This window comes from Acomys minous, assembly GCF_964271855.1.
Source record: "Acomys minous genome assembly, chromosome: 1".
NCBI classification, from domain to species: domain Eukaryota; kingdom Metazoa; phylum Chordata; class Mammalia; order Rodentia; family Muridae; genus Acomys; species Acomys minous.
Window position 1 is genome coordinate 123,721,629 of NC_140483.1, and position 144,179 is coordinate 123,865,807.

Here is a 144,179-nt window from a genome sequence, read left to right on the forward strand (position 1 = left end):
TTAAACCACGGGATGATAGCTGGCTCTCCATATTTCAGCATTTTATTGAAATCATACTTTTAGTTGAAAAGGGTTTTAGAGGTAGAGAATTTGAGAGCTAATTTGACATAAATTAGCCAGATATTTACAGAATCAAAGCTCGTCATACCCATCAGATGACACCTTAGAAACAGTTGCTTACTTCATCCGAATGAAAACATTAGTTTCTGCAGACAAAGCTAAAAAACTGCAGTGGTATTATGAATAAAAAAATTGAAAAATTAAATGGTCCTAAAGAGATAGCAGCTTTCTCATAATAAAAGGTCCATTTGCCTCCAGGTGTCTTTTGAGTTACTCTCTCTGCTCCCTCTGGTCCCCTTACTGTCCTTGCCTGCCTGCCTACCTTGCCCCTCTGCCTACCTTGCTACCCCTGCTCCCTCTGCCAAACCTGCCCCTGCTCTCCTGCCTACCCTGCTCCAACTGCACTGCTGCTCTTAGCCCCTGAAAGCTACCACCTCAGCAGAGCTTGTGGCTCATGCCTATACTGCCAGTGATGTGAGAAGCTCCGGCAAAAGATTGTTCTGAGCCCAGGAGATCAATGAAACCCACCTGAGCAGTATAGCTGGGTCCGATCTTAAATCCAACAATAAGAAAATTTTTTTATTTACTGTGTTTTTAATATCTCCAAATAGTTCTAATGTTGGTTAGTCATTTCATACATTCTTTCAATAAACAAAATTTAATGGGCCAGCAACAGGAAGGTGACAATATGATCAATGCATTAAGAACCACGTGGATAAAAAAATTACAGTATGAGGAAAACAAGGAGACATGAGGAAGCTGCCATTTTCTCAACTAATACACTAGAAATCATGCAGAGGTAAACAGATACACAGTGACAAGAGGTAAGAAGGAAAGCAGGGACAAATGAAGATGTTTCAAAGAAAGGATAAGATCGACTATTTCATTTGACTATCCCTGCACACAGCTTTGCAAAAGAGATGGACAAACTTCAGGCTGAAGACCAAGAATTTTCACTGCCTCAACCTGCATGAGTGTGGTGGCCTCTCAGCCTCAACTTGTGATGAAGAGCATTTGATCTTCCAGAAGATCACAGTTTAATTCCCAGCACTCACAATTGGTAATTCATAACTACTGTCTGTAACTCCAGCTCTGGATTGGAGGGTTGGCGGGGGAGGGGGCAGGAGTCAATGTCCTCTTCTGGTCCATGATAACAGACACATCCATATGTGTTACACTAATATACATAAATAAAACATTAAAATGTATGTATATATAAAACCAGTGATTCATAGAGTAGGCAGAAGTGAAAGCCTTTGCAGACAACACTGAAGGTCCACTTGAGCCTGGAGACCAGGCATTTTTCACCGCCTCAGGATCACTGATATCATGTCTATCCATTTTGATTCATGCTACAGGTAGTTTTTCTAACAGTTGTTATATTCAATTTTCTTTTCTCCTGTGTGTTTTCCATAAAATCAAAATCCGGGTGATGAAAGGCAACATGTAAAGATGCATAATATGCCTCCGTCCTGGGCTTCTCTGGAACTTGGGCTGCATTCATTGGGGAACAATCTCTGACTTTGTTTTTGGATCCCAAGATGAAGCTCATATGCATATTTTATTAAATTCTGAATCTGCTGGACATTTAAATGTATTTAAATTCATTATTCCATTATCCAAAGAACTCATTTAGAAGGCAAATAAAGAATACACTAGAACCAGCATAGTCCATAAAAATGAAACTTGAAGGCATACATTCTCACATCTGGCAGTGATTAATACGTGAATATCATTTTCTATCTAGTTGTGATAGTTTACATCAACCTCAATCCCCAAACAGAAAGTAGCTGAGTAATAGTGCTGGCACCGTCGCTTTATCCCAGCTCCAGATGTGTGGAATAAAGGGTTCAGCTATAATTCATTTTGATAGCATTGCGCAGAGAATTACAATGAAGGTGTTGAAGAAAAATAGTCAGGCATGTAGCCTTAGGACATAAGAGAATCCTTTCCCTTTTAAATTAAGCTTCTAGTGGAGGTATGTGCGAAGCATCCCCGAGGATGGGATCATTATTGTCTGTGACTATAATAATATCTGTTGGGGATGTAAAAATTTGTAAAAACAGGGGGGTTTAAATTTCCCATGATGCAAAATACTAAGTACAAGCTGACATGTTAGGAAAAGCATAGAAATGAACCCAAAAAAAGTTTAAATAAAAATAATAAGTTTCACATGTTATCTGGTCCTAGATGACTTATGTCTGGTAAAAACAAATAAGCACGGTAAGCACCTGAGCACCATATGACATAGTCCTTTTCAATGTGACCTAACTACACAATCAGATTCTGTTACCTAAGAATAGTGTCCTAGGCACGCAGCCTAGCCACATTTCATCGTGGCTGGTAAAAGAGAGCAAGTGGTGAAAGTGAGGCAGCTGCGAAAAGATGGCGTTTCAAGTATCAGACTAAAGAGAAGCGCTGTGAGTCTGATTCTCAACTTTAAGATCCAGAGTTAAAAGGCATGCTTTCTTTAAAGCCTTCTTCCTAACACCGACTGACAGAAAGCTGATTGATTTGGTCCTGCGTAGGCTGTCTGAATCTGCATGCTCTGCAAATACCTACGCCAATTCTAGTGTGGGAATACTATAAAACTTACATTTCAAATGCATTTTTAAAAAGGAGGGAAGCATCAATTTATAGTTTCCAATTCTATTAGTAAACAGTAATCTTCTATTAGATAGTTCAATATTTTCAGGATGTGAAAAGAGGAAACAGGGAGAAAAAGGAGGAAGCAGCTGAGATAAAAAAAAAAATCTTATGCCAATTCTATTTTGGTTGTCACACTGATTTTCTCAAATTTTAATTTCATAGTCACACACACACACCAAAAATTAAAAAATTTTTAAAAAATTAAACAACAAAAACCAAAGAAAAAAACCCATAGGTCCAAAGATCAGACATTGCAGAAAAAGGGATTATATTTGACTGCATGAACTGTCACTAAGTTGGGATGAAAATACAAGCTGTTCATCCAGGCTGCTCATGAGTGCCAAGGGACATGGCTGACATTGCTTCCCTATCCATCCCTTGTCCTCCCTCCCACCATCCTGCTCCCAAGACCACATTACCTTCTCTGCTCTGCTCTCTAGCAGCACCCAGGTACATCTTTAATCATCTGCCCTCACCAGCGTTTATTCTGCGCTTTGTTCTCTCAGATCTCAGCGGTAGTGACTTTCGAGCTATGTGGATGAATTATTTGGGAGACCGCTATATCAGAATAGATTCTGTATGCATCTCATTCTTTATCTCAAATAAATGGCTAATGATGAGAACATCAGGCCTGGAAGCAGATTATCTGACCCAGGGGGGCATTTAGACACTCTTACAATCCTACTATGATATGGTCAGTTATCCAACCAACTTCAGTCATTCTGCCTGTGTTGTCCTCAGTCCCCTCATCCTTCCAGTAGTCTGGGCCTTGTTATCTTAGCAAAGGCACTCTTACTAAAAGAGTAGGTTCCTTTGAACTCTGTAAGGAAATGGGCAGCAGAGAAACTTGGGGACCAAAATTGCAGTCGTCGATGTGCAAGGCCGTGTGGATGCAGGGAGTGTGGAAGCTGACCTGGAAAGCATGTGATAGTTTAAGCACAGACCTTTGTAGCCTCTCTTCTTGCATTTGACAATACCAGGAATTCCATTAAAACTAAAAATTTGGAAAAACAAAATAATCAACATTAGAGGCAGAGGAAATAACAATGGGAGTCTGTTTTTGTGTCTGTTTTGATGGTTATTGAGGGTTCTAAAAGCAGAGCACCTGCTCTCCTCTAGTATGAATTCTAGAATATGAACTAAGTACCAGGTTTCTGACCCTGCAAAGACAAGAGGTTCCAAGGATGAAAAACACCCTGAAAAGCTTCCTATACTATATATAGAGTGACCACTTTTGCTGGTAAATCAATAAAAATAAAATTAGGATTTTCAAATACCAGATATTTTGAAGTAGATTTACCACACTTAACCACTTAGTAGTAACCAAGCCTTGTTTCCTGAGAGCACACAACACAGCACGAAACGCAAACAAACAAAACCCCACAGTGGGTTTTTCATTGAGATTCTGGCATGTAGCTGCCTCTGTAATTGGTAAAATTAACTGTCTGTAATAGCTGAGGAAAAGCCAGCCAAGTAAAGTCTATCTTCTTTAGGTAGATAATTCATCATTACAGCCACGCCAGAATGTAACCCTTTGCTTCCAAGCAATCAGTATATTACAAACCCAGTCCTGACTATTTGACTTTGTTGTATAATCTAATTATACCAGCTTAGCCTAAGAGCTGGTCTTGCCTATGCTGCTCTGTTGAGGAGCAGAAGGAAGGTTAGTTGGTTGGTCGGTCAGCCTGTCGGTTGGTTTTACAATACCAGGGATTGAACCTAGACCTGCTACGAAACACCTACCACTGTTTACTTATTTTGAGCAAGGAATCAAGAAGTTGCCACAGATGACCTTGAACTTAAGCAGGCTTTGAACTTGCAATTCTCCTACTAGAATGTTTCGGAAAAACCACTGAGGAGCAACTATCCTGTTTTTATGTAAAATCGTCGATATGAAAACGAAGCTTCTATTTAATTATCATATGTAATTATGCACAATAGTGTGTTTCCTTGGGAGGTTTTCATACAATGAGTATGACGTAATTTGAATGTACCCCTCGGCCATCACCTTCTCCAGCTCTCTCCCACTTCTGCTGCTCACGTTCCCCTTTCCTTCAGAGTCATTATTCCACTTTCATGTGCTAACAATGTTATTTTTCAGCCACAAGAAAGAAAAAGTATTAATGTATAGAAATTTTGTGACTCTTTGCTATGGACTAAATTTTGTTCCTTCAAAATGCATTTATGTAAATTGTAAGTGTTGGAGTTCTGAACAGAAAGGCTTCGCCAACAGAAGTGTTGCAGCTGTGAGGGGGGGAAAAGTAGCCTTGTAGTTGGGAGCAAAGGGATATCATAAAGTCACATCACACAACAAACTTCATACTAGAGATTTAATGTGAGAGCCACAAGACGGTGGTGGCTAATTCTGCTATGGCAAGAAGCAGCAAGGAACTGAACATTGAGGCAGGCTCTATAAAGGGTTTCTTGCAGTAGGGAGTGGGGGGGGGATGAAGTTTTTCAGGATGGGGATTGGTGAGATTTCAAATCCTTTTAAGCTTAGGGATTGGTGGATTTTCAAACCTGGAAGTGAGCTTGGATCTTTTACACTATAGAAATCCAGCCCTTCAGTGTGGTTATATATAGCAACGGGGCTCAGAAGATTGTCCCTGATCTCAGGATATTAGTGTACTTATAAGAAAAACACTAGTAATAAAAATAGCTTCTTCTACCATGAAGACACAGGGAGAGAAAACATCTTCCAACAGGCCAAGAGCACTTACCAGAAACTCAAATTGGCCTGCACTTTAACTATGGGTTTCTAACCTCCAAAACAGTGAGAGATGTGTTTCTGTTTCAGCCAGAAGTGTTTAGTAGCCCAAACAGACTGGCAGGTTTTGGTACTAGACTGAGATATTCTGCTATAGCAAATACCAAAGGTATGGAAGGAGCTTTTGAAACTGAAAAATTGGTAGGGCCCAGAGTTTCAAGATTGATGCCACAAAGAGCTCAGATTGCTTTTGGTAGAATGTGCACATTAAAAGCAATTACAGGAATGACTAGAAAGCAAAAGCAAAGCTATAGACAAAGCCTCCATTTTGAAGAATAAATAATACTCTGCTTATTAAGAGTATCATGAAAATCATGAACATAGCCATGAAAAACCAGGCTGAGAAAAACAAAATACACACACACACATGCGCGCGTGTGCACACACACACACACACACACACACACACACACACACAACGTATTAGTGGAAAACAGAGAACTTGGTTGTTCTTGGCTCTAGCATTTTCTGAAGGTAAAACTAAAAAGTGGCAATTTTTGGATATTCGTGCTGTTTTTCTTTTTTATTTATATGCATCTGTATATATATGTGTGGTGTGCATGCACATATGTATGTGTAGACACATGTGGGAGGAGTTAGGAATCTTCCTTGATCACTCGCCCACCTTATTCTTTAAGGCAGGGTCCCTCAGTTAAACCCAGTGCTGACAGGCAAATCTACAGTCTTTAGCCAGCTTGCTTTTGGGATCCCTGTCTTTGCCTCCCTGCAGACTGGCTGCCATGCCCTTTCCACACCTCTGTGTAGAGACTTGGCATTCTCCAAGTGCACTCCCAACTGAGGATATTTCTAATCAAAGCCTTGAAAAGGTGGTTTGTTCCTTCTGGTTGCTTATATAGTAATACGTGAACGGGAAAATTTGAAGTGTGTGTGTGTGTGTGTGTGTGTGTGTGTGTGTGTGTGTGTGTGTGTGTGTGTATTTGAAAATTTGGAGAATTGTCAACGTATCTATATAGCATATATTTTTAAAAAAACTTTTTCTGAAAAGTACAGCACAGATGAGGAAGAACATTTAACAAGGAGGTATTTATAGCTGTAACCTATTGTAGTGGGTAGATTTCCCCAAACACAGCTGACATGGAGCCCTGAAGGTCCAATACAGCGAGGCTAATAAGCTGCAGTAGAGGAGTACAGTTGATACCGTGAAAGGAAAAAATAAAAAAACAAGACAAACTTATAAAACCTTGTCGACTGGAAATCCCCATCTGAATCTGGGAGCAGGAAGCTGCAAGTGACCTACAAATGTGCATTAGTAAGCAGAGATGGAAACGGTCCTGGGGTGTCCCCACCCTGGCAGAGACCCAATTGTTGACCTCTGGCAATTTTTGGTAGCTTTGTCCCTCACACCCCCACCCCAACCCCAACCCCACCCCACCCCTCGGTTCCCTTTCACATCATTTACATGCTTATTTTCAGCCAATCAGGTTGTCCTAAACACTGGGTTAGGAGGTTGGCTTAGATGTTCCCAGGACTCCACTAGCTGCTGCAGGAGGACGTCTCCTTCCTGCCTCACCCTCCAAGGAAAGCCATGCAGCAGAAGGGAAATTGTTCCGCTATGGCTGATTCTAGCTTCTAAGACCCACCAGTTCTGAGACCTGAAGTTCCAGCTTCCCTGCTAGCGACCTACAAACTCACTGGGCGTTCCTAAGCCCTCTGCGGGTTTTTGAGCTGTAATATTTCTCAGAGTTATCCTGACTCCCACAAGTTCAAACCTGTTTAAGCCCAAAGTGTCAGTCGGTTTTAATGTGTTTTATTCCATTTAAAAGTTGTTGATCCTCATATTCAGGGAGAGGAGGTCCCCCTCAGTCACAGTCATAGGGGAGGGGAATAGGGTGAAAGCATGGGGGCGGGGGGAGGAATGGGAGGATACAGAGGATGGGATAACAATTGAGATGTAATGAATTGATATGAATGAATTAATTTTAAAAATCATAATGCAAAAAAAAAGTTTTAAAAAAAAGTTGTTGATCCTAAACTGACAATAAAGCAACTCCCCATTTGTACTCCTGTCTGTCCAATCCACTCTTGGAGGAAAGGGGCCAAGAAGCTGATGGAGATGTAAAATGGTCCCTGCTAACTGTTTCATTATGAAGTTAATCAGCCCGCCCCCCCCCCCATGAGTAGAGATGGAATTACACCAGCATCCATGCTGCCTGTGTGAACTCAAGGAGACAGAGATGGCTCAGGGGGAGCCTTGGGAGGCTTCTCGGGTTTTGATAGCTTGCCGAGCAACAGGCTCTCTCTGTGGAGATTTAGAGGGAGGACTTCCACTCCAGAGGGAGGACTTCCACTCCAGAGGGTCCAGAATGTAGAGAACAAAGAGACAAAAGGGGATGATTTTCAAGATTTAAGATTTAATGGATCTGAGAAGGTAAAATGGTTCAGTGGATACAGGTCCTTGCTGCCTGAAAACCTAAATTCAGTCCCTGGAATCCATCCGCATGAAATCTATAGAAGAGAAACAACTTCCCGGAGTCTCTTACTCTACCTCTTTCCCTCTCTTTCCTCCCTCCCTCATCTTCATGTCTTCCTTCCCCTTCCCTTGCTCCCTCCCCCTCATATCTCTCTCTCTCTCTCTCTCTCTCTCTCTCTCTCTCTCTCTCTCTCTCTCTCTCTCTCTCTCTCTCTCTCTCACACACACACACACACACACACACACGAAAAAATAAATAAATAAATAAATAAATAAACAAACAAATACTTGAAAACAATGTAGTGAGTCTGAACAGTGGGCTTGGCACGCTGCATGCTTTCCTTGGCTGTTGGCTAGCATTCCCTTCCCTTCATTTACCTTCTTTGGAAGAGAGCATCATCATTCCTCTGCTTGGCCCCTCTACTGTATTTTTGTAGTATGTAGCTTGCCTCTTGCACAGGTTCGTGGTTGAAAAGAAAGTTGTTCAAAGGTAACACCTCTAATTCTCAGTCATAAATGGTTAAGATAATATTTAGACAAGACTTGGATGTCAGGCTTTAGAGTTAGTACTAGACAGAGTTAAGACGTCAGGGGCTCTAGAGTTTAAATGGATATATTTTTTAATTTGGGGCGGGGCATGAATACAGGAGTTCCAAGGACAAAAGCTATGGATTCAGTCCTATTTGGAAATAATGTCTATAAGGATGCAATTTTAAAGTTAAAACCGATGTCCTGAGGCTGAGCCCTTATAAGAAGAAATGTCTGAGGATTTTCTCTTTCTACTCTCCCCACATAGTGAGAAGGCACAACCTACAAGAGAAATGAGCCCTTACCAGAAACCATATTAGCCACCCTCCTCTTGGATGCCCCTGTCTCAGGCACTGTGGGAAAGTACACTGTAGTGTTGTATTTAAGCCTGTTGAGTCTGGTATTTGTCACAGTAGCCCACACTAACTAAGACACTCCCATTCCTATCGCCATCAAAGGGACACTGCGTACCTCACAGTGTCATTTAATTGCCTCTCTTCATCGTGTTCTTAGCACACTATCATCTATTTCGCACTAGAAACATTTCAAACACCTCCTGTTTACTTTCTGAAGTCCCAGGTTAGAATGACAGCACTAGGGGGAGGGGGGGACAGGGATGTCTTGTTTGCTCTTTGCTCTTTTTTTATTCTCCACGATTTCTCCAATGCATAACAACAAAAATGCTTTGTTTTCTTATTTTTGAACAGTCACCATTGAACTCAGCCTCAGAACCAAGGAAAAATAAATAAAAACATATAGCAAAAAACACCAGCAAAAAAAAATATGTAGACATAAATTAAAATTAGAACAAAAAGAACATAAGTCTGGCAAAGACATGTTGTGCAACTGAAATCCTAACAGAAACCAAAAAACAAAACCAAAGGAAAAAACACATCCCTTTCAGTACATAAATCAAGCAAGGCCCAAAATTTATAGGCCAGGCCAAAATTTTGTAAGACCAGATTGCTAGGAATAATAAACACTTCCAAGAATCCTGCACACATGCTACACAGTGGTCAGAGCAAGAAAGCAATATGTATTGTTTTCTTTGCAGGAGAGTAAATACTATGAAATAATGAATAAGAGCCCACTTAGGAATTGTAGTTATCGTATTTCAATTTATTTCCATGTAAATTGGTTACATGCTGAGTTAGTACAAACAATTATAAAAAAACAATAATTAAGTGCATTGAAAAATATAAAAATAAGTGCAGCATATTACACTACATGATTTTTAACCACAAATCTTTGGATTCTGAAAGCACCACTTAACTCACTATTTAAAATCTGGCAATAAGCTCACTGCCAAAAAGCATATGTGAGGCTGACTCAGGTCATCGCCCCACACAACGCAAAATTGGCATTCAGAGGTGTACGTATGATCAGCAACATACCAACATGTTCCGACAACCATTAAATGTCAGCCATTATTCATATGGGGTATTAACACGTTAATGTTTTCATTAAAAAAGAAAGATCTCTTTCCTCATTACACTGCATGGTGACAGACTGGATATCTGTCAAATAAATTATTGCAAAGTAGTTTAAGCTAAACTTTGTAATATTGAAATTATATAATTGAGGGCAAATAACCTTTAAAAGGAAAGACAAATGACACAATTTTAAGGGCATTTAATTTGCATAAATGTAATGTTTAATGTTAAGTCTTTTCCTGGTTACATATTTCATATCTTCCATATTAAGTTCTTAACACTTGCATATGTCAGTTTTGTTTTCAGTATTATTTTACTATAAGTACTAGGAAAGGAGTTAATCATATAAAAATAAAATGGCCCCATAAGAATAAGTCAGTGTGCTGATAGAAAACATTGCGACTCTGGAACCATGTTGTAGCTTCTCTGTTCTCTGCTTCTGCTTTGAAATAAACACTTGCATGCCTAAAAATAATATGTAGATCTTGGACTCTGAGAACTTGATTCAAGAGATTTTTGGGTAAAGAGTCATCATGATCTTGGCATAAACTATTGGGCAGTGGACTTTATACAGTATGTGGTTTGGTCTTATAATATTTGATACTGAAAGTAATGGTATTAACTTTTTATGCATCAAACTTATATTCTAAATACTTAAATGCACTCAAATGCAATTTCTCAGACAATACTGTCTCAGCCTTAACAACAAAACATGCAAAACCATCCAACAATTAGCTGTAATAATTTTAATGTCAGCCATGGCCCATTGTCTACAACAAATTAAAAATGCCTACAGTACATGATTTTAAATATAGGCCAAACTTGTATAAGCAAAATATGACTTTATATGTACCATAATACATTTATTTTCTTGACTTTCCATGACTCACGGTTATATGACAGGGACAAATGGATAAAGACTGTCACCACCATGCGCCTTAGGAATAACACAAATGGATGATGCAGAATAAACCCCCTTTTTATAAGGAAATTTTCCCTCAACCTTCTTTTGGGACACTAATTGATGAACAATACTAGTTGCCTTACTCGGTACTACCCAAATTTGTGAAGAAGAGATTGAGGCTATTTTGGGAGACCAACACTGTTTTTTTTATTTTGTTTTAGTAAAAATGAAAATAACTATGAAATTTTGGCTTTTGGCATTTTTATTTTCTTATTTCATCCTACCAAAGACTGAAGTGTTAAAATTAAGGGTCATGTGAATGTTTACTATGCATTTGCTGAGGAATATTTCAACCTGTCACTTGGACAGGAATTAGAATTTGCTTTTCCAGATGCCCATAACAATCACACTATGTGGCCAATTTTAAATTTCTGTTTTAACTTGCTTTTCAAACTCCCTTTGTAGTGCTTGGCTTTTTCTGACAGCATTGGTCTCTAAAATAATTTAAATGCCATTAATAGTAAAGCATAATTTAGTCTATGGCTTCATATATAAGTCAATTTGTTAGAAATCATGAAATTACGTACTTGTATATAATTAAAAATAAAATATACAAGCATTGACCTAATATCTGGCCATTAGTGTTATCAATTATCCTATTGTTTTGGTAAATTTACAGATAATCACATCCAAGCTTACTTACAAAAATAATAGAAAACATACCATTGAGATCTATCTGTCATCTGTCTGTCTATCTACCATCTATCTTCATATAAATAGATAACATATTACATTTTAATGACCTGTTACCTCTCAAATAGAAAATTCACAATTTTTAAAGTTAACCTTGTATCAAAATAGCACAAAGCCATCTTACTCTTGGCATTTTGACAACTAAAACATGGTATTTGTGAAAAAAATATTAGATATCAAATTCTCATAATCTCGGATTGCAATAAAAACAAGGCCCAAAGCAAAACATCTTATGTGTGGCAATGCCGAAATGAGTTATTTGATTGAATTTTGTCTTTTTCCCAATTGCTTTACTTGTGTGGATTTCATTTTTTGCCGTATGAAGTGACACTTTACCTTACTGATGTTTAAATAACTTTGGGGTAAAACTATGGGAAAATTTGCTAACATTTATTGTGTTTGAGTTAGATGATTTTAATTTTTTACAAATGGCTTATAAATAATCCAAACCACTTCTGATAAAAGTGTTTCTCCATTTGTTAGCTTACAACAAAATAAAAATAAGACCATATGAAATATTCTCATAAAAGAAAATAAAAGCATGTTTAGTGTTCAGTAAACTAAATCCACATGCATATTGATGCCTATATAAAAAAACTAAGTGAATGTGTTTATTAAGAAAAATTAGAAAAGATAACGGGGCAGCAAGTCTTGGCCGGTGGCAATGCAGTTGCTAGCTCACATCATTCCTATTGAATGAAACAGCATCTATACACCAAATTTTGGCCAAACTGCCAGTATCTGGCCTCTTCCAGGCACTTGATCGAGATGAGATGGGCACTTCCACACATGGGCCTCAGACTTCGCTGTGATCACTGACCTTGCTCAAATTCTAGAAAAGAAGAGATAGAAATAAGCACATATTACTCACATATCGGATGCTCTGTACTACAGTGAAAGAATGGCAGTCACAGAAGCCAGCAACGCTGTCACCGAGACACGAAGTGGACATTCTCAGAAGAATGAGAGCACAGCAATGTGGAAAATAGCTCCACACCACAGGTCGGACAGCTGACTCCAAAACCTGCTAAATGGCAGAACTTCTTTGGCCTTGGTTTTCTTAATGCTGAAAATTGGCTAACCGAGGATATGTAGCTTATATGGAATGGCAAAAGGCTTTTAGAATGTTCTAGAATGCAGTAGGTGCTCAATACATGTGAGTAATAGTAATTACTAATAACAGTAATAGTAACAGTAATTGTATTTTTGGAAACTACATAATGTTATGACTTAAGATGAGAGCAGTCACTGTAGGGAGCACTAATTCTGTCCAAGGGAGGAGAAAGGTAAAATGATTCAAAAATTACAGAAAAATTGCAGGAAACTTCAGCTCTGAGAATTATTATAAATAAACCAAAAAGCCAATATTGTACAGTAATATGTGTACTTATAGTTGTGTGATGACTAGACTCTGTAAATAATGTTTCAAAAGATGGCAAGATAAATAAGTGTAGTGACAAGAGTATCTGAGCAGAAAATATATTGAAAATCTATATTTAGTATTTTTGCATTGGAGAGCCAAGGTCAAATTTCAGGACAGTGTGTCTTGGAATACAGCTAAGAATTTTCACCTACTAGGTGATCATCACATTCCTTAAGCCATGACATTAGGAGATCCAACTTATTTAACAATTTTGTAATTTGCTCAAAGAGTGGAGTAGAATAATTCCTTTACTTAAAGTAAATGCATCAGATGCAAAGGGAAGGAGTATTCATAGATTTTTTTTTTAATCACGGGGGAGGGAAACTGTTATAAAACTTCCCAAGATTCTGTATTCTAGTTTTTATTACAACTTCTGCTTGCTAACTTCACCAACTCACCTTGTTCGACTGGATGATGCTTATTGCAGCAGGTACTGAGTCAAAAAAGAGTGGTTTTTCAGTGTCTAGATCTCCGTAGTACGTCATTGCTTTTACCAAGGATGCTGCAAGAAGGCACAGGAGATGTAAGGGCACAGGGAGCAGCTGAAAGGACTCTCTCGGTGGGAGCTGACGACACACCCTTACCTGTACAGCTCGCTAAGAACATGTCGACACTCCTGCTCTTGCAATCTAGGTAAAGCTGGAAGAAGTAAAACAGCACACTCGGGGTTAGTTCAGGGAATAAGCAGGCTTTGGAGAAAGAATTCCCAGGAAAGCAAACAGTAAAAACAATGTTTCTGCAGTCAAACCGCCAGAGGGAGTCGTTGTGACACAGTTAAGGACGTAGCCAGCAAGCTCTTATAGATTCACACTGTGAAACATTTACTCTACAGAGACTAAATTTAGGGGCTCATGCTACCACTTCTTCAGAAAAAATTAAAACATAATCTTTTCTTCCTTGTAAAAATTATATTCGATGGCTGTCAACAACATCTTCTATGGGAAATTCAAGGCCCAACCTGTGGAAGTGCTGGAGGCTGCTGGCCTACTGACTTTACTACCTTGCAATGATATAGGAATATTTCACGCTATAAGTCCCAGCTGTTAAACCTCATTATAACCTGAACCAATTTCCAGTGTTAAAGGTCCAACCAAGTGAGAGGTTCTATCCAGTGTGCTGGTGGTACACTAGGGCCTTAAAACCCCCTAGACCACTCAGCCAGAAACAATTTATGAATGACTGATCTTAACTCACTGAAAACAAAATAGGATTATGAAATTTGGCTAAAAGTGGATGTAGATGTTCATTTACAGTTGGATGGAACCGGTTATGCGACAGTGATGTATTTCGTATACAGGCCACAGGCAGCTGCATTTGCAACGCGATCTAGAATACATTGTAACCATGTGTGGTATAGATAACATCATTTCTCTCATTCTCCATCAGTAAGTCAGTCTTTAACAATGAGCACTGTGGACTAATGAGAGTTGAGTATAGATGTAAAAAAAAAAAAAGTCAGACGTGCACAAATGAAATGTGGGCTCTGACTTTGCCATTGAATAAGTGGGTCCTGCTTCAATAAGTTAATGTGATTAATTCAAGGTGACCTCTCAGTGTTTGGCTTTTTCTTAAGCCCAATGGAGCACAAACACGTTGCTGTTAATGGATGGCTTGTTGATGTTGACAAATACAATCTGCAGTTCACTGAGCTGGCCTCACCACCACCCCCATCCCTGGTGGAAGAATAAATAGAGTTCATCCAGTTGCAGTCAACCCACAACCCCAGGATCAATGCTCTTTGTGTAGAAGTAACTAAGCCAGCCATCCAGAGGGATGCTAAAACGCAGGGAAGCTGACATGGCTGGAAAGGCCCTGCTGCTCTTGGCTCCAGTTTCCCAGGGTAGCTGGACCTAAGAAATCACTTTGCTTGCAAATAGATTTGAACTTTAGAAAATGGTTTTTAAACTTTTACATATGTGTGTGTGTTCATTAGTACTATGTGTATGCTTGTGCTCACCCAGAGCACACGACAGCACATGTTGGAGATTAAAAAACAAACAAAATAATTCTTTCATGTTTATGCAACTTCTGGGGATCAACTCAAGTTGTCAGGCTTGCCTGGCAAGCACCTCTACCCTCAGAGCCATCTCACTAGCTCAAGAAGTTACTTTCTCACGTGAAAAACGCAGTAATCGCAGTTCGCATTGCCGAGTGCTTATGGACTGTGCTGGCCACACCTATACTTTGTTGCTTGTTTCCTGTAGGTTCACAAGGTGAAGAGTGGAGAGAGATCTCTACTTCTAGATTATAGAAAAGGCAGAGATGGAGGCTGAGGAGATGTCTCTATGGGTAAAGTACTTGCCAAACAAGCTTACAGACCTCCTTTTGAACCGTCAGAACACATCTAAAAGTTGAATGCAGAAAGCAGTACCATCCCACTGCTCCCATGGAAAGATGAGTGGCAGAGACAAGGAAAAAAAAAATCCCTGGGACTCACATGTCAGCTACTTGGCATATGGCAAACAGACACTGTCTCACACAAGTACAAAGCAAGGACTGGGACCTGTGGCTGTCCTCTGGCTTACACTCATGCACTATGTCACTCATGTACCCTCAGTTACCCAAATGAAAGAGAGTGAGAGAGAGACAGAGACAGGGACTGAGACAGAGGGAGGGAAGGAGAGAGGGAGGGAGGGAGGGAGGGACAGGATTTAGCTCCAAGCACAGAACTAGCCTAGCATTTGGCTAATGTGTGAACCCAACATTTTTCTCTCCTTAAAAATCTACATTCTTAACACAAATTATAATGTAGCTGTGATATAACAAACCCAGTACCAGTAAGGGGGGATGCAGCAGCCTGAGTTCAGGGAGATGGTATCCTAGATGGCTTTTCTCTGCCCTAGAAGCATGAAGATTCACTTCCTGGCAGATATCATCCTCAAGACCACTGAAATCTCAGTCTTTCCACTCTCCAACTTTGACCCTCCAACACACCCTATATGTGTAGAATTCTGATGGGAAACCTATGTCCTTTGTGGGAAAGGCGCTTAGACTCTGTAACTGAGATGGCCAAGGAATACTCCTGCCACTGAAGAGAAGGGAAGGAAATGGCCTGGCCCAGGCCACATACATACATCAACAAGCGTGGAGACTCCTGTGTAGTCAAAAAAGGTCAAGCCACTGCAATCCAGGACCAAAGAACACTTCTCACCAGGGCAGGGCTGGGAAGCTTCTTCTGCAGAAGACACAGAAGCTCTAGTTAGAGTGAGCAAATTCTAGTTAGAATGACAGCAAAGCAACACTGGCCTCGGTTCTATTGGTAATTCTGAAAATTTGCCTTCTTTTTAATTTTAATTTTATTAACTTATTCAGATTACAACTCAATTGTTATCCCATCACTTGTATTATTTCTGAGCTCTATTGTTGTTGTTGTTGTTGTTGTTGTTGTTGTTGTTGTTGTTGTTGTTGTTAAACTGGTTGGAGAAATTTAAATGAGTTTGAAAGGCTATGTAGCAAGTTAGCGCTAAGGACAGGGCAGCCATTGTGAATGGTACACTGTCCACATCAACTGCTTCTTTGGCTCATAGGTCCAGATGAAGAGCCCTGTTTGGGGATGTCTGAAACTCATGAACTTCAGTTTATATGTTACCGCAAAATCCCAGGGCTGGAGAGTATTCTGCAGCCTTGGAAGCAATCAGTGCTAACATTAATTTTCACTTAATTCACAGTAAATCTGCATGTACAAAGCCACAGGTTCATGCCGAGTTCTAGAAAAACCAATCACAGCTAGCTAAACAACAAAATCTATGGTATAGAGATCAAAACAGGTGTTCAGAAAATAGGAAACAGACATTGAAAATTGTTATGTGAAAGTTGTTTTCAAAAAGGGAGAATTGTCAGAAAATTACTGCAAAGGGCCTTCTGACGTATTTGAAAGTCTTGTCCAGACATAAAATTTGTTTGCAACTTTCAGTTTCAGATCATCTTGAGTAACTGACTAAACTACCTATAGCAAATGTACTATGTTTGAGGACTCTCCAGACATGAAGTAGATGGTAACAAGTGGTAGACAGAGACTATTCTCTTCTTCAAGGAGCTAACAATTCAGATAGAGTTGGCACAGAAATTATGTACGATTAAGTAGGAGAAAGCAAAAAACAATGGGAATTTATAATGGGGGGGGTTCTCCTTGGAGTGATCAGGCAGTGCTTTCTTTAATGGAAGCCTTGGAAGAAATGTCTCTTCTGGCTACAGGATGCACTTGAGAGCCCTGGATCTCTGGCTCCTCCAACTCCTGTGTCTACTGCATGATTGACACTGAGTCCTGCCTTCTGCTTCCCTACCCCCCTCCCTCCAAAATTACAGAATGCGAACTATTCCTGGAGACCTCCACTACCCCTCCACTGCCTAACACTGTCATCTGCCCCCTCAAACAAGATAGACTGCAAGTACAGCTCAGGTCCACTCAGTCGTCATCGCTGTCACGAACCGTCAGCCTAGCCTCAAGACTTCTCACAGAACAAGGGTTCTTATTTATTCTCTCCCACAAATTGTGCTGCTGGTTCTGAGAAGGGAAAACACTGAGATGCGGGGAAAATAAAAATGTCGATTCTAAGTAAAGAATATTCATTCGACTTCACAGTTGATTGCTTATCTAGTCATATATACATTTTTGTACAATTTGGAAACTTTTTATACTACTAAAACACAAAAGTCTCTAAAAATTAAGTATCAGGTAATTAAAAATAAATATGTATGTGGCACACATATGACGTATATACTATATATAATAGATTGCATCTTCATTGCTAAGTTAGACACTAAACATTTAGTAAGACTAATCATGCTCAGAGCACACACTGGAACCCAGTATTCGAGGCCTTCCCATGAAATCCTTTTCAACATTCTGGATTTAGGAAATAAAGTCTTAAGTGTCTTCTTTAAAGTAGTAGTAGGTTAGAGACAACTCACACTACTTGGGTACGCATCTTCTGAGCTCCACTTTTAGAGTTCAGATATGGTAGAGATGTTTACACTATAGACATAGGCAAGTGCTACAGCCTTACCCATATCCCATGCTCCAAAAAAATGTTTAAAAACTAGCAGGACAATCAATGCTTAAAGGTGAATACTTTTATTATCCAATCGCTCTGATTAAGTGAATACTCAAGGCACTGAAATATTTCCTGTTAGAACTTAAAATGGCAGTGGTGACAGATCTGCTGTGAAAACTGTTTCACGTTTATTCATGTGTTCAACATTGTTTTGAACAAATGACATAAAACATATTTCAAATTAAGTGACAAAATATACATTTTGCTGAAATTGTCTTCAGAAACACTGAATATTTTAGAATACTAATGAATTATAAGGTTTTCTAATATTTCAAAGACTTCATTTCTTATTCTCTTTTTCTTTGTGTTTTTGAGGTTACAATATCATTTCCACCATCCTTTTCCTTCCTATATATATGTCCTAAATATAACCTGCCCAGTATAATGTTACTTGTATGTATATGTTTTTATTCTTTGCTGAAAAGCATACTAGTAATATTTACAAGATTTTACAACAATAAACTGCAACCTAAAAGATATTGTTTGACTCACAAAACATATCAATACATTAATCTTCCTCAAAAACTATATGTTTTTATCTATAAACCATATGTCATCATTTTGAGCATCTCACTACATATCCAGGGCAAGAGGTTTATATAATCATGATATGTTTGTTTGCTGAAGTCATATTAAATCTTAAAAGCTTATCAAGTCAGTGTTTTGGTAAGGCACTACCGTGATTTTATTTGAAACTCTGAACTTAAAAGTGCTGATGCTCCAACATTATAGAGAGTTTTGGGTGACTGTTCAGGCAGGAAACTGTCTCTGTCATGTTCTCATTTTGCAAGCTGCTAACCTACACTTCCTGCCTACTCAGGCAATTAATTTTATTCCTTCTCAAGTGTCTGATGGGATTGAAGACCAAATAGTTTAGTTTTACAATTAAACTTAGTTGTTTAGGGGTTAAAATGTTTTTAGGATTGGATAGATGTTTTAAGTTGATAAAGATGAGATATGATAGATATTTATTTACATTCAGAATTTTAGATGTACCAAGATAGGAAAGGTATTCTCTTCAAGGCTGCCAAATACAAATAACCAAAACACTATGAATGTAACACTTATATAATTCTTGATTGTTTCATGGTTCTTTTGGTTGTAGGTAGTTTATTGTATATATGTAAAATAAATAAATGTATATATAAAAAAGAAAAAAACAAAGCAGAAAAGAGATTTAAAAGGAATAATGTAGCAGGAAGATTTTACATATTTTTGAATTGTACTTTTTGCTTTATGAACAAAAGTCCCTAATAGTGAAATACTTAATTCGAAAAAAGTTTTAAACTTATTGATTACATAGACATAAAGTTTTCTTAATACTCTGTTTGTTCTATGTTAGGTACATTCTTAGCATGAAATATATTTTCTTGGATAGAAAAATATTCTTAGACGATTCATAGTTAAAATATCATGTGTATAAGTGTATAAGCACTCATTGGCTGTGTCTAGATGAAAGGTCACACTATCATTCAGAGCAGCAAGTGTTTAATTGTATTATCCCATGATTCCAAAGAGCGTATTCTATGTAATTACACCATACTGGGTATCCAGATCAAATACATCCAGAAAGGAGGAAATAATCCAGACTCACCATAAGCTCCAGGTCTGATTCATATTACTTCTTTACATTGATGTACTTATGGAGAATATCTGGTGTCCTATGTTGCCCAGAAGCACAAATTCTCTCAGCCTGTCTCAAACCCACATTCTGCCAGTCGTTGTCCCTGAAACTCAGCCTCACACATGTCTCATAGATTCCTCCTTCCTGTTGCCCATAATCCTGTCTCTGACTTTTATGTTTGACCTTAGCTGACTTTGTCCAGTTATGTCTAATTTTCCCTAAATGACCAACTCTCTTCAAAGTGCAAACTTCATGATTTTATTGTTTAACCATTCATAGGATGATGTATGGAAATAAGGACTCAAAATTCTGATTTATTTATAAAAAGAAGATCTTTTATACAAGTAAAAGGGCTTCTTACAATACAGAAAATAAATTATTTTATCCTGTGATTATTCAGGGGAAAAGTGCTACAATAAAACAACCTATGTGTAGATTAGCAAGAAATATTGTTGATAATGCTACCTAAGTGACAAAAATAAATGATTAAATGGCACTGAAATATTTTTAAGAAAGTTTATTTACTCTCTTCAACACTGACATATCTATATCACTGCTAAATCATATGCTCCATTTTTGTTATTGTCTTGTAATTATTCTATAACCTATATTGCTGTAGCTTACTATAAAACACTTAGAGTTTATAAGTAGTGATATGAAATGTCTCTTCCATAATCTGAGTCTGAGTCTTTTATTTTTATACATGATTTTTCTTCTTGCTTTTCTTTTAATCAAATGTGCATATTTTCAGGCCATTCAAAATAAGACAAATCAAAGCAAAATATCCATCCATATATTTGTGAATAATTATTTAGGTAAAGTATTTCAAATAAATCAATTCATAGCACCCCCTTTAAACAAAAATAATTCCTAAGAGTGAAGTTTCCTATTTATGCAGTTGAAAATTTAAATACAATGGCCATTCCTGATATCTTCCAAAAACAAAAATAATTTTCTTTTACCCATATTTCCTTGGCCCTGTCACTGAGCTCATTCCTAAATATAACCTTGTTTCAAGCTTCTAAGTAAATCAAGTCGCACAATACAAATCACACCATCCTAGACAAGAGGGTAAGGAAGGCACAGCTAACAGCAAATGAGGTAAGCTTGGAGCATGGCAAAGGAGCTGACTTATCTCTCCCCACAGGGTAGGTGGTAAATGATGGGCTTTATCTACAAAAAACAACATTTCAGAGAGACATTAACCATCAGGTGTGGGTGGGCAATTAAACCCAGACTGTGGAAGAAAGCTCTTTCCTGTGGAATATTCATTAACTCTTTTAATTAAAAAATATCCATAGTTGCATAATTTAAGAGTGCTTTCCATTTACTTCAAAGATCCCCGACAGTCTGTGAGTCATTTGTAATTTTTAAAAGTATTTTCTATTCGTATCAATTAACTACTGAGAAATAGAATTATTTCTCTAATTTCTAAAGGAACAAGGGGAGAAGAAACACTTCGAACAACCAACAATATTCTCTTTGGAAAAACATGCAATTCTTACTGAATATTTCATTCACAGATCTGTTCTCTCCCTAATCCCAACAGTCAATAATACAGATGCACTGTGTATATAAGCACCCTGTTAGCGAATGTGATGATAGTGCCTGCCTTCAATAGACTTGCAATCAAATGGAGAATAGTCAGCTTAGCTTGTGACTTGAAAGGTGATGAAAGCTGGAGAAGATAGAAAGTGCTAAGGAAGAACCAGAAGCAACAGAACAAAGCCCTCCCCCTCCCCAACACAAACATCTCCAAAGTCTGCCTCCTCATCCTCAGTACCTGTGAATATGTTACCTTATGGGGCAACAAGAATTCAGCATATTTAATTAAATTCAGGATGCTAGTGCGGGGAGATTGTCCTAGACTATCCAAGTGTCTGGAGATCCAGAGTCTGAGAAGACGTGACGAAGAAAAAGGCATCGGAGAAAGACCTGAAGATGCCTCTACTGGCTTGAACATTAATGCCAGCACGAACCCAGGAACACAGATGGACCACTTTGGAAAGGTTAGGGGATTTCCCAAAATGAGTATAATCCAGCCATAACTCCAAGGCTATGCTTGTGGGACTCATTCCAAACCTCTGTCACTACGATAGAATGTAATAAATGTGTGCTGCTTTAAGCCACCAGCTTAGGATAATTAGAGCTGCAGTGATGGAAGTTTATATACCTGATATTTTTATTTGAGTGTTAAGGATAGGGGACGGGTTTCAGGAGAATGCAAGCTTTCTTAAACTTTGGGGTCCAAGACAGCAGAAGCCAAGTAGTCTACTTCCTTAATCATTGAATATGCAGCACCTCTTACTATTCTAGGACAAGGGAGATCTTTTAAGAGTATGTAAAATATTGGCCAGGTGGATAATGACATGAAAAATGCATTAATGGAAAACAGGAGTTATGAGAGCAGAGACCTGGAGTGAACCTGAAGATTTTCTTAAGTGGGACAGGTGGTAGAAGGGCACATGGTAGGTTCACCATGGCAACAAAGACTCTACGGGCTCCTGTTAGCATTGTTATTGGATGACCTAAAATACTAAAGATGCTTCTAGAAGATCTTTTCACAAGTTGAACAAGTGTTGTCTTCATTCAGAAAAATGCTATGGCTTCCATCTTCTTTTTTATTGTTAATTGTTTGTTTGTTTCGAGACAGGGTTTCTCTGTACAGCCTTGTCTGTCCTAGAACTCAATCTGTAAACCAGGCTTTCCATGAACTCACAGAGATCCACCTGCCTTTGTCTCCTGATTGTTGGGATTAGAGGTGTGTGCCACCATTGCTGGCATCTGTCTTCTAATTTACACAAATAGTTTATAGGTTTATTTAATCTGTTGTATGTCAACTATGAATCTAAAAAGGTTGTTGAAGAGTATTTTTACTCTTTTCTCTTTTACCCAGTTTTTCTTGCTTGATGTTTCACCTTTATTGGGTCACTTTGGGTCCTATTCTATATCCCTTAATCCTGTTGAATGTCTCCTACATGACTACATATCACATTAACTTACTAACCTCTACATTAAGTACAATTTCCTTTATAAACTCACACCCGGGTTCCATTGTTGCTTGCTTGAAAGCTGTAAGCTTTAGCATCATAATTTGTTTCCCAACAGAAAAAAAAAACAATCTTAAGGTCATATTGATTCATTTTGAATTCGACCAAGGACAGGGGATCAAGTGATACTGTAAGGTAATGAGACCAAGAAGAGGTTTTAGTGATGAAATTGCAAACAAGACCATAGAAGGCTTATGAAAGTGGGAACACAATGATGTGACTGAATAAAGGGTGAAGGAAAGGCGGAGGCAGGTTAAGCTGGTGATGATTAAGGATAAACTGGGGTGTTTAAATAAGTGAGAGAAGGAGGGTGGTATACGGATCATGGTAGACATGTTTTCTGTCAGCACCCATATATTTTGATATGTGTTTTCCTCATGAACTATCCTTCGCCCTATTTCTTACTCTGATTTCTTCTTGAGATATTATATAATTAGAAGGAGTATTTGCTAACTTCCAAAGACATGAAGACGCTAGGGTTATCTTTTTGTTCTAAACTTTCTTCTGCTAAAAACTTATAGCTTAGGGGCTCACAAGATGCCTTAGTAGTTAGGAGGTGTCCTATTCTTACACAGGACCTGAGTCTGATTCCTATCCCCTGCTGTAGGGTGGCTCACAACTGCCTTTGGTCTAGAGTTTCAGTGTTCAATACCAGCCGGTGGAGGTATCTGTACTCATGAGCACACGCCCCTATCCCCAACCTTCTCATGCACATGCAAATAATTAAAAATAAAACAAATAAAACTTGAAAAATTATCCACGTATTAACTTTATATTGAGAAGTAAGTCAGCATGCACAATTTCCATTATTTATTTATTTGTTTGTTTGTTTGTTTGTTTTACAATTGCCATTATTTGAAATATGTTGAAACTTGTATCATAGTCCAGTCAAGGTCAAACCTCAAATCATGCTTATGAATCTTGCTCACGTTCACTGTGGCAGATTTGTAAAATTTCTGCCCTCTCTTTTCTCGTTCTTACTCAACAACTAGTGATACTTAAATTAAATAATATGTAATTCCATATCAACCAGTTAGGAATGTAGTCCTCTGGTTAGATATGATTTGGATTTCATTAATTCTGTCTTTTATCACCTAGTGTCTGTGGTGCTGTGTGGTGTCATTCATACTGCACAGTTGTGCATCAGTACGGCTCTGCTCATGGTGCACTCGCACATCACCACCTCCTGCGCCTTTCAGTTTCTATATAATTGGAAGAAAGCCAACTCAACTAAGGCTTTTACAGGAGAATAAGAGTCTACAGAATAAGCATTGTCCTGGACAACTTATCAAGGACACGATGCTGGGGTGACCCACAAATACTGTATTATTTGGCTATGAAAATGTGTGGTTTTAATTATTATTTGAAGCCTGCAATGCCTAGTTAACAAGATATGTAACCATCGCTTCCTTGCCTGCCTTTAAAAGTAAGGCAAGCTGCAGTGGGGATGGTGACTTTCCCCAGCCTAGAAATGTGGTGTTTCACATGATGAAGAGCCCCGCAGCTGGAGCTGGAGCTGGGGCAAGGAGTATGGGGCAGGACTTCCCGGCAGACAGAGACCAGAGATGCAGTGAGATACAGTGAGAACCACGTGGAGAGACAAGTGCCAAAGAAGTCAGGTTAGGTTAGCAGCTAGCTGAGAGACTGCCCCAGTAAAGGCCAACAGCCTTAAACAATATACATGTCTTCATGTATTGATGAACTTTAAGCTAGATCCGCAAACACCCTGCAATAACATATCATTAAAACATTGTTACTGTTGCCAGACATTTAGCCCAGAAAAACATGAGCCTGTAATTGATTAAGTTGTGTCAAGTAGAAATCTAAAATATATATGAGATAGTATTTGGGGGGGAAAGTTTGATCTATATTAAGGCTATATAGAGTCCAGAGTTCAATTTAAGGACAAGGAAAAGAAGAAAAATGGAAGAACAGGGGAAGGAGAAAGAAGTAGGAAGTGGAAGAAGAGGTGGAAGAAGACAGAGGAGAGGAAAAAAGAAAAAGGAGAAGGAGGCAAATGGAAGAGTAAAAAGGAGGAGAGGAGAAGGAAAGGTGGGGAGAGAGGCAGAGAGATAAAAAGGAGGACAAGTATAAATACAGGGATGATGGGAAGAAGGGGAGATGGAGAAAAATATTCTAGCCAGAGAACAAGGAAGTCCCTGAAGGTAAGGGCCCAACAGAGAGGGAGAAGGGGTTTTTAATCCCCTGGTGTAGATTCAAGTCAAAACATGCAGACTACTTTTTCCTTACAGCAAACTCACCATTGCAGTTGCCGTTGGACAGGGAACTGAGCAAGGTGTTCTGTTCACACTGAAATGAAAATAAACGTAAAGAATAAAAATGTTGTGGAACAATATAACTGCCAGTGAAAAACATCCCACATTCCTTTCTCCATGGCAGCAACCACACTTCGTCCCATCAAATGCCTTTCTCCAGGCTTGTTCCAGATGCTGTGTGCAGAGAACTAGGAAAAGAAGAGACCATTATGGGCTGAATGTAAGTCTACATCAGCTCAGTAGAGACTTTGCTCACTGAGTCAGATGTTACAACATTTTCTGAATGACTAAATTTGGTTTTGTCTGAAGTCAGAAATCGTTTCATACACATTAGCATGAAAATGCCAGAGAAACATTTATGACTTGCTGGATGTCAGAGTGAAAGCAAAGTGATTAAGTATCATATACATAGAGTTCAGCATCTTCAACAGTGACGCCATGGAGAAAGCACTCTACCTGTTCATCCAAAAAAGTACTGCTTTGTTTTGTTTTGTTTTTTTGCTTGATTATGACAATGAATATTCCTCAGTATTTACTCTAACGCCAAGTTTTGATGACATTAATAACTGAATCTTCAGAAGCATTCTGTGAAGTTACTAATCTTGTGTTCCATTATGAGGTAGTGAAAAAACAGAAAAGCAAGGAACATCTCAGGCTAGAAGCAAAGATAATGCCTTTCCAAGTTTCTACTATCAATCATAGCTTCTCTTGTGCACTCATCCTTAAGGCAGAGTGGAGAATCACCTCCTCGAAGTGTCGCCCAGTACCACAGATTACACATTCCTATAAGATCATTTCCTACATTTGCAACATTCAATCTTCCTTTGTAATATTTAGATAATGAGGTCTATACTGTGTGGTTGTATCATAGCGACTAGCCTTCGACAGATATAACTTTCCTTTCTTTCCCTGGACTCTCCTGTGCAGAAGAAATTTTTAATAATTAATCTAGATTCTCTACTTTCAGGAGGTGAATTATAACTTCTCCAGCTCCTTATAGTTGGGTTGAACACGCTGACTTTCTTCCATAGCAATAGATAGAATAGAGAGGGCCAAAAAAAAATGGATGAACTTTATGACATTGCTTAGGGAATTAGTATTACCATCATCAGTAATCAGCCTTATTTGTATTATATACCTTGGCTAGGATGTGGGCTCTGCCTCTACAGCGTTCCTTTCCCAAGATCATAACCCTAGTTTTATCAGGCAAAACACCAAGCAAATCCTAATACAGCGGTATTCTACAAAATACCTGGCCAGCCCTACTCAAAATGTTCAAAAGCTTTAAAACCAGAAAATTTGGGAAAGTATTATAGGCAGGAGGAACACAAAGAAGCATGACAATTAAATGCAATGTGACACATTAGCTAGGACCCTGGAGGCCCCTCTCCCCCCACACACACACAAAGATACTAGGCAAAATTAAGAAGACAGAATTAAACATGAATTTGTTATCTGTAGCTGGAAAAGAAGGCATTAACATCTCAATGTTCTGAAGTATAAAGAACCTATCCTATCTTCTTAGCTTTTCTATAAATCAAAACTGTCAAAAAATAAAGTTACTTTTTAAAATATATTTTGTCTCAGCAAAGTGCCGACTATAATCACATCATGCCATACTGGCATAAGCCCCCTCTAGCTGAAACATAGCTTTACAAATGACTGATAGTCCTAATTGAAGGAAGGCAAGAGAAGGCAGTATCAGGAACACGGGTTCATTTTAGGCAGTCCTAGATACACACTGCAGGGTTTTAGGCAGAAGATACTAAATTAGACAAACACATGCTCAAAGATATAAGAGAAACTATCAAGGAAATCCTTGTGAGAAAGACAGTCAACCAAACTAACAATCTTAGCTAAGACTGCACAGCACTCAGAGCACTGGGCAATCCAAGTACTATTCCAAGTGCTGTGCATATTTTAACTCTTTGAATCATCTTTATTACAAGTGAGCAACCTGAGACATAAGCTCACAGCACAGCTGGTGAGTGGCAGACACAGGCAGCTTGCCTCTGAAGCTCGGGCCCTGGACATTTTAGAGGGCTCAAGCCCTCAGGGCTCAAGGGCAAATCACACATTCACACTGACTCATTCTGGTGCACATTTGGTTCAGTGTCTCTGATCACTGAGGTGTCTTACAGGAGTAAAGAGAGCTGGATGCTAGTGACGCTATGGTGCACACCGGTAATCCAAGCACTTGTGAGAATGGGGCAGAAAGGTCACGGAGAGCATAGGGAGACTCTGTCTCTGTTTTAAGGAAATGAAGGAGAAGTAAGGGGTGAAAAGGAAGAAAAGGAGGAGGAGGAAGAGAGAGGGACAATTTTGTAGTAATGTTATAATGGGAATAGCAATAATTTGTGCTTTTCTGACATTGTTTACTATGCTCCATATTCTTATATTTTTGGCTGTGAGTCCAGCCTTTAACAGCTGAACTACCTCTCCAGCCCTATACTTTGTATTCTGAAGAACTAGATTATCACATATTTATTTTAGGACCATGACAAATTTCTTAAAAATATTAAATATTGTCCTATTTTCAGGTTATATTATAAATGAATAGACAAAAAAATATTAGGGTTTCCCCCAAGGAACAGGTCTATAAACACATTTGTACACAATTGCTTTGTTCTTGAGAACGTTTTTGACCTTTAGTATTACACACATCATGAACCTGGCACTCCTACCTTGCTGACATCATCAAGTGGTTGGCTGCTGTCATTTTCCTTTAGGATTATTTTCATTAGATCAGCATTAAATTTCTTTGCATTCAGGAAAACAAGCGGGTTGTTTATTGAGATGATTTTTATCTGTTGCAAGGTTTCCTTTTAAAGGGGGGAAAGGGGAAAATATTTAGAACTCTAAATCAAGTCTTAAAAACACAAATATTTAAACAAACAACAAAGAAAAAACAAACAAAAAACCCTAAATTTTATGAGTCAACATATCGCTTCATTGTGGATACAATTTCTTAGCTAACATTTTTGTTATTGAATTTTATTTGTGAGTCTTAATTGAATACCGTGCATATCAATGAAATATGCACTTCTGTTTTGAGAACCATTAGTAATAAAATAAGTGCACAGCTTTTCAGGAAGCATCTTTTATTCCTACCCAGTGGGTCCTAGTGACGTAATAGCCTAGAGTATCCATCCTCCCAAAAGTACCTCATTTATTGAACCTATCTGTCAAAATTTACTTACTTTTTGTTATTTTACAATGATGTAGATGAAGCCCAGAGGCTATTGTATGCTCTCATAAGCACTCTGCTACTGAGGACATCCTCAAGTACCCATCAGTATTCTAATAAAACTGAAAATGTGCCTCAAAGTGTCAACTATCATCTTTTTATACAACACTGATATAAGCTCCCCTCTAGCTAAAGAATAACTTTGCAAATAATTGGCAGACCTAATTGAAAGAAAGCTACAAGAGGCAGTATCTGAAACACAGGTTTACTTGGGCAGCTGTTTTAATTTGTCAGATTGTGGATAAAGGATGGGAAAATGGAGAAGAAAAGGTTTAGATACAAAATGTGCCCATCTGCTCAGATATTATTGACAGTATTTAGTACTGCCTAACCAAAACTCCCTTTTCTGTGACTTCTGGACAGGTATCCCATTGAGAAGATGGTCAGTCCTGTGTAATGGTAGCTCCATACCAACCAAGCAAGGCATTACTCCTTCAAGGTTTTGTATTCCCATAAAAGAACAGATGCAAAGAATAGACGTGCAGACATAACTCATAGAGCTCATTGTTTGCTCGTTTCTAAAATAAATGTTTAAAATACATATTTCAGAGTCTTTAAAATTATGAAAAATACTTCAACTCTAGGAAGTGAGATATTACTACAAAAATTCAAGGTAGCTAAAAAATTAAGCTGTCAAATCAACTTTTCATCTAGAAGAAACCACTTGGAAACAGAAAATAAACAATATTTCTGTTTGTCACATACAGTCATCAGATTTTATTTCTCTGGTAGTTTTAGGTTGAAAAACTAAACCTTTGTTTAAAAAAAAAGATTTAAGTTGCTACAACTAGAAATTCTCAGAACCGAGTTTGTTGAATGAGAAGAGATGTTCCCAGTTATAATGGGAATTTTGCATGAAGAAGAGGTTTAAAAAGGGGATGAGGGAGTGTTAACACCATTTTAGATCAGATAAAACTTTCATTCAACAGTTTATATGCAAATTATATTTGATCTTATCCAAATGTCTTAATTTAATGTAAAATATTATAAAACTACTAAGATGTGACATTTTAATAAAACTGGGATCTTTATCAACAAAAGTGCTTGTATGGGTGGCAGAAGAAAGAAACTTCTAGCATTTGCTTCTGTCCTACCAAAACCATCACTCAAAAAGGTAAGGACTATGCACTTTGTTCACCAGTGATTTTTGAGATTGAAAAGTCATAAATCTAATATTATATTCTGTTTCAAAGACAAGAACATCAGTGGGGGATGATGGGACTGTGGGTTAAATTCTCATGGGAAAAAATATGGAAGGAAAAGAAAGGCTGACTTGGTTGAAAACTTGAGCCTGGGACACCCTCCAAGGCTCTGAACCAAACAGCCCTCTGTGAAGCAAATCTTGTATTAAAAGAACAAACCATTCTCCTGGGTGTCACAGAAAGACTCCTGATGTTACTTCCTGCTTTCAGGCTACCTGGAAAGACCTTGACATTGGTCCTTTTGGAAGGAGGCCAGTTCTCTGTGTTCTGAGAGGAATCATAAGGCAATGAAGGAAGTGAATATGAAAACAAGGAGAAAATGTTAACCAAACATTTACCAAGCAGGTTCAAAGGGAGGACAACTTTTAAAAATGGGCAAAAGTGATTCGAGTGAACACTTATGTTGTTACTATTTTCCCCCGCTTGAAACTTTCCTGGTTGTTCTTTAAAACCTGAAGCTAGAATGGCCCGTCCCTGCCTACTGAGTTCTACAGCTGGCCTTGATGCACAGCTAAAGGCAAAGATCCTTGGAAAAACTCAGTGGGCCAGAAAATAAAATTTAAAAAACAAGAATGTGGGAAAGGAGCCAGGCAGTGGCACATGCCTTTAATGCCAGCAATGGGGAGGTAGAGGCAGTCAGATTGCTGTGAGTTCGAGGTCAGCCTGGTCTAGAAAGCATGTTCCAGGACAGCAAATGTTACACAGACAAACCCTGTCTCAAAAAAGAAAAACAAAAAAAGGCGGGGAGGGGGCCGAGGAGTAAATCAAGGGGAGGGTTCGTGGAGCCAAGAGGAAGATAAGAGAGGGTGAGGTGAAAGCAATCCTGTATGAAATTGTCAAAGAGCAATTTTAAACATTAAAAGACAATGGAGCTCAAACACCACCACATGACACCCTTACACATGAGCGAGGCAAACCAGTTTATATAAATTGCCTTTCTATGAAAGTATTCCCCTCTGCATAATTCCACGACTATTCGCATTCTAGATAGAAACTCGGACTTAATTACTCTCAGCTAATAATTAAGGACCACTTTATTTTCAAATAACATTTTAAAATTTCTTTGAGAATTTCATACATACGTATATGTTTATTATATATATATGATCATATTCACCTCCCCAACACTGAATATGCTATTAAAACAGCAGTGCATGAATGACTTTTGGGTTTTTTTCTCTATTCCCTAATTTTCTTCATCATTTAAGAACAAAAAAGCTATCAATTTGGCTTATTTTATGTAATTTAGTAGTATAAAAGAAGTCTTCAAATGCCTGAAGTAATCTCTGCCACAAGTCAACTGTGACCTGAAATTCTATGAGCCATGGTGTGATTTAATTAGAAACCTAAATTCAAAGAGATTTACTTTTTCTCCCCTGACTTATTGCATGTCTGCTGTGCACTGCCACGTGTGGTGCTCAACATGAATATCACCGGAAAGCAATACCTATTAAAAATGGAATGATGCTGCCAAAGAGTATAATGTATCTGATTTTGTGACCCTTCAGAACTGTATCGTCCACAAATGTTAATGCTTGCATAAATAAAAAAGGAAGTTAGACTCACCTCATGCATCTCTGTCTTCACTTTAAAGTCCATTTCTTTCATGTTTGTTATGCTTATAGTCTTTGCCCTAAATTTGAGGCAGATGAAAGTTACAAGTCATTTCCTGGTTACTATTTAACAGAGAAGAATCAAAAGAAGAACCAAGAGCAACTGGTTGTTTTATACTGAAATTTAGAATTTGCACGGATTGTACGCCATGGTGATTTGTCTATAAGATATTGGTGAAGCTACTGTTGGTGAGGACAGTCTGTAGTAGAACATAACAACAGAGATATCTAATTAGAAATGAATAAATAGAATGTATCTTATTTAAGTCTTCAGAATCTCACAGCCCCAAGCTGTAAGAGTTATACTGATTAATAAAAAGAATAAAATGAGAAAGGGCTAAAGACTATATAGTACTTGCAAAATCTTATTAGAAGAGTGGAAAGAAAGGGACTCACTGGCAAAAAGCCAAGATAATAATCTGTGTTTGACGGTTCTATACAGATGAATGTGTGTTTTATGTTTTATATTTTATTTTTACTTTTTAAAGGTATAGGCTCAGAATAATCCAGAGATAATTCCAGGGCTACCAAGAGAATGGAGATAACACCTTGTAGATGACCTCTGGGAATGTAGGAAAGGAATTGTTCAAAGTGGGTGAGTGGGTTAATGATGTCCAGTCAAAGGACAAAGCAATAAGGCGGGTCCTCAGCAAAGGACGTGGCTTCCAAATCGTGAAGGTGGCCACTTAACTTCCCAAATGATGATTACAGTGCAAGTTCACATCTTATTTAAATCTGTATCCTTTAACTTGTCTTTAATGGCTATAATAAAGTATATGACCATGAGATGTATTTATTTTAACAGATGTTATGACATTTGTTACAGTTTGAAGCTTAGATGGCCCTCAAAGGCTTGGTTGCCAGCTGATACTGAGAATGGAAGGCAGAAGAAGCTTTAAGAGTTGAGGCATAATAAAGGGGAGTTAGATACGGCAAGTGTGTCCTTGAAGGTGATATTGACACCATAGCTCCTCTCTCTCTTTGTTTTCCAGGTACTTAGAAACAAGCAAATTTATCCACCATGCACTTCTGCCATGGATGCACTAGGCTACTACAGGACCAAAGCAACCTCCAAAATCATAGGCAAAATAAACTGTCCCTTTAAGTTGGCTTATCTCTAGGATTTGTTATATTGATGGTTCTCTTTATCATAACCAATATTAGTCTATATCATAAGTAGGTAAAATATTTTGTCATTTGTTTTTCTGTTTCTCCACTAAATGCAAGATATGAAATTATAGAGAATATATATTGTATAAAAATAAAAGTAACTCTAATGACATGTCTTTTGTTGTGGAATAAAAACAGAGTATTTAAATAAAGCCTTACCTTGGGAAGCGTCCTAACACAATAGCTATGGTGCAGACAACACCAAACAACAGTCCCACATTGGCAGCAAAGCATATTGTAAAAATGTAAGTACTGATCCATATGCCCTAAAGAGACACAGGAAAAAGAAGATGTGGCTATTTTTTCCTCATTTTTCTTACAACTGTAAATTCCCCACAATATTATTCAACAGCACTCCAGTGAGCAAATCTAATTTTTTACTTGCTTATTTATTCTCCTTCTCCTCTCTCTCTCTCTCTGTCTCTCTGTCTCTCTGTCTCTCTCTCTCTCTCTCTCTCTCTCTCTCTCTCTCTCTCTGTCTCTCTCTCTCTGTCTCTCTCTCTCTCTGTCTCTCTGTCTCTCTCTGTCTCTGTCTCTCTCTCTCTCTCTCTCTCTCTATCTATCTATCTATCTATCTATCTCTCTGTCTCTCTCTCTCTGTCTCTCTGTCTTTCCCCCTTCCTCCATCTCTTTCTCTTTCTCCCTGTGTGTGTGTCTGATGGAGGGGCACAAAGGTGAGCAGGCCGTGGCGTAAGTTGAGAATGAAAGGCCAGATGAAAGCTTATTAGAGTAGGAGCTCTCCTTTTGCCAGATGGATTTCAGGGATCAAACTCAGGTCACCAGATTTGTCAGCAAGTGCTTTTATCCACCAAGGCATTCCGCTAGCCCAAGAATATATTATTTAATGCGAATAGAAACCCAGAAATACAGAACCATGCCATGGCTCCATCAGACTCTCATTAGTGGAAGTGGAACAGTTCACTGTTTTACCTGTGGGCATTGCCAGCCCATTGTTCAAGCCTCAAATACTATATTTCTGTAAATATTTGATTGATATGTATGTGCTCAAAAGGATGTAATAATTTCTTACTCTTTTATTGAATATAATGGTATTACAAGCAACTATTTGCAGGTTCTTGTCAACTCAACAACATATTCTATTTTCTATGTCTATTATATAAATAACTAATATAGTTTGTCACTATACAAGAATCTCAAAACCTAGTGTTAAACTAACTGAATAAAACAACACTGCCAATAACTTTAAATCAACTACTAGAAAGAGCATTACGTATAAAAGACCATTTCCTATAAAAGCTAAACTATCAGAGCTGACTTAGTTCTTAGAAGGATTTCAAAGATTTTTAAGAAGAAGAAGAAAAAACTCTTTTAATTGGAATTTTAAATATATTGTAATTTTGCCCACCACTTGAAATTATAATCTCAACAAGATTTCATAATATAAAACTGATATTTCTAAGCTTAGTGATCCAAATAGCTTCAAAAGCAAAATAATTTATAAAATCTAGAGAGGTTATACCTTTAAACACAAAATCCAATATTTATAAAATACTAAGCTAAGAATTATTGTCTAATTATTTTCCCAAATAACCTACACTATTTTGTGTATGCATGCAATTCTAACTTGGTTTTTTTTTTCTGTTTCAATGTTTTTAAACAGCTTCAAATACATAATTTCATGTTATCCACAAGTGAGATTGAAAACCCCCTCTGTAACCTAAAAATAGCACAGAGTCTTGGTGACAGCTGCGTCACATGCCTTCCTCCAAAAGCTGGGGGATTATATCAGAAGGAGTAGAAAGACTGTAAGAGCCAGGGGCAGTGGGTGACCACAACAAAACTGTTTGTTGGGCAGCACAAGGAACTGCATTTACAAACTCACCCCACTTGTAACAGTATGAAGAAGATGTGTGCAAGCTCAAAGTATACAATCACCTGTGCAAAGAAGGGAGAGATAAGCACAAAGCCCCACTCCTAACTGAGGGATTTTTCACAATTCATAGCTCCTAGGAGAGGGAGAGTCGGTTTTCATTAAGGATGTGGCCCATGATAGGTTAAGCACATTCCAGGGGATAGCCTGAATCTTAAAGCATTTAGGCAACACTAATTGAACTGCATAGGCTTAGACAGGAAGGAAGGAAGGAAGGAAGGAAGGAAAGAAGGGAGGAAGGAGGGAGGCAGGAAGGAAGGGAGAGAGGGAAGAAGGGACAGAGAGAAGGAAGGGGACATGAAGTTTGGTGAGTGGAATGTGGGGGTAGATTCAGGAGGAGCGAGGTGTGGACTTCCCACTCCCACTCAAATTAATGACCTCTTCTTTTTTTTTTTTTAATTACTATTGTTTTACATGTACACATAGCTAGAGCCTCCAGGGTCCATTCAGCATTGTTCATATGTTTATGTGTTTAAGGCTGATGGCTGAGGTTTGGATAACCCATCCCTCTGGACATTGGACAGCCCTAGAGACTGACTCTCCCTCTCTTGGCAGCCATCAATTGTCTAAAGCTCGTCATGTAGGTGTATGGCCTTATGAAAATCCCCTAGGTTGGTGTATCAACTGGTGTCAAGAGGTGCAACATGCATTGTATGAAAGTCTTGGTATTTGAAGAAAAGAAATGTAAAATATTTACTTAGAAATGAAAAAAAAAAAAAGAAATCCTGAGAAATGAGTCTATAGAGACTTTTTCCTTAGACAAATCTGAAGGAAATATCTCTAGAGTTCATTTGTTTTAAACTTGAAATGATTTTCTTTTATTTTATCTACCCAAAACTGATTTAAAGTAAGCTCTTTTGAAAAGCTAAGACCTTGGAAGCAAATGCAGGTTTTATCTGGAAAATCTCTCTTTTTAATTAAAAGAAACAAATATTCTGGTGTAAAAGAAAAAGTGTATTTCAAATTATTTGTTTTTTGAACTATCTCATGTAAACACAATTCTAGGCTGTAACTTATTGTGAGGTCATGCCAGCCAGCCACCTCATAGGTTAGGACAGAGTTACTCTGTAATTCAGATAAATCGGCAGTTATTTTAGTTTTTATTTCTACACACTGTATTTATTCTCATTAATCTGTGACATTATATTTAATCACATACAAAACAAGGATTCAAGTTTGGTTTTGTTCCCCCACCCCCACCCCAGGTAATTGTTTTATTTATTTTAATTTTATTAATTTATTCAAATTACAACTCAATTGTTATCCCATCACTTGTATCCTCCCATTCCTCCCTCCCTCCAGCTTTCACCCTATTCCCCTTCAGACCTCCTCCCCCACTATGTAGTTGCAGGCTATCAAGTCTCATCTTGGTAGCCTGCTTATTCTCTCTTTGAGTGCCATCAGGCCTCCCCACCAAGGGGAAGTGGTCAAATATGGGGCACCAGAGTTCATGTCAGAGTCAGTCCCCACTCTCCACATAACTGTGGAGAATGTCCTGTCCATTGGGTAGATCAGAGTGGGGGTTCAATGTTTATTACTGTATTGTCCTTGGTTGGTGCAATAGTTTGAGCAGACCCCCTGGGCCCCAATCCACCCATCAAGATTCTCTTCTTGTAGGTTTCTAGGACCTTCTGGATCCTTCTACTTCCCCGTCTCCTATATTTCTCTTACCTAGAGTCTCAGTAGGATGTCCACACATCTATCCCAATCTTCTGGTAAGTGAAGACATTTGTGGGACATGCCTTTTGGGCTAGTGCCCAATTATAAATGAGTATATACCATGTGAGTCTTTCTGCTTCTGGCTTAACTCACTCATTATGACCATTTCTAATTACATCCATTTTTCCACAAAATTTCGGGATTTCCTTGTTTTTAATAGCTGAGTAATATTCCATAGTGTAAATGTACCACAGTTTCTTTATTCATTCTTCAACTGAGGGACATTTAGGCTGTTTCCATGTCCTGGCTATTATGAATAAGGCTGCTATGAACATGGTTGAGCATATGTAGGATCTTGTCATTTAAAACAATGGAGCCTGGAGGCCAGAATTCATTAGATCAGCCAAACAATTGCAGTACCATCTGGCTCTATTTTTTAATTTAATTTTTCATAGGAATTTCAGACCTGAGTACTATATGTACATCATTTCGACCCCTACCTCTTCCCCTTCCAACTCTGCCCTTGGCTTCCCAGTCCTCCTCAAATCCATGACCTCTTCTTCTTTCATTACTGTTGTTTCACATATACACATAACTAGAGCCTGCAGGGTCCATTTAGCATTGTTCACATGTAAACATGTTTAAAGCTGATGATGGCTGAGGTTTGGATAACCCATCAAGCTGGACAGCCCTGGAGACTGATTCTCCCTCTCTTGGCAGCCATTAATTGTCTACAGCTCTTCATCTAGGTGTATGGCCTTATGAGAATCCCCTGTTTTGGTGGTGACGTGTAGAAGCCTTGTTTAAGAACCATATTTTTGAGGTTTCATGGGTGAAACGTCCTATTATACAATGAGAGCACGCATCCTGGGTCCCCTGGCTCTTACAATATTTCTATCCTCGCCTCTACCTTTCTCCCTTGAGCCTTTGGTGTATGAGTTGTCATATAGATGTATTAACTGGTGGTAGGCACCCCACAGTCATTCTGTTCCATATTCTGACCAGTTGTAGATTTCATTGTGTAAGGGTCTGTACAAAAAGAGCTTTTTTACGGTGAAGGTAAGAGTTTTACTTATCTGTGAGTGTAAGGATAAGTATTTAGGATACAATTGAAGATTATATTGTTTAGGAAAATGGTGGTAGTAGGTTCTCCTCTAGGGTCCATGACCTCACTAACCACAGGTAGCTGGTTGGATTTAACAGCACCAGGCATGAACCTCTCCTATTGAGTGGGCCTTAAGTCCAACTAGATGGCTAGTGGTTACAAGTGCCACTATTGTACCTTTAAGGATGCCTTGCCATATTGGTTATTGTTGCAGTTCCTAGATTTCACAGCTGGGTGGTCCTACTGATTGGTTTTTCTCCCTAGTAGACTGCACACCACCTTTGGATACTGAGTTAGTCCTTAGGGAGAAGGCTTCCAGCTCTGTTCCACCTCAGTTCCTCCAAGACCTATATCTGAAGTATGGGGAATATTTAGCAATAGATCCTGTCTTTGATGTTCTCGGAGGAAGCCATGTGCAATGGCAACAGACTATGTCATTCTGGGAGTCTCTTGGACTCTCCTGACCACACTGAAAGGGAGATTTCCCATGCCTGGCACTGGGGTTCTTGTGAGATAGTCTATGGCTCTTCAGTGAAGCATTATCCAACATCCTTGGTGTTACTTTATTACTCCTTCCTCTCTGTTTACCTGTCTTTACCGGCTGAGATAGTCCATCGTTCTAAGCTCCCTCTCTCTTTCCTCTTTGCATTGTTCTCCCTCCTCTCCTCCCAATTCTATCCCCTCTGCTTTTTCTCATTTCCTTCTCTGTGGTTCCTGTGTCCCACTATTCTGTGTCTAGAACATGTCAGCATGATCCATCCTGTTCTGCTCTCTGGGTAGTTCTATGGTTACTCCAGGTTAAATAGTTATATCTAAAAAGAATAGCTCTGCTCCCACACCAGCATCTTCCATAAGTCAGGATCTACACATGGTTAGTAATCTCCCGTGTTTACATTATAACTAAAATTATCAAGTATAAAGTAATAATAAACTAGTAAACAATTCCATTAGTCCCAACAGTGTTCTTGGGATTCCTGTTATAAAGGCCCACACAGCATTGCAAACCACAGGTCTCAGGAATTGGTAAGCTCTTATCCCTGACACTCTTGTTGGAAGAACTGTTTGGTATTCATAACCCCTAAACACAGGTTCACCTCCAAGCTGCCTAAAGATAGATTCACAGATTGGATTTAGGTCACACGTTAAATGCATTTGTACTCATGGTAAAATAAAGCCGAAATGTAATATAAAATGAATTTATAAAAGGAAAAATATCCAAAATGAGAAATAAATGTTATTTTAAAACCCTATCTATAAGCAAGCTGTAGACCTGCCAAGAAGTCAGAAGTTTGGATGATAATCAAGGAAGACACTGGAATTCCATGGTTTATTCTCAGTTTTCAATCAACTGGAGTCTGCCAACAGTATTAGAACCTTGAAAGGCCTTTACAGGGCTTGTACTGATATGAATCTATAGGAACAAGGGCTTTTACGTTTTCCACCTGAGGCTGAGTCACCAGAGAAGCAGCCAAGACACCAGGAGAGTGCCCCTGACAAGCTCAGGCGACCTCAAAACTACATCGCCATTGGTGTCGTTCAATCTTTTTCCCAACCAGAAGAAACCTAGGAGTGTGTTGAGTACTTTGTCATGTTGTGACAAAACACTAACGGCAAACACCCTAGAACATAACAAGTGTATTTTGTTCTCATGGCTTAAAGGGTTTCAAGGCACGGTGGTGATGAGGGCATAGAAAAGCAAATGACTCCACATCGTGATGGCATGAAGATTGAGGCAAAAGGGATGTTACTGAGCTTTGTGGGAAGGAAGAATCAAGATCCTGGAGTATTAATGTGGAGAAGCAAGCTCACATACAATATAAAAGTTATGTTGACTATGACTTTTCTACCTAATCTATCAATGTCCAAAAAGGGAGCCAGCTCTAAAAAACCTGGGGAAAGCATTTTAGACAGCATAAAATTTTCCTTAAACTATATCAATATTTTCAAAATGAAATAGCTCATGGAATATAAACTGCATGAGAACTCTTAGAAAACTACTTGATAATGACATAAAAGCAGAAGTGAATGACTCTGCACAAGGACATCTTTTTTTAAAAAAAGACCCATGGTGAACACTACAGTTGCATTTCTGCACCGCCTTCACACATAAGTGATGTCCAGAAGGTCACATCTCCATCAGTCTCTGCATCCCTCGTGCCCTCAGCCTTGTGCTGTGGGAAGACTCATGGAGCCAACATAATGAAAGCACACACAGGCATAAGCTCAGACACTTTGTAGCAAAAAGGATCAAAAGAGCATAGAGCGTGACGTTTCAATAGGACAAGTGCAGTTTGGAGCGGAACAGAGGCCACTCATAAGTTCTTCTGTCACCATGGAGAGATGGAGGATTTGGGAATGCTTTTACACAGACCGGTTTCTCTAGAATGTACGTGCACTAAATACTTCTGTTAGCCAAAACACATTTCTTATTGTTCAGTGTTATCTAATCTGTTCTGTTCCCAGAGATATCTTATTAATGTAATCCTGCCCGCGGTTTAATCCAGTTAAAAGACAAGTTCTGAGACTTTCTGACATTAATGTAAATACCATTGAGAGATCCACTGTGTATGTATGTATCATACATTTAATACTGAGTTTTCATACACATGATAAATCATCCTATTCCTTGGTGTGTGCTTCTTCAATGAGCTCTGTCTTCAAAATCAATCCATAATTTAAATTGGGTATCCTCAATCCACTCACAATGAAAATCTTCAAACTACATATTCATCAAAATAAGACGAAATTCTGTGTTCATGCTTTCAAATTGTGAAACTATATCTAGGTGTGCACAAGTCTCAAAAGGTTAAGCATACTTCCTGCCAATGAAAGTATTAGACCATATTTAGTAGCATGCACTTAAGCCAAAGAAGAAAATGTCTGGTCAAACTGCTACTTACCCAGTCGATTTTATCCACATTCCAGTATTTTTTTAAATCCCGGAACTGTATTAACATTCCCTTCAGCCCCACAACAATAATGCTTGCAAGAACGCACTGCAGAGGGAAAACAAGGTGGAGAAAGAAGCGGGACAAACAGCTTAATGTGAATTTAAAAGCACCAAGTTACTGTTGGTTGTTTTTTATCTAAAGCAAATTGTAGGGGGAAGAACTTTTACAATTAGATTAAAGTAATATTTATTTTAAATTAACTTATTTTGTACATTAGGGATACAACATCAATTTTAGGAAACCATAGGGCAAAACCATAGGGTAAAATAACACAAAAGAAAAAAAAAGTGAATTATGAGGCTGAATAGCCCAAGACTGAAAATCCTTTTCATTAGAATCACTGTATTTTATTGGAAATTTGGTTTGTTATACATTCGCCTAATATATTTCTTCACAGGTGTCCTAATGTTAATCACCTTGTTTCATAGATATTTATACCCTTGAGAAATGAACTTGTGTATTAGGCAGTCATCTTACGAAAACGATGACCCTCCCTTAGAAAGTTAGGGATTAGAACACAGGAGGCTAAGCGTAGGATGGCAGCTGGGGTCACATAGGAGCCCTGGTCCGTGGGGGGTTAGCGGAAGCACCAGGTCTCCTGCTGAGTACCATTGCACACAGATGTGTTTATGCTATGCAGATGGATTTTGTTGCCCACTCCTTCTCTCCACCCCAGACTTTCTGCAAAATTCTTTGAATGCCTTTTTTGTTTGTTTGTTTGTTTGTTTGTTTCCATTGCTGAGAATCAGACCAGAGAATTCTTTCATGCTCAGGTGATGCTTTACCTTGGAGCTACATCCCTAGTTCCAGAAGTCAGTCTAGTTTTCATGAGAGTGTCTCTAGTTCCCCCAGATGAGCCACGGACTGTCACCATTTCCCTCCCTTTCTCCCTCATCAAATGTGGTATTTTTTTTTTTCCATCCTTCCTGATACCCAATCTTCTCATGCATAAAGTGTTTTACAGATTTAGGATTATTGAATTTATTCTCCCAAGGAATTTTGGGCACAATAACTCTAATTAGAAGTCAAGAAGTATATCATAAAAAGCACTACTGTACCATGGGCAGCCAGTACAGCAAGGGTCCTATTGCATAGATGACCATAAGGACGAAAACACAAGATATTAGACAAGCCACCTGTAAAATACAAGCAGACAAGAAAGAAAGCCTTGAACTCTATTGTTATTTCAAAGCTATGGGAATAGGAGCAAGAAGCAAAACTTTGGCATATCATTGTTAAATTGCATGGACTGTCCTTATCTGGTTTGCAGTAAAGAGACATCAAATGTGACAAACTAGTACAACCAAACAAAGTCAGTGAGTGATGAGACAATTACACACGCATGTGCACACACAAGCATGCACACCACCACCAACAACAACAACAACCACTATTTCTGTACACAACACATAGCAGCACTGGCTGGTTGAAAGTGAGAGTGAGATGAGACCTTGGCACAAAGTCCTACAGCCTGACTCCATGTGGATAAAAAATGAAGAATTTGCAGTCTGGGGTTTTTCTCTGCTGTTCACATATTAACACCAAAGCACCCCCTCCCCCCTCCCCTCCCCCTCCCCTCTCCCTCCCCTCCCCCTCCCCTCCCCCTTCCCCTTTCCGCTTCTCTCAAGTTCCTCACAAGGAACTCTGGCAAGGAAGTCCTCAGATGTGCTTGCAGGAGCAGTCTCTCTGCCAGTGCAACAGACTTATTTTACTAATCCCAGGAAGTCTTTAGTATCACGTTCTATCCCACTGAGCCTGATGACAAAGGTCAATACAAACCGCCTGACTCCCATAGCAATGACAGAGGACCTGTTTTCCCAGAAGCTGAAGTCCTGGACTCTGTAAAAACATGCCAAATTACAACTCTATAAAGCCTTTCACAGGTCCTCAAATATACATAAAACACCACTATGAGCAAGTCAAGAGGAACCTTGTTGTACTGGAATGACTTGAATTTAAATTAAATATGTAAATAATTTTAGAATCTGGCAAGAACAACTGAAGGTCTCAGACATTGCTGTTGGGGCACCATGCAGATACTTTGAAAACAGTCTGACCATTTCATACGGAGTTATGAACAAACTTACTATAGACCTAGAAAGAATGGATAGATTGTGCAACATCCTCCAAACAGCAATAAAAAAGCAAACATATGTGGAATTCAAAACCATTAGTGATAACAGAAGCTAGACACAAAAGATACAGCTCTGTATCCATGACAATTTTTAAAAGAGAAAAATTATAGGATGCCAGGCGATGGAGGTAGGCTCTGAAAATTGAATATAACTAGACATGATGAAATGCTCACTTTGAAATGATAGAAATATTCTGCATATTGATTTTTGGTTATGCAAAATATAATTTTCTTGATAGAGTAAGGCTTACATCCAAAAAGTGGTGTCATTTACTAGCGCTAATAAACCTATATGTACCTCCTTTTAAAGAGAGAGATTAAGAATGATCCGTAACAACTGCTGGTGTGCATGTAAACACACCAGGCCAGTTTGCACACTTGTCTTGACCTTGCCTTAGAAGGCATACCTGTGGAGGAGGGGCTGTAAAATAGGAGCAGGGCTCAGCTCCTCAGACATTCTCATGGATTAAAACAGGCCTACACTTAGCAGCTGCATGCTTAAATGGACAGGAAAATACCCTAACTGCTAAGCTTATTTCCAATAGGAAGTCAGTGGCATTTGTCATCTCTGCGTCATTTCTTCAATCCAATACTTAGAATGCACCTGCAAAACAAATTCAGACCTAGGAGCCAAAACGAACTCAAGTTAAAGTCAACAGTCCCAAGCTGGATCCAAGACACAGAGAGATGGTGATTCTGTAGGGGCAAAATTAATGCCATATCCTATATGTAATTTATATTCTACAATTAATGATGGTCTGTATGAGAAGCTGTCCTCCAGGTTCCCTCCCCTCTGCATTCTGGGAATGACACCTGCCAACACTCTCCAGAAACTGCACTGGAACAATTAGACACAATTAACACCCATGATCCTCTGAGAAAAAAAACAACTTCCTTGGAGATTCAGCCTCCAGGACCCAAGCTGCTGGAAGGTCTGCATTCCTGAGACTTGCAACCTTCGCTGGAGATCCAGCCTCCACCCAACCTGCCTAAAGGACTGCATTCCTGAGACTCATGACCTTCGCTGCTTATGGGTTTGTCCTTACTTCTCTGTGACCCCCCCACCCCTAACTACAGTTTTTTTTTCTTATAAACCTGTTGCCCTTGAAGCTCCAGTATCATTCTCCTATCCTGCTGTGTCAGGAAGGATGATGATCCGAAGCTCTGAGCCCGTAATACAGGACCCTGTGTATTCTGTATTGGTATCAAGTCCTGGTGGTCTTTTTGGGAGTCTGGCAATCTGGGTGATCTCTGCATAACAATTCATCCATGGGCGTGGAGTGAGAGAGCTGAAATGTAAGAAAGCACATGAAACCTGCACTGGATCCAGAACCATACAAGTTGGGTCTTTTTTTTTTTTTTTTCATTTGTTTGTTGGTTGGTTGTTTTATTTCACTTTCTTTGGATTGTCTTTTCATTCATTCTAACATGTATATATTAACCAATCAAAAACATGTGGTGACTTAGAGAACAGTCACTCCTTGGTTTTGAACTTTTAATTTGCTCGTTATGTGTATGGGTACTTTGCTTGGGTATGTTTGTGTACTCTGTGACTGGTACTCGTGGAGTCCAGAAGAGGGTGGCAGATCCCCTGGAACTGGAGTTGCAGGTGGTTGCCACCATGTGGGTTATAGCAATTAAACTGTGGTCCTCTGAAAGAGCAACCAGTGCTCTGTGTAGCTGAGCCATTGCTCTAGCCCATTCCCCTTATTTTTTAGTGAAAGTTTAATTTAGCACAAATATTTGTGTTTGGAAAGTTTTCTAGCCTCTGTCAAGAATTTCTAGTGGTGAAGAAATGTGGATTTAATAGGAAACGGGAGGAGGAGGAGATACTACACAGCAGCAGGACCACAGGGCACAATGGGGGTGGCAATCTTTCTCTTTGTCTGTCTGTCTTTCTGTCTTTTTCTTATCCCCATCTCTAACTTGGCAATCTTGTTTTTAATACTTTTAAATACTGACAATAAGCATAATGCACAAACCCTGAAAGATTCCCAAGGTTTTGGTTCCTTTCTGAGTTCTGTTTTACTTATTAATAATGTATCCCCTTTTTCTACTTGAAGTAGGATACACATCACTCTTCTAATAAGATTTAAAGTGGAGCACTTGGTTTTCAGTCCTGGCAATGGAGATTTTGGGGACGCACAGTTTAACTTGGCATTGCTCAAAATGAAACAGTTCAACAAGCTAGAGAATTTCAAGGTTTTTTTTAAAGCTTCTGGATAGATTACAATCTACTAAGGCTGCTATAAAACACTACACAGCAACTGAATAATGGTAAGTAATGTGCAACTCCCTTAGGCTCTTCACTAATATATTCAATTTGTTTCCTTTTCATGTCAGAAAAGAAACAGAGCATAAGTAAGTCCTCACTAAGTTTTAGAAAGATTTAGGTTATACGTGCTGAAGGCAAATGTTCATATTCCCAGCATACATAAGGCAGCCATTGCCTGGGTGTTTTCCTCTTCAATACATTCTATGTCATGCAGACTAAATGCCTCATGATAATTTTTGTCTTAAAACTTTAAGTAGTCACGTCTAGGAGTTAAGTCTGCATAAAAGTTAATGAAATCTCTATTTTCTTCATGTTCTCTTACAAGGTTATATGCACATATGTGTATCTGTATAAACACTACCTATAAATTCTCTTTTGGGGGTGCAGAGGGAAGCTCTCAGTAGCACTGTTATATATTGCTTATTACTGATGAAGATGACCACTGCTGATACTCATTAGTGTCCTTCATAGATGCACAAGAGAGGGAGGTCCCGAGTGCTTGCTTCCTAAGCATGGGTCAAATGATGTACAGGTTTAAGAAAAGTAATGGGATTGTAAAAAGAGATAGGAAGAGGCAGAAAGAAAGAATAAAAGGCAGGACAGAGCAACACAGCTAAATTAAGAAGGCTTTGAATAAGATACAAGCAATGAGGCAACTTCTGGAAGAATAAAAGGGATACAGTTTTGCAAATTAGAGCCCGGAGGCAGTCTTGGCGTTGCAGAAAAGCATGCCAGCTGCTGTTTTCCGCTGTGGCTGCGCAGCCTCTGAAGCAGATGCTGTCTAGCATCCCTCACAATTCTCTGATCCTCCTGAAAGTCCCTGGAAAGCACTGGCTTATCTCCTCTCTTGGAAATGAAGAGGAGCATGCAGGAGAGGGAGCCAAGGGATACTGAGCTCCTCCACAGAGTTGACATTCCAGATCAGAAAGGCAGGAAACAAGAAGTCAACCTTATTCATTTGTGTTGTTTGTTTTCCACACCCAAAGGCTATTCTTAGCTACAGGAGCTTTGGGCATCATATGTAAAGGAGAGCACAGCTAAGAGCATTCCTACATGTGTCTGTGTCTTTGACCAGAGCACTTACTATTAAATGATCAGTGTCTTTTGTTATTCCCATTGAAACAGTTTAATTGGTTTTACTGAAATACTTAGTCTCCACTCACTCACATAGGATAGTCCTGGATTCCCTGCCCATTAGGCTCCTCAGTACTTGAATGTGGCTAGTCCATGTTAGGGTTAGTCTGTACCCCTAAAATACTTACCAGATTCTTAAGCTTTATCAAGAAAAAATATTTTTAAAATGCTGAGTATATATCTTTAATCCATGTTGAAATTATAATAATTTTATCCTATCAAGTAAGTTAAAATGCATTGAAATGAATTTTAATAAGTTTTCTTTATTAAAGATATGACTGCTAGATAATTTAAATTACTAGGGGACTCTTATTATGTTTGTGTGGAATAGGACTTCTCTAAAGTGTGTGATCAAATGCCTGATTTTAAATAGAATTTTTCAACAATAAATTATTACATTTAAATTTTATTCATTATAATTGAAACTACCCAATAAATAAATAGCCAAATCTCTGGCATAATGGTAGCAAAAGTAGTAAATTATATGGAATTCCTAGCTATTTTTCTTCCACATCCACTACATCAACGCACAGTGATTCAGTACTTATGACATGCCAGGCACTTGACTAAAAAAAAAAAAAAAAAAGAAACAAACAAACAAACAAAAACACCAAGGAAACCATGAACTGTGCAGACAGAAGCTGTGCTCTCCAGTGCTTTAATTCAAAGATAGAAAATATCAATCATATAGTCACAATAATGAACATGAAATGTCAAACAGTGCGCAGAATCTGAAACGAAGAAATGTGACCCACAAGTGTTAGTAATGTTTGAAGAATAAAAGGAAGCAGCCAAGAGGAAACAGGAAGGCATCTCAAGAGAGTGAGTGGAGCCCACCAGACAAGAGTCATGAGCAAGAAAGTTAAATATGAGGTAGGAAACAGGCCAGATGGGGGATAGAGTGATGGCTCAGCAGTTAAGGGTCCCAGCTGCTACTCTAGAGGACCTGAGTTTGGTTCCCAACACCCACATCAGGTGGTTCACAACCACCTCAAACTCCAGCTTCAAGGGATCCAAACGCCCTGTTTGTGACCTCTGCGGACACTGCATGCGTGTACACATCACACATACGAGGACACGAGCTTATCAATAAAACCATCATGAAATCTTAACAAGGAAGGAACGATGGAAGGAAGGGAGGAACGAAGGAAGGAGGGAGGGAAAGAGAGGGAGGGAGGGAGGGAAGGAAGGAAGGAAGGAAGGAGGGCAAAGCTAAGCTATGCAGCTGAGACTTGAGTAGGAAAGTACTGAAGTGCGCAGGAAAATGAATTTCTGACCTGAGCAAAGCCTGTTCTGGGACTGAAGAAATAAATAAGATGACGGTGTTTTCCTTTTATTATAAAGATCCTTCTATTGCTGCTGTTTGTAGTGCGGAGCATTGAATCCTGAGCACGCAGCAGCAGGCAAGGATGCTCTTCCCACTTAGCTCCACCTCCAGCCTTAACTAGATAACTACTCCACAACACTCTCACTGTGAAGTAGTCTGCTGAGGATACTGGAGCTGTTGCAGGCAGCAAAGTCATTAATAAAGGTAATGTGCTTATCACATGTGCTTTGATGGGTTGTAATTAGCTAAAAGGCTGAAGGGCTTTTATGTGTTCTGGGTTAATTTAGTGGGTATGCATCCCAGGGCCTATGGGGACGCAGAACCACTGAAGAGCCTGCACTTTGGATTCATGAAGCATGGAAAAGAGCTTTCACACGTAGCCTAAATAGAGCCAAACTTTGAAGCTATGCTTAGAGCTCTCTTCAAGCCATACCAGTTACCCACTATACCTATGTACACTTGGTGGCCACAGCGTAAAAGGTCTGAAATGGACACCAAAGCATCCTGGATTTGCACATGCACATTAGTTCAGATTCACTTCCTGTGTGGTTGGATAGGAGTGGCTGGGAAACGGAGTCATCACCTCAGCAAGGAGGTGCCATGAGATTATTCTGCACGTGGACTTTGAGCGTTTTTGCTAGATTCATTTCTTTTAACGTTAGAAGAATAGAACATCATGCAGTGACAAAAATCTTCATTAAATAGTCTTTAGAGATTTTCTCTTGTTGTGATCATGTAATCAGGTGACCCCGGAGCAAAGAGGGAGCATCCTTCATCCCCATCCTAGTAAACGGTGTCAGTAACCGGCTCAGATTTTATACCGAGGACAAATTGTCTAAAGTGTTCTTTCACTGAGACACTCAGTGTTGAAAGTTACAAAGACTAATTGGAGAGTTTTCTTGTCACTAAAGCAGTGATTTAAAACGCACACAAAGTGCCCAAGATCAGAGATGACACACACCGTGGTGGACCCACCTCAGGCCTGCGTTCAACCTCCCTGTCCATAAGACAAGTGACAGTATCAGCTTTCTTAATCACCTACAGCAAGTGTAAGGGCCAGCTATGATGAGAAAACCATCCCCAGGAAAACTTTGTCCCAGCTACACAAACATCTTTACTTAAAAACAACAACGGAACGTGATAAGCTCAATTGTAATCATTGACATTTCAAGAGTGTGTGTGTGTGTGTGTGAGCTTTGATGATGCATCTGTCTTTGAGTCTTTCTGCTCCTGTAAGTGACCCTTCACCCATTTTCCTATAAGTAACCTCAATAAAAGTCATCGGTTCCCTACATTGGACTTTGTACTATACATACATGAAACCTGTTGTGGGACCCCTATCTACGGTGAGTAGATATGTGTTTTGGGTCTCCACAGGAAAAGTTTCATCACACAACACCTGAGCCACTTACTTCACCCATATTTCCCTCAACTTTCTCACATAGAAACTGAGAGCAATGATTTTACATCTTTCAATGAGTTGCCTAAAAGATTGAGTCCCTTTATTTAAGTAGACACACGATACATGACACATCACTCAATGTTGTTTCCACAACAATCAATATCATCATTGCTATCATCATTATCATTCTACCATTACCCAGTATAATGCCTAGTATATAACACAGTTGCAAAAAAAGAATCCATTGAATATATATATTATATATATATATATATATATATATATATGCATTCAATTGTTTCTTTTACTAAATATTCACATATATAGAATTAGTACATTTGCTCATTGTTATACATAGAGATGCTATTACCATATACATTTTGCCTAGGTTTGTTTTTATTTTATGTCAAGGAAGTGAGCAAAATAGAGGAAAAAAAAAACAAAAAAGAAAAGTCATCCAAACTGTTTGGAGTAACTGACGCACCACTAGAGGGAGCTCTAGCTCCAAGATTGCTAATAGCAAAGCTGTCTCGGGTGCAGAATGCATCAGTTTGTTCTTTGAATCACTGAGCCTGTGGAAACGTTATTAACAGGAAAGATTAAAAAAAAAGTCTGGGTGGTATGGAACACAAAGGAGGGCATAGGAATGGGAGGGAGAAAGGGCTTCTAGAAGCTGCTTAGAAAATGTAAATCAGCAACGCGTTCAAGGCTCCATACTGAACTCCTCTACTCTGTGAAGGAGGTGAAGGCCCCGCAGCCCCCCTTTCGCTGCAGAACAGTCTTACCTGTGTCTTTGCGCCTGTGCTGTATAGACCAGCCGTCCTTCCCATGGCAGCAGCGCTCGGGATGCAGAAGAAGAAGGAAGAGATCACGTTGCTGAGGCCGTGGGCCAGAAGTTCCTGTAAGATTAGTCACGGGAGAACGGAATGCTTCTTTATCACAACCCCCTTTTATGGTCTCACGTACAATTTGTCAAAGAATGCAGCCTGTTTATAACTCAGTTACTTTCCCCTCATGAGCTGAGGCGTAATCGTTTATAATAAAAAATAGCTAACATTCAGCCACACTTGTGATCTTCCAAAGCTACTCTAAGCACATCACTCAACTCTCATAATGAACTCCTGAGGAAATTCTATTTATTCATGACTTCCATTACCCCATTGTCCTTTTCTATCATGCCAATTAGGCTTTTATTCCACCCTTTCCTCAATAGCCTCTGCCTAACCAACTCCAGTGGCTACTTCTCTGCTTACCTGGTGTAAGGAAGTACTTGACACCGCTGCTCATTTCATCTTTCTTAAAAGGTCCCGTCAACTGGTTTCTAGGAACATACACTTCCCCAGTTTTCCTCTATCTCTCGCTGTCACGCCTCAGTTTCCTTTGTTATCTAACCAACTGCAAACGTAGTAGGGCTCTTTCTCTTCTGTATCCCCATCTTAGCTACACAAAAATACAACGACAACTCCCAAATCTACGTCCTCAGCTCAAACTCCTCACAAAAACTTCAGACTCTTATATCCAACCTGCTTTTTGGCATCAACGTTTGGTGGCTGATGGGAACTCAGTGACTGGTCTGCAGGTTTCAGCCATCTGAATCACGTCCTCCAAGTCTAGGCCCCAAACTGTGCAGTTATTCATGGCTCTTCCAAAACTGCCCTACTCAGTCCAGTGCCCACTCACATATGCCCTTCCTCACCAGCACCTGGTCCCGTCATCATGTTTGCACTGGAAAATGAAACCCACTCCTTCTGATGCCTCGCCTGTTCCTATTGGTATCTGTTCCTACAAACAATATTTCTGGCCCTGGCCAGAGAGCTGTGGCCCTGGCCAGAAAATGGAGATAGCAAATAGGAAGAGCTAGAAAGCATAAGAAGGCCGTGAAGAGGCCTGGATTTGTGGAGTTTGGTCAACAGAAGTCTTCCTATGAAGAGAGTAGCTGAATGAGACAGTTATACAGCTATGTGAGGAGACAGAATTCAAAGGAAAAAGAGCTGTGAGTGCAGATTTCCCCACCAGAATCTTGACCAGTGGGTTCAAAGGCGAGAAAGAAAGTGTGCTGGGACATATCAGACCAGGCTAGATAAGAAATGGGATCCTGCAGACATAGCCTTGTAAGCCATGACAACGCAGTCTGCAACTTGGGCATGAAAGAAGGCAGCCCAGGGAGTTTCTGAGTGGAGGAAAGCATCCCATTCTTCTGTGTTGTTTACTATTTTGTCCCTGGCAACTATAGTGGGGCTTAATTTATACGTATACAGAGAGAACTGAGGTCACACAACCACAGTGTGAGTTCTGAGTGCAGGTAAGTCTGTGCTTACAGGCACTACACTGCAGCTTCTGTGCAGGCCCGGGGAGCTACACAGGGCCTTGAGACCTGAAAAAGACACTGGGAGAAACAGATTCAGCAAGGAAGTATGTATGCACTCTTAGGTATGCAGAAACAGATCTTCACACCCTGTGGTGTCTTAATAAGAAGAGTAATTATTGGTCATCCACTTTGAAATCCCTAAGCTTTCAACGTTACCTATCATGAAACAACAAATATGCTTGCACTCTCTCCAAAACCGAATAAGAGAGCATAAAGGCCTATGTTTTTTTTTTTTAAATGTATTATAAGGGTCAGTGAGATGACTCAGCAGGTAAAGGCATGTGCTACCAAACCTGATGATCTGGGTTCAATCCCAGGACCCACACAATGGAAGCAAAGAACTGAATCCTGAAGGTTGTTATCTACACACATGTAGATAAAAAGAGGGAATGAGGGAATTAATGTATCATATGCTGTGAAAGCTAGATTCTCGGCTTCCTGTGACTGACTCAGGGACTCTTCTGTTTTGTTCTGTTCTTTCTTGCTACACATTTAGAAAAGATGTATTTTCAAACATTTCACATTTTCAGTATTGGAGAGTCCACAAAGCAGTGAAACACTCTGGCTAGAGAGGGGCTGGGGGCACACTTCACCTGGTTGTCATCAACTGAATATTTGAACTTCTTGGCAGATCCTTGAGCAAGAGCCAGTGACGCCACGTAGCCTACAAGGGCAACGCCGAAAGCTTCGGTGAGCACTGCAGAGAGGCTGCTCATTGGGGGAGCTCGGGGAGCAGGAATCCTACGGAGAGAAAGACTGTGTTGAAGTTGAACCTTCTGTCATTTCTGTTAGAACTTGCCATGACTTCTACTGTAGAAATATTTCTGAAGTTTACAGGGAATAAGAAAATCCCCCAAGACAAAAACTAAGCAGTCTTGCTCTAAGGAGCCCTGTATTTTCAATATTATTTATCAGAAAAAGCAAAATTGTAAGAAACACCACAGGAAGAGGCCCATGCATCTTAGTGACATTCATACCCAGGGAATTCAGGTCATACCGCAGAAATTCTGACTTGACAAAAGTTTCTGTAGGAAACAAAAGCATATCTGGGCCTTCCCTTCATTTGAACCTTTCCAAATATTTACTTGGCTGGCAGTGAAGCCTTGCTTCCTCTCTCGAATGCTGCAGTGTTTCAGACAAACACTAGCTTACTGTCAACTAATCTCCAAATAAGCCATTGACTTCATTATGGTAATTACATTTTTAACTCAATCCTTTCATGAGACAGTTGATCATGACTTACGCACGCACGCTAAAGAAAATACGTAGGAAGATCTCATCTGGTCTCCGTTGCAAAATCGACCACACTTAGCTTCATTTCAAAGAAGTCTTTAAAACATTTCTCAGATAATACCCAGCCATTATGTCTTACTGTCCCTTGAAAAGCACGTGAGCCAAATGACCGTTTATGTATTCCTGGTCGTTTTGGGAGACTTACCTCCCCATCCCCCGCAAAAGAATCCCCGTGGTAAAAATAAAAGGAACTGGGGAAGTTATTTTAGTGTCTTACTGTCTGGTGTGCGGATAGAACATAGGCTCTTTCTCATTAACTGTTTCATTTAATTATCTCAACAACCCCAAATCAAGTACACCACAACCGCTGTGAGGATGAGAAAATGTTTGGAGGAAGGTTGCAAGAACAGCTGAGCTGTGTTTACAAAGCCATGCTTTTTTGGCAGTCCCTTAAAGGGGTTTCTGAGAAGAGAATTCAAATAGGGGTGAACAAGATCAGAAGGAAAAGAGTCTTTAATATTTGTCATCACTATGCCTTACTTTTCAAACAGATGATGAGTACACATCCTAAGATACATGTTATGAACTTGAAATGAAGAAATCAAACTTTTATTTCATCAAAACCAAATGTGATTAGTTAATAACAACAACAGGACTGAAGAAGAAACAACTAACTGGCTCTCAAAGGAAAAGCAGAGAGGGCCATTAGGAAACTAAGCGTTGATTTAGGAAACTCTCCTTTGCCTGCACCCACACAGGCCAGTAAACACAAAGGATTTTTATAAATCAACCTCTTTTTTAAAAGTTTCTGAGAATTTTTCTATTTCTTTGTTTTAATGGGATGAAAAGTACAGAAGACTCAACGACTCTAATTTTATCTCAAAATTAGGCTTTGCCTCTGTGTTATCCAGCCTAGATAAAAAGGGAACTAACACAGAAGGTATTCCCTCTTCTCAGCCATACCTTTTCAGTCTGGTTTGGGAAGGACCTTTGTTCTCTCACAGTGTTAACCATGTCAAACAATCTCTTGAAGTGTGCAGGGTGACTGGAGAGAGGTCAGGAGTCAGGCTATCTCTACTTTACCCTTCCCTGTAGCTCTCTACTCAGCCCCGTAAGTTTCCAATTCTGCGGGATGCTTTTTTACACTTATAATAACTTATGTGGGGGAAAAATGCCTGCAAGAACATGTGGCTGCACAATTAAAGGAGGTCAAATCCAGGACTTTGTAAATTAGCAACCTATATTATTTTTCAAGCCATATCATTGTAAATACTTTTGGAGTCTTTTACTTAAAGCAATGCTGCATAAAAGAACTGCATGCTTATTTAATAACAAGTTAGCTTATACCCTAGAAAACTACTATTTCTCTCCACATGTTGGCTTTTGTCATTTATAATAAAATTAATTAGAATTTTTCCTCATACAGCCACACATACACACACACACACACACATACACACACATACACACACACACACACACACACACACACACACACACACACAAGAAATCCATACCTACCCAGGCTCAGGTCCTTTGAACATCAAAAACACACACTCAGATAAACACATAGTAAAAGGAAGACTACATTACCCATTTGGAATGTGCCCAACGACTTCTAATCCATATGTGCTCTCCATGTTGGTACAGTAGCAAGCAAATGAGGCAGCAATGATCTGAGTAGTCCCAATGGGAAAAGAAATAAATATATTTATGTCTGTTACTAGCTGGCTTTCAAACACATAAGGCCACTTACAAATATATACCATGTGTCCCAGGATTAGCATTTATTAATGAAATACTAAAAGTTAAGGCAGGAGTGGTGTTGCCTGTCTCTAACTCTAGCACTCAGGAGGCCAAGACAGGAAGTTCTTGAATTTGAGAACAGCCTGAGATATACTGTAAGATCCTACATAAAAAGAAAGAAAGAAAGAAAGAAAGAAAGAAAGAAAGAAAGAAAGAAAATGAAAGAAAAAATATATAGAAATAAAGATGGGGGAAAGGTGAAGAGAAGCAGGTCAACGAGCATTAGTTAACTTGTTTAGAAAGCACCAACTCCTGATGCCTATGGCACAGTTCAGTAGATACCTAGTATTGATGATGATTACCAATGTATTTTATGATCCCTAGTAAGAGGATTTGGAATGTTCCAGGAGAAAAGAATGCAAAATGACTAAGACAATAGGAATGCCAATAATTTTATCTGACAATTAAACCTTAGACAGAGTGCTACAATGCCACCCTGAACTAAGAATATATGTACAGGACTATGGTATATACGGTCACCAACCACGGGTCAGGTGCAATTCTAAAAGATACTTCTGAAACTCAGGATGTCCCTCTGAGTTTTCAAAGCACAGTATTGACAAACATTTTGATTTGTAGCCACCCAATTATGTCCAGTTTTGAAGGCACAAAAGATAGAAAAATGTAGCGATGTATGTATGCATGGTGTGTGTGTGTGTGTGTGTGTGTGTATGTGTGTGTGTACTAGCACTGCAGTTCAGCCTACTTTATCTCTCATGACATGAAGGAGTGCTCTGTAAGAATACACTTTTTCCTCCATGAGAACAGCCTCTCAGGGGCATGAAGCACTGTATGATAGTCTTACTCTGCTAGTAGTAAATGGTGATTTACAGCCGCCTTAATATGTTTTTAATTTGGAGCTTTATCTCTTTCATGACTTAAATCATGCCAGTTCCCAGCCTGATGGGACAACTGACTTTCAGATAGTCCTCAAGGAGGCTCAGATATCCTACATTGATGAAATTGAAATATTCAAGCAAAGTCTCTTACTCTGTCAGCAATCACACTCTCCTCTCTCCTCTCTCTTCTCTCTCTCTCTCTCTCTCTCTCTCTCTCTCTCTCTCTCTCTCTCTCTCTCTCTCTCTCTCTCTCTCTCTCTCTCTCTCTCTCTCTCTCTCTGCATGTGTATGTGTACATGTGTTACATGTGTGTATATATACTTGTCATATCACATGTTCACATGTGTACAAATACACATAGGTTCATACTTACATAGAACACCAAAAGTTGATGTCTAGACTCATTCATGATTGCTATTCCTCCTTATTCAATGAGACAGGGTCCCTCAGTCAAACTCAGAGCTTCTATATACATGGCTAGTCTGTGCTGGAGATCCCTTATTACCAGCTTCCAGCACTGGGATTACAGATAGTTTGCCTGGTTTGGGTGGCATCTACAAGGGTTCTTGGTATTGAAACTTTAGTACTCACGGTTAAGCACTTAACTAGTGAGCCTTCTCCTCACCCCTCATCATCATCAAACACATATCAGAGCCAGGTCAGCCTATGTTTATTGGCCAGACCATCTGAGTATTTTCCACTCATTTTCACATTGTTTTATCTACTAATGTTTTTAGTGGCTATGGATTTCCAGGTTGTCTGGCCTGAAGTACCTTGAGCACTTCAGCTCCCTGGAGAACATTGGTTTAGCCTTTTAGTTAGAGTTTCAGTTGATTTGAAGAGATGAACATAGTTTATGTCTGTTCTTCTGACCTACTACTATATGATTTCATGACCCAGTGTTTGGGCTGTGGTCCAGTTATTTTTGAGATCCTAAATACAAATGGCAAAGAACACTACCAAATTGAGCTACTATAATTATAACCTGTGGGGTAAAGGAAAAATGAGTTTTATCACCTAAAATGAGACTTGAGAAATCTCCTGAGGACAAATAGAAACAAAATAATAAAAGCGATTTTCAATGATATATGTTGTTAAAAGGAATACATCAATCATATACTTAAAGTACAAGTTCCCCATTTGCATGACCAGAGTAAAAGCAATACAAAATTACACTAGCAAATAAGGAACATCCAACAGTCAGTGCTCAATAGTAAAAAGCAGCTTTTGTAGTTGTATTTCTAATTATGCCTTTTGTTGGTATTTAACTGAACTTACAAGAAAATTCTAAAACATCAAATAGGCTTAAAACACAAGCTGTTATTTGAGATTTAACAAAAGAAAAATGCAATGATAAACTATATAAAACTAATGTGATATAACAGTTGTCTCTATGTTGCTGAAACAGTCACTGAGACAGCACCCTGATTCCTCGCTGTAATTCTTTAACATGATTTAAATTCTTTATCTGTTGACTTCTCCAGTTCCTCATTAGTATTGTGTTAATTTTATGTGCATGTATAGGCCGGCCCTGCTCTTAGACATAAGCAAGAAGGGATTCTGCCCAGGGTGCTAAAGATAGCTATAATTTGCCCCTCCTCCAACTGTAACATTCCCTGTAAGATGGGAACTTTATAGGAAAAAAGACGAGATGCCCAATTCAAATTCTACTCTTGATTCTCCTCAATGCTGCAATACTCAAGTATCCATCACTCCCTATCTATGTAGCACCTAGCATGGTTGCAGGAGACCTTCCCCACCAGAGTGACCCAGGGAAGATGAAGGGGTAGGTATGGTGGTCCCATGGACATGCCCAAAGTATGACAGTGGTTTACAAATCTCTCTCTCTCTCTCTCTCTCTCTCTCTCTCTCTGTGTGTGTGTGTGTGTGTGTGTGTGTGTGTGTGTGTGTGTGTGTGTGTATTAGTACATTAGGTACATTAGTCAAGGTAAAAAAAATGAACAAAAGAAAAACTGGAACCTGCTGTTTCTTTGTTTTCTTTCTTTCTCTTTCCTTTTTTTTTTTTTTTAACATTTTCTCTTGTAATTTTCAAGTATTTGGGCTTACATTGGTTTCTTTGCCCAGAGTCTTAACAATCCATGCCATATCAAGAATATCTGCCATTTTAAGGATGACCCTTACCAATTTTTCAGAGAATAGCAGTTGATTTATGACTAGGTTAGGGGCCTGTCTCCCAAACATTATCCTCAAATGTTGGTTTTATGCAACTTCTAATACAGCTTTTCCAAGTAGCAGTAGGTATTTCCTAATCTCTCCAGAACTTTGGGGTAAAATGGCACATTTTGCATCTTGCCATAAAAAATTGAGTTGATTAAATTATTTTGGTATCATTTATAATATACATGAATAATCCAAGGAAGGACCATTAAGAAGCTAAAGCTCATTAAGAGCATGTAAGTTAGCAGACTGTGGCTGTGTCAATGTGATACTTTATGAAGTGCTCCTGAGAAAGCCTCTTAAAACTTCAGTCTTTAGAAAGAAGATAAGATGTGTTTTTCCAAGCATAAACCTATTTGAAAGAACCAGCCCTGGCCAATGAAAACCTTGAACATCATTTTGGAGAGGTAAAACTAATTCAGGAACAGAAAAATCAGCAAAGCTTCCCATCACTAATGAGTGTTTGCTAGGCAGTAGCTCTATGTTTGTCACAGAGGTGCCATGGCAGTAGCATAGGGCATCATATTTTGTTACTTTGCATAAGACCATACACAATATCATTTAAGGCTCACTCTTAGATGTGTCTCTTATAAGATCTCAGGCGATATGTTCTCCTATTTTTATAAAAAAAATTAAAAGCATATGAGAAATGCTGCATAAATTGAAAACATGTGTCCTTCTTTTTAAAAATATTGACTCAAAATGTTTCCTGTTCTTACATTAATGTATATCCACGCAAATTAGTCTCTCATTAATGAGACACAGGAGTGGTTGTGGGTTACTACAGACAATAGAGGGAGCAGCTGCAGACTCTGCCCTTCCCCCAAAACAGCTAAGCAGTGTTGATTGCATACTTACCAAAACTAAGTCGACAGGAAGAACTACTTTAATTTTACTTTTAAACTGTTCATTCAGCTCTTTAACAAGAACAAGAACGACGATGCTCAGCAAGGATAAGAGCAGTGCTTCCAGCTGCACAGACTTGATGTTCTCAAAAACATATGCATAAATCTACAGGGATGGGAAAGAAGCAAAGTCAGACTTCCCCAAAAACAGAACATGCAGATCTGACCCTAAGTGAACTCATATATATATATATATATATATATATATATATATATATATATATATATATATATATAGTCATATTCTTAATGACTGGAGAATGCAACAATATGGAGAAGAATAAGTGCTAGAAAAGGAAAACCTGAATTTTCATGCACAAAATTCCTTTGTCCTTCATTCTTTCATCAAAACCAAGGTCTGTCTCTTCCTATATAAGACACTAGTGAAGAGAATGACTCCCCTGTCTCCTTGGCATGTGAATAGGCAAAGAGGCCCACCTTTTGAATTCCACCACTCTTTCAAAGTTAACAGGACCACACACACACACACACACACACACACACACACACACACACACACACATTGAAAGCTGGTATTTAATTGGTATCAGACACTTGGCTTAATGTCATCTGCTATCATGTTCTCAGTTACTCAGCATTTATTTGTTTATCACCATGCATTTATGATGGTGCCGGGTTGACAATGGTGAACAATTTAGAAACAGTCTTAGTATTCACAGACCTCACAATGCAGTGTAGGGGCTGCTATTAAATTAATCAATTTGTACAGCATGTTGGTCATAACATGCATTGGATACCTGAAGTATGTGGCTGACTGTGTAAGCAGTGAGGGTAGCCCTTTCCAAGCCAGGAAACAGGAACTGAACCAGCTATAGGTAAAAGAAGGTGGAGGAAAGAGTCTGTGGAAATATTTTGCATTGATTTATAAGACTTGGAGCACAGACTATGATGAAAGGAGTGCATGGCTTCTGAAAACGTACGGTAAAAAAAAAAAAACCCACGTAGGATAGAGAGATGGTTCTGATAGTTCTGAGTTCAACAGACCAAAGCTTAAGCAATGGCATGTGCCTGTACCCCAAGCACTGGAAAGTGAGAGACAGAATGTTCTCTGGAGCATACTGGACAGCCAGTTGGGACATGTGTCTGAACTCCAGATTCAATAAGAGACCCTGTCTCAAAAAATAAGGCAGAGATTACTTGAAAACACTCTGATACTAACATCTGATCTCCAGACCCCTGTGTACTTACCAACACAGAGAGAGACAGAGACAGAGACAGAGACAGAGAGAGACACAGAGACACACAGAGAGAGACAGAGACAGACAGACAGAGGAAATTATGCTAACATCAATTTGTAACTATAAAGAAGGTATAATTATAGCACATTGATATTAGATGTTCAATGTTAATCCAGTTGGCAGAAAATTAGAATACATTTCAGAGTAGTCTAGGAAAGAATAAAAATAAAACACTGCATAAAGTTGAAAGCTTGTACTCACTCAACTAAGTGTCAGAAACATTTTGTTCAATAACTTAGAGTCTTGTGGGTATGTGGTTACCTGCCAGGTCTACTGGCATAAAGAGATAGGGCATACTTTAAGGAATTCTAAATTGTGCATGAAGGAGAAAAAAACAACTAAACAAAATCTAACCTTTGCTCTATATACACATTTGATATTAAGCAATCAAATTTCAATGTTGTTTTAAGTTGATTTTGCATGTATATACTAATGCTTACCTTTAGCATTCTTGAACATACCTGAATTATATATACTGATCATGAACACTAATTTTCTAATAATTCTGACAAAAAAGTGTAGTGAGGCTTCACTGGGTAAACACAAGTGAGGTGATGTTAGGTTGTCCAAACTGCACTTTAACTTACAAGCAAAGCAAAAATAATAACAATAGCCACCATCTGTTGTGTAACCAGATAAATTTAGAAATGCATCACAGAAAATGGAACAGGTAGTTTTACTCGTTACTCCTCATACCACTGTACTTATTCAATACTAAGTGGAAGAAAATTTGCCACTATGCTATAATCGTTACATAAGACATAGATAATACTTTTCCTGTCACTAGACATTGTGGACAAAAATTGTTCATAACATCCCTACAAATGAGGAAACTAGGTCCTTTTTTTCATATCTAGCCATGACTCAAAGCCCGAGGTAGAAATCCAAACCCAGGAGGCTGGAAAGATGACTCAGTGGTTAAGAGTGTTGACTGCTCTTCCAGAGGAACCCAAGTTTGATTTCAAGCACCCACATGGCAACTCAGAGCTGTGTGACTCCAATTTCAGGGGCATCCAATTCCCTCTTCTGGCCTCTGTGGGCAGTGCCAGTGCATGGAACACAAATATACATGCAGGCAGAACATCCATGCATGTAAATAAAATTTGAACTAAATTACATTTTTTTTTCATTTTCAGAAATACAGTTTTTCTTAGTGTGATATATTCTAATAAGATGGGCATAAACAGAGAGTCAAGAAATTCTTTCAAAATGTGCATCTCGGTCCAGTGGTTTGAGGATAATTGAGACTGTTGTTGAGATTATTCTTCCAAAAGAGCCAAGCATCCAAACGTCTTAAAGCACTTACATTATTCTTTATGCCTTCGCCCCATGAGATTAAAAGTATGCCATGACAATGAGGCTCCCAATCCATACCAGATTTCTATGTAATGTGCTTTTGAGAACATGTGTTTGCAGTAAGACAAATGACCACCCCAGAAATGAAAGGAATGAGAGCTCCCCCTTGGGGCTTTTATTGTCTGTCTGGATTAAACTATAGCTCGTCAAACAAAGCATGTCTTACGAGATGCTCTAGAAGAAGATGGGGGTGGGGGAGACTCATTAAAACAAGCACACAGACCATGAAGGACACAATAGGAGAACAGGCTGGGGCGAGTCCTAATGACTGTCATGTGGACCCACTCAGAAAAGTCACAAGCTGAATCAGCCTATGGGCCATGGGTGGCTCACGCAGAGCTGGAGCTACAGATAAGACGCAGGCATTTCTAGATGACCCCCCCCCCCCCCGCAGCAGAGCTCTGGGCATTCTAAACACATGGTAACGTTCTTCCTACTGAAAGTCCAGTTGTCTTGATTATCTTGATACATAAGCTGTACATCAGTTACGAAAACTTCCTAGAGCTAGGCAGTGGTGGCGCACACCTTTAATCTCAGCACTCAGGAGGCAGAGCCAGGTAGAACTCTGAGTTCAAAGCCAGCCTGGTCTACTTTGGGAGTTCCAGGAAGGCCAGGGCTACACAGAGAAACCTTGCCTCAAAAAAAGCAACAAACAAAAAATTCCTAAAGGGGTTTGTCGTTCACTTCTCGGAGTTCAGAACCACAGCAATGGCGTACAGATGAATAACCAAGTTCGTTGAACTCACTGATCTGGTTCACAAATTAGTTCTGTGCTTCAGAGACTATAATACTATTTGTTCTGTGGCATAAAATGAAAATACTTATACACATAAACAAGTTCCATTTTGAGACAGTTCAGAGAATGAAAATAGCTTATTCGTTGCATATACATTGCTACATTTACTTTATTTAGATGTGGTTTTTTTCCCCCTGAAACACTGCATAGATACTTTGACACATACAAACACACATAGGTTTTTAGCTGAATTCGCCATTTTTTTTATAAGTTTGCCTAATTTTTTTTTCAACTCCTTGAATGGTATCTGAAAAAAAAGCAGATATTCAAATAACATTGTTGGGTGAATTAACATTATGTTCTAATATGGAAAGTGTAACACTCACCCTCTGAATGGGAAAGAGTGGAACATGAGTAAGATTCTGAAAGAAGAAATGTTAGATCCTACGCAAACACCTTCTTTCCTCACTGTGAAAACTTGGGCTATAGCCTGTGAGGTGGGTTTGCGGTTATATTTGCACACACTCATGCTTACCAAAGTTCTATTTTGTGGAAGGCAATGGGATAAAAAAAAAGTTACAATCACAGTAAATTCTAAGTAACCTCTCTTTGATATGGTCAATCTGATCTAAATTATCAGATGCTTACTAAGAATGAAGCACAAGTAAAGGCAGAAAAAGCCCACGGTACTAACTAGAAAACAGCAGGCTTCCCTGACGCACACCCATTCCATTGCTTCCACTGCACAATTATGACCGAGGTTCTAAGACCCTGCACAGAGACACAGTCATGCAGAAAGAGAATTCCAATGTCTTAAGAAGCTTCATGACGCAAAGAGAAAAATCCCAAGTGCTTAGAAAATATTGGCACGTGTTAAAAATGTAATGGACTGGGTTTTTCCCCCATATTCAGTTAACTGGAAATACCCATCACCCCAAAATATCTCCTTCCCTGGCACCCTGGTTACTTCAGTAAAAATACAGGTGAGAAGAAGTTACTCATGTGTGAGCACAACAGTCATGATGACTTTTTGTTAGTAAGTCTCAACTACCTCCAAGGGACCCCAAGGAACACTTGAATACATATTTCTATGCAAAGTAAAGCACACAGACCCTTTAGCATCATTTATTACGCCTGTGCCTTCCCTGAGCTAAGGATCTGCTGTGACAAAGGCTGTGCTTCACAATGGGAAAATGGGAGGGAGGGAGGAATGGGAGGATACAAGGGAGGGGATAACCATTGAGATGTAATATGAATAAATTAATAAAATAAAAAATTTTAAAAAGGCTGTGCTTCACTACGGAAACAGCACAGTGACCCAAAACCAGAATGTTTTGCTAAATGTCAGCACTCTATCTGAATCCTAGGTACCAACTAATAACTGTCGATGCATGGGTCTTAATTTTAAATATATAATTTGGAGTTAGTCACCAACCACAAGGCCAGGACTGTTTCCAGAGGAGAAAATGCTAACATTCACACATGCTTACTACATGTGCTAACTTTGTAACAGAAAATGCATTTGGCATGATCTGTGTACAAATACATGTCTGGAAATAAGGAGATTTCCATTCATAAGGTCCTATGTGTAGCCACCCACACGACTCCCAATTTCTCCTTGTGGACAACATGGACAGTATTTATCAACTGCATCCACGATGCTTATGGATCTGTCAACAAAACACTGTTGAGCAAACCTACTGTTGTAGTTTGTGAATCAAGGATGAATGCTACTTTCTTCACTAAACGGAGGTCAGAAAAACATTCCCAGATTGTTGTGTTCTTACTGAGGACCACAATCATACTATTGGTGTGTTTACCGACGTGCCCCTCAGTTGCCCCAACATGGACCCTCGCCTACAGTTGTTCTCAACCAGATGATATTTGAACCCAAGCTGCTAGTAAATTCATAGAGCTGTAAAGCCATCTTTCATCACTTACAAACTAGGGTTTAAACAAGGTTCCCCGCTTCTCAGATTTGGATGCCTCCAATCAACTTCGCCTACATACCATTACCTTATTAAATATTTTAAGGCCAGCCTTGATAAGCTTCTTATCATTCCATGCCCAAAGTAGTGAAGACAAATACCAAAAGGACAGAGAAAAATATTGAATATCAGTCTTAGGTTACATTTTCACTAATACAAAGCACAAAAAGGAGAGAAAAACAGCATTCTATAGATTTTTATACCTGAATGTATTTGAATTTATGATTAGCGACGGCATCTCATACTAAGATTAAATCCATTTGCTCTTGCTTCGAGGGATAAACTAAGTTTCAGGCCAGAAGGGGAAGCATGGTATGTCAAGCAGCTAGAGACAACATGGGCACACAAAATTCTCTTGGACCAAACACTCAGCCAAGCATACCAAGGCCCACATGGCACTCAGCCATCCCTTGTTTAGAAAAATAAGCTTAATTTGAATTACTTGAGCACTGGGTTTTGTGGTGGTGCATTTTTCAGTGAACTGTGGGGGATGGAAGCGGCTTAGCCCAAGATGGTTGAGTTGCAAAAATATTTGCTCTCTGATTTAGAATTTGAAAGTAACCTTTGTTGTAAATGGCCATGTAATTGCTCCATGTTGACATTTTTCTATCCTCTGCACCACTGACTAAATCATGCTGTAGGTGAACATACTGTTTTCTTCCCTTTCAATGTGTTCTGTCTCTTTTTTAATTTTTTGTGGTATATTGGCATTCATGAAGCTCACAACAGAAACATCACAATAATACCTGCAGAAAAAATGGGCCCTTCATAAACCACCAAAGTATATTCTTGATTTGGAGTCTCAGAGGGCCTATGTCTTCAAAGTAGATTTGTTATCCAAATATAAACTTCGCCGGTACACACTTAGTTGTGATCTCATTCTCCATAAAAGAAAATGTTTCTAATTTCCTTCTGACGTTTCAGTTCTACTTTGCTAATATTTTTTTGGCTTTGGCTTTTGCAGTTTGTACAGCAACGCAGAGAAGTATTGTCCTTGTACTTTGGGGCATTGATACACAGAAAACTGTATTCCATTTCAGCAAGTCTGCATCTCCTAAGGCTGGAAGTCAAAACTTCCAAGAAGGTTCACTGGAAATATTGCCAAGTTTGCCTTCTCTCTTGAGTTTAATGCACAGGACTGTACATAACTGTTTAGAACAGCGCTCGCATAAAGCCAGGCCAGAGGAACGAGCTTTGCCAAGTTTCTCATAGGCTGCTGCTGGCTCGACACTGGCGCCTTCTCAAGGAAAGCCACATGTGCAAATATGAATAAGGAATTTTTGTCATTTTTATTATGCCCTTTGGGGAAAACACTCTTTCTAGTAAAGACATATTTCATCATCTCTCAGTTTTTAAAAAGTATTTCTCATTCTAAAGAATTAATGTTTTCTTTGTTATGGGTTTGGGGAACCAACTAACATCTGAGTCAAATACCTGACTCTGCAGAATGATCAGAACAGAGCACTTTAACTACTGGACCTGGGCTCCAGGCAGAGGGACCTTTCTAACATGACTACTTCTGTTTTCCTTAAATGAATTAAAGTATACCACATAATCTATTAAAGTGAGATTATAAATGCAGAGGAAATTGGGGGCTGAGTCAGTGAAAAAATGTAAATAAATTTGAAAATATAGCACTTCTTCAAGCCTCAGGATGAACTCTCACTAAGCAGAAATATTTACTTTTAAGGTTTATAAATTTTCAGATCAGTATGGCTTTTAAACAGAGAGATGTGTTTTTTGCAAAGAGACATGGGACTTTATTTTGTTGTTTCATATTGTGCATCTGACTAAAAGTTCTTCCAGAGAGGAAACATATAAGAGGTTTTTTTTTTTTACCTTCCAAATAACTGAAGAATGCATTCAAATGCTCTTCAAAGTCACTACAAAATAGCACATTTTTACAGGAAAGAAAGTTTCTTAAGAATTACCTGAATGTAGGTAAATTTTTGAACAAAGAAAAAAAGGAAAACTGGGCATGAAAACATGAAGAGAAATAAATGGATAAATTAGTATCAATTCTTTTTCAAAACTAATCAGGAATGATGGTGAATCAAGGTTGTTGACTATATCCATCTGGAAGCAACTGGAACCCAAGCTGAACACACCTGTAAAGGATTGTCCGGATTGGTCATTTGGGGTGAGAAGACCCCAGTTAAATCTAGCCACACCTTCTGGTTCCAGCGGACACAGAAAGACATGGAAGAAGGAACCTTTTGCATTTCCCCTGCTTACCCTCACTCTTGCTGTCAAGTTCATTTACCCTGATGCTGAGGCAATTCCTTCACTGCTGTCAGAGCCTTCATCTTTGGGATTCCAATGTCCACTGAAGACCAGCTAAGACATCTAGCCTCATGGAGTGAACAACTACTAGATTCTTGGCCTCTCTGTTGTTGAACTGGCTGGACCACAACCTGTAAATGACTATATTAATTACCCTTCATTCATATATATTGCATATGACATATTTGTTATCTATATTCATATATATTTGCTATATATATTATATATTGATTCTATCACTTCAGTTCCTCTGAAGAACCTAGACTAATATAGAGGATGTGGAACTCATTCCAAAAGTTTCTTACAAATATGGGAACCTTTCAAATTCTGAATGGTTACGCAGATTAGCAACTAAGTAAGATTTACAAACCTCTGCTCTCATGAGTGGTCCTGTTAACAACTTTCAGCTACAAGCCAAAGAGCGGCCATAGTGCCTAGGTGGAATTTGTGTTGTGCCAGCTCCCCACTACTGTAACAAACATCTAAGACAGTCAACTTATGGAGAGAAAGGTTCCTCTCAACACACACCTTCAAGGTTTCAGTGCATGTTTAATTGGCTCCTTCGCTTACTAGCTTGTGACAAAGGCAACATGTTCGAGCCATAGCCAAAGCTGCTCATGTAGTGGCCTAGAAGGAAAGGAGAGAGTGGCCCCACAGCCCCTTTGAGGATAGGCTTCCAGTAAGCAAGAGACCTCCCACTAGGTCTCACTTCTTAAAGATCCTACAGCTCTCCATAAAGGCTGGAGACCAAGTCTTTAATACCAAGCCCCTTGGAAGACATTTTACATCCAAACTGTAGCAATGTCTGTCCCTCAAAACAATTGGAGGGACTGTCTATTATTTGAGAGAGGAGAACTAGTGCTATGCCATCTCACAGACATGATTTAAATCGTTTACTAAAAGCGTCCCACTGAGGTGAGTACATTTTTCAGGCCAGAGAAGCCTGTGGACAGAGGTGTTGCCAATTCAACTTAGAGAACAGACCTTTCCTTAGTGCACAAATCGGCATACCTAAGGAAAAGCACTGGGGAGGAGTGCTGTGGTAGCACCAGGAAGCGATAGCCACTGCAGGCAAACAGACAGAACCAAAGGAGAAGGCAATGTTTTCTCTCAAAATTGAAAGTAAAGATCAATACTGCTGGAATGAGTTGGAGGACACATAAGCTAAACTTCACTTTAGAAAATAAAAGCCATTGTCCCAGCCTTTTAAGATGTGTGCCAGGCTCATTATGCAAGCTGATAAAATAGTCTATACATTCATTTATGTGACAAGGTATATCAGCAGTGTGCTTTCTCTCCACAGCCTGGGCAGCTTTCAAACAGAACACAAGAGTGCTGAAAACTCAGAAAGAAGTAGTCAGAAAGCAAGCTCCCCAAATTATGTCCACTGATTTTCCTCCAAGTCTTTTGATGAATGGTCAAGGCCTTGAATGATTTCATCTGCTCTCTATCTATTGTAGCACTGAGGTCAGGCCCCCTCTTTCAGGTACAACTTAAATGTCCAAGGGCAAGTTTAAATGTACTTTCTGATCACCAGATTCTCCCAACTGAACTGTCCTAAAACTCATTTTCAACTATCCCAGTAAAATTATCTATCATGAAGGGCTTGATTTTCAAACTAATATTCAACTTCCCACATCTTCTCTTTTTTTTTGACAGAGTCACACTAGGCACTATGGGTTGACTGGTAATTCACAATGCAGCTCAAGCTAGCCGGGAACTCAGTATACATTCCAGGCTGGCCTCAGAATCACAGTTCTTTCTTCCTTGGCATCTCAAGCGCCCAAATTATTAGTTTGTGTTATTCTTGTCTTGAATCACTATGATGTTTTACACAGAAGTACCACGCCACTGCCCAAGAGCAAAGAACCCTCGCCTCTGCTCAGCCTAAGGGCCCAGGGTTCTCTGACATGGAGCGGCAAGAGTAACATTTTAAAGAAAATTTCCAGCAGCAGAAGGCATTGCTGAGTAATGTGGATTTAACATCTGCCATCTAAGCATGCACTTAAATATGAATCAGTTCCAGTGTGAGATCTTACAAAAGCTCTTCAGAGGCACCACAGTGTTTGACATAGATAAGATAAAGTAGCCTGCAGTTCACCTCACAAGAAAACAAGTGGATGAGGGGAATCACATAAGCAATACTTCAGTGAGCGTGTCCACACTGTAACAACTGTGGGCGGGGGAAGCGATGCCATTCCCAAATCAATGTGGCTGATTTCTTTAACATACTTCTGAAAACAAAGATGACCATTTATATACAGGAAAATGACCAAAGAGGGCCCAGTTCTAACCCATGTATGTTTTCTGTTCTACACATTAACAGGCCATTCCCAGGCAGGTCAAGGCAGAATCTTCTCCAGTTTTGTTTTGTCCTGTAGGAGACTGGGCGTCACCATAGGTCTTAACTCTCAGCCAGTCATCTAATGGCTTACAGCTACTTTGGTCTGCTTTTGCTTGAGTTGGAGCATGGAATTATGTTGCTTCCAGGCACGGTTCCAATTTTCTTGTTTTGATTTCAAGCTTTTTTGCAATGAATGAATCACTGAGCCAGATATTACCTAAGCAACAAAACTTCAGAACCAACTTGCAGCACCATACCACCAATTACCATTTTTATTACTATTTTACCACCAGAGCAGAGCAAAGAACACTAATACAATTGATACTCCTTTTTTTTTTTTCAAATACCAGGCTGGTAATTTTTTTTAATTTCATAACATTTATTCCAATTTGTGTTTATTTGTGCATGTTTGGTCATTTCTCTTTTACATACTAAAAGTCAAGCATCAGGAATGCAAGGACACAGACTCCCTTCTCTGCAGTGATGGCACATGTCTGAAACACACTACATGTATACAATGCCATTAAGCAGAATTTCTGCATTTCTTATTCTCACACTTAAAAAAATATATAGTGCTTTTATTAACTCTTTGAGCATTCCATATGTGTACATACACTGTATTTAGAATCATTTTTCTTTTTTTTTCATTTTTCTTTTTATTGCTGAGGTTATACTGTAATTACAACATTTCTGCTTTTTCTATCTTCCTGTGAACCAGCTGTACCACCAGATGACATGCACAAAGGACTTGACATCCTACTCCACAGATATTTCGTGATTTTTAAAAACAGTGACAACCAGACTTGGTAATGATAAGCCTGAAGTAAAATATCAATATGTTGACATTTCTAGATAGAAAAACTGGTGAAAATATTATACCATTTTGATAAAGAAACTCTAAAACTTAAAACCCATTTTAAATAAACAATCAGTAAGGCTCAGGAGATGGCACAGAAGTTAAAGGGCTTGCCATGCATGCATAAGACTGACATTCAGACCCCTAAATCTTATAATAAGCCTGGTAGGCCAGGGGTTCTTCTTATAATTCCGGTGTTTAGAAGACAGAGAAGGGATTTCTAGAGCAATCTGGATACTAAGTTAGCCATGTTCATGAGCACTGGGTTCAGTGAGATACCCCACACCAATGACTAGGGTAGAGAGCAAATGAAGAAAAGCACTGAAGTCGGCTCAGCCTCCACATACATGTTTCCACACCCATGTGGCCCCACACTCATGTGTCCACACACCCATGTGCCCACACACATGAGGACATACATGCACATGAGAAAAAGGAAGAAAAAAAATCAATAATGCAAATGAAGTGAATCCTTGATGGGTCATGGAAAATTGAGAAGCACCAGCCACCATCTCCAAAAAAGAAATGAATTCAGTAAGTTATTGTACTTCCATGTATCAGACAATTAGTCAGACAATTAGCTTTAAGATTAAGGCTGACACAACTCTTGCTATCAAACATACAGCAATACCTAAAATTAAGTAAAGTAAAGTTTGCTTGCCATGAAGCTCATTACTTGAGTATTTGTTGCTATTGTTGTTGTTTCAACTGAATGCAAAGCCCAAAGCAATCATGATTTTAAGTCAAATCTCCAAAGAAAACAAAGGCAATGGAATGCTATTATGGAAATATGCTGAAACTGGTCAGGCATTCTTCTCTCAAGTTCAGACGGTTTTTAATAGCCGATTGTCTGCTACTGGGCTCCAGTCACTAATAACGACCACACCTCTGTTTTGATCCCTACTGGAGTTCACAATTCTGAATGAATGTGACAGAGTACGTTGTTGTGAGAGTGGATCAAAAGCCCGGTAGATGGCTTTCATTAGAACTTGGCAACAGATCTGACTCCCCAAACTACCTAGCTACTTTTTTCTCACCAGACACCCAACTTACATTCAGCTAATCACTATAAGGAATGATTTCCAAAAGCAGCAGATTGCACTCATTAAACTAGTTTCATACTCTAATTACATTTAAAACATCCTAATTTTTTTTTTTCATTTAAAGCCAACTTTCTGTGGTACAGAAAACTCCCCGTACCATAGTAAGCTAAATTAAATTTTGTGAAACATACACTCAAACTATACAAACAAGGATACTTGGAAAACTCACATAGAAGAATCCCAGTGGTCCGGATATATATGGCATTTTTATTCCCAAGAGATACTTGACTTGTGACGTCACGACGTGGGTGGCAGCCCCTGTGGTCATGGCGCTGATGACAGGCTCTGTAAGCAGGAAGGTGGCACTACCCAGCTGCAGCACAAACATAACCATCTGAAAGGACAGAGAACTGGGCGTCACATTCAGGTCACATACTTGGGGCTCCTGATGAAGTGAATGTCTGATACGTTGTTGTTTATAGATACGCATTGAGCTGGGGTAAATGGGTTTCTGAAATTTTATGTATTCGGTATTTGTGTGCTTTGAGAATATTATAAGGTTCTAAGATGTTCTAAATTTTACCAGGTACAGTATACATAGTTTCACTAAAGTAAACCAATCATTTTCTTTCTGTTAATGTTTGCTTTTCTTTTTATTATTCTTCAGCTGGGAATCCAGTCCTGTTGAGTGTTGACTAGGCTACTCTGTTCAGTCTACTGGCATTCACAGTACTGAAAGAATGCAATAAAACATTCTGTTGTTTAACAGCACTGCAAAACTAGGAAATGGTTTCCTTTAAATAGGAAGAATAAGATATATTAGAATCAATGTATGGATCTCTGTGGAAGAAAAGTCAAATTTGCATTAATATATAGAATTCTTTTTTGGGGGAGGGGTGGTTTTCAAGGCAGGGTTTCCCTGTGTAGCCTTGGCTGTCCTGGACTCACTTTGTAGATCAGTCTGACTTAGAACTCACAGAGATCTGCCTGCCCCTGCTTTTTAAAATGTATATCATTTTTTAATAGCCAAAGATCATGATTCGCTACTTGATACCCAATAAATGCATAACTTCAAAAGCACTGAGGAGAGCAAGGACTCTTTACTTCAGCCTCTGGAAAATGGGAGTTAAAAGATGCCCCATGAGACAGCTCTAGAAGACATGAAGACCTATCTTCAGGAGAAGAATACAGACAAGATGGGGAAATAGGGACATGTCTTAGGAAGCAGCACATCATAGAAATCACTCTAAGAACAACAACCACTTTCTTAGGACTGTCAGCAGCACCCCCCATATCAAAATGAGGTCAGGGCACAGCAAACGCAGGCTTTTTACCAGTTCAATCATATGTTTTGCCAGAGCAATAGCAAGGGGAGCTTTAAGAAGATCTTTCGAGTATGTAAATTCAGTCATAGGGTCAGTCACAAAGTAACATGTACTAGTTTGAAAGTAGCATTAAATTATATTTTGAGGGTGCCCTTCCAGAAAAGAGGAAACAAGGCCATGTTTTAATAATAGTATCTAGGTCAAGTCTTAAAATTCCTGTTGGAAAAATAAGATTAAGAAGAAATCAGAAGGAAGAATAGCAACAGGATTTCCTGCAATCAAGAGGTTAAGAGTGAGGCATGGAGGTTTAAAAAGTTATCTGGCTCCTCCAGAGCATAAGTTGCAAAATCTACATTGTGATGGCATCACATTGCATGTCTGGCTGCCAGCAATAATGCTCTCATATTAAAATGGAGTTTCCGGGGCAGACGCTGGGAGCTTTGCTTTATGATCCTGTTTTCTCCAACACCCTAAATGCATGCCTGTAGAAAACCTACGGCAATTCTCTGAACTGAATCATCACCCATAAGTTATTAGAGCGATGTCTGCCCTATTCAACCACTCACACTGTGGGAAGGTGCATGTGAAATGATACGTGAAAGCGCTTTGCAGTCTGGAAATCATGCAGAATGGATGACACAGAAAGATGTCTTGAGGCATGTTGCATATCTACTCTGTACAGGAAATCAGTCATCAGTTATGAAAATTCATATGTGGCCACAGCATATTTTCCAACTCTGGAAACCTTGAAAGAATGTGAGTGCAGAAAGGGTTGCATTTTAATTGTTGCAGCTTAGCAGCCACATTTTGTCCAATATTTGATAAGAGAAGAATGATGGCCATTTACGTAGAAATCAGGTAAACTCTCACTGCCAACACAGGAAGAGAAGGATTGAGCGTCTGTTAATATGATTTGGTTCCGAAGCCTTGTGTTAGTTTGCAATGTAGAAACAAGATCCTGCTGGAAACTCCAATGCAACCAAGCTTACGGGCACTAAAGGAACACAGTGATCTTTGTGGCCTCTCTTGACATAGTCTGTTGATTTTATCCTGAAAACACAATCAAGAAAAAGACTGAAGCAAAAATTCCCAAGTAGCTCTCTATAAACGAGATCATGATTCCCACTTATACGGTATTAACTCTTTTAGATCCTGGTAACAAAATCAGCATATTATTAAAATAGAAAGAACGCCAGAGCTGGGTCTGCATTTTATCTAAATGACCCCATACATGTAGTTCACATCTTCACAATTCTAGAAGGTACTCACACACAAAAAAAATGCTACACATGAGTGGAAGGTTGGGAAATTTCCTCCTGTGTGACTAGGAGCTAATCATTATTTTGAGAGGAAACTCTTGGAAGGCTTTGCGGAGACCAGCACCATTTCAACTGCTTTTGATGTACTCCCTAAATTACAAGGTCTCTTCAGGTGGATGATTCTCCCCGCCTGAGGAATCTGAAGCGGTGACTAACTACAGCTGCCACACCATGACCTTCTGCCAACAGCTTCATCATTTTCACAACCTGAGCTTCCAGGACAACTACAGGGTACCGAAAGGAAGTCCAACCATTTCAAATGATAAAAAAAATATTGAAATCTACTAAAGCCATGGAAACAGAAACAGTGGCCTCTTCACTTTCAAAACCCAAGAGCCTCAACCGTTGTGATACATTGTGTAACCGTGGATCTGTGCCTTTAAAAGTCCTGCCCAAAGGGGCCAAACACTTGGAGCAAAGAGTGCTTGAGTGAAAGGCCAGCTGGTCCCTCAAGAACTTCATTCCGACACAGCCCACTGGGCCTGCCTGCAGCAGGGACTGCAACCACGTGAAGGCAGTGTTTTCTTATGGCTTTCTTTTTCTTTATTTTCAAGTTGTTTGAAACCTAAATGTACTTATTGTATTTATAGTGTCACCTTTATAAGAGTGTCATGTGGTGGCACACACCTTTTAATCTCAGTACTTAAGACACAGAGGCTGGAGGTTCTCTATAAATTCAAGGTCAGCCTGGTCTACATATTGAGTTCCAGTACAGCCAAGGCTACACAAAGAATCTCTGTCTTGAAAAAGAAAAAAAAAGAAAGAAAGAAAGAAAGAAAGAAAGAAAGAAAGAAAGAAAGAAAGAAAGAAAGAAATGTTATATAATTTTCATTCGGGGAAACTTTTATATTATTTGCTTCTACTTACAATATAAATTCCAGATTCATCCCTGTCCTTGAATATTTGATATTCTGTCCACAGCATTCTTCAGAACCCAGAAACATGGCAGATAAGGAAGAGGAGGAGGAAGAGGTGGGATGGGCAAAGAGAGGAGCAGGGGGAGAGAGTTAAAAGACCTCTCTTTCCCATCATCCAAACTGCAACAGTTCATTCACAGGGGAGTTGATCTGGGACACAGAGACAGATATCCACAAGCCGAATGTAACAAATCCTGGAACAGTACAGCTTTGGACTGACTCACAGACCGATCTGTTCATCTTCAAACTTGCGCGTGTAAAATGGGGATTCTCTAGACTATTTCACTTAGGTTCTGTACTAAGGATTTTAAAGCAACTGACTTCATAAACAGCCATATCATCTCCTTTTACCAAGATGGTTGATGATGACTGTATTCTGGTTAATCAGCTTCCCCACATAGCCAATGTTTTAATGAGAATATAAATTTCATGCACTATACTGCAGCTGTTCATAGCAATACTGATGTTCTGGGCTAATGCCTAGAACCTCTGACATGCACCATTGAGGTTCCCTAGCATGGTATTACTTAATCATGCCTGTATAAACACCATGTGTTCTATATAAATTAAATGTATTTCAGATTTCAGTCCACTCTTTCCAAGTAACCTCCAGATACATTTTAAAGTTTGAGTAGGAAACAACTGTCTGTTCACATGAATGTGGTATAGCATGTATTCCAAGTGGCTTTGCTGTTCTGGGTAGCTAGCTTTTTCACAGTGGCAAGTCTTGTGCTCTCTCATTCAATGAGTATTTATGGAACTCCCATTAAGATGTAAGTGTAACATTGTTGCAGATTATAGAGTTTAGGACACAGTTCACACCTCAAACTACTGAATTAAAAGTAAAATGGTTGAAGGAAAATACTGATATTCAATAAAATACTGAAGGGAAGATGAGGTGAAGAAGCTAGGAAGTAGGAGTGTGAGTTACGGTCATAACAAACCAACCAGGGTTATTTGGGAGGTAAAGTCTGAAAAGCTTTGAATGAGGTTGGTAAGCCTTGCAGTGTTTGGTGAACAGTTCGCACAGGCTAGAGGAAAGAGAGCAACTTATTCACAGCAGTAGTAAGACAACCAAGTGTTACGTAGGGGTGGTGGAAAATCCTCTGTGTAGACAAAGGATCAGAAAGAGAGAAAAAGACCAAGAGGGTATGTATAAAGATATGTGTTACAAAATTCAACATCAAAGCCTCCATTGTATTTTTAGTTTGAAATGAAGCAATCCTGAATTTATATTGAAAATAAAAGTAAACGGGACGTACAGATCCCTTTACATGACACTCTCAAAAGAGTCCGACTATAGATACAGTAGCTACACCCTGGTTTATACCAACTTGAGAATAAAGAACATGGGAGAAGTGAAATGTAGGCTTGCAGGGTGGCAAAACTGTTCCATATGTTACTGTAATGGCTAATCTGTGGCATTCTGCATTATCTAAAAACCACTGATCTCAGAATCCCCAATGAGGCAACAGGGGCCTCACAGATAACTGTCTAATTAGACATAAGGTTGACCAGTAGGTGGGAAGTCATGCCTGGTTCTGAGATCCTATAAACTATCCTCAGCTAGAAATGTCATAGACTTGAGAGGTGAACCTACTATTGCCATTTTCTGAAACCAATATAATTTCTAACTATGCTCCAATTACTTAACTCTATACCCACAGGCGTATGTAGCTGTCACACAAACACACCCCAAAGAAGCTTCTTTTTGGAGCTTCGATGGAGAATATTGCAGAGATCCACAACTGGTCAAAATGCAGAGAATAAAGACTGTACTACAAAACCCCATCTGGCATATCTGCAACACAACTCCTACAACTAAGCCTGAAGAAGAATCACTGAAGGAGAGGCAAAAAGATTATAAGAGGCAGTTATCCTCTGCCAGGATACCTGCTGCCAGACAGTGCCTCTTAGGCAATATCATTTTGCCTGAACAAAACCACAAAAACAACAACAACAGTTGGTATGTCAGTGTTAACTGGGCAAATTCCACATGGCCCTAGATGGAGGGCTACAAGTGAGCCGTGACCACTAAGAGATGGAGAATTATTTTGATCGAGGAATAAGCTCCTATGTAGGATGTCCAGTTCCAAGTGGTCAACCCTGGATACATGCATTTATGAGCAACATAAAATGGATTCAATACGTTTTATATATATATATATATGTATATGATCATGTGTGTGCACATGTGTATATACATGTGCAAATAATAATAAAACACCTTAATTTTGGAAGGAGGCCATGGGAAGAGTTGGGGGAGGGGGAGTGGTGTAGCTACAGTGCTCATGCACAGTGAGACGAGCTGGGGAAGGAGTAGGGATGGTGTAGCTACAGCACCCATAAACAAAGTTCTCAAAAGACCTTTAAAAGAAAATGAAGAAAACTAAGATGTGTGAAAATGTAAAAGAGACTATTTTGCAGGAATCATCAACTGACATGTAATATCCAACACAATCTGGAAAGAGCGCAAAGGTGAAGATTAGTAATCAAATAGTATGGTACTGGCATGTAAACAAACACAGATTTGTGGAACTAAATGGAGAATCCAGAAATAAACCCGTGGGTATATAGCCAAGCAATTACTGATAAGAATTTAAGTTTCTTTAATAGTGGAAAGACTATTCCCTTTGAAAAAGAAATTGTGACAATAGCCATACACACAGATAAAAGAAAGACTGGGACATTGGATGCCCATGTTCAGGGTGGAAGGTCACAAAAAAGATAAGATTATCTGTGGTGATAGATTAGAGCTGGAAATATCAGTAAAAACTCTTGTATGGCTTAATTTGAAATATGAACAGGCAACACATTCTTACACACACACACACACACACACACACACACACACACACACACAAACACACACACATACACACACACACAGAGTTTCCTTGTTGTCAAATGAAACAAAAGCATCCCACTAGCAATGCACACACACCATGCATGGGTCTTGTCTTCTGATACCTTCACTAATAAAAGGGACCACAGATCCTTAGAGGAAGGCCTAGAACTGATAAGGGCTCATACATACTAATACCCCCAATCAACTTTTACTGTAGAAAGTAAAGAAATGTTAGATAAATAAATGTGTCAAGGCCCATGACCCAAAAACCAACAAAAGAGCTCCCAATGCCCAAGCTAGAGGAAAATAAGCATAGTAATGGGCTATAAAATAAATATCTTAGCTGGGCATGGTGGCACGATCCTTTAATTGCAGCACTTGGGGAGGCAGAGGCAAGCAGATGTCTGTGAGTTTGAGGCCAGCCTGGTCTACAAAGTGAGTGCAGGATAGCCAAGGCTACACAGAGGAACTCTGCTTAAAAAAATAAACAAAACCCAAAACAAAACAAAAAGCCAATAGATAAGTAAGTAAATAAATATCTTTGAATCCATACTGATATAGATGATTGACTAAATACTTGGGGAAAATAGACAGATGTCCTCTGCACCCTGTAACTCCTCATTTAATATGACTCAGCAGTGGGCTATGTGGCTCAACTGATGGCTCTTTGGTAAAGTATATATCATCCAAGCATGAAGGTATGAGTTCTGATCCTCAGCACTCAGACAGGAAGCTGATACGATGTGTGCAATAGCAACTGCAGAGAAGCAGAGACAGGTGGGTCCCTGGAGTTCATTGGCATTCCACTTCAGGTAGAGACCCTTTCTCAAAAGTAAAGGGGAAATTGAGGATGACCCAGTGTCAAGCTCTGGTCTCCACACAAAGAGGTATGTTAGGGTGAACACATTTGCATGCACACTCACAAAGACATCTACCCCCTCCCTCCCTTTCTCCCTCCTCCTTCCCTCCCTCCTTCCATCTCTCTCTCCCCTCTCTCACTTGTCTCCTCTCTCTCTCTCCCCCCACCTCTGTGCCTCATGCATATGCAGAGAGGTTATATTTAAAATCTTAAAAATGAGTAGAACAAACATATTGACTTACAACAAAGAAAGTCAAGGAAAGGTAAGTAAATGTAATTAATTGTAACTAATTGAAGAAACCTGACAAACACTGCTTTAACCACAGGGCCAACCTAATTACAGAGATGTGTTAGTATATTGCATCGTGTTGTTAGCACCAGATTGGATGAGAATATCTCTTTCTCTCATTGTTATCTCAACTAAATGTAAACTCATCAATTAGATGAGATCCTGTTCCGGTACACTGCACGTTCGATTAAAATCCAGGAAATGTTAGTATCACATACAGGCTGTAGATAAGAGCCATATTATCAATCTGGTTCATCAATTGTGATGATAATATAGTAAGTAAGATGCTAATAACAGAAGAAATTGGACAGGATATATGGCAACTCCATGTACTTACTATCTTTGTAATTAAAACAACAACAACAACAACAACAGAAATCCTAAAGTAAAAGTTACATTAAAGAAAGAAGGAAACCTTCTCCATCTTTCCCACAGAACTTATTGACAATCCCTATTTCTTTCCTGACTGTGTGCAATGGGGTTGAAGAAGTCCTGTGTCCTGACACAAGGTATTCGGGAGAAGGAGGACTCCAGTAGCGCCAAATATCTGGATGTCCAAGGTATGACATATAGACAGATAATCATATGAAGAAAAAGACATTAAGTACACACATGCGAGTGAGGACAAAAATGTGCTGTCACCCATGCTCCTATAAGCAATTCTAGCTGGACTCCCCAAGTTGCCAAAAACAGACTTGAAAGTAAGAGGAAGGCTGGCAATTGAGAGGAGCAAGGGGATTGAAGGAATAGGAGAGAAACAAGAGGGTGTTAGATAAATACATGTGTCAGCGCCCAAGACCCGGGAATCAACAAATGAGCTCCCAATGTCCAAAGCTAGAACAAAATAGGCGTAGTATTGGATTATAAAATAGATACCCTTGAGTTCACATTAATATAGATGATTAACTAAATGAATGGGGAAGAACAGGCAGATGTCATCTGCATAATTTCAAACAGTTGTGCAGATTGTCCCTACACTTTAATTCCTCATTTAAGGCAGTGTCCAGTCAACAATAGGCTGTGTGACAGTGAATGTGATCAAAGTACATTACAGATAAGAATGAAAATGTCATAATGGAACCTATTGTTATGTATAATGAATATATGATAATAAAAGCTTTGTTAAAAGAAAAAAGGGAAGGAAGGAAGGAAGGAGGAGGAGAGAGGGGGAGAAAAGAAGAAGGAGAAGGAGGAGGAGGAAGAGGAGGAGGAGGAGGAGGAGGAGGAGGAGGAGAAGAAGAAGAAGAAGAAGAAGAAGAAGAAGAAGAAGAAGAAGAAGAAGAAGAAGCAGCAGCTAGGTCATGGCGGCACATGCTTTTAATCCCAGCACTCAAGAGACAGGGGCAGCTGATCTTTGTGAGCTAAAGGCCAGCTTGGGATACAGAGATAGTTCCAGGGTAGACAGAACTACAAAGGGAAACCCTGTCTTGAAAAACTAAAAGAAAGAGGGAGGGAGGGAAGAGGAAGGCAAGGAGGGACAGAGAGAGAGAGAGAGAGAGAGAGAGAGAGAGAGAGAGAGAGAGAGAAATACCACAGGAGAGGTTTTGAATTGTATGCTACATTTAAGGGATTCAAGAGAGAAAGGCAGAGATGTGATTAGAAAACATTCCAGAAGTAGGGAGTATAGATGTAAAATAGTCCAGCAGGATTGTGTGGAGAGGACAGCTCCATTCGTTTAAAAGGACGAAAACTAGCCAAAAGGGAATAGCAGAAAATACAGCAAGAAATGTTGAAGTCAGAACATAAAGTACTGTAAAAAGCAGTTAAAAGGGAGTTTCTCAGGAACAAGTGACATCACTCTTCCATACATTTATTAAACACCTAATTTTGCCAAGCCTTATGTAGGTCTGGCTCCTACATCAGAGCCAAGCTTTGGTAGAATTGATATAATGTTAGAATGTGGAGCAAACAAGTCATTTAAGAGGTGAGTATGATCACTTATAACTGGACACTAGCCCAAGGGGCAGGTCCCATGAAAGTCTGCACCTACCAGGAAAGTGGGATAGAGGTGAGGACATCCTATTGAGACTCTAGGTGAGAAAAATATAGAGGATAGGGAAGGAGGTGGATCCAGAGGGTCCTAGAAACCTACAAGAGGAACATTATGATGGGTGGATCTGAGCCCAGGGGTTCTGCTTCATCTAAGGCACCAACCAAGGACAAACCATGCAGTCATCATCAAACCCCTACCCAGATCTAGCCAAGGGACAGAACATTCTCCACAGTTAAGTGGAGACTGGGACCTGACTTTCACAGGATCTCTGGTGCCCCATATTTGGCCATGTCCCTTTGTTGGGGAGGCCCAATGGCACTCGGAGGAAGGATAGCGGACTACCAAGAAGAGACTTGATACCCTAGCACCATATTCAGGAGAGGAGGTCCCCTTCAGCCACCGTCATAGGGAAGGGGGATTGGGGTGAAAGTGGGAGGGAGGGAGGAATGGGAGGATGCATGGGATGGGATAGAAAATGAGATGTAATAGGAATTATTTTATTTTTCAATAAAAATGTGTTTAAAAAAAAAAGAGGTGAGCTGGGCGTGGTGGCGCACGCCTTTAATCCCAGCACTCGGGAGGCAGAGGCAGGCGGATTGATGTGAGTTCAAGGCCAGCCTGGTCTACAAAGTGAGTCCAGGACAGTCAAGGCTACACAGAGAAACCCTGTCTCGAAAAACCAAAAAAAAAAAAAAAAAAAAAAAAGAGGTGAATATGAGAGGGGTGGCCAGCGTTAGAAAGACATGGCCTCCTAAACCAGACAGAATGAGAAAGAATCACAGAGATAGCCTTGGTTACCCAGTAGGCAAGCTGCACATGTGTCTGGCAAACAAACATGGCTTGACTTTGCTGTGCCACAGAATATATCAGAAATTCGCTTGTGTTGAGAATTGCTTCTATTTATGATTACATACAAGGTTAGAGAGAATGCCATAATATAGTTAGTTGGCAGAATTTTCATACAAAACTAAGGGAAGCAAGAGACCGTGAGGGTCAGAAATGCCAGGGAGACATGGGTTGAGTCTTCTGCCTTCTTTTCACTCCATCCAACAGAAACAACGCGGAGGTCACCTGGGATGACTGGAGGCATCGTGCTATTCAGTGACACAGAAGTTTATGGAGTTGATAGGTAGTGTGTTGTGTTTTGATTTTCCATCATGTATGGAAATAACTGTGATCAGAAGTAGGAGATTCTGCTGACTAGACTACTATACTCAATCAGAAGGGCTTTAATAGACTCTATGACCCACTTAGAAAATCCTAAGCTTTGTCAACCTCCTCCATTAAGAACTGTAGTACAATTTAAAAGGTATAGAGTGATTTCCTATCCTTTGATTTTAAAAAATGGAGGCAAAAAATAAAGGCAAATCTGAAAAAGTAAAAAAAAAAAATCACTTAATTTTGGTTATTTAACATAGTAAAGCCACTAACATTTAATTGACCTTTTCCCTCTTTAATTTCTTTAACTCGTGGTTATTAAGCACCAGCTGCTGGAATTAGAGAGGTAAACAGTCTGTTTTCCACAGAGGCCTGCAGTGTATGAAGGAAGGCAAACATGCAAATACTGTTTTCTGGTATGAAGAAGCCTTAGAAGGAAAGGAAAGAGCAGTGCCTTGTGGGAGCACACAGCTTCATCACCACATCTGAAGACAGAGGAGAGAGCCCTACATGGCTGGAGAAAGACCTTTGCCAACCCATCGAGCAAGTATGAAAACCAAATTTCTACCTACGTCATGGTGTGAGCCAAGACCTCGGGCTGCTGGGACAGTATACAAAGTGACACATGAGAACAGTGAGAGCAGAGCTGGGCCAGAATATGCTGCCATTGCTTTTCCTCCTTCCTTTCTCAACATCAGCTTAGAAAGCTGGGCCTGGTGGCACAAGCCATTGGTCCCAGCCACTGAGCAGACCAAAGCAATAAGTTCAAGGACAACCTGGGCTACATAGTGAGACCTTGTCTCAATAAATAAAGAAATAAAATTATAAGCAGTGTAACATAGCAGTTATAAGAGTGTAGACTGTAGTACAAATTCTATGTCACCTCTAAATTATAATATACTATATAAAGACTTAGAGGCAATTATTCAGTAAAGATCTACTTAAGTCTGTAGTTTGTCATCACTGAAGACTTAAGAGCATATGTTTCTAGGAGCCACTGGTGCAGTAACACTGGGCTCGGTCACTGAACTAACTCTCTCTCTCTCTCTCTCTCTCTCTCTCTCTCTCTCTCACACACACACACACACACACACACACACACACACACACACACACACATACACACACACCTTACGTCACCAGTGCTTATGCAACTCTTACACAAAGGAGCTGTATATGCCTTGTCCTTCAGGGCAGAAATCTTGTCCTCTGGTTGCTTCAGAAAAGTAGAGCTTGGGAAATTTTCCAAAATTAAATGGGCAGAGGACAGTCCCAGGCCTCTCCAAGTTCTTAGAAAAAGAAGTAGGCAAAGTGCCCATCATGGAGACTTTAAAAAGCCACAGGGACATCAATGGCTCTGAAAGTGCAATGCCCTCTGTTGAATTCTTGCTTCCCTACAGAAAGATGTGTCCCTGTACTTCAAAAGTTCAACCCTGAAGTTAATAGCTCATCGCTGTGAGAGTGCAAGCAATTCTTCTCTTGATTTCTACTGGATTTTGACTAGGAAACGTACTTCTTTTCTTTCCTTCCTGTGTTTCATCTAAAGTAATGCTAACAATGCATAACTTCATCAGTTACACTGACGAATGCTTTTTACAAATGACCATGTGGCCTAGACATAGATGATAGAGAAGTGCGAAAGATGAGCCAAAGGCTAAGAGTGCTTCCTGAATAAGCCCAAGGACCCGTGTTCAAATACAGCACTCACATTAACAAGCCAGGCATGGACATGCACATCTGCAACCGCAATGCCGTGGAAGACAGCGTCAAGAGGATCACTGGGACTGCTGCCATCAGGAAAGCTGCAGTCTCAGTGAGAAAGTCTCTCAAGGAAGTAAATCAGACAGCAATGGAGGAGGACCCTTGACATTCTCTTCTGGCTTACATATATGCACAGGCATTTGCACCTGGGCACACACAGGAACATATATTTACATACAAGGAGCAGATGACTCAATGAATAAAATGCATGCCACACAAACATATGTAAGTGTCAGGTAGGCAAAATGACCCTCTGGTAATTGCAGCACATGGAAGATGGAGAAAGGGGATCCCTAGAGCAGAATGGCTACCAAGATGGGCCAAGTCACGAATCTCTGGTATTAAGTGATAGGCCCTACCTCAATATAAAGAGAGAAAATGAGGAAGACACTCAGTGTTACCCTCCAACCTCCACATATACAGGGATGTACACAAACACATATATGTGAGTAACACAAATGCGCGTGCACACACACACACACACACACACACAAACACATACACACACACAGGCGAAATGAAAGAAAAAATAGGTGATAGAAATTAGAACAAATACACCACTGTTGCTGTCAATTTAGCTACTGTATTATCCATAATAAGAAAGTGAGTTCTAATAGCAATTCCTTTCAATGCTAAAAAACAATTGCAGTGATCCTAGACAACCAATAGCAGTAAGTGATGCCTGGAGACAGAAGCAGATCAGTGATTGCTATAAAGTGGGAGTGGAGATGCATGTAAAGAGAGAAAGTGATTACAGATGGTCCAGAAAAATGGATGTGTGCAATGGATATGTGTGCAGGTGTTATGACTATATTGATTATGGTTTTATGGATATGTATAGATATCAAATTTTATCAAACTTCACAATTATAAATATATGGAACTTAAGGTATGATAATTATACCTCACCAGAAGAGTTTTGAAAAGGTCCAAAATCTAATTTATAGCACAAACACATCAAATTACACTGATATGACTGTACAACTACATTTTTATACAATATAATACAAATAAAGTAGTAAGGGAAAGAGAGATTTGACATTACTTGAATGACTATTCATGAGAGGCACACAGAGAGAAAGAGGTGGGGAGAGAAGGGGAGAGAAAGAGAGGGAAAAGGAGAGAAGGACCAAACAGATACAAAATGTTATTCAGGCAAAGGTGGCCTGTAGTATGAATGTGCCTTGCCTGTCTGCTTCCCACCATGATGATAGTGAACTAACCCTCTGCAACTGCCAGCAAGCCCATAGCTAAATGCTTTCTTTTATAAAAGTAGCTGTAGTTGTAGCATCTGTTCAGAGCAATAAAACTGTAACTAAGACAGTAGTTGGTGTAAGGATAAAGCAGTGAAAAGATAGCTTGGTGGGTATGAGCATGAAAGAGTGCTGATAGTGATTTGAATTTTTGGAAACCTAGCTCAAAAGGTTTCAGAGGGTAACAATAACAACAACAACAATAATATAATAAAAATTATATTATTATTATTATTATTATCATCATCATCATCATCAGCTGGGATACAGTCTATTCTTGTGATGTTTTTTCAAAAGATGTGATTCCATTTTGAGTTTGTCATAACAAAATGACTGAGGCTAACTTGAGAGTTTTAAATTACTATCATTGGCAGATATTTCAAGATAGCCCAGTACTAACTGTGTCGTGTGGTTATTTGTAATCACTTTTACGCAGATCTACAATGGAAAGATTGCAAGCTGGATAAAAAGAAATACAAAATGTACAGTTGGAATATAAAAGGAGCATCTAGAAATGTCATGTTAGAGCCAAGTCCTGTGTTCAAGGAGATAAAAAGCTTAAAAGGCAGGAGCCTGGGGGGATGGGGGGAGGGGGATGCTGGGCTGATGCTAAATTGAATAAGGGAGCCCAACCTCAGGGCAAGAACAAACCAAACTCATCCTGCTTCCTGTGAAAGGAACAAGCTCAAGGGATCTCCTTTTGGAAGGTGGCCAGGTTTCAGCCCAAGAAGACAGCAGAATTTAGCAACTTTGGACACATGATTCAGTCAATAAGGATACAGGAAAGGATTTATGTCACTTTCCTCCATTTGGGGTAAGGCATTTTGGGGGGTACTCCCTACACTGAGTCCCATTGCATGAAGTTGTGAAGGTGCAACCTGGATTGAGCTGGAGCCCCCCAAAATGCTGGAAATGCTAGGGTTACCAAGGAGAGCTGCCCAAGAGAGAACTTTTGTCGCTAACAAAGCTGAAAGTAGATCTGAAAAGCCATCTAAGACAGAGTATGGAGTTTGCCCTGTAGGTTTCCAGTTTTGCTTTGGTCCAGGATTTCCTCACTGTGCTCGTTTCTCTCCCTTGTGAAGTATATATTCTGCATCATTGTATGTTGGATGTATCTGATCTGATTTTTTTTTTAAAAAAAGGGTTAAAGAACTTGCCTTGAGTCTCAGAAGAAACTTTAGACTTTGAACCTGAATGACTATGAGACTTTTGATGTTGGGCTGAATACATTTTGCCTTGTGATATGCAAATGCTATGGGGTCAGGATGTGAAATGTGCTGGTTGGAATGAGAATGCCCCCAATAGGCTTACATGTTTGAATGGTTGGTTCCCAGTTGCTACAAACTCTTGGGAAAGATTAGGAGGTGTGTGGCCTTCTTGGAGGAGTTGTGTCACTGGAAGTGGGTATTGAGGTTTCAAAAGAGCACACCAGGTTCACTGCCTATCTCTACCACCCCACCCCATCTCCACCACCTGCTGCCTGCGGATCAGGGAGTATATGTCTGGCTACTGCTTCAAAACTGTGCCTGTCAACCATGGGGGGGGGGGGGGAAGCGGGAGGGAGGGAGAAATGGGAGGATACAAGTGATGGGATAACAATTGAGTTGTAATCTGAATAAATTAATAAAATTAAAATTAAAAATTAAAAATTAAAACAAAACACACAAAAAAACTATGCCTGTCTGCTCCTGCCATGATGATAATGAGTTAACCATCCAAAACTATAAGCAAGTCCCCAATGAGATGCTGTCTTTTATGAGTGGCCTTGCTCATAGTGTCTCTTCACAGCAACAAACATAAACAGGACCCCAAAACTCATACAGAAATCAATAAACTTTCTCAATTAAAAAACAATAGTTTACTGAAAAAGAAATCAGGAAAAAATTCCCATTTGTAATAGCCTTTTAAATATTTTAAAATATCTAGGAATAAATAAAGTTAACTAAGGAAGTAAAAAAAAACCTCTACAACAAAACCTTGAATACATTAAAGAAAGTAATTAAAGAAGACATCAAACAATAGAAATTTTCTCCCTTGTATACAAATTGGAAGACTTAATATTGTAAAACTGTCTGTATTACTGAAATGGATCTACAGGGTCAATGAAATCTACTAAAAATGCCAGTGACATTCTTCACAGAACTAAACACAATTTTTCCAATCCATGTGAAAGAACAAGAGAGCCTCAGTAACCTAGGCAAGCCTACAGAGAAGATCAAAAGTAGAGATCCTGTCTCTCTCCTTAGACAAACAGCAATTTAAAATGATTTGAAGACCTTGATATAAGACTTATATCTCTTAAAATGCTAGAGGGAAGTATAAGCAAAATACTTCAAGATATGGGCATAAGCAAAGACTTTCTAGACTGAACTCAAGCACAGGAAATAATCCTGAAATACATAGTTGAAGTTCCATGAAATTAAAAAGCTTCATACAACAAAGAAAGTGGTCAAGTGAGTGAAAAGACAGGTGCAAAATGGGAGAAAACTCTTAGCAGCTCCAATTAAATATGAAAGTAACGCATACAATATATAAATAACTGGAGACTCTAAGCACAAAAGGAATCAATTGTTCAACCAATCAACAGAACAATAGACTAAATAGACCATTCTCAAAAGAAGAAATACAAATAGTTAACAAATAATGAAGATGCTTTAGGATTGCTTCTCATTGGAGTCAGAATAACTATCATAAAGAAAGCAAGTAAAAACAAATGCTGGTGAAGATATGAGAAAGAGGAATCCATATCCATATTCAATATTAGTAGGACTATAAACAGTTAAAACCACTTTGGACATCAGTGTGGAAGTTTAAAGTTTTAAAAAAATATATAGAACTAACATATGACCCACTTATATCACTTGTTTGGTTGGTTGGTTGGATGGTTGAGACAGGGTTTCTCTGTGTAGCCTTGGCTGTCATGGACTCACTTTGTAGACCAGGATGGCCTTGAACTCACAGAAATCTGCCTGCTTCTGCTTCCCTGAGTGGTGGGATCACAGGTATCACCCTTAATACACATATCAAAAGGACTTTAAGTCAACACACCATAGAAATAGTTATATACTCATGTTTACTGCTTCACAATTGACAATTTCCAGGGTATGAAACCAAACTACACACCTAACAATATTTTAAAAGATAAAGAAAATGTGGTATATGTAAACAATAAAAATTTATTTTATTTATAACCATAAAAATTAAATTGTGATATTTTCAAGTAAAGTATGCAAGTGCAGATCATGTTAAGTAAAACAAGCCAGACTCAGGCGGGGGGGGGGGGGAGTGACATATTTTTTCTCAGATGTTGACTCTTGATTTATTGTGATTAAAAGGAAAAATCTTATGGGAATTGATGAAGGAGAAGATAGAATAATGGAATACATGTTACATGAAAGCAGAGCAAGCCAACTTAGGAGAAGGAAAGAGAGCAAATGAAGGGAGATAGGGCCATGGGAGGGAACAGTAGGGATGAAGAATGAAGACAGTATGATGGCAGTGTGTGTGTGTGTGTGTGTGTGTGTGTGTGTGTGTGTTAATGTGTGTGTGTGTGTTAATACACCAAATCAAAACAATTACTTCATGTGGTAGATTAAAAATAAAAGAAAAATAGAAATTTAAAATTAGCAAAATATAAAATTAACATATAAAAGTGGTCATTTTTATAACCACAAAAAGTAACCTCATGATATAATGTTAAAGAAAATCCTATTTATAGTAGCAGCAAATAAGTATAAATCCTTAGGAATAAATGTCACAAAGATATGTTAAAATCTGTAAAGAGAAAACTTTACCAGAGCACTACAACACACAAAATTAGACTTGAACAAAAATAAAGGCATTCCGTGTACTTGGATTTGACGAGTCAGCATTATAAGGAAAGCAATAACATCATAGCTTGAAAATGTCAACATAATTGCTTTCCTGGAATACAGTAAAGTTGATGCTAAAACCAACCATGTAAGAATAACCATGAAAACACACACACACACACACACACACACACACACACACACACACACACACACCAAAGGTGAACTGTGCTATATGACCCTAAGTAATGTAATAAAGTCTCCAAAAACAACATGTCACTATCAGGAGAAAAGATACACAGTGACTAGAATAAGCCATTGAACATAGGTCCTGAATTCTACCTAAATATACATGGAAATAATACTGCTAACATATTAAATCCATACAAATCTGAACCCTTAAATAAATGTTGCTGGCACAGTAAGGCAGCTACTCAGACAACATAATGAAGTCGGATTTATACATCACATCATACATAAAATAAACCTTTATTCCTTTTTCATTTTACATCCCTAGTTCTTTAGACCTTTGCACTTAGCTAGAAGGTAATATTACTCTATAAACATTTTATTCAGTCATTCATTTGTTTGTTTATTTATTTATTTATTTATTCTAGGAAGTTTTTCCTCAGTCATTAAGAAACCAAATATAAGAGGAAACAAACTCTTAAGTCTTAGCAGTACTAGGAGGAATTAGTATGTGTATTTCCGTATCAACTCACTTTAGTGGGAAAGTTTTCTAATTAATGCTTGCTTAAAATCCATTGAAAATAAAAGAAATGAGTGATGAATTTCATTCCGCATATTTTTCAATTGTGCATGGTAAAATATAATTGAATAATTATCAAACAAAAAAATTGGCAACACATGGCATACTTAGAGCTAAAATCCCCAATACATAGAGAACTCTTAAACTTCAAGAGGAAAGACAAAGACTTTGGATAGAAAAATAGAAAAGATCCTTGGATTCTGGGGTTGATCACCTGTGAGAGACAGACAGACAGACACACACACACACACACACAGAGAGAGAGAGAGAGAGAGAGAGAGAGAGAGAGAGAGAGAGAGAGAGAGAGACAGAGACAGAGAGAGACAGAGAGAGAGAGACAGAGAGAGAGAGACAGAGAGACAGAGAGAGAGAGAGAGACAGAGAGAGAGAGAGACAGAGAGAGAGAGAGAGATGAAAAGAAAGGAAAGATAATAAAGAAAAGCAGAAAAATTGAAAACTGAAAATCATACTAAGGCACAGGGCAAGATTTTGTAATGAAAGCAGATCTGTTTGTAAATTGAATGTGCTGATTGACATTAATACCTACCAAAACCCCAGTGAAGCAACTGATGCCTTTGAGGACTGGCCTGTCTGTTATCTGCAGCTGAGAACAATTCTAATTTACATAGTCTGGGAGTCAGGTCAATCATGATTGCTTCAGAAAACTTTAAAAAAAATGATTGCATGTATTGGATCTTCAGGAGGTAACATAAAAGTGAAAACAAAACCAAGAATGGCTGAGAAGCATACTGCGTTTGCAGAACACTTTCCTCATGGTCAATGGCCTTAGGATGGAGAAAGGAAAGTGATGATGGAGGAGCTGGATTGAAAAGATCTCCCAGATGCTAAAATTCTAGCCTGACAAGGGACAGACGAGTGTGGGGGTCAAATAAAGTGCAGCCATCTGCTTAAATGTTGACTCTCACAGATCCACATGCAGGACCTGCGCCTGGGACACAGGAAGGGAAGCAGATGTCTGACGAACTTATAAGAGAAAACATTCAACTATCTGGATCACATTTTTATATGCAATAAACGGCCATGAAAATGAAATGACTTCATTATCCTTAATAATACCCTGCTTTGCTCTTTTATTTCTAGGGAGTTGCAGTGGGAGGCATGAGATTTAGTTTTCTTGTTCAAATCTTGGCCTCCGCTTTTATAATTTACTGTGTAAATTCTAATTCAAAGAAATTTAAATGATGACAAAATACCTGGCAATCAATAGAGACTCACAGAAAATGGTTGAAATGAGACAAAGAAGACAGTAGTATTAGCAATGATATATTCTGAAAATAATGTACACCTATAACTATTTGTTTTGTGGTACCTATGGTAAGGGAAACAGAAATGAAAAATAATGTGCAAGGGGAAGCCTTATGATGTTTTTTACCTTTCATTTTAAATGTGCAAGAATTACGAGGAATCTATATCAAGCCGAATGCAATGTATCTGGTCTTCGATTACCAGTTTATACAGCTGATTTTGTCTGAGACAGAGCATGTCAGGTATTTTCCAGAGCCTTCTACAGACCATGGAAGCAAGCCTACTCATGCAAGGCTCAGTGAATGCTGACATCATCCATGTTTAAAAACACATGGTGAAAGTCACAGGGTCCTGAAAGACTGTCCTAAAGACAAAATCCAATAAAACCACTAGAATGCTATCACTGTGGTAAAAACAATTCATTTTTCTTGGAAACTATGCAGACTTTAGTTCTTATTCCATTTTATAGCCGTATGATACATCCAGAAAGCAATATGCTAAGGATTTCAAGGGTATTTTTGTAGATGGCATATTTTTCTTTCCATTTATTCAAATAATCATCAACCAGTCTCCCTTTTTGCTGTTGCTGTGTGATCTTGTAAATAATAAGACTATATTTCAAAACAGACTCTATCAGACCAGAACATAGACATCCAGAGAAGTTATATATACATAACTTAGTTTACAAGAAATGAGCAAGCAAAAATAATCACTTAAGAGGGAATTTTGTGTCTGATATATAGTGCATTTTTGTATATTATGATTTGAGTATGAAATGTTTCTTCAAAACTGATGTCTTGAAGATATGTTCCCCAAAGCAATGTGCAAGGGTTTTATTAGATCATTATAGCTTGAACTCAAAACATGGATAGATTCAAAGTCTGATGGTGTGGGTGGGAGGAGTAAAAACTAGTGGGTGAAGCCCCATTGCAGACAGTGGATCACAGATCATGTGCTTCAGCGACTACCAGTATCCAAATTCACCCCCTTCTCTCTGCTTTCTATCCACCCTATAATAATCTACCTTTTTCTTCTACAATGCTCTGTGTCATCACCAGCCCAGAAATAAAGCTTGGTGATAGCGGACTGACAGTTTTGAAACTATAAGCACAACTAAGTCTTTTCTCCTATAAGCTGTTCTAATCAGGCATGTTGTCAGTCCACAAAACTCAATATTAAAGTCTTTTCTGTGTGATCTAGGTCTGATCATTTTAATGAAAACAGCAAGTATGAAATTCTGATATTCTGAGGAACACTTGACCGTAGCCAATGTGGTAGCAGTAGACACCCAGAGTTGTAAAAGGGGCAAAGAGGGGTACAGATCTGAGTCACGAGACTTCAGACCAGTAAGCCAAGAATACAAAGTACCATCTACTGCCTGCCCATGTGCACAACAAAATCATGAAGTGCTTAAGTAGAGTATGACTATTTTGCCTGCTTGTACGTGTGTGTGTGTGTGTGTGTGTGTGTGTGTGTGTGTGTGTGTGTGTGTGTGTGTGTGCTTGGTGCCCACAGAGGCCAGAAGAGGGTGTTGGGTACCCTGAAACTATATGGACAGTTTTTGGCCTCCATGTGGGTGCTCAAAACTGAACTTATGTCCTTTGCAAGAACAGCAAGTGATTTTAACCCCTACATCATTTCTCTGGGACATAAAACCCTTAAAATTATTAAACTTCTGCTTTAGTTTTCATTTATGTTTTATCTTTAAATGTTTCCTGCAATGTATTTTGTCATAATCTTTCCACTCCTCCAACCCCTCCCAAGTCCTTCCTTCCCACTTAACTTCATGTTTTACCTCCACCCAAAAAAAAAAAATACCTTCTAAAGATTTAATTTTACTAAGTGTTTCTCCAAGACTTCAACTTGTTGGTTCTACTTCATTCTTGTCCCCAGCATTTCCAGAATCACTACATACTGCAGTGATGATAAAGCCCATCCTCCTTTATCCATCTGGAGAGAAAGCCATGGCTAAAGACTCAATGCAATACTGACTGCTTTCCCCTGCTCCTCTCTCTTCTCTCCTATCCAGTCTTGGGGCTGCTTACCTGAATCACTCCCCCCAAGAACGAAACTGCCGCTGCAACCCCGATTCTTTGTAGCTCAAAGTCAGATAAGCCCAGCACACTTGAGTTGCTCTGCGTGGTGACGTTCCTGCTGCTTTGAGGGACAAGCCGCTCCACAGCATTGGCCGATATCAAGGATGTCAAGGCAAAGGTACCTAAAATTGAGAACGATACTTTAAAAAACTTCCATAGAAGCATTAAAAAGTGATTGGATTCTACCACGAATATTGAAAAGTCATCACGAGCTTTGAGAAACACACTCTACTCCAGTGTACCCCAATCCTCTGGCTTTCATCTCATGCTGCGTCTGACTTGCTGCAGTGCTCACCAAGCTAACATGTCTTTCTGACCCACACAAATTCCTAACTTTCTGCAATAGAGAGTATCTAAGGTGCAGGAGTGCTGCCTAGATTCAAGCCCAAGCCTTCCACATATTAACAATGCCACCTGAAGAATATCACTCTGCCTCTAAATTGCCTCATCCACTAAATGACATTAATACCCACACTTTAGACATTGAGGAGAACAAAAGAAGAAAAGCTTGAAGACCTGAAAGGCCAACTGCTGGCTAAAATTTTGGTAGGACTGGCTCCTCCAATCTACCAAAGCAATCTTTCATCTTCCAAAATGCAGCTCAAATTCCATAGTCACAACTATCTATTCAGTTATTCCTCACCGGACTATACGCTTTCTACCTGTGATTTCATAACTGTGAGTAGACTTTATTTTCACGACCAAAATGCCAGGGCTTCCAAAAATGATTAAACCCATAGTGTTTGTTTACTGCTGTTAGACAGGTTTCAATGATTATTTCCTGGGAACACACATAGCCTGGTACAGAAGTAAGACTTTGTTCGGTATGCTCCCCTCTTCCTGATAAGAGCTCTGATGCCTTTGCTGTTGGCAGAGCTTGCCTGAGAATGCAGCAGCATGGATGACAACTGCTGATTCCCACAGGAAATTTCAGCAAACCCAGATTAAAGAAGCACAGGCTATGCTGTGCATGCAACCCCTCATTTCATCACTTAAAGATCTTACCTTGTTCCAGTTGTGTGTGAGCATTTGGAGGAAGGGACTCTATGGGAAATAGGCAGCCTACCACAGACAAGATGAGGACAGCAGAACTTGCTCTCAGTGGAAACCTAGTGCAGGGATTGCTTTCCTTACTAGATAGAGGGTTTGAAGAAGAGCTGTAGCATCACAATAGACTTATAACAATGTGGACATGCGGATTCCAAGGGACTTGGCCTTAAATATATCATAGTTAGTATTTGATAGCATATCATTAGTACCCAATAAGTGTTAACCAGTAGGTAAATCTTAGCAAGATTAATAATGTTGTTTTATTTATGTTCTGTTCTCTGAGAATTGATGGTATACAAATACATAGAGAAAACTAATTGTTGGTCTCTCAGTGAGGTAGGTATTCTTAATAAATCATTAGGTATCACTTGTTATAAAAAGTGTACTCATCATACAGAACTAAGTTAAGAATATAACTAACAGTTGGAGACAAGATTCTAGCACCCAGATGGGTAATTTGAATCAGATAGGTTCCAATTTACAGCAGAGAACCATGAAATCAAACCAGATAGTAAAGTTTGAAGGCCACACCTTGAGGCTTTTCACCTCCCAAAGCATAGAGCAAAATGCTTTCTACCAAAGCCACATAACAGAGAACTGCAGGTATTTTTAAAATACACTATTTCTTTTAGTTTAGGATTCTATTTCCTGGGATTAAGTAGAAGATAAGAAGAAACTTAACAAGACAGAAGGAGCCATCTGAAAGGCCTGGGTAGGGGAGGGGGTGAGCCTCAGTCAGCTGCAAGACCCACTCACTGTATTGAAGTCTTTCATTAATTTTTTGAAATGGCATCCTACAGGATTCTTCTAACTTTCCCTAATCTGATGAGCATTGCTTACCATTTCAAAGAATTTTCTAATTTTTAAGATGAGTAAAGACTAAATTAAGAACTAAAAAGGCATATCTAAAGGTTGGACACAATGAGACATATTGTCACATATTGATTGCCTTAAACAATTCATATTCTATTGGGATCATAACCAGATTTATTTTTCTCTTTTCTAGTTCAAGGAGTAAATCAGTTGGTTCTTTTCCATGACTTCCATGTGTCACAATTATATTTTATTTAAAAGTATATTTAAAGTTATTATAGTTTAAATTAATCCTTAACATTCAAATGGCTGAATGAACTAGCACATTCTTCATCTTTACACTCTGGATTCAGGAAGCAATTGCTTTCAAAAAAACATATGAGCTCAATGCAACTGCACTTTCTTCCACTGGGTCCACACAGGAGGGAGCCTGTGAATGGCTAAACACGCATTGGAGGGAGGCTCCAGAGGCTTTGAAGCCCACCTACTTCTATAGCGTCAACTGATGAATTGTGGGAATTGAGGAGTCACTGCCATCATTTTAACAACCACTGGTGAACCGCATAAGCTCTCCTAGAGAATTCCAGGGTCTTGAGAACATGAACATGGAAACAAGTATTTGAAAAGAGAGTGTGCTGAGAAAGGAGAGAAGGAGACGATGAAGGCTGGAAAGGCAAGGAATAATCACAATACGTTGTTCACATGTATGAACATGTCAGAAAACAAATTGAATTTTTAAAGTGATCATAATATAATGTCTTATTGTGTTTAATAATTCGGAAGTGCGTTGAACACCTAACTGGGAGGCGCTGCTTTTCTTTTGTAAAAAGTATATTGGTCTCTTAATAAAATTTAAAGAAGCAAAAATCTCCCACATACACTAAAATGTGATCAAATAGAAGAGGGATATGATTTGCAGGTTAAGTATTTGGGGCGTCTTTAGAGATTCAATGGCTCTTATAGTTAAGATCACAGGAAGATCACAATACTCATTCCTGTTGTTTCCCTGTCATTTATTTCAGGACAGAATATGTCACCTATTTGTTACTTATTCTAATGATCCTAATATTAGCTCTCAACCAAAATAGGAAGGTCCAGAGGGTTCAGAAAAGTATGAATTAACAAACAGAATGCCACCCATATTTATTATACGGTAGAATCACTGTGAATTTGGAACACATGTACTTGGACACATCTATAGCTATTAATGTTTTTAAATAGCTGTCTTATGGTTACAGAGTCTCACACACTTGGGAACTTTGAAACTGTACAACCAGTAAAATATCTGCAGTAATTACCTACAAAATGCAATGTTTTGCTTGTATATACATTTCTGTATGCTCAAATTGTGTACTTTTTAACTTTTTGGTTTTAGACAGGAGTTCATTCTGAGATGCAGACTAACCTAGAATTCGCTGTGAAGCTCAAACAGGGCTTGAATCTGTGGCATTCTGTAGACTTCCTGCTGCAGCCTCCCAAGTGCTGGGATTATGCAGGTGAACCAATACTCACGACATTGGTTTCTAGTAGTAATTATGGCCTATTGGGAAGTGTTGTTTTCCCTTTTTATTTTACCCGGTGTCAAACAGAAGGAATATCTGTGAGGTCATTCCTGAAACCTTTGCTCTTTCTTGTTATAGACATCCTTAAATGTTCTGTGGCAAAATCAGAATTACTAAAAGCAATAAGCTTTATGAATTTTTGGCTGCATACAGTGGTTCATATCTGTAATTCTATCCTTCCAGAGGATGAACTAGGAGCATCACTAGTGGAACCATACGTGAAATAATAAGGAAATATGGAAGGAAAGAATTTCTAATTCATTCTCTGCTTTTCTCCGTCTGCAACTTTCTGGAAGAAAATCTCATCAATGTGTGTTGTAAAACATTTCATTGTCAAAAAGAAAATAGTAGTTTGGGTTTCAGACATAGCTACATCTGATGTGTAAGTTGTGTGTCTGTGACTTTAACCTGTGCTGTCATAAGAAACTTTATAGGTTTTTTCCTAGTTCATTTGAAGTATATATGTAATACAAATTAATGCCCACTTTAAGGGTTGTGTTAAGACAAGAACATGGAACTCTCCACAACAAACTCTTGATTAATAGTATATACATTGTTCTGAAACAGACACATATATGTGCATGGGCACACATGCATACATAGGTCTTAAAATATATATGTTATATATTATTGCAGGCCTCAGAAGAGAAGAGATACATTTTTGAAAATTCATTGTTGCTAATTTCACTGTTGTAGGCATATCATCGTACACTTACCCAAATTACATCAGCCATAATGCAGAGTAAGATTAATATTATGAAACATGGTTTCTGAGCCATTTTTTGTTGACTAAAATATGTCATTATGTCCAGAATTGGGGGTTGGTATATGTGTGTGTAAGACATCCTGTGAAAACGCCAGCATCTGCACTTCTAACATGCTCCCTCAGAATGCTGTCTCATAGGTACCAAGTCTATAAGTGACTGCTAATTTTGATATCTCACTCATAACAAAGTTTTGGTACAAACCAAATTTGTGTAAGTACAAAATCATTTTATGGAAAAAACATATACATCAATATGATAAGCAAAATTATGCCCTCCCAACATTTCTATACCTAATCTTCAGAATCCATAAATGTATACGTGCTCTACAGCAAGGAAATGCAAATATAGCAGGTGAAGTAAAATTCAGTAATCAACTAGTCATAAAATACAATTATTCTGAATTGTCTAGATATAGCCAATGAAATCATAACATTTTGTAAATACAGAAGATGGAGGCAAGAGGGTGGAATCAGAGGGAGATCTGAAGGTGCCACCAATGGCCTTGAAAACTGTTGAGTGGCCAGGAGCCCAGAATGTAGAAAAGTTCTAGAAGATAGAAAAGTCAAGAAAATGAGCTGTTTGCTAAAGCATGCAAAAAATAATGCACCTCCACTGTTCACTTTAAGTCTAGAAGATTTACTCAGATCACTGACCTCCAGAACAGTGGCAACGTCTTTTGTTTCAAGACACTTATCTCATGGTAATTTGTGTTAGGAAAGTAATACAATCAAAAACACAAACCGACCAAAGAAAGCACAGTCCTAAATGTTATTCCTTAGGGACTCAGATCTCACACAAAATGCATAGCAATGTCTGCAGATGTTTCCATTGAGTTATATTTCATTATTGGCTGAATATTTAAGATTAAGACATCATGTTATAATAAGTAACCTCAGTAGGTGTCACATTAATATTTGCAAGTGTTAAATTAAACACTATATACTAAATGTTTAGGTCTCACTATTATAAGAAATGGAGGAAGAGTCATTTTATTATTTAAAAAGTAACAAATAGAGTTTTAAAACGTTGACCAGGGCCATGCAGGTGGTAAATAACAAAAGAGGCGTGCACTTAGGTGAGGCTCACACAGACATGCTTGACCAGGGCCATGCAGGTGGTGAGTAACAAGAGAGGCGTGCACTTAGGTGAGGCTCACACAGACACGCAGCTCATCCTAACATCAGAATAACCCTGACTGCTCACCCTGGCCATTCATTTTCATGCTTTTCAGAGATGCAGTGTGAGGTAGGGTGAGGTATACTAATTAAAGTGTCCTGTAAAATCTAACTAGATTTATAATTGATAGATAGGTGGATATTTGGTTTTTTTCAAGACAGGGTTTCTCTGTGTAGCCTTGCCTGTCCTGGACTCACTTTGTAGACCAGGCTGGCCTCGAATTCACAGAGATACACCTGCCTCTCCCTCCTGAGTATGAAGGTTACAGGCATGCACCACTGCACGCACCACCAAAATATTTTTTAATATTTGAACAACTCAATTTTGTTGTCTTTGTCTTCTCTCAAATTTCACATTCTTATTCCATTGTCAATTCAGCAAAGTTTCTATTTTCAGTTTATTTTATGACACAGAAATATGGCAAAAAAATAAGGTGTGTCTGATAAATAAACCTACCTCACTATGTGAGAATGGCTTTTAAAAGGTAATCAAGAGCTAATGATCATCCTGAGTCCCTTTTATTAGCTATATGAGAAGCGTAAGCATAGACAATAATTATTACCTGTGGCAACGTGGCGTCCCATTCCAAATATGGCATAAATGATGGCTGGAAACAGAGATCCATATAAACCAAAAACTGGGTGTACGGATGAAAGAATAGCGAAGGACAGCCCTGTGGAGAAGCCCAGAGTAGTTAGGACATCTCATATCCCCAAGACACAGTACACAATGGATCTTCCCAATGGAATGCACTGTCCCAGACTGTAATCCTTATCACAGCACTGGTAGTTATCATGGGATGAATTGTCCCCCTCATATAAGTCCTAACCCTCAACTCCTCTGCATGTGGAATACATAGTGATAATATGACCATTACAACATTTACTTGATATGAGTTTTATTACAATAGGGATAGAGGCTAACTCAATTAGAATGGCATTATTTTAGAGAACATCTTGTGATAAGAGATGAAAGTTCACCCAAGCACCAGATGAAGACAGATTGGAGTGCTGTTTCATTTTGCCAATGCTACTACAACAACCACAAAAACAAAAAACACTGGAAAAACACCAGAAATAAGGGGAGAAATATGGAACGCATTCTTCCTTTCAGCTCTCAGAAAGTTTCAGCCCTATTGACACCTACATTTGGGACTTTTATACTCCAAACTATAAGGCAATCTTGAGATGTTTTCAGACCCATTTGTGATACTTGCTGTGTCAGCCATATGAAAGATATATAGTATCACTGTTTAGAGGGAGACAAAAAACAAAGCCAAAATCCTTGTGTTGATAGATATCAAATATCAAAACATTCATATTTCTAACCAATAGCTCGTGAATCTTCATAAGTTCATTGAAATTTTGTGTTTTGAGTAAGTCTGGGGAGGTTACTGGGCTAAATGTAAAAGACAGTCCTTGGAATGTTTATGTAAACAGTACTTAGATAGGAGAGATAACACTCTGTACTCGTGATGCCTTAATTAGAACTGTATGCTCAGGACTCTGCATGTGTAACTTTAAAGAAATGTAAGCCAAAGTGGACCCACTGTATCTGGAACAGTAGCCAGTGTAGTCACATGTTGAAGAATTAAGGCTCCACACAAGTAATGCTGTCTAACTGCCTCATTAGTCTTTCTAATTTCTAGTGCCTGAGAAGGAAAATAGCCCATCAGGAACACTGAGTGACTAGTTTATAGAACACACTTGGGGCTCCTGGGGTCCAGTTCATCTCCACCAAATCTAACCCGTGTCTCTACTCCAACATTCAATGTGTATATGAAGTAGAAATATGTAGCCAGACAACCTAAGAGATTTAGGATTCTTATTTTAAAATCAAAGGTATGATCTTCAACCTAACAAATTGCTATGACAAATCATAGCACCTGTCAAACAATATCCTTTCAGTAAAGATTATTTATATAACTAAAAGTTAGCCAGCAGCAAAAGCTGACTTGTTTCTTATAAAAACCTGGAGTTTGAGGGGTGGCAGATGGATTTAAAACTCAGTATAAAAAGTGTTTGTGGGGATCCAAGATGGTGGCACTGATCATATATAGTATCTGATCAGCAGAACAGCAGTGACTGCTCAGCATCTGAAGGAACAAACTGAGAGCTCCAAAACACCAGTGCTGGTGTATCCCAGGTGAGAGGGGAAGAGTCAGCCAGCTAGCCCACAGAGAAGCCACTGGGCTTCTGCAGGCATGCTCACAGTCTTTAGCATCTAGCCACACAGTGGCGTGCCGCACACAGTGCTCAGTGTCCCAGACTGATCTGTGGACCACAAAACACCAGTGTCTCTGATGAGAGGAAACACTACAGTGTGGAACAAAGGTAGATCTGACCTCAGGTCGCTCAGCTGATCCATGGAGGAGGTCCCTGATCCCTCTGAACCCTGGAGAAAAGGGTGTCAGCCTATACCCATTCAGCTACAAGCTGCTTTCATCAGCCAGTGAAGGACACCAGAAACTACCACCCAATGCCAGAGACAAAGTGATGCCTAAACACCAGTGTAATAACACAAACAACAAAAGCTAAAGTACTATGTCATTTCCAGAACCCAGTTATCCCAAAGAAATCAGCCCTGGACACTCTAACACAACTGAAACACAGGAAAATGAACTCAAATCCTTCCTTTAAAAGATGATAATGGAGGATACAAATAAAATCTGTACAGAAATACAAGAAGATGCAGGTCAAATAGATTGAGGACATGAGAGAGACCATGAGAGAGGAAATGAATAAATCACCAGAAGAAATTTAGAAAAGAGCAAACAGTGAGGGGAAGGAAGTCAATAAAATGATTCAAAATCTTAAGATGAAAATGGGGGTGGAGAGCACAGACTGAGAAAATCCTAGAAAGAGAACTTAGAGAAGAAAACAGGAACTGCAGAGGTAAGCAACACCAATAAAATACAACAGCTGGAGGAAAGAATCTCAGGTGTAGAAGAGACAGTGGAAGAATATGATGCAACTGTCAAAGAAAATATTAAATCTAAAAATTCCTGACACAAAACATCCAAGAAATCACGGACACTATGAAGAGATAAAACCTAAGAATAACAGAAATTGAGGAAAGAGAAGATACCCAGCTCAAAGGTCCAGAAATATTTTCAACACAATCATAGAAGAAAATTTCCCCAATATAAAGAAAGAGATGCCTATAAACACAGAAGAGTCATACAGAACACCAAATAGAGTAGACCAGAAAGAAAACCCTCCAGCCACATAATAACCAAAGCACTAAATGTACAGAAGACAGAAAAAGTATTAAAAGCAGCTAGGGAAAAAGGCCATGTAACAGACAATGGCAAACCTATCAGAATCACACCCAACTTTTCAGCAGAGACCATAAAAGCCAGAAGGGGCTGGGAAAATGTCCTATAAACCATGAGAAACCACAGATGCCAGTCTAGACTACTATACCCAGCAAAAATTTCAATAACCATAGATGGGCAAAACAAGATATTCCACAAATATAGCCCTACAGGAAATACTAGAAGAAAAACTCCAACCCAAGGAGACTAAATATACCCAGAAAAACACAGGAAATAGATCACTTCATCAAAGCAAAACTTAGACAAGCACTCAAACATACTACCACAACCAACATTAAAATAAAAGGATCTAACAGTCACTGATCATTAATCTCTCTCAACATCAATGGACTCAACTCTCCAATAAAAAGACACAGACTAGGAGAATGGATGCATAAACAGAACCCAACATTCTGCTGCATATAGAAACACACCTCAACCACAAAGATAGACATTACCTGAGAGTAAAAGGCTGGAAGGTCTTCTAAGCAAATGGACACAAGAAGCAAGCTGGAGTAGTCACTCTAATATCTAATAAAATTGACTTTCAAGCGAAATTAATGAAAATAAAATTTAAACCAAAATGACATCTCAGTTCTGAATAACTATGACTCAAATACAAGGGCATTTACAATTGTAAAAGAAATATTAATAAATATCCAATGGCTGAGAAACATTTAAATAAATGTTCAACATTTCTAGCCATTAGGGAAATGCAAATCAAAACTGCTCTGAGATTAGATCTGTTACCTATCAAAATGGCTAAGATCAAAAACTCAAGCGCCAGCACACACTGAAGAGGATGTGGAGAAAGGGAGACATGCCTCTATTGCAGGTGGGAGCTCAAACTTGGACAACCACTTTGGAAATCAATCTGGTGCTTTCTCAGAAACCTGGGAACAGTGCTATCTTAAGACCCAGCTACACCTCTTCTATTCACATACCTGAAAGTTCCTCCACCAGGCAACTAGGAAACTTGCTCAACTATCTTCATAACAGCCTTATTCATAATAGCCAGAATGTGGAAACAACCTGGATGTTCCTCAGCTGAAGAATGGTTAAAGAAACTGTGGTACATTTACACAATGGAATACTACTTAGCTGCTAAAAACAAGGAAATCTTGAAAGTTGAAGGCACTTGGATGGAACTAGAAATGATCATCCTGAGTGAGCATGGTATATACTCACTTATAAGTGGATATTAGCCCAACATAGATGTCCTCTGAGAGGCTCCACTGGGGAGTGGGGCAGATGCTGGGAGTTGCAGCAGGACTCTGGGTGAAGTGCTGAGAGTCGTATGGAAGAGTTGGGGGATGGGAGGACTGGGAAGGTCAGGAGCTTCACAAGGAGATCAGCAAGGCCAGTGGATTTGAATCCAGGGATCCTGCTCAACCTGATGCACCAACCAAGAACAATGCATAGAGAGAACCTAGACCCTCCGTTCAGATGTAGTTGATGGACAGCTCATTTTCCACGTGGTGGTGGTGGTGGGAAGGACAGGCAAAGAACAGGGACTGCCTCTTACACGAACTCTGTTGCCCCCAACTTGATCACTTCCCTTTGGCAGGGCTGCCTTGGGGGCATACAGAGGAAGGGGCTGCAGGCTATCCTGATAGGCTGTGATCATATGGTGGAGGAGGAGGTCCCCTCCCGTCAGGGGAGAGGAATAGATTGATAGGGAAGGAGGGTAGGAACTGGAAGAAAAGAGCCAGGAGGTAACAACTGGGATGGAGTTGAATAAATTACAATAAACCAACAAAAATGTTTAAAGAGGAAGTGTTTTGAATTAACTCAGGGCTCATCCTGAAGCCAGGCATGCGCTGACGGCTAAATGTCCCCCTTATCAGCCAGTGCTTCTGATACTTCTGAGGACTTTCAGTCTAAGTGACTTTAATAACTGAGATAGATAGATAGATAGATAGATAGATAGATAGATAGATAGATAGAAAAGCTAAAAATCTGCATTCAGGAGAGAGTTTGGAAGCTGGAGAAAATACAGTGGGCAATGAAGAAAGGACATAAAGATAAGGACTACACTGTGCTAAATACCACACTCCAGTCGCCTCTTCAATGACGTTCTAAGAACCTGACACGTGGGTAGGGGCGTGCCTGAGGAACATCCTCCCTCAGCAGTTAGGATGTAGGGACCACTATCCCATGAAATAGGGAAGTTCTGTGTGTAAATTTTCTCTCCCTCTGCCTGTCCCTGTTCATTTCCTCTCCACCCTCTCTTTCTCTAAACCTTCTTTTACTCTCTTTTCACTATATTTCATATTGGCTCTGATTTGTAATGAGAGGAAACATATAGAATCTCTTAATGTTGATGCAGTAGAAGATAAGTATTTGAAGCCATCTAGCTTCATGATTTGCCACCAGTCTGGGGGGTGTTTTTATTTACACAGCAACTATCTTCATGTTTATTTATTACCTTTTGTTAGTGTGGGTGGGTGAAAAATTGTTATATGTGTAAGCATGTGTCTACATGTACACATGGATATCAGAGATGGATAACAGTACTCTCTTCTTATCTTCTTCTTCTTTTTAACTTTAATTTTTAAGACAGTATTTCACACTGGACATATGACAAAACAGAGGTAAGAAAAGCCACCACAGACACATGTAACGTCATAGAGAGACCTGCGTGCCAATACATAATACTGCGCATTAAAATAATTTGGGAAATGATTAAACTTTTGACAAGTAGCTACATTTGTGTCAATATAGAAATGACTAAATGATTTTTGGTACCAGCATTGCTATGGAATAATTTACAACTGTTAAAATGCTTGAGTTGAAACGATTTCCATTAATCTACAGGCACAATCTGTGGTGCATTATGACACATGCAAATGAGTTTCAGCATCACATGACGGGCATGGCAATTTTATGTGAAAATACAAGAGACTAGTGTTTTTATACTCCATGAGGTGAGATCTCTTTACCTTCCATTATGAGTTTATACATCTTATACTACTTACACATTTTTAATGAAGAGTACAAAATGATCTTATGCTGAATTCAATGAAAGGTATTAGGAGACTATTTTTCTCCAAAGAGATGCTTGATTTTGGCTTTCTAAGAGATTGCTATAGAGGTTAAATGGTAGCTACTCAACCAAGTAGAAAGAAAAGTTGGGAAATTCCCACCAGTAGCCAGGTGATGCCAGTGGAGAAAGGGGCAACATTCCAGGTAGGTACATGTTGCAAACACATCTAAAAACAAATCGGCTCCATGGCTTGTCTTTAAGGTGGAGAATAATTTCTTCCTAACACATGTCACATAACCAAAGGCTGCAAGTTTGATGTGAGCAGAGAATGCCAGAGCCACAAAAGGAAAATAAAGAAAGAAAAACAAACGAACAAAACTGGTACAAGCCCTGAATGCCACCTGAAGATAATGAGAGATGAGCTGAAGGCAGAGACTGCTATTAACATCTTACATGGAAGAACAAGAAATTACCAGATGGAGGGGTGAGGAAACAGAGAGGCTAGAAGGAATCCAGGGATGTGATTTGGGGGGGGGGTGTAGATCCATAGGAACATTTTCCTGAAGAGGAGAAAAGTCCTCTGAGCCTAATAATAGGCTGTCACAATCCAAGAAAGAGCATTTCCTTGACACACAGGGAAAGTGAAGCAAGAGAAATAGAGGGAGGAAGCAAACACAGGGAAGAAACAAGAGGACCAATCAGGAGATGATGCACTTGTGAGAGAAAGCTGGACTCCAGGACATAGAATATTTTAAATTATATTATCAGAATAGAGTTTACTCCGTAAGAAGCATCCATGGAGTCCCATGGTAAAGAGCAACTATGACGGCATCACCTAGGCCAAACTAGATGGAAAGACACATGGTGCACATCACAGAGTTAGGACCATCTGCACCCACATCCATGGTTAAAGGATAAGGAATTGCTTCTGCCTCTGCAAAGCCTCATCTAAGTGGAGAGAGGAATAATCAGGTGTGAGCCCAAGCACAAGTTCTAACACAGTTTCAGATGAATACCATTTCAGATGAATACCAAGCAGTCTAACTGTGTGGAAGGGACAAGATGGCCAGTTCATGACTGTATGCAAGCTTGAAAGGAGATAATAACCATAGCACTGGAGGAATGATGAATAAGAATCATGATGAACATCTGCTGCTACCACTCCTAGACTCTGCTAGATATCCAGTTAGAGAATGGAGGACTTATCGATACATAACGCATCTTCATCTTAAAGTGGAAATGTCAAATGCATTCGATTTAATAGTAATAAAACACAAAGGCAAGTTAATAGTAAAATTGCTTTTAAAACTGACTTCAAGTCTCAATAAATTATTGGAAAATGACTAATAGAAATCATGGAACTTCACCTCTGGCAATTCTACCTTGTGTGTGTACTGTGGGGAAGGGAAAGTTCATGAATATGTGCCCATGTGTGTGCACATAAATGTACATGAGTGGAGGTCAGAAGTTGATGTCATGTGCTTTCCCAAGGTCTCTCATTCACTTTAGAGATCACTGGTTCCACTATACTTTCTGGTCAGCAAGCTGTGGGGATCCTCCTGTCTCTCTCTAGTCATTGCTGGATTTACGGGCATGTGCTCTACCTTTTTACATGTGTACTGGGGGCCTGAACTCCAGTTTTCATGCTTGCACAGCAAGCAATTTGCCAACGGGCTTCTCTTCCCAGAACTGGCACTTCTAAATGAATGGATGCTATATTGTCACACTCATAACTGAATAACAACTATATTGAAGATGGTGGTGGAGTAGGGTGAAGTGACCCCTTCATAGAAATATTTCTATAGTACAAATGAGACCATGTGTGTAATGTGATGCTTCTTTAGAGAGTGTAGTTTAATTTCCTTTTCAAAGACAGATTACATGCAGCCCTCTTACTCAAAAGGGGTTAGTTTCCTAAGGATAATCTAGCTGCTCTCAGAGAGGATTAGTTAGCTTTTGGGATTCAGGTGGTTAAGTATTCTCTACCAGACACTAAGGCCCTTATGAAAAGAAGGAAATAGCAAACAAGAGAAGTGCACCCTCAGCAAAATGAAGTAGCCACTGCCCACTTAGACCATGGCATCCTGCCACCCCCTGGGCTGGTACTTGTTTCCCACACAGTACAATCTAAGAGAAGGTGGTACCATATAAGAGCATCACCCAGGAGCACTTAAGGCCTTGCTGCACAGATCCCAAACCGAATCTCAGATCTGTCCATGCCACTAGCTCCCTAAACTGTAACACAGACCCTTTTCATCACAGAATCATAGACCAAGTCCAGATCTTGAGTTGCTCCTACCCTGAAAAGGTTTTACTTCTTTTGTTTGGCCCCACAAGCTGACACTCAGAGGGTGAGCCTTTCTCTCCTACTCCTAGGAGGCTGAGTTGGTCTTAAGTGGCACTCCTGAGCCTGACAAGTAGCCCTAGGTCAAAGTTCTGTCCATGTACAAGCAACTGTCAGCTCAAAGAGGATGAGAGTTGACTTATTCTGGAGCCAAGTGTGAGTGAGTATGGCCTAGGAGCATAGATTTAGGTTACTCCCAATGTGTTGACAGTTCCATGAAGTTTTTACAGTCACAGAACAAAGAAAGCTATAAATCATGACACTACTCAAATACACTGGTAGGGACATCAGAGAGGTGGGTTATAGCCAAGCAGAGAGACCCTCAGATGCTATCAGTGACACTTTTAGGTCCTAGGTTGGTAGAAGGTAGTGGAAAGGCAAATTAGTGCACTATTTCTACATTTCAAATGCTTTGCCTAATGGTAACAAAGCAGTTAGGTCAGGAACAGAGGGAGACAGGGATTGGCTATTAAGGAGGCTAAAGACGGCCCGTAACAATATGGCTCTGGGAGTGGAACAGTCCAAACTGTAGTCACTGAGGTTCTGCCTGCTTAATTGGCATTGCAAAGGGTTGGCTGATGGGGCAGCTTCTCCCTGGGAACTTTGATTTGCAGTTCTGTTTCTGAGCACAGTGCCTCAGTGCCTTAGAACAGAAGTCCTCATCCCCTTTCTATATACTCCCTTCCCCTTCCCAGACTCAAAATGACACCCTCCTGGGAGAAGAAGGTGCTCCACATCCGAGAAGGAGTCTCCTCTCTCTTCTACCATTTTGTCATGTGTTGAGCATGGTGAAAGGGTTAGAGCTGCCTTAGAGTAAGCGCAACGGGTTTTCCTTGCATTTCCCACAGCACCTTCAGACCTTATTGCTTCTATTGTCTCTGGCTTAGCCGCAACTGTGCTCTGCCACTAACTTAGCCAACTAAGTGGTTGTCATCGCTAAACACCTCTTGTACACACAGCCTTTAGAGAGTCCCTCTAGAATAAGAGCAGTGAATAGGGACCTGTGTCTTAATGCCATGTGTCTGCAGCAAACCACGCCTTGGAAGCTTTTTAATAGAGACTTTGTTCCCTCTATTGGTCCAATTTTTACAACCCATCATTCAGATAGTGTTATGTTATATTATATTATGTAGACACGATTTTACTAGTCTTCGTGTTCCTGAATAACAACAAGACTCTTTGGCAGGTCCCAAGGTTACATAACCTATTCGAGGCAAAAATCAGCTGAAACCAATACTCCACTACCCTTCATTAAGAAAAGATTCCCGCCCTTACAAACCAACAGCAGAATGAGATCTTCAAGGTTATAATAACAAGATCATATTCTCCTACACTTCTGAACACATTTCTGAGGAAAGAAAAAATAATAAGCCCCTTGTGGGATAGATTGTTGTCTTATACTTTTCTGTCTCTTTCCAAGAACGTAGCAAGAGGTTGTATATTCTGTTAAATATTTTTAGTAGAAATGAATAAAGAACCTTGGGGAGGTATAGTTTAGCACTCTTGAAAAAAATTAGGTCATGGTGGCCACTTCCAAGAATTTTTCACATACAAAGTTTAAACCCAAGCTGTGTGGGTAATGGTGAAAGTTATTTCCATCTGGCAACTAGTGTGTGGTGGTCTTAGCTTTATTATTAGCAAGCCACAGCATAGCCAGATGTCTGCTTCACACTAGCAACAGGCTTGTGGTTAAACGACATTGTAAGTGGGTCTCCCAGAGTCAATTTACACATAGTCAAGAGCCATGATTGTGTAAAAACAAATTGCTACAAGCACACATTCTTTTCTTCACAGACAAGTGTTTAACCAAAGGCCAATGGTCCTCATTAGTGGAAAGGTTATAGAAATCACATCATGTTTCTTCTGTGTTATAGCTTTCCATACCCTTGAGATCCCAATAATACCATGACCCAGAATCCTTAGGACTAATAGACCCAGGAGCTTAAATGTTAGAAATGCTATTAGACTAAAAGCTTCTCCATTCTCCCAAATCATTTTGAATTTGAAAAGACGATAGACAAGTTGTGATAAGACATCCTAACAGAAAAGGAAGGAATATGGGGTCTCTGAAGGTAGATGCATGGATTTGGGTGTCAGAAAGATCTGCACTTCAGTATTCCTTCTGCTGTATAGAAACTCCATAACAGATGGTTGAATTTTTAGAAAGATCAATGTAATAGTCAACGAAGATTTATCTCATTGTATGTCATATTTTGAGCATTTGGTGAACGTTAGTTATATTTCTATTGCCAGTAAGTTGCCACAAAGACAGTGGGTACCAGTTATGGGAAGGAGTTTTAAAATGTGGTTAATAGAATATGGTTGTCAAGAGGAAAGGTGAATTCAGATCATCCCCAGGTTTCTAGCATTGACTACTAGGTAGAAGGGGGAGGGGTAGCCTTCACTGTGCCAAAAAAATAGAGGAAAGGACTGGGTTGAGGAGAGAAAATGATGTGTTCAGATTAAGTATGTCTCTGAGACACATTGAGATGGTGGTCAATGAACAAGTGGATAGTGGTGTCTAGTTTGAAGAAGAAAAAACATTGAGCTGCAAATGAACTTCTATAATGTACTAGCAGAAAAAAAAATACAACTGAAGGCACAAAAATGGATCAGCTTATGAAAACAATGTACTGAGAGTAAAGAAAACATGATCAAGTCTAGAGGGAGCAGAAAATTACACCACTCTGTCCTTTATTTAGAAAAAACTGGTGTTAAAATAAATGAGGGTCCAGGTCTACAGATCAATTAGGAGGTGGCACACCCAGCATAAACAGAGCTCTATGTTCCATGGCCAGCACGGAATAAACAACTGGGTGGGCTGGAGCAGGACTGTGTTTGAGCACTTCTGTAGAAGAAAGAAAGGAATCAGAAAATCAAGGTCCTCCCAGGTACACAATGAGTCGCCCCACCCCAGAGAAAGGAGGGGGATGGGACTCAGCGGCAGAGGCTGGTAGTGCATGGGAATTGAGATGCCTGTGGTGGGAAGACAGCTCTGATGTTTAAAAAAAAATAAAAAACTAGAAGAAGCAGGCATGGCTCTGTTGCACTCAAAATGAAGAGTCAGTTCATGTCTACAACTGTATTATGACTTGGGGACTGGTAAGGATAATCTGATAGCAAAGAGAGGGCAGAGCTTGGAGAGAAAGGACCAAACACAATAAAGAAGGCTTTCAGTTTGCTAATCCTGGTTACTGATTCTGGGACATGCTCTTTATCCATGTTATTGCCCACGAAGCCTCACTCAAATCTTTTATTCTACATTATAACTGCTAAACAGTAAGCTGTCATTCACAGCTGCTTCGTCCAGGATTAAATCATATATCCCTTCCTTTTCTCATCCCAAAATATTCCAACAATCTGTAAGAGACCCATTGGGGAACAAGGAATGGCACAGGGAACATGGAGTCTCTCCACCAACTGAGTTCTCCTCTGGCTTCACCCGTACACACTGGGCTTTATTCAACAAATAATATGCAGCTGTCATCATGGGTAAAGGCAGGTTGAGGGATCAGCTGAGGGAAAGTCTCAGAGCACAACTCAGGTTGTGCTTTACACATATGTGCACATGTGCACAACACACACACACATACACACACTGGAACGACGTTGACACAGAGTGAATCCTGACAAGCTCATGTCGGAATCTGTCTCAGCAATGCCAGGACTGGGGGCAACAAACCAATGGTCCAGAGCCTCAATGTCCCCCACCTTATGAAAATGTAAAGTACAATAATATTTGTTCTTCTGTGTTTCATAAGATTATAAACCATCTGTCTAACATGTGTAGCTTGTGATAGCACTAAAACATGTCATTAACATTCAGAAGAAACCAAACCAGAATAAGCAAACAAAAAAGTGCAAATAAAAAGACAGTGCACCTCCAAGACTGTTTCTCTCTGTTCTGACCTTTGCTGTGTTGGCTTCGTCTTCAGGTCTGAGGGTCTTTGGAAGCCATCTATGCTCACTGTCCTTACTGTCATCAGCCCCAGCATGAGGGGAGTCATCCTTCCATGAGGTCCACACATGTGGCAGCTCCCAGCTAACTTACTGAACCACATAGTTATTTTTATTGTCCTTAGCATGTAAAGAAATGATAAACGACCAGTCTGCCCTGCTGTAAACCCTTTCCCTGTGTGTAGAGGGCAGCTCTCTTTCCTGAATTAGACATTGGCCAGAAGTGTGGAAATATGCCAGTCACCAAGTCTTGAGCCATAGTTAACATAAGCCAAATGGAATGGAACTATAAGTGGGCCCAGTGCCCCGAGAACACTGCAGATTAGTACCTGGGTCAACAACAGGAAGGAAGGAGATAATAAGAAGGAAATAGAGGGAGGGAGGGGGAGAGGGAGAGAGAGAGAGAGAGAGAGAGAGAGAGAGAGAGAGAGAGAGAGAGAGAGAGAGAGGAGGGAAAGAAGAAAGAGAGAGGAAAGAGGGGGAGGACCCCACAGGCAGTCTCTCTAGGCCTGGATACTTACTGCCTCTAGAAAAACAGGATATAATTATTTGAGATGATACCCAGATACCAGCATTTTCTAAGTCTCACCAGTCTCAATGTGGTTCCAATTGTCCCACGAAGGAGACAGTCCTACTCTAGGCACATTCAGGCCTCTGATAAAAATGGATTTTATATCTGAAGCCAGAAATAGCATCTCACTTAACCTCCATGTACTGAACAAGAAAGAAGCATCCTTCCCCTAAATAAAGAGGAGGCCAAGGTACCAAAAGCAGCAGGAATGGACCCTAGCTGGAAAATGTGGAAGCCAGAACATATAGTAAAGACTATGAAAGTCATTATACTTGGTCCTCAACTTAGCACAATTATTGCAAATCTTGTCACATTTTCAAAACCTACCAAGGAAGGTTTTGGCTTTTTCATGCATATCATTTTAAACATTTTAGGCAGAACTGCAGTAATAGTGGCCCTTTAATGCCTGGGTCATTATCCTTCTACACTGAAGAAAAATAAAGTCCGGAGTGATAAATGCAATCTGGAGCTATCATTTGGGGAGGAAGTCATGGGAATGGGGCAAAGAGTGGAGAAGGAAATGCTCTAAGATATCACTAGATCTTCTGGCTGCCACTGTTCGTGGAGAAGGGTTTCCAGCAGAAAGACAGCATGATTTAGGGAGCTGAGCTACAGCTGCATCACTAACACTAGGACTCGGGTGTCCCTGAAGCTAAGGCATGTTGGGATAATCCCCAGCCACGCTGTTAATTTTGCAGTGCATGAGGATTAGGGAATTTCCCAGTCTCATTCCACATGCAACTGAACTTTTCTTGGGAAGGCAATGAAGTTCAGCTTCCAAACATAAGTCTTGGTGCCAGTACTGCTATTTATCCTGCATAATTATTAGGAATATTCACCTTTGTTCTGCCACCAAAAACATTATGGTTCAAACATCAGGTGACTCTATTGCAGCTTCGGAAATTCATGGGTGATCTAGGTGATCCTTCAGGTACAAGGTTAAGCACTCCCATGATCCTTTTCAGCAGCTTTGGTTCTTACAGGATATGTTATGCACTCTAAGTTTCTTTCCTCTCTCTGTGCTGGACTTTCCATGTCACACATAGTCACAACACAGCAGCCACAGAGGCTAGGATGTGCACAACATATCCTGCAGGCTAGTGTTACTCCTGTTTGTTTGTCAAGCATATGGGTAACGATTCCAGTGGCTTGCATTCACTACAGATGTCTGCTCATCTTTGAAAGGCATTCAGCCACAATATGTAGCTTACATATGTGTCAATATAATAACAAAATATAGCCAATAACAGGCTTTGTGGGCATCAATGAATGAATACTGCCTATAATGAATAGTTCTTGCCTGGTGACAGTAATAAATAATAAAAGCTCACAAATTTAAAAACTATTTCATAACTACAAATATTTTTATTGTGGTGAAATAAAGACATAAAATTACTGCTGCTTCTGTTGTTGTTGTTGTTGTTGTTGTTGTTGTTGTTGTTGTTCAAAATGAACCCTTCAATGTTTATTTTTACATAGGTGAGAGGTAATTCACCCTTAAGAAATCTGGTAAAGCCTTTAATAGTTCTCCTTGCTTTTTTAAAGATAAGCAACAAAAATGTATCAGGTAAGGACAACCTGATCAATATAGGAATATATTAGTCCAATTCCCAGGCCAGCAGGTTCCATGGGTATAATTTAAGAACTCAAGGCTGTGTAATTTCCTTATGAATGTTTTACTTAAGGGCAGGTTCCAAGCGTTTTACCATAGATGTGGGAGAAGGTTTCTTGGTGGAGGAAGCAAATCTATCTATCTGTAGGGTCAGCAGGTGATGGGAACGCTGAGAGGGGTGTTCGTACATGAGTCAATGACAGTCTTAAGAACTACCCTATCATAGTGCAATGAGGAAGAAACAGCTCCTCCTCATGGGAATGTAGACCCTGTGTTCCATGTCCTCCCTCTTTTTAAGAGAAGGCATTTGAATTTTTATATGAGATATCCATCTTGTTAGTGTTGGTCAGACAAAAAAATTAACATTATTTGACACTCCAGGACAGGCCTCACACCCAGGTGTGGTCAGCCAATACAAACTGGACTTGATGGGGTGAAGACTGAGAGAAAGAGGAAGAAGAGAGGGAGAGGGGGATGGAGGGAGGGAAGGAAAAAGACATACAGCGCATGAACTTGGGGAGGAAGCATCTGGGGGAAAGTTTGGAGGAGGGGATGGATATGATCAAAATACACTATGAAATAATCACTTTTGGGGTCAAAGAAAATGACCTGTAACAGATTTCTCTAGAAGGAAATAGGGAAGAGCAGGTAGAAGAACCCAATTACTCCCATTTTAGTGTCTTTTCACTATCGGTGTATTTGTTACATTATTTTTTAAGGCATAAGATTTAAACTGAATTCAACATCTTTTCCGACAGTGTCAGCATGCCACAATAGGGTTACTAGCAGCTTAGGAGATGCCTGAGATCTTTCAAGCTTTACTTAAAGCCTACTGCCCTGTGCTAGGCAATATACAGGTTGGTAAGAATCCAAAGAAGAAAACACAGTCTTTGTTTTCAGAGTGGAGAGAACTGTTATCAGAAGTTTACAATACAGTGTATTAAAGAAAGCCTATCACACAGATATGTAAAAAGGACAAAGGGAGGAGAAGGAGGGAAGCATTCCTCCTCCCAGGAGATTGAGAGGGATTCTCATGGGAGAGTGCTTTTAGTGTAGCTTTATACTGTGAGGTCTAGACTGTTAACCATTTCATAAGATATGCTGAGCAATTAGATTTCTATTCTAGCAAAAATAGAGGGGCACTAAAGAATTATGCACAGGGAAGCAATGTGGTTAGACTATCTATTGTTATAATAGTAGTTGTAGAGGGGAAGGGGTGGTGGGGGTGGTGTCCTGACAAGCAGAGTGACGTAAGATCTACGGAAGGAGAAATAGACAGTAAAGAGCCACAGACAATGATTTAAGTCATTTGGCCCAATAAGAAGTAGCAAGAACATGAATCAAGGCTACTTGGTTGAAAAGAAAATGTTATGGCTAAAGAAGTTCGATTTTGTGCTTTGCTTCCACGTTGGTACCCACCACCCATTTGTGTCTGGCTACAGTGCCTGGAAGGTAAGTTCCCAGTAACCCTGACTCAGTGACCCTTATCCAAAAATGAATACTTATTATGGTATGACTGCTTTTTTGCTTCTATAATTTGCTTATGCAGCTACCTAAAGATTTTTCTGAGTTGCCTTAGGTACTTAACTTGGAGGAATGCAACATTTTTTTTACTTTCTTGCATTGATATTGAGGGTCTTCATGTGGGTTTCCCCTTAAAAGTCCTTCCCTGTACCCCCTCCTTCACAACAGTCTCATAGTTGGCTCAGAGACTATCCATCCTGCTAGATGGTAATCTATGAATCTTGTAATTATAATTGGATTGAATTCTGGTCTTTTCCTTGAAGTTACAAACTCCACAACAATAATGAGAGGACAAAAAAAAGATAAAAGAACCTGGTTACTGGCTGACCGTAAGAGGAGGAGGAGGCAGAAAGGAGGGCAAAGTTCAGGATGCCAAATAGGCCTCACTCTGAGAGAAAGCTGGGGGCAAAAGCAAGCAGGGGACTCTGGAGCCAGGTTCCTTGAGGTCAAATGTTCTCTCACATTAATTTTCTCTGTGACTTTCCCATTTACTTACGCTCTCTGAATCTCTGTTTGGTGTATGTGCCAAGTGATTTCTAAACCTTCCTATCATCATTACTTACTGAAATTCTGGGGAGGATGGTGACATTCTAGTCTGTTCATCTTAGAGGAGCAAATGTTCCATTTACTGTGCTTCAGAACCAGTCTCATAGTGATAGGGTGAGCACTCTAGCTTTAGAGTAGTCTAGATTGGTGTGGATTACCACATGGCTCCCAGATTGCAAAGGAAGCTCCTTGGCACAGTGATGGTGGTAGAACCCCTTATGCAGATGAGATTGTTTACAGTGCTTTCAAGAATGAGGCTAGAGTTGGAGTCTCTAAGATAGGGAATGTTTGAAAACATCTCTAAGATGTGTGATAGGAAGCAGAGAAGGCAAAAATCTACAGAGGTTCATTAGAAGAGAAGGCCAGATAAATACAAGGGATTCAAAAACAGAAGAAAGGGGTCTATAAGAACAGCCCACAGCCCTGCAGCAGAGGAGGTAGGCGTATGTACAGATGTATAACACCTATCTCGAGGTTAGGAAATCTTGAATAAAATAATTTAACATGACTGTGGTATCACTCAGGATACTTCTCATCATCTTGATTTTTAAATCCATTTCTAGAGATAGAAGAATGAAGAGTGTTTCCTTGGGAGACTTGTATCTATTTACAGGACTTACAGATTTAAAGACGTTGAATTCAGAAATTCCTTATAATTCACCTGTGTTAAGTGACTTAAGCATTGCTTTGTGAATCAGTAAAGTTAAAAAGGATATGTTTTCTATTTGTATTTTGGTATAAGAGCAAACTTCATTCATTCTTTCTTCTAATTTTCCTAAAGACTCAGGGCTGATAACAGGCAGCAACATTCAACAACAGGAAGTCTAAGTTTGCATGTATGTCCTCCTGTGACAGCCATGTTTGCTGTGACTACTTTTCCTGTCACTTCTACTTTGACTCTGACACTTCAGGGATGAAGTTTGAATGCAGACTTCATTTGAAGAGAAAGAGTCAGACTTTTCCAAAATGTCTCCTATTACAAATAATATTGGTATTACAAAAAGTCTGATGATTTTGGCAGTATAGAATATAAAGTGAAAAGTTGAGCATGTTGGCTTTGGACTCAAGTCCAAAAATGACCCCACCACCTCTCAGGTATGAGAGCTTGAGAAACTTACCAACTAAGCCTCCATTTTCTTCTTTCCCTGGAAAGGGAAATGTTAACTATGGGTTCCTGTAAATAGTGGGCCCCATACAACACATAGTGGGTTCATAATACTTTACCTTTGAACTCCTTGGAATACAAGAGATTGAAAAAGAATGAGAAATGCATTTTTAAAAGGTTCTTTGCAAAGAATTAATCTTTTCTTCCAATAGGAAGAACACTGACACTCTTCCTAGCAATGTGACTGTCCCTTCACAGATGCACCATTAATAGAGGCACTGGTGCTCTTCATCAGCTTACCAGTGGACTTCTCCCTGATCAATGGAACACCTGACTCATTAGCCAAGGTCCCTCAAAAGCTAAACCAAGCTACCTACCAAAGGCTTACATACAAGCCATATCCTAATGATGCCCCAGGGGAACTGTATTACCAACCCAAATGTTCTTGGTCCCTGGGTGTAGAAAGACAAGTACTGATAAAAATCATCATTACTCCTCTTTTATTTTACATGAGATAACAGCAAAATGATTTTTGAGACATGGTGAAGCTATCCAGTCAGGGAGAGAAAACCTGCTTAAGTTCATCACCTAAATTTTCAAATGACATAAGTGGCATTTCATCTGGAATTTAAAGTCAAATAAAAGAAAGGCTGGAAATGCCCTGACCTGCTATTAACTTTGCATTTTTTAAAGATTACTGTGCTTTGCTATTGGCAAAATGGCCATTAAAATACAACGCAGAGTTAAGCAGTAAAACTGGATCCCACAAGCATGACAGTATAGTGGATCTTAAAACCCCTGTGCAGATGTTCCTAATCAGACTGAAAACACAAATACACAAACCACTTTGTTCCAGATACAGAATAATTTCATTAAGAGCATACTTATAATTGAACAGAATAATAATAGCTAAAGCCAAGGAGGTAGTGAGACTGCAGGAAATAATAATCACAAGGAGTCTTTGCCAAGAAAACTGCTCCAAAGTTTTTAAAGCTGGGGAGTTAAGAAGTCGGTTCCTTTCCTGGCTACAGGTAGAAATTATTACCTGAGTTAGCCAAAACCCGTGCGAACATACCTTTAGGGAAAGCATGAATGCACACACACAAGCGGGCACACACACACACACACACACACACACACACACACACACACACACACGCACACACTCACATGCATGCACGTGTACCCAGACGCACACACACACACACAACTATACACCTATTAATTCAGAATGTCATTTTTGAATCTGCTCTGGGAATGTTAGAAGTCCGATTTACCACGTTACGTTTTTCACTGAGACACAAATGCTGTAGGAAATGCACTGCAGACGTAAACACTCACATGCAGTCCGCTCAAGCTCTGAGGGCACGTGAGTCTCTCTGCAAATAGTGAGCTTGGCAATAAGCCTCCTTTATGTACAAAAAGCTTTGTTCTGTGCTTATAGCAAGTCCCAAGGCTACAGCAGGTAACTGTGTGCTGCTAATTAGGCTCAAAAGCAATTGTATTCAAAACAGGAAATATTTTATAGCTTGATCCGATGAAGGTAGGAAATTATGTCAGCACAGCTGAGTTATAAGAGCTCATTTCCCCACAACTACTGATCTTTTACCCTGAACCATTATGAACTTTAACATTGCAAAATATGTAATTCCATTCAAGGGCTGGTGCTTAATTGCTTAATTCCTAGCCGGGGGAAAGAAAGCCAAGTAATTTTAAAAGCAATTAGGAAAATCTTACACAGAAACATCTCTGCTTATTTTCCTAATGTTAATATCCATTTTATTAAACATCTGCTTCATTAGCTAGACTGTCACCCCTAGATCATAATTTCCATCCAAGAAGCAAAGTAACATCCATTCTGCATGAAACTGGAAACTCAAATGCACACTTACCTTGTGTCACCTGTTGAACTGCCAACATTACCCCAGACACAGTGTCTGGAAGCAGGTTTTCCCTCAGATTGTACTGTGGTGCCCATTCCAAAATAGGTAGGCGCCTTTTACACCACTGTTTAATGTCTTCACAGTGGGGGGTGTGCATCTTGCCCCACAGCACACTTTTCTTTTTCCTCTTTGCTCCCGTCATTTTTCAGATTCCCTTCTGTAGTCAACTTCTTCAGACAAGGGAGAGAAAAAAAAAATCGTTGGAGAACACCTCCTTTCAATGCCAGGCTCCAATTCGTCTGTGGTTTACAATGTCAAAACTATCCAGAAAATAAATAAGTGGGAGAGGGAGAGAGGAGAGAGGGGAAAGGAGGGAGAGAGGGGAAAGGAGAGAGAGAGAGAGAGAGAGAGAGAGAGAGAGAGAGAGAGAGAGAGAGAGAGAGAGAGAGAGAGATGCAGCTGAGCTATATGCCTGACTATTGTTCAGCTAATTATTCTAGATAAAAATTATAGACCCAAACCTTGAATTCTTATCTGAATAAGGAATGGTTCCTATTAATATAATACTTTTCTGATCTTGGAAAAGTAATGGACTCAGTGGTGAGATAGTTACAGCTCCCTTGCCAGTAATTCCCTTTATATTCACTCTCGTCTTATGTTTTTGGCTGCATTCCCAATGGTTAATGAGGTAGTTCTGGGCGTGTGTTGGAAGTGGGCTGGACTATGCTAATGAAACCAGGAAGCATCCAGCCATCCCGGTGAGCTAAGTCATGACTGTCAGAGGGATCTGCTGTACAGAATATGCTCGGAGACTTCAGCCTCACTCCTTTGTGAGGGGTATATTTTCCACATGACTAAAAATTGCTAAACTTCATACAATTCAGAAACATGATAGGGGACTGCATGAGTCCGTGTTCTTCTATTATCTGGGATATGAAGTTTTCATTCATACAAAAAACATTCAGATAGCCACTGTGCTACCTGCGAAAGAACTAGCTGGTTCTTATAAACAAACTGAAATATCATCTCCTGGGCTAAGGAATTAAGTACTACAATGAGCAAATATTTGTGGCTTGTGTTTATTTTTCTTCCTGTCTCTGCTCATTCACCTTTCACTGATTGTTTCTCTACATTTTTAATTAATACATTTATGTCATCGTAAGTAAAATTTATTGAGAAATTCAGTATCATTAAAACTATTGTTTGGCGTGTGTGTGTGTGTGTGTGTGAGAGAGAGAGAGAGAGAGAGAGAGAGAGAGAGAGAGAGAGAGAGAGAGTGTAATAATATCTTTTGTTGACATAATTTTTAGTAGAGTGTTCTTTTAAAAATGAGTGTTACATTTCATAACAGAATAGACTGTCAAAGATTTTATGGTATTATTGTTTCCCACAGCCTCCAGAAGAATAAGTCTGCACTATGATTTGAACCATTGGAATTAACCCAAAAAGCCAATCTTCTAACTAAAACTGTGAAGCCAAAAGAAAGAAAAACATGCATGTAGTTATTTTCAGTGCTTTCTAACATCCATTTGTCCAGAGACGAGACATCAGATGCTGGAAGCTATTATAACAGTAAGAATTTAGATCCTTGGATTATCTAAAGGAACGCTGCTATGCGTTCTCCCATTAATTATATTAAGGAGAAGAGCTTCTTTCTTAGCTCCAAAAATAAGACATCCTTTGCTTTGTAATACTTTTAATACTTGTGATACTTGATAATACTTTTTTCAAATTCCATGGATCCTAAATATATAAAGAGATATACATTTTATATGAATGTATTTATATCACATTAGCTTTCTAACGCTTCAATAAATATCTAACTCAGGGTCAACCTAAAGGTTTGTGGAAAAGGAGTATTCTTTATTATGGCTCATCAGTTTTTGCCGACACGCATGAGGCCCTTGGTTCACTCCCTAGCAAAACAAAGAGAGGGAGTAGCATTTTAAACTGATTATTTGATATAAAAATGGCCAGAGAAGATAAATGCAAATCCACACAATGGGAAATATAGGTTGGCTGTCCTTCTTAAATGCAAGTAGAGTGTACTCTACTCTGTATATATACACAATAAAAGGCAGGAACTATGTATCCATTCATTGAATATTACTTTCTTTCTTTCTTTTTTAGACAAGGTTTCTCTGTGTAACCTTGGCTGTCCTGGACTTACTTTATAGACCAGGCTGGCCTCAAACTCACAGAAATCGTCCTGCCTCTGCCGCCCTGAATGCTAGAATTAAAGGCGTGCACCACCACGCCGAGCTGAGTATTTCTTTCTTAATTAAGATAAACATGAAATTTACAAAATAAGCCTAGGCTATAAATTCAAACCTAGGCTGAGAGAGAGAGAGAGAGAGAGAGAGAGAGAGAGAGAGAGAGAGAGAGAGAGAGAGAGAGAGAGAGAGGAGAAAAATCATTAAAAGCCTCACTGAAGCCACCAATCAATTGCTCTTTTGTGATTTCCAAGTTTTGTTTCTGTAAAATCCTATACACAAATAATTCACTGAACAGGACTTTCGCAAGTAAACGTGAATCTATTTCAATTCACTCAGCAACTGCGCTAAAACATTCCTGCCCTGAAGGAGGAGCTGTATGTAAAGGTAGTTCTTAGATGGGTCATCAGACAGTGCCTAAGAGAATAAATCCTAAAAATCTTTCCTCTAAGGTTTAAATCTACAGCACCACATTATTTCAAGCCTGCCAAAACCTCATGCTGCAGCTTGATATCAGTCTTAGTTATAATCAGCAATACCAAACAAAGAAAGATTTATGAGGACTTTCTTCACACACTGAAACTCTCAAAGTGACTTGGCCAGCTCATACAGCTCAAGAAGACTAACAACATTTATTTGAAAGTTCCAGTGACTAAAGGTAGTTTAATGTTCAGGACTATATATCACCCATATAGGCCATCTCTTCCTTGAATGTCCAGCAAACACCTATAGACATCAAAAGATTCCTTGATTTTCTTCCACTTCAGATATGGACCAACAGGAAAGTTCTTCTTCCTAAAGCATCGTTTTAATCACATCATTAACATGTTTAATTTTCTGTCATCTCCAACATTAAATTCAAACTTGTTTTTTTTTAAGGGATGTACAATTTCTGTCCCTACCCACCCATCCTCAACTAGCTTACCATAAACTCTAATTCAACAAGTGTGTATTAAACAACACTGTGGAGGAGGAAGGAAGACAGAGTACTGGAGATATTTAATGAAGGAAATGGGAAAAGGTATAACTAACTTTCTCTTGGCAGAAACAGGTAGATTTATAATGAAGTGACACAGGACCAGCTGGATGCTCAGGAGTAGGGGATTTCATTCCCACTAGGGGTAAGTTCCTCCCATCCCACCCAGACTCTGTGGTCCAGCAAGGAACAGTTGACAGCCTGCCACATACTGACATTCCTAGTCACTTGATATTGTCCACATTGTCGAAATACTTACTAAAATCTACGTCTTCGATGAACACTTCCCTGGATCCCCAGCACTCTGGTCATCCTATATGATTAATATTCAGGTAGCCTTCACAGGTACAGGGCTGGAGTTGATTTTCATGATATATTTTTCTTCCTGCTTTTGGCTTTGCTTGCTCAACTCCTACCTTCCCTTTCAAAAAATCTGAGAAATGCTCTTGTCTTTAACACAGTCCTGGACTGTGGAGAAGGACACCCTGAATGGCATGTGCAGAAGAGAGGGAGAAGGCGCCCTCCTGGCGTGAGACTTCATAGAGGTGGAAGGTTGGCACGGAGAATGGTCAAGGCGGTGATGAAGCACAAGGGAACTGGGCCAGGCTCGAGTGAGGTCAGAGTCTTTGGGGAAATATTAAGCAGTTATAAACTGGGTCACACTTACTGGGTTTTGAGAGACACAAGTAACGACTGACATATGACTTTTGATTTCGGCATGATGCCTCACATGTGCAGAGATGAAATACCTAAAGCATTGATATAGATCCAAGATATACTGGAATATAGACTCACAAACCATGGTTAACATCAGTTTCTAACTAAATGTCTACTACATGGAGTTTGTATACACTATTTTTTAAATGCATATGTTTTCTTTTTTATTAATTTATTTATTTACTCACTTTACATCCCAGTCATAGCCCCCTCCCTCGTCTCCTCCCAGTGCCATGCTTTCTCCTCCCCCTATTCCTCAGAAAAGGGGAGCCCCACCAACACCCAACCCAGCTCACTAAGTTGCATCAGGACTGAGTGAATCCTCTTCCCCTGTGGTCTGGCGAGGCAGTCCCACCAGGAGGAGGTGATTGAAAAGCAGGTAACAGAGTCTATGTAAGGGACAGCTCCCCCTCCCGTTACTAGTGGACCCACATGAAACCTGAGCTACATCTATGTAGAGGACCTAGGTCTGGTCCATGCATGGTCCTTGGTTGGTGCTTCAGACTCCACAGGCCCTTCGGGGTCCTGGTTAGTTTGTTCTTTTGGTCTTCTTGTGGAGCTCTTGTCACTTCTACGTCCCTCCATTTTTCCATTAGACTCTCTATACTTTGTCCAATGTTTGGCTCTGATCTCAGCATCTGTTTCGAAGCATTGCTAGGTGGAGTCTCTCAGAAGACAACTCTGATAGGTTCCTGTCTACAAGCACAGCACAGTATCATTAATAGTATCAGGGATTGGCTCTGTTCCATGGAGCGGGGCTTAGGTTGGCCTAGGCATTGCTTGGACATTCCCTCAATCTCTGGTCTATCTGTTTTATGTCTATCCATGTATGCCTTGCAGTGCACAAGGCTTGATCTGCTAGGGAAAGAGGAAGCAGAGTTGAAAGCTTTTCTCTGTTCACCAAGCCCCAAAAGAGGCATTGAGATGCATCCACACAGAGGAGTCAACTTTTATTATGTCAATTAAACATGGCATCATTTTCTAATTAATGGAAATTTTATACATATTGGCATAACCTTTAATCCAAATTCAGTTTTAATTTTTCTAATGACTGAAATTAACAAGCTTCAAAAAGCAGCCTCTTCCAATTTTTGGACCTGACTATTAGAACATTTTTTCCTAATTGGTAAGCCAAGACGCATTATTTAACATTTCTTTATCCTAACCTCTGTACTATATTACAAACTGTCATCTTCTAGCTCAATTCACTCAGTGCTACAGTTTCTGAAAACAGTTCTTTGTTTTTACTAGTATCTGCTCATTTCCTTGGTTTTGATGTGTTTGGGTGGGTTGGTTTGGGGAGGGGGGGCGACTCCTTTTCTGAGAAGGGGAATGGGGGAAGACAGTGAGAGGAAAGGGGGGAATAAACAAATAAGCAAGCAAATACATACATACATACATACATACATACATACATACATACATACATAAGACTACCACAGCACATTTTAAGTCGATTGCCGTCCTGAATTCTGCAATGGTTTCTCATAACCAACCAATCCAACAGTGAGCTCACCAGCAATTAGCAAAATTGTTATCAACTAATACTCACCAATGTGCTTAACTAGCTGTCTTCTGAGCTGTTTCCTTCCCTTATTTTTTTCATTCTGCCGCTATTTTGTATTATGTGACAATGTGTGCTTATTACCCCGGTGCAGAGGAGAGAAAAAGCAGGAAGATCACTGTGGGTTTCTGACCACTGGCCTAGCTTCAAGTTTAAGGACAGACCTTGTGTAAATCAGGACACCTAACACTCCTCCAGCCACTGTGTGCAGCAAAGGCTGTGCAACATAGCTGCTAGTACCTATGATTTAGAATAAAATTTTTTTAGAAAAAAATTGGGAATGGTCAAATATGTTTTTATTGTGACTAAAATGGATCATAGGGATTCATATCAAATCAAGTACATTGTCTTCAACAGTCATGTGACTTCAATACAGAAAAAAGAGAGAGAAAGAAAAAGAGTGCAATTTGTCCAAAGACTTCATTGTCTCTACCTCTGGAAACTTAGCTTCCATTTGGAGTGAATGATAATCATAAAGAAAGAAGAAATTACTTGGAAATTAATATTACCCATAATACCATAATATTAACCATAAGGATCAGTTCTCCAAGATGGATTTCCCTTGCATTATCAATAGTGTTTGACTTACTTTTAAGGGAAATTCAAAATCCATACTGTTCTTGCCTCATTATCACAGGACCTAGTGGTCACCTAATTAAAAGGACTCAAAGAACATAGTAATCATTTTGGGTTTAGTGTAAAAAGTGAAAGGCAGGCGCAGAACATTAAATTCTTCTAAGAGCTTTCCTTCTAACATGAACCGCTTTATCAGGAGACAAGTATAGACACAGCAAGGTGGCTTGCAGACTTGAGCCTGACTGACTTGCTCACGTATACACATCCACCATTAGGTCCCAGTGTCAAAAGCAAAGCTCAAGACAGGTCTGGGGATGCAGGGTTCTCATCCCAGCTATTGAGAGGTGAGACAGGAGGACTACAAGCCGGCATCTAGCCAGGACAACTTATTGCAATATACCCTTTCTCAAACTAGAAAAGTAGAGAGACCTGAGGATACAGCTCATGGTAGACTCTTTGCTTAGCCCTAGATCCAATCCCCAGTATTGCAATGGTTCAATAAATAAAAATACAAATGTAAAGCTAAAGTTCCTGCTTTGTATTTGAAAACTCATGGCTTTGCACTCTTTGCATCAAGTTAAATGGAAAAATACAGAGGGCTGATGTTTGGATGAGAATTCTGATAACTATTTACTTTTATCAACATTTTTCTTCATTTTTCTGATTATTAAGCCACCAAATTACTATTATAAAATGGATTTTTTTAAAGTACAGTGAAGTATTGAGTAAGAAAATGTGTTATTGTACTCTGGTGCCTCATATTTGACCATTTTCCCTGGAGGGGGAGACCTGGTGGCACTCAGAGGAAGGACAGCAGGTTACAAAGAAGAGACTTGATACCCTATGAGCATATACAGGGGGAGGTAATCCCCCTCAGGAACAGTCATAGGGGAGGGGAATAAGGGGAAAATGGGAGGGAGGGAAGAATGGGAGGATACAAGGGATGGGATAACCATTGAGATGTAACAAGAACAAATTAATAAAATAATATATATCTTGGAAAAAAAGAAAGAAAATGTGTTATATACTTAAACTGCTAATTTCAATTTTCATTCTGATATCTTGATTTCTGTTATGAAATATTTTACTTTGCATAGTTCAGACATCATGGTCCACTCTGTGTGTCTCCAGAAATAAATGAGAAGCCTTTGCTACAGGAAACAACAACCCTTCTGCTCACAGATGTGCCATAGTATTCATGTCTACATGCTTCTCTCTGGGCATGCACACTTTGGTGACCACAAGATTTTAAATGACAATGAGAAAGTCTCAGGGTAAGATTTAAACTCACACTTCTTATTACTTCCTTATAAATAAATAACTAGAGTCCCAGTGTCAAAGAACCACTCTTAATGATGCCATTTTATTGGTGGCTATTTGCCGCATGATTCAAAGAGGCTTTTTCCTGGATCAAATTTTACAGGAGCACAGACCTATAATAAATCCATCTTCTGAGAAGTCTCACATTCTCCCTCTGTGTGTTGATTTAACACGTCATGATGTCTAGCTTCCTAGACTAATTGGTCACTGAGTAAAGAGTTAAAGCACCACAGTTAGACTTTCCTGAGACCTTAAAATCACAAAATCTATTTTTCTTCTGAGCTTGTTTTCACTTGATGATTTATACTCCACAATTGATAACATAAAGTCGGACATGAGCTATGAGTCCTGTCCAATACCCAAAAAATACTTAAAACAATATCAGAACTTCTCAGCACTCATACTTGTCTACAGAAACCAAGCTGGGTGACGGTGAGATAAAAGTAATATAAAAGGAGAACATGAACATTATAGTAGTGTTGTTTAAATTCACACAGAGGGGAGGAGGGAAGATGTTTTAGCAGTTAAGAGCATGTACTGCTCTTCCAAGGGACCCAGTTTTATTCCCCAGCACACACATGGATCTTCTCATGTTAGCTTATAACTCCAGCTCCAAGGGATCCAATGCCCCTTTTTTGACCTTTGCAGGCACCTTCATGCATGTGGTGCACATAAACTCACCCAGGCACATACACATGTACATAAAATTTAAAAAATAAATGAATAAAGCTTTAAAATATAGAAAAAGTCCTCAAGCCATTTTTAGTTCAGTAAAAGTTCAACACATTAAAGGACTTAGATCTTGAACAAAGAATTGCATTTACTTTAATCAATTAAATAGGAAATAGGAAAAGCACCAAATATTTTATTTTTCTCTTTAATTAATGGCACAAGTGAAATTTACTCTAGAAATTTCAAAGTTAACATTGAGTAGGAATGCAATATTTATTTCAATTTACTGGTAGTAAGAATTAATCTGCTCAGGCAATAAATGAAACTGCAAAGAATATTGCTGCTTATTCCTATCAAAAGGAGCATACAGAAAAGAAATATGTTGTGGAGCAAGACGACCAGCTAGCACAGCTTTGGCAAGCTAAGCTGAAACTAAAAGCCAACTTCTCAAGGTCTTTGAAAGGAACATTTAGATAAGTGGGCACCAAGGACAATGCTTGGCATAAGGGAGAGGCACTGATAAATTTTAATTGTTAGCTCTCACAAATTTCTTTCACTATTTGCTAAGATAATTTGAATCATGTTTGAGACCTTAGCAATTTGGGACTGAGTTTTTAATATGCTTTTAAACATTAATACATAAAGGTATAATACCATAAATGTCTCCCTACCCACTATTATTCAATTTGAATGAAGTATTTTTCTTCTCCTAGGGTGAACAATCTGACCTAGATTGTAATTTTCTATAAATCTATCTACTTCGTTCCTGAAGTCAGTGACAACCCAAATCTATTTCCATCTATATCAATGTAGGTGAATTTGTTCTTATGCTGGAAAGCTGAAATATATGATGTCAAGATGAATTCTAAAGCAATCACTCATGTTCAGTTTTTAAAAAAATGCATAAACCTATCGAAGCTGCCGGCATGGGTATTAGTGGGAGTGACCACAAGCATGGTGTGAATTTATGATTATTGTTCTGCCTTAACAGAAATATGCTCCCTCATCTTATCTATAAATCTCTCTTAACAAATTATGAGAGTCTATTCAATCTATAAAAATGACAGTTTAGTGTACATTGGGACTAATGTCAACATGAGAGAAAAATGAACGTGCTCAGTAATCCATTGTTGTCCATACGTCTGTCAGACCTTCTAGATGCCAACAAAGAAAAAACGTACTGGCCTTCAACTAACCTGTGCTCACGTTAAAATTTCGACCTAACTAAATATTACTCCTAATATTTCTTAGTCTATGAATATTCTTATTATTTGAAGTCTCTAATAGACTGTTTTGTAAGTATCGAGGATGATTACAATGCTTTATAATACATCAGCTCTCTATGAATTCCCATGGACTACCCAAGTCTACAAAGGCCCAAGAGTGAGGAGACATTATAGTTTTGGAAATTTAACACAATTAGGATTTTAAGAGTCATTAAAAACTAGGGCCAAGAGCTCAAATTCTAAACTGACTCTCAAAGAATTGATACTTGAGACAAAGAATATGGTACAGTGTACACACAAATTTTCCTACATTCCAGTCACTACAGTGAATAGAAAATGCTCGAAAATGATAATATAATAAAAGTGCATATATCACATTCCTCAATAAAGCAATCTCAAAACCTGTTGACCTGCTCTGGGTATGAGATAAGAAAAGCATTTTTGTACTCAACCTCCATTTTCATGGGCACTGCAAATATCAACAAGGTGATGGAAGTTTACCAAAGAAGCATTCATGCAATCCAAGAATGAATGGATAATCCCATCATGAGAATGTACCATTTGTTTGTTTGGGGTTTTTTGTTTATTTGTTTCTTTGTTTGTTTGTTTCAGTCCCAGGATGATCAGTTCAGTAAACCGACAGGAAAAATGGACTAAAATTCTTCTTTTTTTAATATCTAGGGATCTTGAAGAAACGTATTGATTATGTTGATAATACAAACATATTGAAAACTAAGAGGAGAGAGATTCTTGAGCAGAGTAAAGACCAAGTCACATGGCAAATAATTTGTATTCAAAAACTGTTCGTGAGGAATGTTTCCATGTGGTTTGGTTCTGGATGATACTGTTATGAGAAAAAATGGAAATCTTGCAGTCACTCACAAGAATGGGAAAATTAAAGCACAATAAGTATAATCAAGAGAAATAGGATCAATAAGGGCTCTGACACGGAACATTTTGAAAAAGGGAGAGAGTAGAAAAGAGAAACTTGATGACTGAAGAAGCATGGAATTTAACAACCAGAAGTTGCTAAGTGACCCCAAGGAAAACAGTTTGTCTGTAGTAATGGGTAAAGAAAACAAGACGTCATTTCCTGAAGAGAATTGAGTGCTAAAAGCATAATGACTGTTCTTTCTGTAAGTGCAGTGAAGCGGGAAGGTTTTTAAAACAGGAGTCTGTAGCTGTTATTTCAGGTATGAAACAACTACGTACAGAGAGAAGACTTAAAACACTGCAAGCTTGTAGGTAATGGACAGAGTGATGCGGGAGAGCCAAGAAGAATTGTCAAAGGCTGAACAGCAACGGCATCCTTTAAGAAGACTATTGGCAGTATGTTCACCTGGCAATGGAAGAGATATAAAGAGAAGGGAGAGCATCTGAGACAGAGCGGAAAGAAACTGAGTACATTTTGTTAAACTTCTCACATTAGAAAATAGTTAAGATGGCACTCTTACATAAAGTAAAATACACTACACCTAGTGACATTTGAATTTTAAAAACACGGGTAATAAATTTGTATCAGGAATGTCTCATGAGACTTTGAGATGTACTTATACAAAAAGAAAACAAAACAAAAAAACAGAAACGACAACAACAACAACAAAACCAAATGCATTGGTTGTTTATCTGAAATTCAAATATTTGTACTGAACATGAAGTTTCTCTTTTTTTTTTTAAGATTTATTTATTATTATGTATACAGTGTTCTGCCTGCCAGAAGAGGGTATCACATCCCATTACAAATGGTTGTAAACCACCATGTGGTTGCTGGGAATTGAACTCAGGACCTTTGGAAGAGCAGGTGATGCTCTTAACCACTGAGCCATCTCTCCAGCCCCTGAACATGCAGTTTCAAAAAGTCATTTATCAGCCGGTGTGGTGGCGCATGCCTTAAATCTCAGACTAGGGAGGCAGAGGCAGGCAGATCACTGTGAGTTCATGGCCAGCCTGGTGTACAAAGCAAGTGCAGGACAGTCCAAACAAAACAAACGTCATTCATCTGAAACACAAATTTAAATGTGTGTTTCCAGTATTCTTATATGGTAAACGGTATTTGAAATAGAATTGTAAGTACAAGTTCTCTAGTATGCTTTGGAACCAGAAAACATTTCTATCAATGACAGGACATGGTAATGAAGGTTTGAATTCTAATTCTGCCACTTGTTGACTTTGTGATCTTCAGCAAACTTGTCTGGCAGAAGAATGAAATGAAGCCTGTTAAAGGAGGTTTCAATTTCTGTGAAACCTCTGAGGAAACCTGTGAAAGGAGACTGCGTACAGTAACTCTTGAAGCAAGAGTGTCACCTAGTGGTTATGCAGCCAATAGTGTACAGCTGAGATCACCTGGATCACAGGGGCTAGGCTTTACCCACACAGAACTTGTTGAGCATAGGTCAGTGGTGATGCCAATAGCGAGCAATAGCATCCATAGCCTATTGCATCAAGTCCTTTCACTGCCCCATCAAGATAACGCACATTCCGCCTACACGGGGCATAGTATCTTCCACACTTTTTCTACTTTCTCTTGATAGTCTAACCAACTGTTGAAGAAATCTACTTCTGCCACTTGGGAGATTTTAACTATGAAACTAGCTGTGTGGATTTAGGATTTTTCATAGTTTTTACTAACTATATTATTCTCTGGAAACTGGCAGAAGGACAGGAGGTGTGGGCAGAGCTGGAAATATGAAGCTTGAGGTTTTACTCAATTACCAGCTTCGATTTTTCCCTTCTATTTAGGTTAGCAGTTTCTATTTTCTTTCTCACACTGTCAAGAGACTATATGATTTGGAGGCAGATGGAGTCCTTAATCCACATTAAGATATAAATATCCTAGTAGAAATTTTGTTTCTTTATTAATTTAAGACCAATATCTACTCTCAATATCGTACTATGGCTTCTGCCTCAAACACAAAGAGGAATTTTGTGTTTTCAAAAAGGAATTATTAATACAGCAGAGTCTTTGCACTCCCAGAAATATACAGAGAAGTTAACAGCCCCAAGTGGCCTCTGGGGAAATTTTACTTAGGCTCAATATAAATGTACTTCTAAATATTCTAGATAAGAATAGACTAGTGATTAACAGTTAAGTAAACTTTGCATTGAAGCTGGCAATATGTTAACTCAAATATGGCTTGAGACTTATTAATCAATGACTAGTAAAACTATTTCCTGAGTTCTCTTGTGAGAAATGCAAATATATCGAAAATAGGCTAGGAACATTCCTTCTAAAGAGCCAGTCCCTTTTTTAGATATGTTTTTTAAATCTCAGTGATTGTCAATGGCCACATATTTCTGTGTCTTACAGCCCTTGTGTGTTTTTATTTTCCATTCCAGACTTCCTTTCACCTAAATCTTTGACAAGTTGTCTACAATTGACCCCATTTCCCAATGGCCCTAGATGTTGGGAATTCTTAGTTCCCTCTTCTGTTTGCCCCTGACAGGAAGAGTGAGGAGCTGAACGATGAGACTTTATTAGAACTTTATTAGTTCATGATAATGTTTCTGAAGTCCACTCTAAACATGAGCAGGGATGTATTTCCACCAGTATTTCTTCCCATCCGTTGAAGGCCTCCTATCCTCCTGATGCTCATGTTTAAGGCTTAAGAAAACCTGCTAAGACTAGAGACAGGAAACAGATACAATCCCTCTACATAGAAGTCCCAAGACCCCTTAATGGAGCCAGTGCTCTTAGTGCCCAAAGGATCTGTGGGAAATGAGGTCATAAGTTCATGCTGTGCCTGTTTGCAAGGCGTCAGTGAGCGCCATGAGAAGAACTAGGAACAGGCAATATTAGGCAGTTCCTCTTGAACTTGTCTGTGGATTGGCTGCCATAAGAATGGCTCCCTTGGGGTGAGCTTCAAGTTGAATATGTCTGAGAAAATTGAGTAGCATTGCAATGACTGCTTAGCAATATCAGCATGTCTAGTCATCGAATGGAAAATTGTTTCCACGCATGATCATTTCTCATCTGAAAAAAATAAAACAGATTTTTCATTCAGGTTTGACTGTTTCATTTAAAAGCATTCGATATTTCAACACTTAACATCCATGTTCCCCCATGAGACTTGAGAATGGACTAGATTATGAACCTGAAAAGGAGTTGAGAGCGGGTGCCCACCACTTCCAAGTCTATCTGCTGCACCTCTACAAAGCATAACAGAAGAGTTATGCAATGTTCACACTCACAAGAGCACGTGTGCAAAGAAACCCCTGACACAGAATCCAGTCACTGAAGTTGCCTAAAGCCCATCCTAACAATAGTGGGCTTCACGCTAGTTTAAAAGGAAACTGGTCTCATTAAACCCAATGATGTCATGGAGCTCAAGAGCTCCAAATAAAATCTTGACCGAAACTCCACACTGTGAGGGTTAGATGTCATTTTAGGAGAGAAAGAACAGTTATCAGAGCCTTCAGAGAACTGTAGATTGTATTGAAGGAGACAAAATTAAAGCAAGTTCACTATGAAAAGGAATTCGAAATCCACAGCCAGTCAGCATGAAATTCATTCTCCTTACACGCCATTTAATGCATTTAAACACGATGTCACTAAAGCTTCAAGTGTAAAACATCCTTGACGGCGGGAAAGAGAAGATTTGGAGGATAGAGAGAATAAAGGGGAAAGGCTGTAGCAGCGCTTCTGAGGCAAGGATGGGCAAAAGAGCTAGAGTGCAGTGGGAACTCACTGAGAAAGGTCAGCGGTATTTAAAATGTAACACATCCAAGCAAACAAGGTGGGAGTGTTTTGCTTTTACTGAGGTATAGTGTGATTTGGGGAAAGTTGCTTTGCCTTTGAGACTCTCGGGAACATATTAGCATAAGAGTAGAGAAGACCTTGGGTTTCAGGGCGCTCTCCAGCACACCCTAAGGGGAAACCGCCTACTATCCTTTCACAACTCTTCAGCAGCCAAGTAATTCACTCCGTTTTCCATTTATGACTCTTGTTCTTCCCCTGGGCTCATCTTGTGTTGAATTATTGCAAGAAACAGTCTGATGGATCCTAACTAGGCTGAAATAAATTAGCCTGTGTTTGATGGTTTCTTCTTCGTTAAAGTCCCACAAGGATACCAAAAAAAGAAATTTTAATTAAATAAAATCAAGCAAGACTGGGAAAATATCTCGCCAACGTGAGGCCCTCTCCACCAACTTGGAATCATTCCCAATATTTCTCAGTTCTCCCTGTGAACATTAAGCAGCATTCTTGGCTAGAGCCACCAAGCCTTAATTTGTTGGTTAATGACCAGCTTTCTTGGAATCACACAACTAAAGAGTCCCAAGAGATCACCTCACTCAATCATCAGTATTCTCTAAATAGTTTTTCCCTTTAAAAAAAAAAGAAGAAGAAGAAGAAGAGCATTTCATTCAGAATGAAGGCTCTGGGAGCCTTCCTCCTAGCACGGAAAGTGTCTGCATCTTTCATAATACTCAGACGCATGTGTATGCCTTATTAGCAGACACCGTAGGCTTCACAGCACAGCCCAACCAAGTATGTCTGGCGGTATCTTCACTGCTTCCCTCTCTCCTCTTGCTTCCTCAGGCATTGTGGTACTCTGTTCTCCAGATTGTGCCACCTTGATTTCTTTAGTGATTCTCAAGTTTAGCAAAACTCGTTCAACCAAAATTACGGATCGTGTACCACGTGCCTCAGAAATCCAATGTACTAAACACAGAGGATGCTCCTCAGTACTGGAAGCAACATAACATCATGAAAAAAGAACTTTTTCAACAGTGAATAACCCTTTTGTTAAAAAGTAAAGTTTGCAACCAGCAGTAAGATACCTGCTGTCTACTTGATAACAGACTGATATCTATCCCAAAACATAATGGATCACAACTCTGACTCCTAATGCAAACTGCCATATTCAAGATTTTTTTAAAAACACATATAGACATATTCATTTGGTTAGAAATTACTCCTCTCTAAAAATGCATATATTAAAAGCATTTACTTTTGTAAGTACTTACGTCAGAACGGTGACACACTTTCCATTGTCCAACTTTTAAAAGGCATTCAGAGAAAAGTTAACTTGAGATCAGTTGATTACTCTGAGTGAGTAACTCTAGCCTGAGAACAATTTCTCAGCTTAGGAATCTTAAGATCATTTTATTATACTCTATAATAAAATTACACAGCATAGTTGATGAAGGTTAAATACGCCTAATTTTGTAAAAAAAAAAAAATGATGCAAAGCCCAGGACTATGTGACTAAGAAATTTTAATTAGATTTGAGAAGTCCCAGGTGGTGGCTCCAGATGCTTCTCTGGGCTCCAGTTCCTTCCTTGCAGTGAAAAAGAAAAAAGAATGAGGGTAGCCTAATATGTGTTTCCAATAACATCCTTCAAGCATCTTTAATTTTCTGTATCTAAAACTAATTCTATATTTCCTACCTACACCAACGCGTTTTCTGAACCTTTTACCACTAGGTGACCCCACACTTAGTGATAGGTTTTATTCTACACATAAGTCCCACACATAACTGTTACACATTGACCATTCATGCCACTGCTTTTGAAATAACGGTCCTTTAAATGTTATCTCCCGTGTTCACCTCCCATCAGTATTAGCTCAGCCCTCAGTTCCCCCACTCAGGGGATAGAGTCTTTTCCTCTTTTCTTAAAATTTCCCTTCTCTTATCTCTCACTATGTTGCTGTTAAGATCAGTTTTTCCTCTTCCTCGCATTCATTATAAACCAACTAGTATAGCTTCTAGAAATTCAAGGTACTGCCAGGGGCAGCACAAGCACTGTCTAAGCCCCACTGGGCCAGGCTAAAACGCTCCCGTGTATAAATTCACTTAAGCTTTACACTGGCTTCCCTGAGAAAGAAGTTCTCATTCGGTGCCACAGATATAGATGTGACAGAAGCCCAGAGAGGTTAGGGGCAACGCATATGGTCCCACTGCAGGATGTAGAGCAAAACATGCCAGAAACTTGTAGGAAGAAACAGGGCTCCAATCAGATGACAATAAACTCCAGAGAGCATAGGGTGGGAATTTCAGGACCCGGACAGAACTGTGTGATTTGAATGTGAATCATTCCACACAGGCTTATGGTTTTCATCCCATTGCTCCGTAGCAGGTGGGGCTGTCTGACAGGTGAAGCCTTGCTGAGGAAGTGGGGCAGCACTTCAGGAGTGTCACAGGCCAACTCCACTTCCTGTCCACTTTACTGCTTCCTGACTTCAGATGCATTGTAACCAGACCCCTGGTGCTCAAGTCACTGTGCCTTCCCTTCCCGTTGTAAGGCAAAATTAACCATTCTCCCTTAATCTGCTTCTGCTTGTAGATTTAGTCACAATGACAAGCAATTGGTGCAGAAAGTGACTAGATAAAGGGGACCATGAAGAAAGGGTGGCAAGAGAAGTAGTGGCAGGTAGATTAGAGACCTGAAAGAAGGACAAACGGATGTGAAGAAAATTGGACTTTGTTTAGAATTTAGCTAGAAGCTATTGAATGTCTATATGCTTTTGTGTATAACAACTTGTTTATAACAAACCACGAGTGGCCAAAAAAATCTCAATATGGAGAATTTATAATAAACTATTAAAGTTATAGTGAGAAATGCTACTAGGAAATAAAAAGAACATGATTTATCTTTTACATACAGTGGTATGTGGGGGACTTATTTAAAAGGCAAAATTTATGGTGGAAAACATCAGAATGATGGTTGACTTAAGAGGGCAAGGTTGAAATTTACTATAAAGTAGGGCTGCCACATAAAATATAGGCTTTGGGGCTGAATTTGAATTACAGATCAACAACAAAAAATTTCTAATATAATATAAATATAGGGTATATATTTTCACCTGTGAAATGCATGAAGGCTGTGAGAGGAGTTTCTAAGGTGGTGGCAACACTGCACACCTAATAAGAGCTTCAGAGTACATCTGCAAAAGTCATGTAGATTTAGGAATGCAAACATTAATGTAAGAAAGGCAATGCAGAAACTATTGGACTTAGTGATATACTTGCTGAACTATTAGAAGTGAAGCAAGCTACTTCAACAGGCATCCAAAGTAAGATATATTGGAAAAGTACATAGACAACTAGATTTTCTAAGAATGGGCATAGTTCAAGAGTAGCCATTCTATGAAATGGGAAATTGAAGGGAAACACTCAGTTCTGTGGCAAAGTAAAATAGGAAACCTTGCAGACTTCACAGGAAAATTCTCAGAACTGATAAATACTCTCAGCAAAGTAGCAAGATACCAAAGTGGCATGCAAAACTCAATAGTTTTTCTATATATGCAATCAATATATAAGTTCACAGTAGTTTTTTTTAATTTCCTAGGCATAATCCTTGCCAAAGGAATGAAGAAGTGCTATAATAAAAAATCTTTCAAAACACCAAAAAAGGAAAAAAGACAATAGGAATATTAATTTTGTAGATTCCACACCATAGATCTGCAGGATTAATATTATGAAAATGGTTTCACTATCAAAAGCAATCTTGAGTCAATAAAATTTATATCAAATTCCAATGCAGTCTTCACAGAAAAAAAACCTTAGAATTCATACAGACATAAACACACACAAATATACATATATTATATATATATATATATACACATAAATACATACACACATAAACATATGCATGTACAAAACAAACATATACACATCCAAACACAACACACCCTAAGGCTTGTTTACTAATGAACACACAGTAGTTGTAGTTGCCTGCACAAGATGAAGCTAGCCAACAAATCCAGTGTGCATGGGGCGGAGCTCCTGAGGCTCCACACACACCTAGCTGAGGAGCTACTGGAATGTAATGGCCACTGGAGAAAGCAGAATCATTTATCTTCATGGATGTCGCCCCTAATATGTTACAAGCTGCATGAATTAGACCCAGTGGGATATAAAAGAAAAGGAAGACAGTGACATAAAGGTGTAGGGCGCACTTGTTGGAAGAATCCAGGGGGAAGTGAAAAGGGAGAGTTGTAGGATAGATATGGTCAAGATAAATTGAATACTTGTATATGATGTTAGATTCATCTGAAAAAAATCCATGAGAAATTACTGTACTTTAATTTTTCCTAAACTACACATAATGCATGGAAGTGTGTGTGTGTGTGTGTGTGTGTGTGTGTGTGTGTGTGTGTGTGTGTGTGTGTGTATAAATATAGAGTTTCAATTAAGTTATGCTACTTGGGCTGACAGACAATTAAATTACAGAGTGCTGTAGGAATGAAGAAACAGAAAGGAAGAGCTTTAGTGTTTGGCGGTGGGACTTGCGACTTTAAATATGGTGGCTGGGAGAGCTTATTAAAGAATGTGAGAAAGCTACTAAGGAGCAGACAGCAATCCAGGCAAGGCATTTTGTGTCCCAAAATATGTACAGTGACAGACACTAGCCAAACGAGACACGTGTGAGATTCCTGGTTTTGAGCAGAGCGGAGCTATTCTGACTTAATGCAAAGCACCTCCCAAGCAGACAGCAGTTCTCTGAGACCCCATCCATGTGCAAGTAAGTTAGGGTGCCGTCTTCTCTACAGGAGGTGTCAATACATATGTCTTGGGGGCAAAAGGACCGCCAGTGGCCCTTCATCCATCCCTATGTGGAAGGACCTCGGGGTTACTTGTTCTACTTGGGCCTCCCACAGCCACGAGCCCTGCAGCCTGAGAAGGCTCCCACTGTTCAGCACTGGGGTTGAAGTGAAAGCTGCTCTGGAACCTTCTCAGAGAGAAGAAACAGTCACTTAGCGAGACCAAGTAACTTCTGGCCATGTGTCTCTCTCACAGAAAAATAAGCTAGACAAGGGCCATACAAAGAGGTATTTGAAGTAGACATACCAAAAAGAAAAAGATAAGGAAAAGGAAAAAGACATACCAAGAATATTTGCAAGTATTATTTACGGCTTTTAGAAGCTTTACCGAGTGATAAAAATCTACTTTTATTAGCACTTCTTTAGCTTAAAATTAAATCTTCAGTTTAATAAATATATTAGTACATTAGATAGCGTTTTAACATAAAACTTTCCAAACAGCTACTATCTTTCATGATGTATTACTTTAATTACAGGAAAATAGTAATTTCATCAAATTAATTGGGTCTTTGACCTCTGAATCCTCTTTCAGCATTTTGTAAACTTGTTAAAAATATTGAACATAACCAGTACTTGCGGTCCACCTGCAATCACATCCTAAGGATGCTGAGGCAGGGCTGGAGAGATGGCTCAGCTGTTAAAGACCAGGATCACAACCAAAAATATAAGGATGCTCAGGCAGCAGTATTTTCATTTAGATTTGTTTGTGTTCATACATGCTACAGTGAGCATGTGCAGGTCAAACTCATGGGGTGTGGCAGTAGGCATCACCACACACTGAGCTATCTCGCTGGCCTAGATCTTGAATTTGAAGTCAGCCTGTACTGCATAGTGAGACCCTGTCTCAAAGGAAGGAAAGATGGAAGGAAGGAAGGAGGGAGAGAGGAAGAAATAGGGTTAGGATAAGAAAGCAAAAAGATGAAGAAGAAAGGATTGGCCATTTAAATAGAAAAATACTCATGTTGGATTATATATAGATATATGGACACAAAATAAGACTCAGAGGTGTTATGAGAATTATGTCTAGTCACCAGAGATATCGTCACAACTCATAAATGATTCTAAAATTGACCTCTGCTTGAAGCTACGTTCCCAAAACACATGTGATAAGAGTTTATAACAAGCCAAGAAAGAAATATCCTTCTTGTTTTTACTCTCCTTCTGAGGTAAATATGAGTGAAAATGGGAATCCTAGAAACCATCCATGAGAGACAAAGGAGAAATAGATCTAGATAATCTGCAAATTTTTCATGTTCTAGTTTCTGCAACTTTAGATAACAACTGGCCATAGCTTTTAGAAAAGAACGACATTTTAGAATGTTTCTAATCCCAGCATCATTTCAAATGTATTACAATTGTTAGGGACATACATCATCCTTGCATGAATCACACATTGTTTCATTAGTGGTTCAGAACATTGGGGAGCCCCCGGAACAGTCTCAGATGCATCCTTCCCAAGTGCTGTTTCCATGGTGACAGTTACACCTAATTACACATCCAGCAGCACTGCATATCTAGATATCAGAATGCTTATGTCAGAACCATAATATCAGACCTATGATGTCAGAACAATGATGTCAGTTATTTCATCCTTTCTACTAGATTCTGGGCTGGGCTGTTAGCTCTCCGTCTGCTCAACCATTGTTACTTACAATGTTTATAGAGCGCTCTGCTTTACTCCTTCCAGATCGATGATAAATATCCCACATAAATATTATTCTCATCATGCTCTGTCTTGCAAATCTGATTTTTACTTACCATATTGCTTCCAAATTGTTTCTCATTACCCTCTATTATGCCGAAATCTCTATGAGGGCAAAGTCTTGTTAAGTCTTTAAAGTCTTGTAAAGTCTGTTAAGTCTCGTTCACTGTTACAGATTTAGACCAGAGAACTACAGTGCCTGGTAGATGGCAGTCCCTCGGCAAATATTTTTTAATAAATGAATAAATAGGAAAAGAACAGTCTTACAGAACTTCTGTTCTTCTTTAGTTATGTTGAAATTAAGTAACTTGGGGATACAGGCCAAAGGTGAAAGAAGTGACAGAGTCAGTGATGGTCCTGGTGTGATGAGTGAATGTAACTAACCAGGTAGGTGTGAGCGGATTCTTTCCTTAAAGAAAAGGAGGTGCTTGGAGAGAAGAGAATGAGATTTGGTTAAGAATTTCCCATGAACTCTAGTTTTTAGTGAAAATCACAGAAGAGAATTTAAGTAAACAGGTAGGCAAGAGGGATTAACCTAAAGATGGAATTCCAGGGAAACAGATGCCTCATGGGGACGGAATCTGCAGGTAGGAACAGCCTCCCAGAGAAGCCGGGTGACCAGAAGGAGGGAAGCAATGACCTTGGAAAGAGAGTCCTGTGGAATGAGGAAGAGAAGCCACACTGCAATGACCTTCACATATGAATTAAACATGGCAGCAAGGGTAGAGAGAGGGAGCCTAGGTCCCCCTGTATGTCACCCGAACTTCAAGAAAATACCTGAACCACTCGTGGAGGAAACAATTGTATAGATGGGTGGGTGGACAGGATTTTCTATCCAGGAACAAGATGAGGAATAGATTGTGACTGAAGTCATAGGATTAAAATGATAGCCAAACCATGTTTAAACACTATAAACTTGATAAAAAGTACTTCCCTAATCAAATACAATTTACTGAGTATGATTTGGTGACTTGTGTTTAGTGAACCCTGTTTTGTTCTCTGTTGTTTATTTTTGGTCAAGGTACATTCTTGTTTAATGGAGCCTTCTAAAAGTTACCTTGAGGTAGCTTTGTTTGAGTGGGACCTGAAATGTGTCCTTCGGAATTGAGAGCCTTTGCTGTGCTCCATAGATCTCACTTGCCATTTATGTTAGAGGTAACTTTGATGCATAAAGAAATGTGTCCTGAGTTGAACTTATAAAATCCTTCACAAGAAAGGTGCCAGTGGGAGAGGTATGGAAGAAGAGGCTCCACTCTGCCTTCTACCCAGGGGACCATCAAAAATCAAGTGACATAATGTATTTTTAAGGGAGTTTAAACATAAAATTGTGGTTAACTTTCTTACAAACTAGACTGATTTGTGATTCTCAAACTTAAACACATCAACAAATTACCCAGAAGGCTACGGTCACAGAAACTGTCTGGCACTACTTACAGTCTCTGGTTTGCCGGATAGTGCTGAATAAAAATCACACTTTAAGAGCCATTGATTTAGGCAAAATGTAAAATATATTTTTATAATTTTTTTCCTATTTTTCTCTTTTTCCTCAAAGAAATGAGGCAAATTCTCATTTCAGCAATTTTCCTCACACTGATCAGTTTCTCTTGGTAAACAGTAATAGTATTGGGCAGTGCTATGCGTGACTTTCCAGACTTCTGTTCATTCTTAAGCTAAATGAAGATGCTATATCTTATCAAGAGGTGCTAGTACCTGCAAACAGCTACCCAGCTCTAATAAGTATCTCTCTTTCAACTGTGAAATGATCATCAATGAAACTTGTTTCTCCATTAAACTCACTTAGAATTTTCCAGAAAAGGGAGGTGGAACTCATAAAGTGATGGGACCAATCAACATTCATGTGTCATGCAATTTAATGTTTTCCTGTGTTTAAATTTGTAAGCCACTAGGGGGAAAAAAAGAACATCTAGAAACAACTATCCAGAGGCAGATGACAATGCTTATATTGTGAGTTTTATAATTGAGTAGCTCATCTTCCTTGGCTTAGTACATTGACAAGGGTTAGGCAGGGAGTGGCATTACAGGTGGAGCATGAGCTGACTTTGTGTAGAGCAGACAGCTGGCCCAGGGAGGCTCTGCATGAGCATCTCACCTGCTCAACTCTTCAGCAATTCCAAAGACGTTAGGAGAGCGCTGGTCAAAGCATTGGTAGGAACAAAGTAGTGTCCGGAGAGGTATCAGCTGTAGGTTTTTGCTTATCTTACAGTTCTAAAAAGAAAGACTAAAGGTCAAATTAAGATAGTGCCAAGCAGTAGGGTTAGGGGTAGGATTATTTTGTTTGGTGTTTGAGAAAGCTGAGGATGACCTTAAACTCTTGACTCTACTGCATCTACCTCCCAAATTTTAGGACCATGAGTAAGTGTCACTAAGCCTGATTTGTTTGCTGTATTTGAGTAAAATATCCACTTTCTCAGAAGTTTCAGAACATTGACTTCTAAGGAACATACTATTCCATTTAGAGCAAATGTGTTCTTTTACCACACATAAACAAGCTTAACTAAATGACAGAGGCATATTTAACACCAAACAAAATTTAAACGATATATTTAAAATGTTTTGTTATTCAAGAAAGGATTTCTCTGTGTGTAACCCTGGTTGTCCTGGACTAACTTTGTAAACGAGGCTGGCCTTGAACTCACAGAGATCTGCCTGCCCTCTGCCTCCCCAAGCACTGGGATTAAAGGTGCGCACCACCACACAAAGCTGATAAAAATTTATGTATTATTTTATCCAAACACTACAACATAGTCTGACCATATGGTGCTACGGATGCCAGTAAATATCACACACTCTACATGAATTTGATTCCTTTTGAGAAAGAGTTTTAATTAGCAACCAGGAAGTATACTGAACAGCTTCTTGATTTTTGCCCATCTTCCATATAGTTCCTGTATTAAAATTATTAGTGTTATTTGTACATTTTCTGTAATGTTCATTAAGACATCACTGGGTGGGTCTCAGCCAAGCTAATGAATACATGACTTAAGGTTTTCTACTCCAAGTATCTCTCATCATACTTCACCGTGCACAAAACAGATAGTCAAAAACTCTACCAGCCACCATAATATATACTTCTTAAATAATCACAGCCCTGTTTGATCCCCACCATGGCAAAAAGGGGGAAGTTAAACCTCTAAAGTCAACCCAGCACTCCCTGAAGAAATCCAAAGCAGAGACATACGAGTAGAGATTTAATTGGTTAATGACACTATTTATTTTCACCATAAAAGCTTCTGGCCAACTTCATCACAAACTACATGAGATATCTGATGGCTGTTCTGTTCACTTTTCCACTGAAAAAGTTTGAAATCCTATCGAGATGTTTGAAAGAATACCATCCACTCTCAAGAGCAACCGCTTTCTAGTGCTGTCACTGTATGAGTGGGAGAACAGAAGTCAAAGGTCACAGTATTATCATCCTCACACTGACAGTGGCTAGGAAGAGCTGTCCTGACCATACAATAGTTTGGATGTAGTAGCCTAATGTTTTCCCACAACAATGTCAATCAATCAGCAGGTCTTTCCTGGTAAGCATCTTTCCTTTGCCTTTTTGGTGCTTATTTCCCACACTGATGGCACAAGAGCTCATCTTCCCCACCCCCCTCTGGATAATAAGTTCTTCTGTCTCCTACCTTCATACACACGTTGGGAGAGAGCCATCCATTCCACTGGCTGGCTCAACCAGCTTTGGTCAACAACCTTCTAAGCACTGTGATTAGTCTAGCATAAGCACATAGCAAAGAAGTAGACAGTAAAGCCAGAGAATATCAGCTCTGGACACTGGAACTACTGACAGAGGAGCACTCCTTCTTCTAAAGAGCATCATTCAGAAAGTCCCTACTTGAAAATAAAGGCAAGACGAAGAATAAGCAAAGAATAAGCAAAGAGATAAATAGAAAAGGATGGATAATAATTAATAGATGACAAATTTGGGGTCCTGATCTAGCCAGACCCATTCTTTACTACTTAAATATGTGAGCTTTTTTTCTGTAACTTACAACCAAGAACATGGATAAACTATAAGTAACCTAAAATTTACATGCCATTAGGCAAAGTGCCAAGAATATAAAAATACATAGCAAATAACCCCTACCTCTAAGATTTTTCTCAGGATTTAGTTGGAATAATAAGAAATAAATACACGGAAAATAACTAGAAACATATGGCTAGGCTGAGTAGTAAGTTCTACAGTGACACAGAGGAGGAGGCACCACCACAGGCTGCATGTTAATCAAGTGTCTACAACATGAAGGAAAGGTGAACTGGTTTCAGAAGGATGACTTAGGGCATGGTTACCTGCAGGGGAGTCAAAACCATTTCTAAAAGGGTGAACTTTAGGACAAAAATTCAAAACTATATTGAGCATACTCGGAAAAAAACAAGAAAACAATAAATGAATCATAAAATATTAAATCATGTGCTATAAGAAAGAAAAGGATTCTTATTTTTATAATGATAGATATATAGAAGGTTTTAGGTCTCCTGTAGGATGACATAGTATCACTTTAGTTTGTGTTAGATGAATGTTGAAATGATAGCGTGAGATCTAATGACAAAAGTCAAAAACTTAATGTGTCTTTCATAAAGTAGTCAGGCCTCTAGTCTAAAGAAACATCTGCTCCATTATGGTATATTAAAAATAAACCATACCACATCTAATTTAATCAGCACTTATTTGAGACACTAAACAATTAATATAGCCATGAACCAAGAGATCATCAGGAAAAAGCAACATAAATCAAGGAACCTATATAGTGGTGCTAGCATGCTTTGTGCAAGTTTCTCCACGAGGGGAGAGTTTATAATAGAAACTCTTAATGGTGTTTCCTATTTCCTCTGTGGTTTTTGCCATTTCCCTTGTGTCATTAAGAAACTGCCTGGGAAGAGTTGGAGTTGGCTCTTGCCACAAGCAAGAATGCAAACTTCCTTTATCCCTTCTCAGAGTAATGATTATTTATTGTTTAGCTGTTTATAATAGAAATGGATTGTTTACTTTGTACAAGTTTATTGTGAAAATGCCATTACCAGTTTTGCAGCAAACATAAACTTTGCTCTTTATCATTCTCTAATAATTTCTGTTTATGATACAATACTTCTCAGGGATATAGAGTGATTTCTGGAAATTATACTGAGACAAAGAACTTGACATAATTTCCTGAGGCTACAATTTTTCATATAAAATCATCATCTTCTGTATTTTTTTGTGAAAAAAAGAAATTCTCCAGTATGTTTCCAATGAATGCCTCTTTAAGTCCTTCCACTTGTAGCATCACAGCAGTTGTGTTTGCTGGTATGACACATGCCATCTGAAATGACCATGTTACAAAGTAATGACAGTCTTCTTTCCCAGAAAGCACCCTCCTTCATACAAGTGAATTAAGAAACCTTATAACTCTGTCAAAAATAACCGTGTTGGTGGCTAGCTAATAAAGATTAAAACACAAAATGTCACCATATTATGAGAGAGAAAATGCCCCAACTAGACAATTTATCCCGAGGAAAACCTCCAGTGGCAGGAATCGGTTGTGTATTGAATCACTGGCCAAAGGGGTCCCATGGATCCCCTTAATATCACAGGCTAGGTTCAAAGTTGTTGGCTGCTCTCCACAACCTGGCAGTAAGGCTCCATTACAGAAGGCAACACTTATGTATGCCATTGAACGAGGAGAATTGGAGCTGATACCTTCACCCCTGTTGATTAGCATTCGTGGTGTTAGAAGTTATTCTGTGTACTACCAGAGGAGAAAGTTCATCATCAATATTACCTAGCAAAACATGTGACCTACAAGAGTGACTTGCCTGCGTGCTGTATTCTCTTAGAATTGTACCATTGTTATGGGACATCCTGGACAAGACAGCAGTGCCTGTGGGTCAGTAAAGGTCATAATCCACTCTGGAGACATTTGCAGAAAACAACATCTGCTTTATTGCATGTGAGCAGCCACTTATATAGTGGAAGTCTATTGACTTTGATTGGCTAGCACATTACCTCAGACTGGAGAGTGACTGCCAGGGTCTCTGTGTGGAAGAAACACATTAAAGGAGACCTGAACAGTACAGACCCATGTACAGATGTACAGGTAGTTACCCAATACTCATGACTCTCACGCTTCTCCAGGATGTTCTGACTTCTAGGGCACAGTGTGCCATGCTTCTTACTTAGAAAAACAGTGTTCCTAATAGGCCACCCGGCTATGTCTTCATTTTCTCCTACAGAACTAAGTCACTTGTCCCTTTTTGTTTTCTTTTTCTTTTTTTCTTTTCTTTTTACTTAGCTTATATTTTGTCTATTTATTGAGGGATAAGTTTCCTAAGAAGAATGTGTGAAAGTATTTACCTCTTATTACATAAATGTCAACCCAGAAGATTCTATAAACAGACTCCAAAAACATTATTATTAGACACACAACATCCCCGTGCCACTTTAGTGAACACACCCATATATGACTGTGACAGGAAGCTACTCTAGATGAGGGGTGAGACGCAGATGATGAAGAGAGAAAGATGCTGTGGAAGAGCATTTTAGTTTACAAAGGGATGTTGAGCCTTCAGATGAGGAAGTAGACAGATGGGCTTGAGAAGTTCTGTGCTCTCCCTGAAGTACCAAAACTGTAACCCAGTGGACTCAGAGCATTCTTCTAACAGAGATTATCCTTAATGTGTATCAGATGCTTAAATAGGGGTTGAGATGGAAAAAAAAAAAAGCCCTACTGCTATAGAAAAAGGAGATAGAGAAAAGCTGTTGAGATACAAAATTTAAGATGAGAGTTCTTCCAGCTTCCATCCAGCAACTAGACACATTTTATTAAAGAAAAAAAGAAAGAAAAGGAGGAAGGAAAAAGAGAGAGAGAGAGAGAGAGAGCACCAGAGCACAAGCCTGCAGATTTGTAAGGCAGAAATGCAAATCACGTGTCTTTTTCCAGTGTTTGGTGCTGTGGTAATAATGGATTTTTCCCTCCTGGAAGAGCTTTCTGTAAATGTAGCTCGCTTCTTGTGATATGTTTATTATTGCATCTAGAATTCTCTGCTTTGTTGTCGTGGGTGGGATCGCTACTATCCTACTGTAGCATGCAAACTTGGGTTGTTATTCATAGAAATTTTAAGGTCTTAGTTTATTATGCTATTTCTTGTGAAAATAAAATAAAAGTGCTACTGACTGAAATTATATTCCTAATCAAAACTCCCTGTTTATTGAAAATTATAGTGCAAATTTAAGCTTAGTAGCTCTAAACTGTGATTCTTTTTTGTATTACTTATTTTTAATATAATTTATTCACATTGCATCCTGTTTGTAATCCCCTGGCTCTTATCTTCCTCTTCCTACCCTCCCTCAGTCCTCTGATAGGTAGGGTCCTCCTCCCTGACCATCTGACCACAGCCTATCAGGTCTCATCTGGATAGCCTGCATCTCTTTCCTCTATGTGCCCGCAGGGCCTCCCAGCCAAGGGAAAGTAATCAAGTTTGGGACACCATAGTTCATGTCAGAGGCAGCTCTCACTCCCTACCCCCCATCTT

At 39.2% G+C, this 144,179-nt stretch overlaps 2 protein-coding genes across 5 annotated transcripts in view; both read right to left on the reverse strand.

The window, feature by feature from the left end:
• Positions 1-9,533: 9,533 nt before the first annotated feature.
• Positions 9,534-116,784, reverse strand: SLC26A7 (solute carrier family 26 member 7). Of its 3 annotated transcripts, none has more exons than XM_084759598.1 (20): positions 116,655-116,784; positions 116,143-116,363; positions 96,852-96,962; positions 90,871-91,043; positions 69,486-69,650; positions 57,345-57,497; positions 53,257-53,339; positions 51,024-51,171; positions 48,848-48,961; positions 40,849-40,926; positions 39,740-39,835; positions 32,344-32,450; positions 30,968-31,034; positions 29,561-29,668; positions 27,637-27,774; positions 24,938-24,986; positions 16,023-16,123; positions 13,533-13,587; positions 13,347-13,450; positions 9,534-12,357 (listed from the first exon to the last, which is right to left on the reverse strand). In XM_084759598.1, exons 2-20 carry the CDS (start codon positions 116,333-116,335, stop codon positions 12,322-12,324), a joined length of 2,079 nt encoding a protein of 692 aa, XP_084615724.1. In that variant the 5' UTR covers positions 116,336-116,363; positions 116,655-116,784; the 3' UTR covers positions 9,534-12,321. The 3 variants fall into 3 exon arrangements, with proteins under 3 accessions (XP_084615724.1, XP_084615725.1, XP_084615726.1); XM_084759599.1 differs by having other exon boundaries at positions 116,143-116,360; positions 116,655-116,768; XM_084759600.1 differs by lacking the exon at positions 29,561-29,668.
• A 12,121-nt stretch (positions 116,785-128,905) lies between these two features.
• The window catches only part of LRRC69 (leucine rich repeat containing 69), a 114,328-nt gene continuing 99,054 nt past the window's right edge, over positions 128,906-144,179 (reverse strand). For both annotated transcript variants that reach the window (XM_084759821.1, XM_084759820.1), the window contains 2 exons: positions 138,757-138,872; positions 128,906-129,367 (listed from right to left, as the gene is read on the reverse strand). In XM_084759821.1, the coding sequence (XP_084615947.1) occupies positions 129,364-129,367; positions 138,757-138,872 (120 nt within the window). In that variant the 3' untranslated portion in view covers positions 128,906-129,363. The remainder of the gene's footprint in view (positions 129,368-138,756; positions 138,873-144,179) is intronic.

Coding starts and splice junctions, on each gene's coding strand:
- SLC26A7 (XM_084759598.1), bottom strand. CDS start 116,335: ATGACGGGAGCAAAGAGGAAAAAGAAAAGTGTGCTGTGGGGCAAGATG. Junction 91,044..96,851: donor GGGACGCCACGTTGCCACAG/GTAATAATTATT, acceptor TCTCAATTTTAG/GTACCTTTGCCTTGACATCC. Junction 53,340..57,344: donor TTCCTGTCGACTTAGTTTTG/GTAAGTATGCAA, acceptor GGGACTACTCAG/ATCATTGCTGCCTCATTTGC.